This window comes from Hirundo rustica, chromosome 12, assembly GCF_015227805.2.
Source record: "Hirundo rustica isolate bHirRus1 chromosome 12, bHirRus1.pri.v3, whole genome shotgun sequence".
Lineage (NCBI taxonomy): Eukaryota > Metazoa > Chordata > Aves > Passeriformes > Hirundinidae > Hirundo > Hirundo rustica.
The window spans coordinates 11,435,463-11,548,256 of record NC_053461.1 but is presented as its reverse complement, the minus strand read 5'-3'; the positions used below and the strand labels follow the sequence as shown (position 1 = coordinate 11,548,256).

The 112,794-nt window shown below is 45.0% G+C and overlaps 3 protein-coding genes and 1 long non-coding RNA gene across 13 annotated transcripts; 1 reads left to right on the top strand and 3 right to left on the bottom strand.

The window, feature by feature from the left end:
* Window positions 1-672: 672 nt before the first annotated feature.
* On the bottom strand, window positions 673-74,252 carry PLXNB1 (plexin B1). Of its 6 annotated transcripts, none has more exons than XM_040075979.2 (38): window positions 74,194-74,252; window positions 52,653-52,924; window positions 35,343-36,486; window positions 30,653-30,835; window positions 30,102-30,230; window positions 28,263-28,363; window positions 27,456-27,588; window positions 26,586-26,742; window positions 23,649-23,757; window positions 23,442-23,550; window positions 22,011-22,865; window positions 21,765-21,890; window positions 20,576-20,698; window positions 19,500-19,593; window positions 19,088-19,254; window positions 17,912-18,063; window positions 15,957-16,062; window positions 14,451-14,587; window positions 13,668-13,844; window positions 13,312-13,480; window positions 11,960-12,202; window positions 10,563-10,739; window positions 10,094-10,242; window positions 9,601-9,701; window positions 8,625-8,842; window positions 8,270-8,448; window positions 7,706-7,772; window positions 7,005-7,151; window positions 6,360-6,537; window positions 5,405-5,508; window positions 4,668-4,752; window positions 3,775-3,941; window positions 3,266-3,426; window positions 2,876-3,023; window positions 2,115-2,179; window positions 1,956-2,031; window positions 1,527-1,601; window positions 673-999 (listed from the first exon to the last, which is right to left on the bottom strand). In XM_040075979.2, the coding sequence occupies exons 3-38, from the start codon at window positions 36,474-36,476 to the stop codon at window positions 895-897; spliced, it is 6,606 nt and encodes a 2,201-aa protein (XP_039931913.1). In that variant the 5' UTR covers window positions 36,477-36,486; window positions 52,653-52,924; window positions 74,194-74,252; the 3' UTR covers window positions 673-894. The 6 variants fall into 6 exon arrangements, with proteins under 6 accessions (XP_039931913.1, XP_039931917.1, XP_039931915.1 ...); XM_040075983.2 differs by having other exon boundaries at window positions 52,863-52,924; window positions 74,194-74,231; XM_040075981.2 differs by lacking the exon at window positions 74,194-74,252 and adding an exon at window positions 55,161-55,448.
* A 7,499-nt stretch (window positions 74,253-81,751) lies between these two features.
* On the bottom strand, window positions 81,752-85,954 carry CCDC51 (coiled-coil domain containing 51). Of its 4 annotated transcripts, none has more exons than XM_040076050.2 (5): window positions 85,910-85,954; window positions 84,297-84,525; window positions 83,826-84,172; window positions 83,365-83,529; window positions 81,752-82,628 (listed from the first exon to the last, which is right to left on the bottom strand). In XM_040076050.2, the coding sequence occupies exons 3-5, from the start codon at window positions 84,141-84,143 to the stop codon at window positions 81,852-81,854; spliced, it is 1,260 nt and encodes a 419-aa protein (XP_039931984.1). In that variant the 5' UTR covers window positions 84,144-84,172; window positions 84,297-84,525; window positions 85,910-85,954; the 3' UTR covers window positions 81,752-81,851. The 4 variants fall into 4 exon arrangements, with proteins under 4 accessions (XP_039931984.1, XP_039931981.1, XP_039931982.1 ...); XM_040076047.2 differs by lacking the exon at window positions 85,910-85,954 and adding an exon at window positions 85,713-85,845; XM_040076048.2 differs by lacking the exon at window positions 85,910-85,954 and adding an exon at window positions 85,583-85,702.
* On the top strand, window positions 85,932-90,226 carry LOC120758150 (uncharacterized). The gene is made up of 4 exons (XR_005702790.2): window positions 85,932-86,004; window positions 86,078-86,133; window positions 87,854-87,941; window positions 90,052-90,226. It is a non-coding gene; the product is annotated as an uncharacterized LOC120758150 (long non-coding RNA).
* A 3,180-nt stretch (window positions 90,227-93,406) lies between these two features.
* CCDC174 (coiled-coil domain containing 174) lies at window positions 93,407-106,031 on the bottom strand. 2 transcript variants are annotated; one of them, XM_058422197.1, is made up of 12 exons: window positions 105,917-106,031; window positions 104,403-104,507; window positions 103,409-103,509; window positions 102,506-102,564; window positions 101,405-101,585; window positions 99,829-99,924; window positions 98,838-98,974; window positions 98,373-98,467; window positions 97,974-98,121; window positions 97,043-97,177; window positions 95,366-95,984; window positions 94,247-95,323 (listed from the first exon to the last, which is right to left on the bottom strand). In XM_058422197.1, the coding sequence occupies exons 1-12, from the start codon at window positions 105,956-105,958 to the stop codon at window positions 94,948-94,950; spliced, it is 2,094 nt and encodes a 697-aa protein (XP_058278180.1). In that variant the 5' UTR covers window positions 105,959-106,031; the 3' UTR covers window positions 94,247-94,947. The 2 variants fall into 2 exon arrangements, with proteins under 2 accessions (XP_039931978.1, XP_058278180.1); XM_040076044.2 differs by having other exon boundaries at window positions 93,407-95,984.
* Window positions 106,032-112,794: the final 6,763 nt, after the last annotated feature.

Genomic DNA, 112,794 nt, shown 5'->3' with positions numbered 1-112,794 from the left:
CAGTTCAGAGCAGCAGAACAGCTAGACACTGGAGGAAGGGGGAGTGGCACAAGGCATTTGTTGTGCTTTTCCAAAGAGCAGGGCAACCTCTGACCACAAGGAACCAGGAAGACAGATCCGAGCTGAGTCGGTGGAGACCGAGGTGAGCCAGGTAGTGACTCTCACACACTGAGTTTCTCCTGAGGCAAAGGTGAGGGGGTGCTGTTCATTTACAGTGGGCCCTATGGCAAGCACCCATGCTGGTGAGCACATTCCAGCCAAGCAGGTGCCACAAACAAGCTGTCAGAGACCAGAGCACTGGGGAGCAAGAGACCTTCACGATCAGACACTCTCCTCTCTACATCCAACATCTGGGACCAGCAGGGACGTCGCTGCAAGGAGTTTCTCAGGTGTGTTTGCTAGCTGGGGACAGAGGTTAGCACAGCCGTCACCCCGGGCAAAGCTTCCTGATCCCCAAGGAAGTGAGTGGTTGCAGCAGGGAGTGTTCCAGCACTGGAAAGGGCATCTGTGCAAGGCTGAGGACTCCACAGACACAGTGCTCGGTGTTGTCACCCGGCTCTTCAATAACATGGTTTGGAAACTTGGCACATTCACATAACATCTGTAGGAAGGACCTGTGCGGCCCCTCAGCAGTCTGCCAGGGAAAAACCAAAGTTTGTCCTTTTTTTGTTTTGTTTAATTTTGCTTTTAAAAAGAAAAAAAAAAAAACAAACACCTGTAAAAAAATATTCTCTGAGATGCAAGGACGCTTGTACTGCTTTGGCCATCCCCTTGCTCATGTCACCCGCAGGTTCCTTGGAGAGTCTGGTTCCAATGGCAGCAGGACACCCTGTTTATCAACTAGGATGAGCACTGTCCCCATTCGGCCAGGGGAGAGCAGTCTGTCTGTGCCTGTCACAAATCTGTGACTTTATTCTCCACAGCTGCTGCAATCTGTTGCAGTCTATATCCAAGCTGCATCTTCTGTGCCGTTGGGTCTTCTTCCAAGGCAGTAATGATCTGCAACAAGACAGAGCTCACTGGCAGCTTTTCTCCAGCACATGACACTCAACCAGCTGAACTCCATGCATTACGGAGAACCTCAAGCTAGAATTCAGCATGCTCTAGTCTAGTAATGCAATAATTAATCTCAAATTAATCACAAAAGAAGTATTCGAGATTTACTGTAGTAGCTTACAGACTTTACAGGGCAAAAAGAATGCTAAACTTCTCGCCTGAAAATCAGATCTTTAAGTAAATTAATCAGAACTAAATGCATTTCTTTTTTAAGTAGAGTATTTGGATATTGGCGTAAAAATGAAGAAACGCACATGAAATCCCAAAAGCCTCCAAGTTACAGGTAAGTTCTTTTTCCTGCTTGCTCTTTGATAAGAACAAAGCAAACTCATTACATGAGTTATGCATGCCAATGAAATGATACACAGCATTGGAACAGTCTGGCTGCTCTTAATTCTTAATTTTTTTAGGTTTTTTGTTTGAGTTGTAGAAAAAAGGCATATTCATACCTGCTGGAAACACACACTCACCTGGTCATAGTACTTATTGATGTATTTGTACAATTCATGTAGAGCCACCAGGGAATTGAGGTCACCTGAGTAATTCTGTTTGTAAGAGAAGAAATCAGACAAAACCATGAGAAACCTAACAATTGTCCTGTCAAATTCTGTCCTCCCAACTCATTAAGAAAACAACAGGAAAGAGAATTCACCAACAGTTCCTAGCAAAGGAAAAATCACCTGTATTTCTTGCCCTGCGTCCTTGACTACCCTCTCCTCTCCCCAGTGCTACCTGGGCCGACCCTCACACCCTCCCTGTGGTGCAGGGTAGCCACTAGGCACAGCCGGTGTGTCTGAGCAGAACTGCATGCTCAGTTGGAATATCTCATCTTTGTATTAATAATTCTCCTCTGGATACACAGGTGAGGGGCCAGGTGACTGTGAAATACTTTGATTTACCCGTGATAGCTCAGCCAGGGCAGAGTTCATCTCCTGGTCACTGGCAGAGATGGTCTGACGAATGTCCGCGTAGTACCTGGACAGGGGCACACAGGCAATTTAGTCCATGGTCCCTCGTCCTCACTGCTGAAACTACAACTCCTCACATCCATCACTCACCTTTCCACCATCTGCTTGTAGCGAGGAATGTCCCGGGCATAAAGCAGCTTATTGATTGGAGAGTCCTTGAACATCCAAAACCAGAATTGGTTATGAGAATCTCCTTCATTGTACTGTGGACTAACCTCAGCAGGTAACACCAACACTTCTATTTTCTGCCATTTGTTTGGGATCAGGAATTTTTTGTCCTCTGCATGGAGAGGCACTTCAAATAGCAGGCTCTCTTTTAGCAATGCAGTCTGAGGTACCCTGAGATGTGCTGATGAAGGGACCCCCAGGATCCCTATTCCAGCCTTCCCCTTGGAGCTGCGTGATCACCAGTATGAAATCACACTGGCAATGGCTCTGAACAGCTGATGCCTGATGTGCTCCAGAGATCCACTCACCCTGTCTCTGGTGACCTGTGCAGGACTCTTCCGCCCTCAGCACAGGGTGAGTAGTGATGGTGGAAAATCTTTCTAACGGCCAACCTGGATGCCCCAAGTTGTATCCTGTGACTCCCACTGTCTGCCACAGCCAGCTGGAGTTTAGCTCTATCCCTCAAGTAGCTGCAAGCTGTAAATAAAGAGCACTCCTCAACAATTTCTTGTTGCTAAACAAAATCTGATCCTCTCTTCCCAGGAGCCCCCATTACTCTCCAGCTGCACTTGGAAGCCAGGGGGAGCCTGGCCTGCTGTCCCACGGTGCTATTACTGCCTTCTATTGAGCAGCACTGCTCAACTCTCTGTGCCAACCATGCTCCCTTTTCCCTCTGTACTCACCCGCCCTAACTTATGGTCAGCTATTGTACAGGAGTCCATGAAGGTCTGTGCAATGACCAGCAGCACAGCATCCACGTTATCTGACGTCTGCACATCAAAAACAAACTGGGGGTTCTTGATGATGTTGATCCAGAACCGCAGGGGGAGGCTGTCGAGAGGTCAGAAGTGCAAAAGGACATCAGCAAAGGCAGCAGCTACATTGCCAAAAGGTATTCTACATGTTACTGCATCTCTCTGCTTTGCCCTCCCAGCAAAACCAGCTCTGCACCCTATGGTCTGCTGCCCTGCCACTTGCATTTCGCTCCTCCTCAGTAGGCAGAGATTGCTGGCGCTTTGCAAGCTCTAAGCAAGTCAGCAGTGCCTCCTCCAGGGCTCTCAGGAACATCTCACCTGTTTGTCTTCCAGATATGGATGGTCTCAGGGTCTGCGATCCCGTAGTGTATGGCCTGCTCATCTAACAGGTCAAAGAAGTATTTGACTGCCAGAGGAACAGGGCGGTTGGTACTGAGGATCACCTGGAACAAGTCGTCCACAAACTTCTGCAGAGTGCCCTGTGGAAAATCAAGGACAGGGTCAGCACAGGCAGAGGAGAGTAGAGAGCCTAGGCCTCACAGATGAGAGGTCATCCTCTTCCCAGCGACAGCCCCTCACCCATCCCAGGGTACCCCACCCCCACTGAAGGGAGCAGCAACGAAGGAGAATGGAGGCCCCTGTGGCTTGTGGAACAGAGGCAAGGGAGAACCTCGTGAACAAAGCAAAATGTAGAGGAGACTCAAATGTACTCAAAGCACTGCAGGTAAAGGGTATTGCTTCATCTTCACACACACACCCCTGCAATCTGCTGGGGGATATGAAGGAAGGCAAGGTCCCAACACAACACAATCTGTGCTTCTTCTCACCTTCATTGAGAGCAGACGTGTCAGATAGATCTCTGGGATTGCCTTGGCCCGCTCCCGATCTCTTAAACTCCCACGCCGATGCTTGGGAAGCTCTGGCTCTTCTGTTGGTTTTACCAGGTGCCAAAGTTTGATTCCACCTTCATCTGCATCCTCCAGCATTGGTGTTTCTAAACCAAGCAATTGTTTACAGATGAGTGTTGGCTCTCTCACAATAGACCATGGTCAGGTGAGCCCCAAGAAAGCAAGATTTCCCAGTATAACAGAAACACAAATGGGAAGGAATCTCTGGAGGCCTCTATCCAACCTTCTGCAGAGTACAACTGTTGCCAACAGTACAGCAGGGTGCCTTTGTTCACCCAAAACCTTCAAGGTCTTGGAAACCTCCCCAGAACAGAGATCCCCCACCACCCCAGTGGTCTGTTTCAGGGTTGAACCACCCTTTTGCTGAAGAAGTTTTGTCCCATATCCAATCTGAATCTCATAAACTGCAGCCTGTGGCTATTGTCCCCCATGCCACAGTAATATCCACGGAGTTGTTCACTCTGCCAGGCAGTAAGGAAACTGCCTGGCATCCCATAATCCCCCTCAGGCCATGCTCACCACCTGAAGGTTAAGATTTCTGCAAGTTGCAGACTGCAGTCAGCCCTACAGAGCCAGACAAATGTGCTTGCTCTACATTTTCACACCCAGCCCAGCCTTCCTCTGCTCTCACACTTTTGCTTTTCTCTGACCTCACCTGACCAAGCTTTCACATTTCCTGGCAGTGCTATGAGGGTCCAGGGCACGTGTCAGCCTTCTGTATCAGCATAAAGCTGGGGCTACAGCAAGAAACTTGTCCCACTAACTGGCAAGCACTCTAAAGTAATTTTATGAGAATGAGACATCAAACTCACTTTCTCCTGGGATGTAGTCCTGATTTTCCCTGTGGATGTGCTTGGTCAGGCGTGGGACGAGTGCTACTGTTGCTCCATCGGGCACCTGCACACAAGCAAAACAACATCATTCAAAGCAAATGGCATGTTTCTCATCAGCACAATAGGCAAGTGCTTGTAGAGCAAAACAGGCTGTACCATCACTAGAAACAGGGACAGAAACACGGATTTTGAGGCACCATCACTGTCTTTCCTGAGGGTGAGAAAATCTTGTCTGTACCAATTAAAAAACAAATGTTCAAAGTACAATGAAGATACTACTCAGGGACTGAGGTCATTCACACCTAGAACACGTTGCAGCAAAGTACTGACATATTGGTGCAAGATACAACATACTGGTGCAAGGTAATGAAAAAAATCCCTCTTTCCATTGTTAGAAGGTACTTGGCAGCTCAGTGCGTCATCACCTCCTAACTGATCTGGCCTGGAACAGGAACAGATCCAGTACATCACCCTCACTGCAGTATCAACTTGTGCCCATCCTTCCAAGCCCTACACATGTCCACATCACAGGTATGGGATAAGGACAGGGTTGTGTTTGCTGAAGTCAGGCTGCAGCCACAGCACTGACTTAATTCTCTGCAAGAAAGGTCCAACCTTTTGACAGTGGTCCACCAGGAGCCAGAGCCATAAACAGAGCATGACAGCATGTAGAAGGAAGAGAGAAGAAATAAGGCAATGGCAGACTGAGTTCTGACCTTGTAATGCTGAAGAGTGTTCAGACGTTTCCAAGTTCCTTGAACAACTGATGTCACATCCTCATCAGACAGGATCAGGTGACCTGCCAGCCCTGATCTCCACTCTACAGCCATTGAAACACAGAAAAAGAAAGGATTAACTGCTAATTCGAGGCATCATCTGCACCATCCTGGCTGACCTTGTTAAACAGCCTCTGGTCCTCGTCAACTTTTACCTGTACTAATTCATACACAACATAACCTGAGCAAGCGCCTGTAATGAATCTGAGTCCTGCACTCACAGGACAGACCCCTCTGAGCACAGGGACAGACGGCCTCATGGCCTCCCAGGTTCCACCTGTCATGTTCCTACAAATTCTGTCAGATTGTGACTCTTCAGGCAGATGGTTCAAACCACAAATATGCACCCATAGGTCTTACCAGCTACTATTTCCTCAGTACCTTCTCATCCCTAAATGTCACCATTATTCACCAACAAGAATTAAGAAGATGTAAAACTGAGCGTTTTCTCTCTCAGTGTAAGTTCTACCATTCATTAAGTACCGTGGGCAAAATCCTCCCTGACACATACTATTAAGAGGCTGCCATTGACTTTACTGCCAGGAAGTGCCAGTCTATGCCCACAGCATCTCTGCACTGCACTCAAATCCCCCTCCCCTCCTACACATTTTCTATACTTTCTTTTCAATATCCCCTTGCCCAAGGCACTGCTGTGGTCTGAGTCTGGCAAAGAACACCATGAAGTGAAAGAGGCTGAGCCCAACTGCTCCTTTTCCACCCCTGCTCTTTCTGTTACAGCCTCTTCCCTGCTGTGTCCAGCCAGAGTGGTCAGCGATTCTGCACACTCACAGCAGAGAATGACAAATGTCACACGTGCCAGGGTGCCGTGCACAGACAGCAAACCACCATTCCTTCACGTCCTCACTGAGTTTTGCCACCAAAGAGCTCCGCTCACCGAGGTCCAGGGTGTCTGGGTCTGGCCGGTGACAGTATGGCGTCCCTTTATAGATCTGATCTAGGATTTTCTCCTTCACCTGCGTTATGGTGTCACAGTCCAGCACTTTCGCAGAAATCCCTTGAGATTCTTCTGCCCCTCCTGCACCAACTCCTGCTTGTGTCAAAGCATTTAAGGTCTGAGGAAGAAAAGGTCACAGCTACTCAGCTGATAAGATTACATCTGACACATTTACACCTTTGATGGCTGGCATTCAGGTAAGTTAACAGCTACTCCTTTCACTGAGAGATTCAGAAAAGAAAACATCACAGATGTTAAACACCTTAGTCTTGTGTTCTTAGCCTTGTGTCAAGAGCTGGAAGCCAGTTCAATAGCATTGGGGAGGAGCTTCGATGTGCAATCAGTGTCATCTCCTTATTTCTAGAGAAGCACAGCACGTACACCAGATGACTGTGGTGAAGGCTCCTATCAGCCTGGGGCAAAGGCGCCTGATTTAGCAGAGCTCTTCATCATCTATGCACTTGTGCCGCTGGAACAAACCTGGCTCCCAGGAGACAGTGGCAGGATGCTGCACCTGTGCCTTGGCTATGGGAGCAGAGACATTCAGCCCTGTCTACCAGAGAGGACAGAAGATTTGGCACTTACCAGAGTGCGGTACTCCAGGTCCTCTCTCAGAAGTCGGTTGTCATTCAGGGTGTATTTGGCTTTCCCTGTCACCCAGTCAACTGGCCCTTTGTCCACCTGGTGTTTGATTCCTCGAAATAGCATGTAAAGGGGCTCCCCGACCGAATCCTGTCATGGAAAGGAAAGAGAGAAATTCAGCTTGCCCCTCTCAGCAGAGCCCCAGACCTGGAAACATGCATATCAAGCAGGACTGATGCAGCAGCTGAGCCACAGTAGGCAAAGACAGAGCCTGTGCCAACAGCTCCTGCTCCATGCACAGGAAAAGTGCACTTTCCAGCTACCAGAGAGATGCACATGACCAAGGCATTGTTCTGCCTCTGTGTCACTAATCTGAGAGAATCCTTGCCGCCACCCCCAGCCCTCCAGGAAAGGAATTAGACCAGCATCTGTCCTCCCATGTACAGACCAGCCTGTGGCCTGTGTATTTCAAGATCAAGGAGCTACACTGAGGCCTCCATGACCTGGTGACACATCCTGGAAACAAGTGGTATTGGTGCTGATTTAAGAACCCCTGCTCCCTGTGAGCAGCCCAGCTCTTATTCCTCACCCTGAAACACAGGGTGACCCTGGCACTATTTCAGCTACGAGTGAGGTACAAAGCAAAGCTGTGCCTGCCTCCCCTCTTTTGGCCCCTCTACATCACAACAGGACAAAGAGCTCACCCTCACGAACGCATACAAGCAGATGGACATCCAGTTGGTTAACAGCTTCTCTACCACTGTTTCTGTCCTGAAAGAGAGCATCGGGCTGGTGACAAGAATGTTGTGCAGAACCGGGGGAGATTCGGAGGTAAAAATCACTCCCTTTGGAAGAAGAGCACACTGACTCATGACACAGAATGGAGAGGAAAAAAAAAAGTCTTTTGAGACAAGCCCAGTTAATGCTTTTGACACTGCTTATGGGAAGCACTTGTCAGCCTGAAGGAGGCACCAAATTACAGAATTGGAGAGACAAGAAGCAGGGAACAGTGGAAAGCCTCTGGTAGGTCTCAAACCAAGGAAATGTGTTCAGATCAGAAGGATGAACCAGACAGGAGGCTACTGGGGCTCTAAACATGGGAGATATTTCAGTTTAGCTTCCAAACATGGCATGACTGTGAACCCAAGGACCTCTAATTAGCAAACTGGGATCAGAAGACTTGGCAGAGCCTTTCAGAGCTCGCCAGCCAGGCAGAAAGGCTCTGTCCTGTCAGGCAGCAGCCAGTGGGACCAGGCTGGCTCTCTCACCTCCGCAGCATCAGCTTGGGGTTCTTGGCCACATACTGCTCCACAAGGTCATTCAAGAGTGTTTTGAGGATGTCAGTGAAGTACTCCAGCTTCCCATGCAGCGACACCGTTAGCAGCGACGCCACATAGGCCCGGTCTCTTGGAGAGAAAGTGCGCTGGATCTCCAGAGTGTGGATGAACTGGTGGGGAGAGAGATAAGCCAGTGTGTGAATCTGCTGAAAACAGTCACAGCTGCTGGCTCTTGGGAGGAGTGGTGCAGGGAACTATTAAGGAATGAACGTTAATAGACACTGCCCACTTCCTGCTGCCAGTGCCATGGCTCTGAGCAGGCTGCCAGCAGAGAGAGGGACATTACCTTGGTGAGGAAGAGCTTGCTGTTGAGGAGGTTGGAGAGCTGGACCAAGCCCTGCTCCACTGTTTGCCGTCGGCACTCAGGGATGTCGAGGTCCCTTTGCAGTGGTGACTCACGGTGGCCCGGAAAGAAAATGCGTTCTGCGTAGGACTTGTAGTCCAGGAAGGGTATCCCCGTGCCCACAAGGTCACTTGTGAGGTCCATCATCTCAGTCATCAGGTCTGAGGGAAAGGAAAAATGCCCATGAGGATGACACAACTGACATGATCTCAACTGATGGTGAGAACAGGAGGAACCAGGGCCAGCAGCATGGGACTGAGAAAGAGGAAGGATGTTTCCTGTCAGGAAGAGGCATGTTGGGGTCTCATTGCCAAGATTTAAAACTAGACTAGGCAGCAGGAGAAATAGCATGAAGAAAGTTCTAATCAGGAGCTGGTTTCCAGTTTTATAAAGAGGAAGCCACTGTTCAGCACACATCTGTGGTTACAGGCATTACCTACAGCAAATATAGTGTATTAGAGACCTGCTCCTCACTGCTTCACACGTGAATTGGGGACTGCAGTCTCAGTCACCTGCAGAGTTTCAGAGCCCCAGGCCTCCTACAGTTGTAAAGGGCTGAAGTACAAGGTTTGTAAGCTCAGAACATGGGCTGCAATTCAACTTGCCCTACACAAAGACTGGGCTAGTAGCTGTCCTTAAGATCCTTCCAAGTGTGCGTTGTTGACTTTAGCTCTTCATCTAAGTCTGGAGGATGAAATGGGGAATGAGAGAGGTCTGCAAAGATCATTGTGAACTGAATTGTGAAAAGAATTAAAAAAGGAAGAATTTGGTTCTATGTTCCTATGCTCTGGCACAGGATAAATTATTGCCTGCTCTGAGCTACACAGACAAGTACACAGGAATGGGAAGAGAGGTAGGGATGAGGGTGGTTCTCCAAGTTTCCCAGAAGCTACAAGAATGCAGGAGCTCAGTGACTGACCTGTGAATTCCTTTTTGCATCTGTCCCGAACACTTGTTTCCAGATTTTCCAGCTGGATTTGAACTTTCTTGTAATCCCTCAGAGCCTGTTTGCTCTTCCTCCTGCAATAAGAACCAAATTGCTCCTGGTCACTAGCTCCTGGGCACTAGCCCAGGGACTGTCCTTGCCAACTGCTGTGTTGCTGCCAAAGACTCCAGGGCAGTTGGTGCTGAGGTGGTTTCTACAGAGCATCATCTTTGCAGGATACCACACAGTGTTCCATAAAGTAGATGTGTCTCTTGAAGCACCCATTAGATTCTGAATGAACCACAGTGCAGACCGTGACTAGCAGTGCAACATGCCTCTCACATTCAACACTGCCACGGGCTCAGAATTTGGCACAAAATAAAGAGGGCTGTAACCTTGTTTAGGCCCAAGATGTACAAGCTTTCTCACATCCACTGCAAAACACTGTGAGGAACTTAAAGGCCTCATACATGCCAGAACTTCTTACCTGTATATGAAGACGATGACCAGAACGATCAGTGCCACAAAGGATGCACCGACACCCAAACCAATCTGTGCCTCCAGCGGGAAGGTGAGCTGGCTTTCCGTGTCATACTGCACCCGGCCCAGGAGGAAGTTCAGGTTTCCCATCTGAACCTGCAAGAAGAAAGCATTTGCCAAGATGATTCCATTCCTCTGTGCAGGAATGAAATACAAAGCCACAGGGATTCTCCAGAATGAGCACAGGTGGCACACAGCTGCCCACAGCACAGTGAACCCAGCTATACTGTTTACTTTCAGGCAACCTTAGCCATTAAGAGCAGAATTTGAGAACAAGAGCAGTTCCCTGCCATCTCTGCTACCTCCCCTGTCCCTCAGCAGGGCATCTGCCTCTCCTAACTTCACATCCCACAGCCAATTCCTGCAGATGCTTCAGGAAGTGACAGGATTTTCTGTCAGTGCTGCCAATTCCCTACCGTGAACTCTGGGAGCAGGTCCGTGCCCTCCCGCTTGGTGCGGTGCCGCGGAGCTGGCTGCTCTGAGGGGGGCTCACAGTAGAGGTGATTCCTTGTTAGCGTCTTCACCACACAGATTCCTTCCCCAATCATAGCCATAACTTCATCCTTGGAAATAGCCAGATCTAGATTTTCCCCCTGAAATAAGATGTGGATAGTACATGAGATCAGGGAAAAAACAACCATGTATTGCCATGGCTTCAGAGAAGATGGAGGTGTCCAAAACCATGAGATGAAAGCAGCCTTTTTTCTTCTTTGTTTAGGTTAACAGGAGTTAACTCTGTAAACAAAAAAAAAATCAGTTGCATATGGATTTAGATTTAGCTTTAGGATCTGTAGCACACTGCATAAGTACAGTTATAAATAGCCAGTCCTCTTAAGGCTCTTCAGGCAAAACACAGCTAAGCTCAGCTCTTCACTCTGTATATTTAAAAAGGTAGTCTCATGTCAGTTAACCTGCATGCTCAGGTGAGTCAATCCATGCCTTTCAAAAGTGTAACATATCTGTGCTATTTCTCTTATTTGCTTTAATTTTGGGGGATTAAGACTTTCTTTTTTTAATAAAACCACGACTGATGTTAATTACATTGTTATGCTTTAATGTTTTCTAAGCTCAGAGCTCTGTCAGGCTGGCAGATCAACCTCCTTGTCTTTTAACGTTCTCTTCCAGTCTTCTCAAACTGCCCTACATCTCCAAGATGCATTCAACTCCAATGGCAGTGATCTAGGCATTTCTAGGTTCTTACATCCTCACAGTTTTTACCCACATGCAAAAAGAGAGCATATGGAGAATTTGCACCTACAGCAGCAGCCTTTACTTTCTTTAAGAGTACTGGACTGAAAAGTACCTTTCCATACAAAAGAAATACCTCAGAATTTTTTTCTCGCATGGACAGTAAAAATAGTCACTGTGCTCTTCTGCATCATCTTTAATGAGTGATTTTCCTGCCTTCACTTAGTAACAGGTCCTCCCCACTGGCAGGATTCTTTTACTCCTAAGGTACATCTAGAGGAAACTGAAGTAGTTATGAGAGAGCCAGCAGCTGAGAACAGGATGTTGGGATAATGTAGTACTAACATCTCATATACAAGCAGTTTATTAGGATTAAAAAGCCCCCCAAAAAACAATCCACAGAAGTTTCCATAAGCCCTATGAAGCCCCTAACAATGATGTATGGACTCAAGAGGCTTTTTTGATGCACTCTTTTCCCTGATCTTATTTACTGTTTCTCACAGGCCAAACCAAATGTTTGTGGCAGGTTGTAACCTGTCAAATGTTTTAAAAACCTTGGATGCTATATGACACCAACTTAAAACTTCGTACAAGGAACTTTAATTCCAGCTGTTTTTTGTCTTACCTCCACAGAGATGACACTTCCTGGCTTGTGACGATAGGGCTTGGCAGGGTCCTCAGCATTCAATGGTTTTAGGATGGGGTTGACTTCATAAGAGAAGGGCATGGGATGCAGTGAGTTGAAATCAAAGCTCAGATTATCCAGAATAAATTCCAGTTTGATACGGACACTCCTCAACAGCAGGTTAATGGCTGGAGTTTTGCACAGGATCAGGTAGGAAGAGTTAACAAGACATGGTTCTTCAAACTGAGGAAAAAGGCAAAAAAGAGTGTCAGTAATGGAACACCAATACTTCTGCAGCTTGGCAATACTTTCCACCCCAAACAATCTGGGGCCAGTCTGCATTCTTCTAATTTGGCAAAATGCCAGAAGAACCCTGCTTAACTGTAAAGGGGAAAAATCCAAGATCTGTGAATTCCCCATGTTCCTCTAAAGGAAAGCTTTCTTAGCACTGGTTTTGTTGGAAGGTCTCAGCAGTGGGAATCAGCTCTGACATTCCCCTGGCAGCAAATTCTGGAGAGAGACCAGCTTTAGATTTCCCTGCTCTGAGAGAATAGAACAAAATACCGTCAATGCAAGGCTGTTTTCTCTGTCTGAATGCTTCTGTGAAAGTGTTCCCATGCCTGGTTGGATATGTTTTATACATTTGGTGAAAATATTAGAGTCTCCTTTTTTTCTACCCTATAGCCACAAATCTCTCCTAAGAACATTGATAAAACCAGCTGTTACTGATGCATGTGCATCAGGAGCACAGTTATGTACAGAAAGCCCTGCATCATTTGCACTAATAATGCAAATCCTTCTTGTACTTGGGCTGCTAAACCATCCTCTACCTCTGCAAATTCTGCTGCATGCTCTGTGACCTTGGTGACTACACCAATACCTCTGTAATGACCCATCTCAGCAGACTGGCAGCAGGAGAGCAGAACATTATTGTGGTGTTATAATTTCACTGCCTGTTTTTGTATCTCAGAGGGAGAGATGCCAGGAACTATAGGGACAGACTGAAATATGCAACAGGAAGAATCTGAACACAGACACACTGAGCCACACAAGCTCTCTGGCTCAGATGTAGATTTTTTTTATCTGCACACTGCTGCCTTGCTATTTCTGTTCCACATCACAGTCCTGCACATCTCTAGGCAGAGGCAGACCCAGCCCATGGAAATGTTCGTGCAAGTGCTTAACCTCTCAGTCTGGCAGAGAACACTTCCATGGGCCAAGACTGTTGGTACAATCCAAGCAGATAACAGCAAGTGGCGGGAGGAAAAAAGCCCTAGGGACAGAAAGGCCACCTCTTTAGAAGGGGAACACGAACCCTTGTGCACCCACAGCCCCACTGAGTGCTGTGTTACCTGCTGGATGCTGCACAGAGAATCCTCATGACACTCAGAGTCTGGGATGATCCTTCGCCACCGCCCCGCTCCTCGGCGCCGCCGTTCAGATGGAGAAACTGTAACTCGGATCTTGGGTTTCTGTACAACATCCAAGTTGTACCCATGAACTCTGAGCACTCTCCCTCCACTGAAAGACAAAAACAGCTGACCTGACTCACCTGTTATTCATTAGCTCAGTTTTGTCCATGCTCCCATCCCTCTGTTTATGCTCTGTTTACAAGCCTGGCTTTACTCCAAAGTGCCACTCAGAGAGATGCCATTGGTGCTGCAGCCCCAGCACAATGCCCAGGGAAAGGGACACTCATTCTTTCTACCTGAGGAAGCTCTTAGGCGGCTCTGCAAAAGTGATGTTGGGATCCAGAGTATATCTGAAGAGGGATCCTTCCAATCTCCGCTCTTGCTCCCCGTATTTGATGGTGACTGGGAGTTCTGTGGACACATTGCTAGGACTTGTCTGGCATGCCAGCTGATCCTCTGTCATCTCAGAGAGGCTTGGAGAGACAAGAAGAACAAGGGATTAACACAGCCGCTGCAGAAACAGATTTTACAGTACTGTGTCATTCTCTTTGCAGAGAGTCTGCAAACCTCTTCTGCAATTTTCCTAAACCTCATGCTGAAAGCTCTTGTGCCTTATCTGTGCAATAATTGCTGGGCAGCTGTCAGGAGCAGCACATGGACAAAAAGCAGGTACAGTCACTGTCCAGACTGAAGGGACTGGACACATGCTACTAAGGCATATGCAGTTTCTCACCAGCAGTGAGGTGAGGCAGGTGTACACATCCCAGGGTGCAAGAGAACAAGCAGCTCTTGGGATTAGGCTGGAGGAGCCAGCTGCAGCTCCCCACCAGCAAAAGCAGAGTGTCAGGATGGGTTACAGGGATGAGCAGAACAGAGGTGAGCAGCCCTGCTCACATCCAGGGAAGGTGGGTTGGAATCTAAGATGGTTGAGGTTGTTGCCATGACCCTCATGGGGAAGATCCCCTGGAATACAGAGGAAAACAGAGCTCCACCTGCTCCAGGAAGCATCACACCCTGGGAGGCTCTGGGAAGGACTCAGGGCAGTGCACAGCTAGCACATTGGCAAGTTCTGATCTTACATTTGACAAGGGAGGTCTCCAAGCAGGACACTGATCTCATTAGGATGCCCAGTCAGCAGCTTCGAGCCTAGAAGGGTAAGGCAGGTTCCTCCTGCTTTGGGACCCTGACTTGGAACAATGGATTTCAGCTCTGGATTCTAGAAGAGGGAGGAAAAAAAGGGGAAAAAAAAATGGGAAATGAGTGACAAGAGCCTCAAAAGACAACACAAGGAAAGAAAACAGCAGAATGTGTCCAGTGTCCTCCAACGCTGTGAAAATAGAAGCTACAGATCCAAACCACAGGCAGGCCTCAGCTATAGTCCAGCAGCTGCTTTACTGAGCAGAGGAGGGATCAATCACACCAGCAAGAATCATGAATTGAGAACCTTTCCACAGACTGCCAAAGGCATATGGATGCTGCAAACAGCTGAGCTGTGAGCCTCACACACAAACCCAAGGATTAACAGTCCAAAGGGATTGTTCAGATCAGTAATTGGATTAATAACTCAAGTTAGGAAAAACAAGGTAGCAAATAAATTGCCTGTTTGCCTAGCAGATGAGGAGATTAACAGCAGGGAGCCCTAAGAATTTTTGTTGAGACCTGCGCTGTAACAAAATAACCCCAAAAAACTTAGTACCACTGCAGCAAAATTTAGAGAAACCAGGGAGAGTGACATGAGTAAGTCACTGCTGACAAACAAAAAGCAAGATCCATAAAGTAAGAAGGAGGAGGGAGAGTTACAGGATAAAAAGCAAACACGTACATCATTGCTAGTCTCTAAACAGCATCCTGGTGATAACCAAGAGAAAAGCAACAAGCATAATCTAATATATAAAATGGTTCTATCAAGCCAAAAATGGAAGGGCTTAAGACTTGTCAGAATCTCTTTCCCCTTCCCATGGGAGAGGGGGACGTGCAACTACATATACAACTTGTAAATTGCACAGAAAGGAAGAAAAAGAGTATTTAAGGGTATTTAAAAGTTACTTAAGTATTATTTTATAGTTGCTGGGTTTAAGATATCAAGAAGTTATCAGAAACATATTTAAAAACAGTAGGAAACATTTCTCTGCACAATGCACAGGAATTTTGGACTTACTGCCACCAGATGCTGAAGGTCAGGAGATAAAAGCATGTTCAAATAGCAATTTGCATATCACAAAAGAAAAGTCAGAAGTCATAGTAAGATGTTAAGTCATCAATAAAAAAAAATCTTCAAGTTGGAAACATAGAGGAAAAATACAGAGTATCTTTAAGTATTTGACAGTTACCATTGTCAAAAAAAGAAATAAAATCACTAAATTACAGGATCTTTAGTATTCCCCAATACAGCTACTCTTATAATCTAAAGGGAAGTGAGGGAGGAACAAACCAAACAAAAAATCCAAGCACACCACACAACACAAACAGCAGAAAAATCAGATAAAAATACCAACAGCAAGTGCCAGGTAGAGTCCTGTAAATTCATGCAACAGCCATTTAGCAGAGATGCTGGGAAAACAGGGGAGATATTACAGTTATGTTACCTGATAGGTAAAAACATGACCAGAAACTCCACGACCTCCTCCAGGCACTTCCACCACTATATGCCCAAACCTCTCTGTCCAGCTCCCGCCGGTGACGCACACGATGCTGCAGGACAATCCAAGAACAAAGTCACACCAGGGGAGAGCAGGGGAGTTGCATCCCTCGTAGCATGTCCTAAAAACACCTAGCAACCACAGTTCCCTTCTTCCAGCCTTATCTGATGCTCAGAATATGCAATCAAACATTGAGAAACACCTCTAAAAAAGCTGGGTTAGGTGCAGCAGAAAAAAGCAGGGACCAGTTCCAAACAGGCCCATCCTATCGAAGATTATTCTTTCTGGGACAGACAGGATGAATCCCACCGTGTCACAGATGCACAGAGTCCAAGAACTCTTCTGTTTTCAAAATCAGTTGGATCTGGAGGGACCTCAGGCCAGCAGCGGTCAATCCACACATTAGGGCTGAGTCTGATGCAGAAGACTCAAGGCCTGGGTTTAGCTGTCACTGGTGTTCAGCCAGGGGCCTCTGCAACCAGCCAGACCCCCGATCTGCACCAGCCATTCCTCCCAGCCCTTCTTCCACACGTAACTTGCTATGGGAGACGCTGACGAGATGAAAAGTCAAGCTGTACTTAGAACAGAGCAGCAAGGAGTCCCATGTTACAGCACTGATTTGCTAACAGAAAAGATAATCTGCAGGAGACTTCCCAGCCCTCCTGCATAGCAGGAGATTAATTTTGTCTGGGCCTTGCTCAGGAGCGGGTTCCAGGTTCACAGCTATATCCCCTCAACTAAAGAAGCTGAGGAATTTGAACTTAGGCAGTGCAGTCCAAGCCAAGACCCTGTGATGCCAGGTGATTTACAGATACGGAACACAGACAGTGCTAACCCCAGAAGGATTATGCTCTAATTCTAGGATGAAAACAGAAAGCAGATGGATCCAGACAAACAAATTGCACAGACAGGACAACACTGCTCAACACAGCAGGCCATTCCCAGCAGGATCTTACCTGGCTCCTAGAGGGAAGGGTGCTACAACTACTACTACTACTACGGAATGGAAAAACATGTTTGTGATAGCTCTGATAAGAGGTTACTCACAATTGCTCTCCTCTTCTGCTGGTTGTTGGCTCCTCTCCCTCCCTTGTCCAAAACTCCCACCTGCCCGCCTTGCCACAGGCCAACTACACAAATTTCCTTTTCTCCTTGATTCCTAGTTATCCTCCATTCATACCTCTTAACACCTCACTAGTGCTTTATTATTTTGTTCTGCCCTGGCCAGACACACCAGCTGCACAATTCCCTATCACTGACATTAACCAGATTCAGCAGGATAGGTCTTTCTGCTTCTCATCCTTCTTCTTCCCACTACTTTTACAAGCACTGTGTGACCTGTCAGGCACTCCTGGCCACCAGAAAAGCGGCACTGGGTCCACCAGGACTTCCTCATCTGTCCCTGGCAGAGAGGATCTTTTCTCTGAGTTTGCTCCTGGGGTGAAGTCCTGCTAGCAAGTGAAGACTGACAGTCTAGGGGTGTGCCTTCAACGATGTGTTCCCATCCTCACCCTGTGTTAACATGGTCAGGCTATTTCCCTATCAGGGACACTTGCACAAGCCATGTCCTTTGCTTTATTGAAATCTCCAGCAGCTGAGTGAGACACCCATGAAATTGCAGGGTTCAGAGCCCACAACTCCCTGACCTGACAGCGGGCTCTGTCTGGGCAGCGTGGTTGGAATACACCATCACTGTTTGGCTGTTGCCTTGTACACAACCTTATCTCTCCAGGGTCACTGCCTGAGCAACTACTCACACAGTGACCTTACTCAGGGCACTCCCTGGGAATAGGCAGGGCTCAACACCTACTACAGCAAAGGCAAAGACATCTCAGGCTGGGTGAGCAGCCAAGGGAAAAGCCAGCGCCTGCCTCTGGGAGGAGGTTGCACAGATACTCTACCTGCTAGAGATCTCATACTCTTGAGCATCTACGGCGCAGGGAATTCCTGCAACAGTGACAGTTTCTGCAATGTCTTGATGTTTCTGCCCGAGGTTTGAGCCAGTGATGGTGATTCTAGTGCCACCTTCCACTGGTCCAGACAGGGGGTACACCTGCAAAGACATCCGCGCACGTGTAAATGTCACAGTACCTCAGACCTCCGGTCTGGCGTCTGATCTACAGCACAGAGCCCTTCAGCTGCCCCGGCACAAACTCTGCCTGCTCAGGTCACTGCTGTTGACTCCTTTTACTGGCTTGGACTAGTCCCAGGTTGCAGCCTCATCAGAAGAAAGGTCATGAAGAACACCAGAATTGGAGCCTTCTTTCCCACATCTCACTGTTGCCAGCAGCCCCCACCCAGAGGTGATAGTTCACTGAGAAGGCAAAAACTGCCCTGCTTTGCCTTCCCACCGACATGCTGACCACTCCACAGGGCATTTCTGCTGAAGAGTGGGAATGCACAAGCCAATACATGTTACTAGTATTGAAGCAGCAAGCACCATTCCCCCCTCAGCATCAGGACAACAATGAACTGCATGCTGCACAAATGTCGAAGCTCTGTTCCTGAGCAGCATCCAAGGTAAACTAAGACAAGATGCAGCACATGGATGTTGTGTGCCACTGAAGGGAGGACAAGCTGACAGCAAAAGGGACACATGGCTACAGACACTTGTCATGTGGCAGTTAGCAAGAAACATTTAAAATAAACAGACAAAAAAAATTAATTCCAGTAACCTGTCATGCCTTTCCCATCGTTGCTGTGCTGCTGTCATTAGGTTTTACCCTCCTTTGCCCCAGGCTTAGTTGGGCCAACCTGGTTCAGGGTCTGGCTCAGGACAGTTGGAGGATCCTTCCTGTGGACCATTTCCCAGCTCCTGAATGATTCTGGTGTGCCAGTTTCAGCTGAGACACAAATGAATCATTCCCCACTGTTCTCTACCAGCAAACTGAAAGCCCAGCAACAACAGTCTAGAATCCTCATAACACTGAGGGACCCCAACTGAACTTCCTCTTCAGAAGGTCAATAAATTAATGAGCAGCATTGTTTGCACTCTGAGTTCACAACCCTTCGATTTCCACTGCAGAACAGAGCCCTGCTTGCCCTGTGTGCAGTACACCAGTGAGCCAATTACTCACAGAGTGAATGAGAGGTGCTGGACACAGGTCTTCAATTTCTTCCTTGCAAGAGCCCCTGAAGATACAGCTGGGGCTGTCACCTCCACACCACACACAGTTGTACTTTGAGTCAGCTGTTTGGCAGCGGCTACAATCAGTGTGTCCCACAGAGCAGTTGTAAAAAGTCACTGCAAAGGAGAAAAATCCAGAGGTAACTGCAAACATCCTCACAGGGCACAGCATAACCCAGCCTGTCTTTTACAGACCCCACTCCTCCTCCTGTCCCCATGACAGGCAACAGAAGTAAAGCTCTGTTTTCCTTAGTTTTCTTGTGATAGGACTACAACAGGTACAAAAAGCCTAATTTGAGGATTTCTCAATTCCCTTCCACCTCATCTGCTGTGTTCCTACTGGGAAGGTGTTGCACTCCTACCATGAAGATCTGCAGCACTGTCCACTCGAAGGTGTCGTCGCCTCTGCACAAACACCACAGCATTGAATTCCAGTTGAGGTGCTGTGTAACTGTACTGCAAAGACAAAGATCATCAAGAGGACTTAACAGAGGCAAAACCAAACCAGCCGAATAGGCAAGAAGCATCAGCATCCATACTGAATAGTGCATGGCACAGACAGGCTGCATGGAGCTTCCATGCATGCAGACAAGGCAGTGTTAGTTGGGGCAGTGGCAGCACAGGCTTGTCCTCACTGGCTCACAGTCACAGCTCTGCTCTAGAAAGAGTAGCAGGTTTTGGTTCACTAAGATGAACACTGAAAACCAAGTCTGTGCTCACAACATTTGTCTAACTTCCTAACTGCATTCCTAAACGACCAATTCCTATCTACAAGCCACCTGCTCAGAAAGCTGCTCAAGCTGGCATTTATGTAATTTCAGTAGAACTGACAATGTAGGATCACAATTGGTCTGCAGGGCTCACATGCACAAGAGCCTGTGTTTTCCTTCTCCCTTAACTATATGAGTTTGTGAACTAAAAATAACATCTCTGCTCGCAAATCTTGCCTTAAGTAAAATTCACACAGCATCCAGAAGCATACGTGTCTGTTTTAATTTTCCCTGATAATTTTAAATCCACAGGCTTGCTTCTATCACCAAGGACAAAATCAGTATTAACAGCATTTTTCTTCTCACAAAAGAACAATCATCATGGAGGTTTGAGGAGTAATGATGCAGATAATGACAAACAAGAGCGCCTCAAGCTAAAGCAGGAGCAGCACCATGCTGGCCAGGTCAGAGACAGAACCATCCCCTACTACAGCCAGTACAGCAACAGGTCATGTGGCTCAGACTGCACAATCTTCCTGAGGTTGAAGGTACCAGTACTGGCAGGCAGCAGCAACACAGCTGAGGGCTCCAGAGCGCTAAATATTCTACAAATACTTACGCAAAATATGCTTTTTTCCCTCCACACCTTGCCTTCCATCCCACTATTTTGCTGAGCAAAACCAGCTCTTGCATGAACTGTGAAATGGCACAGGAATCCCAGCACTCACCTGGTTCATCTGGCAAGTGATATAACAGAGGGACTTGTTTGTTTCTTCTCCTTCCACATAAGCTTCCATCACCACTGTCCTCCCCTCCAAATTCAAGACACACTCATAGTCCCACTGCTGGTCCTGCAGGAGCAGACACATGGCACCATTTCTCAGTCACACAGAACTTTGGGCTGTACAAGTATCCTCCTGCCTCTCCAGTTGAGCACCTTTCCCCAGGCCACCAAGCCAGCAGCATGCTCCTTTCATTCCCCTCATTATGCCAACTCTATGTTATATTCTCTCTGCTGTGAGTGCCTCCATGTATGAAAGGCAAACCAACACAAAACGCCTAGAAGGGAGTGTGTGTGTCACTGTATGGAGAACTTAGCACAGGGGAAATTAAAAAAAACAAAACAGCGGGACTGTGAAGTTATGCCAGTACATCCCTGTGGAACACTAGCTTGGAGATGAAGAATAGAGTACACAGATTAGGGCAGAGCATGTCAAAATCAGTAAGTGTGTATTTCTCCTCCTCTGTAAACCTTCCACTGAATTGCTTAGATACTTCCTGTAAAAAAGCTAGATACACATCTCTCTGGAACCAGCTCTGCTCCTCTGAGCAGTGCAGTATGTCAGGTTGAATGTATAAAGTAACAATTAGACTGTGGGCTGCATGTTCTGAGTTGTTTTTTTGTCAAAGGTTACTAAATCATCTTCTGTCTCCAGAAGCAAAGAGAATATTTATCAGGGGCACACCCAAGAAACAGCTGTCAAGTGTGGTTTCCCCCACTGCAGAAGTTTCAGGTATGGCAGGAATAGCCACATTAACATGAGCATGCCAGAGAGGAAAGGGAACAGATGACTTGTCTTTAGCTTACGGAGACACAAACAAACAGGACAGATTCAGCAGAAAGTTCTTCCAAGAACTACCCTCTGCAGTGCAGCACAGGTGAAATTTAATCCAAACACATGCAGATCTTCTCCAGCAGGTTGTACACCTGTCTCTTTCTCTGGGTGACCTTCTACGCATCAATACATCCAGCGACAGAATTCTTTATGCACAGAAATAGGTTATTGCTCTAGGAGAATTCTAGGCAGAGTCACACCTGTATCTTACACAAATTTTCAGCAGTCCAGTGGTCAAGTTGCCCAAACAGTGCCCGGCATTAATGCAATTTCTTGGTGGTGATGGCATTGAGCTGAATACCTGATAGAGGTGGAAGTTCTTTCCCAGCAGGGTTATTTTCCTCACCACATTGACTGGAAACAGCGAAGATCCCTGGATTCCCTGCACACAGGGACATGCATTTGGACCCCAGCTAGGCTCTTCACTCTGAAAAAAACCACAGTACACAACCCCTCCTGTGTGCTGAAACACTAGATTTGCAATCTGTAAGAGAACTTCAAAGAGTTACAGCCTTAGACCGTGAATTACAAAATGCCAGTAATTTACCTCCTCCCAAAACTCAGGGGCATCATACTGATAATCGAGGTCAGGGTGAAGGATCCTGGGAAAGTCAGGGACATCCCTCTCTGAAGAATCGCCATCACCCGACAGAAGAGTAGAAGCAGAGAAAAGAGACGTGTCATTCTCAGCCTGCAGCAAATCCATCCAGTCCTCGGTGTCCTGGAGCTCCGCGCCTTCCTCCAGCAGCCACTGCGGCGGAGCTGATGTTGGGAGCTCAGAAACAGAGAGCTCAGTTCCTGGCAATCCAGGAGCATCATCAGAGACAACAGGGCTCCCTGGCACCTGGCTGGGGGTCTGGGGAGATGAGATGGCAGACGTCAGTGCCTCTGTGGTAGGAAAAGGACTTGGAGGCCCCTTGAAACTCGTGACATGAGGGGAAGGTGTTACAGCTGCCCCTGCAGATGTGAGCAGAGCGCTACCCCCGAGGGTGGTGGGTGGGTCTGTGTGCCAGGCCTCCTGAGCTGTGGCCGGCCCTTCAGTGGGCAAGGCCACGGGATCCACATTTTTAGATGGGCTGGAGAGGACTGATGCAGCAGGAGAAGTTGTCTCTGGCACAGTGACAGCAGGTTTGTCTGCCGGCGGCGGCAGTGGGGATTCTGTGGCAGCCTGGAGAGAGGCGGCTTCGGTGGAGAGGCTCAGGTGGGTGTAGCTGGGGGTCTCCGGCGCCGCCTCCGAGGCCGCGGAGGGCGTGACGTGGATGGGCTCCGTGTGGGGCACGGTGCTCGGGCCCACGTGCGCGGCCGTGCTGACAGCTTTGGTGGCCATGGTGGGGACTGTGGTAGAGGACTTGGTGAGGGGAGCAGCTGAAGAGGGATACACACTCGAGGCTGGGATCTGGGCCTAGAAAGAAACAACACGGTGGGATGAGAAGAGAGAAAGAAACAAAACAGACTAAAACCCAAGCAGAAGAATACTCCGTATGACTTCCTGTAGACAAAAGGCTGTTTCACCCTCTGGATTTTAACAAGAGCTACATCTTCTACCACCTTTTGCAATGGGATTGGGGAATGTTCACAGTGCAGAAGATCCAGCAACACTCCCCACAGATGCCTGCACTGGCCTCCTCTCAGAGAGGTCTGCTAGTCTTCAACCTCCACAAAAATGCAAGGCCAACTGTGGCAGCCACAAACTGGGCACCTGTTCCACCTCCCTCAGCTTGATCTTGTCCTTCCACTTTGACAGCACTGGCTGCATAGCCCCAGGACAAGGGTGACCTGCTGCATCTGACAGCACTTCCCCAGAAACCTGTAGTATCAGGCATGCAGATCCTCGTGTCACTCCAAGGGAAGTTCCTCTTTGCTCCAATAGCTCACCTCCTTGCTTGATGTGACTGACAGCTGCCATTTTACCTGAGAAGAGATCTGACTCACTGAGGCTGTGAGAGCACACAGGACTAGGACTGAGCAGGAGACGCACCCTTTCATTGTAGATAATGGCTCCTTCCTCACAGGTTGCTTTGTGGGTGCAGAGGTGCTGCTGGATGCACCAGTTACATCCCCAGAGACTGCTCACACACTTCTGGCACCTGGAAGAACGACAGAAAAGCAGCTGCTAAGACATGACAACCCAGAAAGTGATAGCCACCCTCCCTAAAACTACAGAAGAGAAAAAGCAGGTGCTCACGGTGCCGATTTCCACAGCAGGGCCACTGCAGCACAGTCATAGAAAGAGAAGTCCACAGAAGCAATGAAGATGTCATGGAAACGCACTACAAGCTTTATGGTGACATGATCTGAAAATGAAAATAAAAATTTCTTAAAAATGGAGCCCCTACAAGTTTGCCATACTGTTAGGAGACACAGCAAGCTTTAGGATAGACACTGTCAAACACTGAGACAGATTCCCTTCCAGGCTTCTAGCATCCTAATCACTGGATTATCCTATCGACACTAAAAACAGGTTGGACAAGTTCATCAGGAGCAGTTTGTGACAGCCTTTGCCAACCCATGGGAAAGAAGCCTAGTCTGAAGATCTGTCCATCTTTATCTCTATAATTCCACTCCATCTCTGTGTTACAGGAAGAAGTAACACTGAGGCTCAAAGCTGATTGTCTTCTTTTGTCATCCAAAGGAAAATGAAACCCTTAGAACTGATGTGCCCTTCACAGGCTGCCTTCACCTTCAGAGCTTTGTTCTATGACCAGACTAAGAACTGAGTCAGGGAAGAGGTTTATAAGATTTCTAATCTCACTTGCAACAACTGCAGGCTCATCTGCTTTAAAATCCAGGTCTTACATCAACTACAAGCCTCAGGATAGCCCTGTTCTCTTTGGGAAGAGACTGTCACTGTTTTCTGTAGACCAAATAGCTGCAGAGATGGTCAGAACTTACTGCAGCTGATAGCATCAGCTGGAAGAAGATATTTTGCATATGAGAGTACTAAATCAGCTAATTAATCCTGTCCCAGACAAATGCCTCCAACCTTAGAGTTGGTTATTAGCTCTCCAAATAATGAGAACATACTGCATTCTCTGCTCAAGCCCAGGATCTGCTGTTTCTCTAAGGCAGTTTGCAATAACAATAAGTAACAAGAACCTTGTGCACTGTTCCTCTCAAGAATGAGATTTTAGAGCTTCTCTTGCAAGTAATCTCTAGTCAGAACAAAACAATCAACATGTGGAGAACCAGTCAGGTCTAAGCCGGGCTCCTGACAGGATGGCAAGGGAAGCAGTATGCTAACAAAACCGTGATGAGGGGTGTATTGAAACCCAGGATGTGCAGAAAATAAGGGTACATCTTATGCAGCTGGAGGCTGGAGTCACTGCAATACTGTCAGCTCCTATCACTGTCACAGAGGTGATTGCATCTGGCAGTGCTGGAAGGGCGAACACCTCCCAGGATTTCAGGATTATGACATCATATTTATAAATACTCCTTTCTCCAGAAAGGCCATTATTTCCCATGACTGCCAATAATGCTGTTTGACAGAAGCTGAGGTTGAGCACTTGCAGACTGAGAGCAAGAGTTTGTGCTACTAACTTGGAGCTCAACAGCTACACATGATGGATGAGCTGGTATGCAACCTTTAAAATAAAGCTGGAAAATGGCAAATATTTTAGTGAACTGGGGAAAGTATTATAAGTAGGAACGGGAGAGTGTTGGTATCTAAGGCCCTAATGAGATCTCCTTTAGAAAACAATGTATGAATCTGGTTACCAGCTTCAAATTCATCTCAGCAGAGTACAGAAGCCATACAGAGAAGGAATAACAAAACAGTGAAGGAGAGAGGAAGTCTGAAGAACAAGTGAACATGAAGAAGAAGCTGACACAGTTAAACAGCAAAACTCTGTGCTAGGAACACCTGGCCATCGTTCACTGAGTGGGAGAAGCACTGCGGAAGCAAAAGGACAACACAAATAGATCAAAAGGACAGAAACCATCCACGAGCAAGTTTATGCTACAGAACAGGAGCCACTTGATAAGTCCCAGACACAATATGAAAGTAATGTAGGTAAGGCATCTTGGAATAAATGCAAGATTGACTTACAAAAGAGTTGATAAGAATATCTGAAGCCTGTGATAATGAGAACTAGGCTACGGCTTTATTTACACTGATTTTTCACAACTGTGCTTAAATTCAGGCCCATACAACTAAACAGAGAAGCAAAGGCTGCCCACTCGGCTTGCAGTGGCAGTGCATGAAGCCCTCTCCCCTCTTTGCCTGACCACTCTGAATGGAGACCTGGTGGGTTTGTTCCAGACTAAAGCAGTGTGAAAGGCAGATAATAAAATACTGCAAATAATATTGAAAATGAAGGTGTTTGAGATTGAATGAGCGTGTTAGCTGAATTCTGGTGTCTTGTTATGTCCATGGAGATTGCTTCATACCTATTAGCCAGCTGCATACTTGCACAGAAAAATCTGTTCAGCCATTGAGGTGAATGGTGTGGAATGTGTCCCAATGGACACCTGCCTTTTCCTTCAGATGAACAAGCTCTCTGAAGAGATCAGCTCATCAGAGTTCACACTGACAGGCTGGGTAAAATCCAATGCAAAGAAATCAAATCGAGAACTTTCCAGGTTCTTTAGAGTGGCCAATCAGCAATACTCAGCTAGCCATTTTTCACAGGCTGTGTATTTTCTGAGGTTATGCCACACTGAAGATTTATTTCTATCCTTAAGGACCATGGGTCTCTTCTTGTCTTTCCTTACATGTACTTCCTTCTCCCATTACATGGAATTTAAGAAGGTTGCATTTTGTCTGGTTTTAATAATAAAGCAATGAGAATTTTCTCTCCAGATTTATGAAAAAGCTGCCAAACCAGCCACCTCTCTAGACTGCATTTCAGATCACATTCAGATTTGCATACAACCCTTCAAACAGGATCTCCTTTCCAGCTATCAGAATTTGGCACTGAAATTGGGCAACAGCCCAAAATAGCACAGGATGTGTGTGACACAAGTAGAAAGCAAGCAGATATTATGAGGAATGAAATGAACACCTGCTGACAGTCCACATACATTCATGGTTGTTAATCCTGGCAATACGACGACCTTCAACGTACTTTCTCCCAACAATGTTATCAGAGCTATCATGCTCCATTTAAAGCATTTCACTAACCTGTTCCTGTTGGCAAAGCTGGTGCTTGGCTGGGATCTGGAGAAGGACACATGATTCCTGACTCGGTCAGAACTGCTGGGCTTTCATAATCTTCGAAATAACACGAGTAAAATTCTTCCTCGCGCAGAGAAGGTAAGTCCGAGATGGCCAAGAATATCTGTCAGTTCAGTAATAGCCAGTAAATAATTTGTCTTCACTTAATATAATTTTTTTATTCTCTTTTTTCAAAGGAAGAATGCCATAAAGTAGTTATTTACAAAAACATTCCTTTTCCTATAATGTCTCCTAGGACTGACTATTCCATTCATCATCTTTTGCCGCTCCTGAACTGAACTTGGCATCCCTCCAGCGACTGACAACTTCCCCCACTGCCCAAGCCTCTAGCAAAAGACAGGTTCTTGCCACCTCCTGACACAATGACAGACTTCAAATCACTCCAGCATCTTCTTAGCTTTTCTGCCAGCTACCACAGGATGGACAGGAGCTGTAATTCTGGGCCACTCCTTTCAGGCTTTCCTCACAGCAAGTGACAGAAACACTGAAAGCACAGACACAGGCACCTTATAGATATTAAAACAAGGAGGGCCCCCATCCAAGCAGGCATCACATACTCCAGAATATCCAGTAACTCTTAGCAGGCAAGGACATTTAGTTTAAAGGAATACAAAGAAACAACCAAAGAACTGAATTAACAGCTCGGCTGTTTCAGGAGGAAAGTGCCTCCTGTGAGGCAGACAACGTGCCTTAAGGTTCAGTGTTTCAGCACCCCAGTGAAAGCAACAGAAAGACTTGTGACTCCTCAGTTTGCAGAGGACTTTCTCTGTCCTCTCTGTCCAGTTTGGGCATTATCAGAGGACGACCACCACTCACATTTCTCTTTTCCTCTCTGCTGATATTTGCTGGAGTTAGTGACTGGACAGACAGACACTGCTGAGTAGAGTTAAAGCTCCAGAGCCACTGCTCACTCAGTCTGGAGCGCAAGCACTCGGAGCGACGGCTGCACCTGCAGGGAAACAGCAAGAAACCCTGTGAGAGACCTGAGCAGCAGTTTGTGTTTGGCTTCCAAGCAGACACTGGCTGTCTCAAGCCTTGCTAGAGTCTTGGGGAAGCTGCTACACAAGCCACTGAAGTCCCAGCCTCCCACCACCTTCAATAACAGGATGAACTGTTGTGTAATTATGGATGGCTAGGCACTTCTTGGACTTTAGGGGTCATCAACTAGTTCCTGTGATTTTCTACAGGGAAGCCGAGCCAGCAGGCAGGCACAGACACTGGAATAAACCATGTCTCATTAAGCAACATCAGCAGGGCGGCAAGAAGTGAAAGAGTGGTAAATAAGACACCAGAGGAAGAAACAAGACAGTTTCTCGAAACTTGCAGTGCGGTAGTTTGAGCTGAAATCAGACTAAAACAAGGCTGAAAACGAATGAACAGGAGAATTGTGAGTGGTGCGAAGACCCAAAAAGCAATGGAAAGATGCCCCTGTGCGCAACTGCTGTTGCTGCTCTCAGTGTTTTAGGAAAGCAGAGAGAGGAATAGTAAGTTAGAGCAAATATCCCACAAAGGAACTAAAAATAAACTAAATTCACAAACAGATATAAGGAAGAGAGTAAGTAGAGACAATCCCTAGGTGCTCTCCCTCCAAAATCCTTGCAGGTGAACAGAGATCTATCTTACCTTCCCTGAAGGACACACCAGCCACAGTAGGGATCTTTCAGCGCCAGACAGGACTCACAGTCCAAGTACAGGGAACACTCCATTATGGGAACCTTTACCACCTGTCAGAGAAAGAAATGAAAAGTGGAAAACAGAATCAAACACAGCTCCCAGGTCTTTGGCTTCTTATGCCTAATTAGGAAGTCCCACCATCTGTGTGCTCATCGAAACAACTTCATGACCCTCAATTTATCCTCCCACAAAGACAAAGAAAAAAGGAAAAATTTTCAGGACCATCTGAATGGCTGTTTCACATATTGGTGAAGGACATCTAAACATCAGGCTGCAGAGAGGCTCTGAGGAAAGCAAACCAAATTGCTATTCATTGGCTATTCTGCAAGACATTTTGCAAGGAGGAAATTTTATTTTGTCATAAAACCGCATTTTAACGAAGTGAATTATAGAATAGCTGAATGAATATCATCTCTCCTGACATACAGGTGACTGAAGCTGGAGACAGCAGCTACAGCTGAGGCCTCTGAACCATCTGCACTATTGCCCAGCTCTACCTGGCAAAAGTATAATTTTGACTGAAAGTAGACCCTGAAGCTTTGATCAACGTGGAACAAAAACTTTGTCATCTCGGAGTAAATTTTACTTGCAAAATTCTTCTGCTTTAACTTACCATCCTTGCTGATTTCAGCCTCCTGCCCTCTTTAATCCGCTACTACTCTTCAGCTACTACTGTCAGCTACTTTGAAATACCAGCTTCTAATCCCAGACCTATTACTTTTGCTAAGTAAATGATGTAATTTGCATCTTCTAATTGGCAGAACAATTACTGTTAAGGATATATTTCAGATTTCCCTAATCTTCTTCCACTCAAAGATTTCAACTCCTGCTTTGAAGCGTTACGAATTTTACAAGTATCTCAAAGTGCACTGGGGGAGTGAAGGGAAGCCGTGGCTCTCATTTTTTGTTTGCTCTTTCCTTCAGAGTAACTCAAGGACTGCTTTTCCTTTGCTAGGAGGATCCTTTTCTTTCCAGCTCAAGGAGCTGATACGAGTGGTGGTACAAAACCTCTCAAATAAAGTATCCACAGCTGGATTTCCTACTCAGCAGACACCAATATCCCAAAACCCTGAGGCATTGCAATGCCTCTTCTCCTCCAACTGCTTCTAGGCACAAACAGAATTACAGAAAGCAGGGGTAAAGAGAAAGATGCTTCACATGGGTCCTTCCACCACCTGATTTCATCTCCAAATCTATTATTACATCCCTGGTCAGAGAACACCTCTGCTATCCGAAGACATTTGCCACACATTTCTGATTTTTGTAGGTTACAGAAGAATAGCTTCATCTTTTTACTGATTAAAAACAGAGGCGCTACACCTTAATTACACAAAATCTCTTCTCTTTTTAATCTCCTGCAAAACCAAGACAGGTAACATGTGAACCCAGTGGCTTTCTTCTGCTCAAATGGAGATGCAAACCGTTGTCCAAACAGTTCCTGTTCAACACAGCGGAATCCAGGAATTGGTGGTCCCTTGTATTCATGCCAGCAGAGCAGCTTTTTACAGCCTGCAGCTCACATTCCTCCATCACTGCTCATACAGCCTGACAGACTTCAGAAAATGCACATGCAAACAAGCCATGGATTAAGGTAACAAGGCTTTCTCCATGCTTCCCCCAGCTTTTGGGGAAGGTCAGTCCCCACTCCTGTAAGAAGACTGGCAGGCAGCTGCTGCCCGGCACAGGCTTAGCCAGGGGCAGTTTCCCTCTTTCCCCACTCTCGTTGGCAGTTTGCCTGGACATCTAGTGCTTTCAACTCCTCTGTGGAAGGGATTGTATTGCTCTTACCATTGACTGGGTCATGACAAAGAGGTGCTCCTGCAACTGGTCGAACAGCAGGTCTCCACTCACCATGCTGTTCACCTGGATGGATACTGACGCGTAGGTGTGGGCCTCTCCCTGGGCTCCCAAGTACACCTGCCAGAGAGTCACAGTTGTGAGCAGACAAAGCCCCAGCACAGGAGCTGTAGGCATTCTCCATCCATTCTACAACAGGAACAAGCTGGAAGCACTGCTGTGAGCAAGGATTTTAACTTCCCACCAGAACCTCCGTGCAGCGACTTCAGCCACATGAAGCACATGCCCAGAAATACCTGAGAAAATCACATAGGATGCACCAGCCCCGCTGCTGGCTCAGTGCAGATGTAACCAAAGGCAATGTGACCACGTTTGGGGCATTCACATTTTCCACAGGCAGTAGAGGGTGAGAAGAGACCAACTGATAGTGACGACCCTTAGTAGGAACCCAACTTTCCAAGGAAAAAGAGAAATTGCCTTTTCCCCCTTCTGCCTGAGCATCCCCGGCTAGTATTATCCTTTTTGCTGCATGTAGCTCATACCTTGTGCAGCCTTCCTCTGCTGTCTCCCAGAAAAGCAATGGTGTGGCCATCTTCCACATTCACTGCCACAGCTGTCAGACGGGCCTCAGTTTTCTCCAGGAGCGGGGCTGCTTCCAAGGGTACCCGGCTGGCCATAGGGCTGGGAGTGTGGTCAGAGCCACAGGGGTAGGCATACAGGGTGTCCTTTTTGGAGGAATGAAAAGAACAGGGAAATCAGTACCAAAAAAATGGGTACAAATAATGTTAGCACATTGAACACTTCCCACCGTTCCCTTCTACTCAAATTTCCCAGCACTGAATTCAGCTTTTAGCCCCTCTAAGCTTTTTTTACTGAGGGCAAAACCACCCGTATTTTAATAATTAGTTTAGGTATGTTGGCTGTCTGTACCCTCACAGAACCCTGCAGACATTTCAGCCAGTTCATTCAGCATCAGTAATGAGATGCGTTGAAACTCTCACAAGTTCTCCAAAAAACTGCTGCTACACGCTGCCATTATACTGCTTCAGGGAAGATTTATTGTGTTTTTCTGAACAAAGGAAAAAGAAGAGAATTTCTGTTTCCAGTGCGAAGCCACCTTGCGACAAGTTTCACCTCAAGCAATTTGCATGGTTTTGTGGTAACACCTATAGGTTAAATTCTAAGCCTGAAGTAGAATCCCAATGCATCAGGACATACATAAACACAGGGTGGGACACAACCTGCTCCAAAGAGCTTACTAACTGCACCCAGGAGTCAAAGAGCACATACAAGAGACATTGCTGCACACTGCTTCAACCCTCCTAAGTCTTCTGAGAGTTCTGAACATTAACTCCACTGCCCTATGCAGAAACAGTCATTGCTCTGTTCCAGTTAGTTCCCTCTCAGTGCCACCAAACCTTCACTTACTGCTTTCTAAAGAGGGACAATGAAAGCTGCCAACTTATTATTTGTTATGTGCAGAGAAAAGATATCCCATTATGATTCATCTTTTTCCTAAGTAACAAACTCAGTCTTGTCTAGATAGTTCCTCTCTTGCTTTGTATCTTTCTTGGTGCCTTGTTCCATGTCCACTTCAATTTTACAGTATCCTTTTGGAGACTGAATGCAGGATTGTTCACCCAACAATTAATATCCAAACCACCATTTTTTAACTGATCAGTGGCTTGTCTTCAAACAATGTGGCTTGTGTAAATTCAAGATTTTCATCGTGAAATCCCTTATGGATAATGTTTTCACTCTCCTCTCCAGCCCCTTACTAATTACTCTGACAAAGCTGAGCGTGGAGCAGCGCATTAACCCTGCGGTCCATACTGACTCCAGCTCTCTCTCTTGCCTCAGGCAACGTGGTTCAATTTAGCCTCGTTGTGAGCAGGGTTACGTATTCCCTCTGTCTGATGGCTGTGGCTTTGCATTTGGCAGCTCAGGCTGCGTGGTACCAACCGGCACCAGGCAATGGAGCTGCCCCCGTCAGAGATCCATGATAACAGCACATCAGGGCATTCCTGAGGCGTCTGCTTATCTCCACTCACTGATCCCGTGGAAAACCTGGCCCTTTCTCCCATCTCCTCCCATTTCTCTCTCTTTTTTTTTTTCTTTCCTTCTTTGTGTGTGTTTGTGTTGTTGCTGGCTTTGTTTTTTAAATACTTGACTGCTTCCTGGAGAAACAAGAAGCAATCAGCAGCTTTTGGTAAGGTCTACAGAAATACCACAGTAAAATATATTTAACCTGCTCAGCTCTGTTCCCCTCTTAAATGCATTGTTATCTTAGCAGGGAAGCAAGGCTTGACACAGCATTTCCATTAATAATCCATGCTAGTTAGACTAGCACTGCTTTGAGTCCGCTGCTTTATTGTTTTCCTTTCAAATACTAATTCAATGGTTTTTCTGCACATTTGGTGCAAGGTTCTGACAAAGTCTGAGGAGGTTATAGCTTTTAACGATTTTCACCATCCTCTAAACTATAATTCATTTTTAGTGGCATATGTTTTTCTTACCACCTGACATTTGATTTCTAAGCTTCTTCCAATCATCTTCTTGTAACTTAAAGATTTCTATTTCTCCAGTTATCTAATTCCTTTAAGATTTATTAGGAAACAGGCCATTGCCAAAGTTCCATGCTCCAAAGCATTAAGTGCTTATTTTGAATAGAATTCTAGATATCTTTTGCAGTCTTTGTACAAATTCTGGAGCCTTATGACGTCATTACTGGCTGATTTTTCAAAGACTGCTTAAAAAATGTCCACATACAAGTCAGAAATATTTGTAAGCCAGTTGTGCTGAGCACTGCTGTTGCCTATTTGTGATGCCAAGGGCAAGTCACTTCACACACAACATTTATCTTCCAAAAACCAACGTGACCTGTGCAAGCTCTCCAAGCACTGGCACAGCCCAGCCGTGGCCTCGCAGGGGCTGTCTGTAAAAGGTATTTATATAAATTTACATAGAAGCTTGAACTGCTTGCAATGAATAAGATCTTGGCAATGTTGTAGAAAATGCACTTGAGGGATCATCAAGTATCTTAATGAAATGTAGAAGCTGCTGCTGTGAATTCTGCTGTGTGTATCCTATCTGTACAGGTAGGAAACAACAGGACAAGCTATATCTATGTATGAAGAGGACTGAAAACAAAAGAATAAGATATGTGCCTTGAAAAATTACACCCACAGAAGACATACAGCCTTCCCAAGCCTTGTAGAAACATTTTTCACACTTCCAATTTATCAAGTCACTAAACAGCATCTCGACAAGCCTCCTGCATCTCATAACTAACGAACCTCCAGCAACTGAACAAACGAACTGGGCCTGAAATTCTTATAAAAACAATCTGGCTTTCTTTTTCCCCAGTTGAAGAGGTTGTATTGAACTGTAAAACTCAATTTTAGCCTCCCTTTTTGGGCTCAAACCTAGAGGCAGAGCTAACTAAGGAAAAGGACATACCTTACACGCTAGTTAGTTTGGAGGCAGAAAAATGTGAAATTAATTAGCATTATCCTTACATCCAGCACAAGCTGCCACCATTGAAAACAAGTTAAAACTGTTCCTGCATAAAATGCCCATTGACAGCTGCTTCCACCCAGCCCTGACTGGAGCAGGCTGGAGTTGGCACAGACCCTTCCGTGATGTTAGACACAATTTGAACGACAACCGCTACCATGTGCTGAATGGTGACGGATCAGGTTTGTTAGGACATTTACATATCATTGGACACACTTGTTAATAAGACACATACGGTCAGCCCACTCAAGCCAAACCATCCAGCTGGGACCCTGGGATCATGCACTAGGAATCACAGACAGAGACTGACTTCTTTGCCCACCCTGTGCATCCACTTCTCCATTGGATCAAATGGTGTAAGGGTACTACACATCATTTTGAATGAAGGATTTTTCTCATCTGCTCATACCTTTTTGACATTTAACTCCCTTAAGCTCCCCTAAAAATCACTTGTGACAAGTCCTTCCATGTGGCCTTCCAAAGGACTCATGGGGCATGCCTAAGAAATACAGTGAAAGCAGGACATCAAGCTGGGCAGTCTCCTGCTTCCCAACTCTTACATACTCCTCCTACCCTTACACTCATCCTGTTCCAAGTCTGCTCTTTACCCTTCCCTTGTCCCACAAGTACTGTACAGCCAGCTTTAGCTACTGAAAAGAAAACCATAATTTTAAGACTGGTTTTGAACCACACACCCAACCCCAGAAACTTCTAAAGGTCTGTGCTCTTTGCAGCACCAGGCTGGGAAGAGGCAATTCTCTGGACAGCCTGTTCTGTAGGGGGAAAACAAGATAACATAATGCTCTGCTAAGGACCTAAAATATTCTTGGGTGCAAAGAGGCTGCTCATAGTCACAGAGCCTCAGGCCAGGACACTGCATCCAGGAGAGTGCTGCTGCCCTGTGTTTGTATCACTGTCCCTGATTTTGCAGCTAGTGTGGCCACCACATGGTGAGAATTCAGGGTCACAGCCGCTTTAGGTCACGTTTTTATCCTGCAACATCCCACCATGCCTTTGTCACTGAACTAAAAGGATGATCACCTCTTACACTCTGGAGAAAAAGAGCCAGCTCAGGCAAAAGGTGCCCAAAATCTTGCAGGATTAAAGCAGTCTATAGGAAACTGGGATTTTCACAGAATCACAGAATTATTACAGTTGGAAGGGACTTCTGGAAATTATCTAGTCCAACCCCTCTGCCAAAGCAGGGTCACTTAAAACCTGTTACACAGGAATGCATCCAGGAGGGTTTTGAACGTCTCTTTGGTGACACTTGGTTTCACTGTTCTTTTTTGTTCCTCAGTGCCCTTGCAGGAAGCTGTTGTGAGGTGCACTTCACCATAAGCAACAGGGACCCAGCATACCCCGTAAATTCCCTTCCCAGCACACAGGAGCACATACACATGCTCCTCTCCTTCCCCAAGTGAAGACCAGGAGATGAAACAGACAGAGAACGACTTCAACAGCAGTGTCAGTGCTCTTGTCTGGTACTGCCACAAGACAGGCCTCAGGGGCAGGTCACACCAGATGCTCTTCCCACTGCCACATACAGTTCCTCTCCATCAGCAAGGAATCCTGCCCATGTGGGACACAACAGACTTAAGCCCAAAGGCTTTTAACCCAGATTTCAACATCCATCCGCGTAAGCAAGATAACTTCAGGAACAAAGAGCAACACAAGAACACGCTGCAGACTGCTCAAAAGTGCAAAGCCACTTACCGCTGGCAGCTGAACACAGTTGGAACTGACATCATATTCAATATATGCCACTTCTGTCCCTTCCTCTGACTTCCCATCTCTCATGTAGCAAACGTCCCTAGTCCAGTTGGTCAGGCGATCCACCTCCTCCATTGCGTAGACACAGAGCGCAGACTCCTCGCTCAGCTTCCCAGAAGAAGCCTGCCAGGCAGAGAAAGCTGCGAACAGCACTTCCCCCTCGGTGTCCAGCTGCCCCTGGGCCAGCTCCTTTCCCGGCCAGGTGACATAGGCTGCTTGCAGGAGGCTGTATGTATTGCCTTTGCTCTGGCAGAGCAGAGGTAACTCCACATACGAGTAATAGTGGGAGTCATCCAGGCAGATGCGCGAGATGTAGGTCTTGTACTCGCGCGACTGGGATTTGAGGTCCCGCCGGTAGAAAAGGAAATAGACACTGGAGCGGTAAGTGAAGGATTTAATGAAATGGTGGTTGTACTCTGACAGCCGGCCCACAGCCAGTTTTGCTGTTTCTTCGTAGGAGAAAATGGAGTGAGAGTCTGTTGCTTGAACGTCCCCTCCGTGAGCCCTGAGATTCCGGGTCGTGATGGGAGGAATCCCTCCTCCCACTCCTCGGCTAGTGTACCCTCGTCCCACAAACAGCAAGGGCACCTCATCCTTCGAGTAGGCGATGAGTCCCACGGTGGTGATATTGGGATCGTTGGCAGCGACGTACTGAGTGTCACCAGGGCTCTCTGGCCGGAACAGGACACGGTCGATGGACGCCAGACTCCTCTTCTCACAGATTCCCTGGTGGACGCTGCCACACACAATGAGCTCCTTCTGCACAGCGTTCACCAGCAGCAGCTTGTTGTGATTGTCAGTGTGGTGTGCTTGAGGGCACTCCAGCTTTGAGACTGGGGGGAGGCAATCCTTACTGTCCAGAACTGGTCCAGTCTGAACCATGTTCTCCAACAGCAGGTCAGATGTCAGCTGAAAGAGGAAGTTGGTGGCCCCCAAGTAAATGTTCCCAGATTCCAAGTCCATGGACAGGTGGAGGAATTTTGTAGCATTGTGTGAGAATGTGACATACTGCAGTCCCCGTGGAACTGATGCTCCCAAGAAACAGAGAACAGGAAGGAGGAACGTTCCCAGAGGCATGGTAAACGCTCTGCAAGAGAGGAAAGGCTGTTACGATTACTTGGAGCCAGGAATAAAGATTAACACTCAAAATCCCTCCATAGCACCCACAGCAAGAGGCCTTCAGGAGTATCAGAAATTGAACTCAGTCATCTCCACACCAAGATGACAGGCACAGCATCCTCAGGAGAAGCTGCAACATTGTAAGTAAATGCAACATTGAAGCTGATCACTACTCTCGTAACATCAGAAAAATCACATTTAACTCCACTCCTGCACAGCTGAGCTATGACACTGCCAGGACAGGACCAAATTTCCATAGGAGCCAGCACACTGCATACAGTGTTAATGAGCAACCCCACAGTAAAACAAACTGCTGTCAAAGACAAACACAAACCTGCAGGACCATTGTTTAAATACACTGTAGCTGAGATCCAATTTGGAGCAAACTTACAACCCTTCACTCTGTATTTGATGTAGATATCATAATTAGAACCTCTCTTTGTTATCACTTACGGCTATTAACAGCCCCTTGTGGGTCTAAGGCTGTTCCACTCATGCTTCAAAAGAAACCTTCCCATGCCATCTCTGCCAGTGAGCATCACCCACCCAAGCAGAACCCGGGTGCTGGGATGAGGCCTCTGGAGCATCAGTCACGTCAGCTCCCAGCCTTTCTCCCTGGAGCCACAATCTGCCCCCAGTCCTGCCAAGCCAGACTCTGTGGGGCCCCATCTCCTTGGGAAGTTACCCAGCACATCCAGGTGAGGGGGAGACCACCTTTACCTGCTCACCTGCTACTGCACTCTCTGGGGTAGGAGTCTCTTATTGGCACTCATTTCTCCACAGCACTTCTCCCAGTACTGTGAAAGGTGATTTAAACATGCCTGCTTTGTGGACAGTGCTCCATTCCTTCCCTGTCCCGTGTCTCTAAGTGCAAGCAAGTCCAGCTAGGGTGGATGTTGGACAGACCCAGGGAACCATCAGACCTGCCCAGCTCCTCTCCAGAGGATATTTAGACCAACTCCTTTTGAAACCTACTGTGTGACCCACTCAAGCTGTGCCATGGATGGGAACGACTGCTCTGGACAACATGAGGAACCCCACAGCATGGTGGAAATGTGGTAACAAGTACCTGCATCATTTAGATTAATGCTTTCCCCATGGAGAAAGGGAAACAGCTGCAAGTCCTCAATAACATACTATGAGTATCACCTCATTTAAATGGAGAACTAGGTGGTGATGCAGCTGTAAATCTATTTCAAAGCTGCATAGAGCTACACAGCTGCCAAGCTGGGTCAGAGCCTCCGGGGAGCTGAGTACACTATCTCCTCCAGAACTGGCCTGTAATCTGCTGTGCTCATTTTGGCAACTCAGCTCCTCAGGGGTGATACTAATTTTCTAGTTAAAGTTAAGAAAACTATCATCACTTCCCTCCTAGGGCATCAGCCGTCTTGGGTCTCCCTGGTAAGCTTTAAGTGTTTTTAGCTCAGAAGTGCTTAAAGCACAGAGGTAGAAAAAGATCTGCAGCATTTCAAGAGTAAACTACACCAGCACTTACTAAAGGACTTAATCAATTTAGGTCACCAACTTCTCAACCCACAAACTGTGTCTTACACTCATTCCATACAATGCCCAACACACAATATGCAGAAAACACAGTATCAATGCTTAGAACAACAGCTGTAAAACCCTAGATCCATCTTGTACTCCCCTGCTATTGCAAAAAAAAAAAAACCCCACAAAAAAACAACCAAACCCACAGAGGTCTGCTTTCTGGCTCCTTTGTCAGTAAAACTGGCATCTTTGCTCTACCTAAAGACCATTTGAGAGGATTAGTTTACTCGTGAAATCCAGCGGATGGAAGGTATTATAAAAACAACACTTTATTAAATATAGGCTTTGTGAAGCTCTGGAAAAGCTCCACTTCACACGGCTCTTGTAGGTAAGTAGGCAGCACTGTCAGGATATGCCCGGGTGCAGGAATGCCGGCTCTGGGCTGGCAGCTTTCCCCCAGAGCACACAGCGCTGATTCACACCGCACCAGCGCCGTGTTTAGGCTACGTGCACACTGGCGCTTTTGTTTGCCCTGATAATGGACACTTAGTGCTTTCTGCTTCAGAGCCATGAACGCACTCTGCTTCACCCAGACTGGCAAACACTCCTGAACTACCCGAGGAGTCTCTTCTCTAGGGTGGTAAGGAAGGGCATTGTAGCACCTGAGAGAAACCCTCATTGTGTGGGAGATGTTACGTGGGAAAAGCTAGCAAGTAGATACACACAGACTGAAGGAAGGAGATCTAATTTGACCCTATCAGGTTTACATCAGCAGAAAAGATCTTGCTCCAAGTCCAACATATCAGTTATTTTTAATCCCTTTTCACCATTTCTATTGGAGAGAACTCGATTTAAGGAACAGAAAAGATCTTGCTCCAACTCCAACATATCAGTTATTTTTAATCCCTTTTCACCATTTCTGTTGGAGAGAACTTGATTTAAGGAACCCCCTACCAACACAACTGTCTCTATACCTCTGCACTGCCATCATGCAGAAGTCACAATGGTTTGTTATGTGACTGTCTGGAGTCTCCTCAGTTTCAAAGGTTTGTTACGTGACTGTCTGGAGTCTTCTCAGTTTCAAAGGTGGAAATGCCTGCAAACAGAACTATAGGCTGATGGCCATCCAACAGCAGGAGCTTGACTATGTTGTGAACAGCAATAATGACATGGAAAAGAGAATCTTTGATCTGGAAGCAGCTGAGAATCACAAGACATCATTATACTACACCACTCTGAGGAATCTGTAATCTTCTTTTGAGCTAATGCAACTTTCCTCTGCCAGCACTTACACAGTAAAATCGGCATGTGTCTCCAGGATTTATGGATTCTGAAACAGTGGCTTTCTGGCTAGAGGTTATGCCTACAAGCTGCACGACACTGCTCTGTGTCCCACAGAGCCCCACTGGCAACCACCAGGGCGGAACCAACCAGTACCTCAACTCAAAGCCAGCACATGGATCTTGTTACAAACTCATCAATCTGTATTTGAATCTACCCCGAATGTTTCACTGAAAGCATTTTACCTACTGGAGCCCCTCCACTGGAAAGAGGTTGGAAAATCAACTAGTCCTTCATTCCAGCAGACCATAATCAGAGCTTGCTCTGGTCAGGACCCTAACACATAGCTACTTTTCTTTCAGTCACCAAACGTGATCCAGGTAAGAAACTACTGTCTGGTCCTCATGACTATGAGAAGAGAGAAAACAAAACAAAATGGTAGTACAGCATGTTCTGCAGGCTGGTTCTAATCACCCTGCACAACGGATAAACACGGAATATAGTGCTCTTTGTTGCTCTTTGCTAAGGGCCCATTAGCAAATGAACTTGTATTTATTGCTAGGTGAGCAAACATACATTAGAAATGAGCATGACTGTGTAGCTATCAGTAGCTAGAAGCATTTGCACCCTACATGAGAATAGAGAGGAAGAAAAAGCCAGCAGCTTCTTTTGATTCCATTTTCCAAGTTGTTTCTCAAGCACAGGCATCACTGCCTGTTCTATGCTTGCCTTTCAGTTAAGCCCATCACAGCCTCTCTGGGAGGACAGGAAGGAGGAGGATAACCTACATTTAAATCTGATGGTTTCATGACAGGCTACACTACGGAGCTCTTTATGGATTTACTGAACCATTCTGCTTCCTGTGCTCACTGCTAGTGTATAACACAGCTGTTGCAGACAGATTGCACTAAAAGTGTGTAGCCTTTAATTAATTCTGAATGCAATTGACAAGGTTTAAAGATTCCTTTTAAAAATTCCATTTATTTGATGAATTCTTGTTAAATAGGAAAATGCTCCAGACAATAGTCTGAACATTGCCTCTAACTCACCGTGAAATATTAATATCCAAATAATACTGCTGAGTTTCATTTATTTAATCTAGATCACAGCAGAAGGGCTGGAGGATTAGTCCACGGAATATTTATATCACAGCCACATAACAACCAGTAATATTAAAGCAATAGTACTGTTGTGTTACTTAAAATTTGAAGTAAGATCATGTTTTTGTAGCATTATTTTTACCTCAATGACCTCACGTATCCCTCTGAGAAACTTAACTTATTTATTAAAGAAACAAATCCAGAACTCATCTAGGCACATTTTAACAGCATATCAACAGACACAGATCATTCCAATCCTCACAGATTACTTCCCTAATACCACATTCTCTCCTCCAAACACAGAGAGATCAGCTAATGTTCCAACTTCTAGGCTAGATTTCATACTCACCACCAAATGCAGAATTAGCCTTGGAAAAAAATTAGGTCTCTGAAATCTGCACCTGCAATTTCCACCGTATCATTTGCAGAGCCAACCCACAGTGTGAGCACTAAAAGATTTAAAAATTAAAAGCACCATTCTTCCAGCTGCATGACGACCCTTGTGCTCCAGCACATTCAAACGGGCCAGCAGCAGGAAGACGACCACTGCAATGTTTTCTGCACAAAACCCCTGAATTACAGCCCCCTTCTAAGCTTCGTATGCTCAACAGAGACTTGCTGTTTTCTGCTGTGAAAGATGGCATTCCCATTAAATAAATAAATCTTTTTTGAGTCTTATTTACTACTACCAGGCGAGTTCCCTGCTCCGTTGTTTAAGAAGACTTGCAGCAGGCATCTTCGTCAGAGATGAACACAAACCTCTGTTTTCCAAGTGAAACTGACCTCAAGGAGGATCCCAAGTCCAAGCAACAGTGTCAGAGCAGGACTGGCACAGATAAGGGAGCTCTATTATACCAGATGTGAATTACACCAAAGCTGAGGTCAAAATAACTTATAAAAAAACTCCAAACCCTTAAAGACAAAACCAAATACAAAATGGCAAGGTGGCAGAAATTCTGTACTGCAGAAATAACAGCATTCTTAGATAAATACTTGGGAAAATTATGTATTCTAAACCCTTGATAGTTATTGCTGAACATTACAAGGTACTTTTCTTTATGGGAGTTGAAATTTTACTAAAAGAATGTCGCACAAAATATTGTCAACTATGTGATACTTCAATAATGCTTGTGCATTGTTCTTTGGAAAAACTGCAGAAAGTGCTTCTACATCTCTGGGGCTACCTAAATATTAATTTCAGCTCTACTGGAATTAACTGATGGTAGTAGACAGGTATTTCCTCTAAACAGCTCTAGCACAAACAAACTTTACCCCTGCACTGATGAAAATGTGTTATTAAACACTAAGCTTCCAGTACAACTGGTTAATGAAGTGTTAATGATTAATGCAATGTTAAATAGTGAACTTTTTACAAACGAAGACCAACTACATAAACATTTACAAGGAATATAAAGTAACCACAAGTTGCTTACTGTTGAAGCTTTCTTCATATATACTCTGTCATTGCCAATCAAGGGTTGACTTTTCTACTCTACCATCCTCTCAAACACTAATTCAAAACGAACTCAAGACCATATTGCATGCACATTTTTAAAAGGGGAAATCAGCTGTTAGTTTCACAGCATCTTAACCAAAAGATAATGTTCTGCCACTGTTACACATTTAAAGATTAAAGTCCTTTAGGATCTGCTCCAACTTCCTGTGCAATCAAACCACAGAACACTAAGCATCCCTTCTAGCCCATGAGCTCCTGACTAAAGTCTCCTAGTGATACCAGGATTTTTTCTTAGGGCTCCTAAGTTACAGAAACTACCACTTTAACCCAGCAAGCTGATACCTGAGGGTTCTTTACCCCAAGTAAAATGCCACGTTATATTGTCTAACTTTGCTTGTCACAAAATCTTCCAAGTCAAAGAAGCTTCTAGTCACTTTTTGCATGAATAGCTTGAAAACTAATCCTCCTTCTTAATCCTCCTTGGGCAAGACGATAAAGACAGCTATTCTAACTCTGACAGAGGTCCACCTACACAGAAACCCTAGCTACAGCAGCAGACAATAATAGATGCCTAAGAAGTAGACGAAGGGCAAATGAGCATAATGCAATCCTTCCCTTACACATCCTGCCAGCTTTGAGCTTTCCCAAATCACAGACTGCAGCCACGTAATCCTTTGCATGGATACATTAAGTGGTCTGAGCTTCTTCAGTCAGAAATACTTAATTTTTCTAGTAGCTCTCTGAGCTCATCCCAATTTGTCAACATCCTACTTTTCTAGCTACCTGACATGAATAAGCATTCCCTTTTGACAGGACCTGACCTGGACAGGCCATTCCTTTGGCTAACAGTGCACTCAGAGCAAATGCTATTTTCCGCAGTTTGAACCCAGCAGTTTTCCATTTACACACACAAGAAACCCTGGATCTTCTAGCTGCCACATCACATGTTAACATCTGCATGTGGACAAATACCATCAGTGATCTAAATATTCTTTCAATTAGGGAAAAAAAAACCAACAATAACAACAAACAAAAATCACTGAAAACAACCAACCAACAAAACACCAAAACAAACAAAAACTAGTTAGGAAAAAAAATATCCCATCCTTTTAGAGTATATCCAAAGAGCCCAGACAGGTTTACAGCTGTAATAAAACCCTGCTAGGAAAGCTAACTGAAGTTAGCTTTCCAATTGGCTCTGCTGAGCAAAATCTCTGTTTCTATGCTAATCTACATAAATCTAAGCCCATCACTCCACAGAAAAAGAAATTTGATTGCATGATTTCAAGAAGCCAGTTGTTGCCCAAAATATAGATGGATACATGGAGCAGAGAGAAACCCCTGCAGCACTCAGGAAATTTCTAGCACAGATTTCCCATTTCTGTTAAACTGAGATCCAAGAGACAATTTTTAATCTGGTTAATATTAACTAAACTGATTTTAAAAGAACTGTCAGCTAAGACTCTCAAAAAAAGTGTTAAGCTTTTGCAGAATTAAAGTCACAGTCTCTATCATGATTTAATATGTAGTTTAAAGACAGGTGTTTCCCTGTCAGATGTGGGTTATCAGTGAGATCTGCCAAGAACTTTTTCTGCAATCTGCACTGTTTAGTACATTCACATAAGATCTGAGAAGAGGAATATGTCTGGAAGTGGCAAATTTTATTATTAAAAAATTAGTAATCACAATCAAATTCAGAAAAGACTGTAAAAAGTGAGAGAACTCATGCATTTTAAAGTAACTACACAAGATCTTAGAATGTCAGAAATTACAAAAAAATATTCTAAGTACATACAACAGGATCAAAACTAGCTGTTATCACTCAGAAAACCTGAAAACTTCATAGGTCATTTCAGTATTAAGTATCAAGCAAGAAGGCAAATATAGCCTTTGGAGTAATTAGGAAAGAAAACACTATCTCCATTATGCTGTCAAATGCTGAAGGCAGCTCTGATTCCCACATCTGAAAAAGGAGACAACAACAAAAGGGACAACAAAGATGACCAAAAGCACGGAGCAGCTTCCATATAAGGAGAGATTGAGCAAAGTAGGACTTGGATGGACAAAGAAACAACCAGGGGGAAGATATGGAAATGTCAAGAGATCTGAAACATGACAGTGTCAAGATGAAAAACACAGAGTTATCGATGGAGTTACATGGTTATACTACCGTATTTTACAATGCAGAAACAAGAGAACACTCACCAAAGTTACAGACAACTTTCCTACGCCAGCTCAGGGACATTATCACTGGATGTAGAGTATTTAAAACAACATTTAAAATGCATAATTAAGTTGTAGAGCTCACTGCTGTAGGATGTCATGGAGACCAGAAACAAACAAGTGAGAAGAGGGATTATATAAATTAATGAAGAATAGATATGGTCAAGATCAGATGATGAGATACAACTTCTTGCCAAGCAGGGCTCTAAACTGATGATGGTCATAAGCTGTGAGGCAAATGGAGGTGGGGGGAGAATGAGAAAAAACCAAAAAAACCCAAAACAAACCCACCACATTATACGTGCCCCGCTTCTTACAATTCCCATTAAGCATCTGCTTCTGGATCTTGTCAAAGGCAGGACACTGAGCTAAACAGAGCTTTGCAATTTGCCCCAGGATGATATTCTATTTAAACTTCTATTTTATGGTACATTTATAGACTTTATTTATTTTTAAATATTAAGAATGTGCCAGCCCTGCCTAATCACATATTTAGAAGGTTGGAAGCCTAACCTCCCTGACTGTTTCTAAAGCCAGCATCTCTCATGTTAATATTTAGATACCATCTAACTGAATCCTGACAGCACAACGCAAAAGTTAATGCACACCATGGGAAAGCGAACCCAGGGCCAGAGCCACAAAGCACAGAAGTGGCAGATCTGAGTTTAGTGCACCCACAGTCCCTCTTTCAGGAACAGCTCTTCCCTGTCTGCCAGCATTTGATGGAAACTCCTCACTCAGAGTGAACACAGCAGTTCCATGTGTGCTCTTGGAACAGCCAAGCCTCGGGCAGCGCTCAGCAGAACCACGACTGCTAAAAGTAGGTCAGGACCATCTGTTCTAACCAGGGAGAAAGGAAAGCTGGAGTACACCAGACTGGCCAGGTATTACAGAAAACCTTAATCTGGGATTTCATCACTACTTCAAACAGATGTGATTCATATTTTACTGGCCTCCACCTCAAACAAGGCACACCTTCCCAACCACACTGCCCTCCCTGTCATTAGGGGCACCTCTCCCCGCCTCAGCCAGGAGCCTCCTGTTCTCAGCTTTGGCTCCACTGGCTACAAAAGCCAGAATCCTGCTCTGCCATAACTGCTTTGTGCCAATTTCTATATAGCAGAAATGCCCAGCTGCTTCATCCAGAAACAGCCAGGACAGCACATAATCTCAGTGTAATCGCTTCTGCCTTAGTCTGTTTTCCTTGGCAGGATGCCCTGCAGAAGGAAGAGAGAAGACCTCTGTAACCAGCACAGGCTTCCCAGAGGACAGGACTGTGACCCCTAACCAAGCTCTCAGAGACAAAGGCCACACCCCCAAGGAAAGTTCTTTTGCATCCAGCCTGGCTTTGGAGCAACCCAGCAAGAGAGAAGCTTCAAATATCCTATGAAACTCCTGTGAAAAAGCACCAGTCCTACACTTCCACTCCAAGAGGAAACCCCACGGTCTCCATGCCAGCATCAGCCCTGCAGGTTTGCACACTGGAAGGGAGAACAGAGCCTGACCACAGAAGGAGTTCATGCCAGCAGCGGTACAGACCACAGGCAGACACACAAGGACCACATCCCGAGCTCCACCAGCCAGTTGTCAAGATGCAAATGAGAAATGTTAAACACTGTAGCCTGCTTTGAATAAATCCTTTTTCTCTGCAGACATTGAGCGGTGCAGGGTGCTCTGTTCTGTTAAAGAAATTTTCTTGACACCCCTTAAATCTCAGATTCAGTAACGGAATAGAGCTATCAAGAATTAAGATGCCCTGAGTGGACAGGAGGAATTCTTCTTGGTGTTTTCCCTCATTTCAAATAAAATTCACTTTTCTGCAGTCCCCTAATCTTCTGCAGAACCATACATCCTGACAGCAATTTGACAGTCCTCCCCTCTCACTCCAAGAGTGTCAGCAGTTCTGGATACAGCCATGAATGCAGGCAGTAACCTGCAAATACATTTAATGCAATGCAGCCACATGAGTAGTACCTATCCCCTCCCACCCAGAAGAGACAGCAGAATAAACAGAACTCCACATCACTACCACAATCTGCTTGTGGTTTGCCTTCAAACCAAGATGAGGTGTATTCTACCTTGTATTACTCAAGTTATGTTAAAGCATTATCAGAAATGACGCTTTGATCAATTATCTTCCATGAATTAGTGCCTCAGCCTGGAAGCTTCTCAGTCATCAGCTGTGAACTACTAGGCTCAATAGTCTGGCAATTAGGTTACACAAGTCTGTTAGATAATGATCCAAACTGAGGTGACCAGACATTTTCTTCCACCTCAGAAAGCCAATGCCAAGGCTTTCATAAAGCCAGTAACAGATAACAACACACCATGCTGTTCAAAAAGCCTGGGGACCTTCCCAAGCTTGGGAAGCTTCACAGCTACATAACACGTCTAAGAAACAACAGCTCCCACATTAGTGCAGAAGCCTGAACAGGTTGGACACAGACCTGAGAGCCAGGATCAACTTCAGCCCGGTCTCAGCAGCTCTGAGCAAAGACTGTCCCATGTAGGCTGGATATCCAGTGCTCTCAAATGGAGCCCAAGATGGAGTGGTGGCCCAGGAACCATCCATGAAGGGCATTCAAGGTACACATGGCTGAGGTACACAGGCTGGCAGCAGCCATGCAGCCTTATTCTTCTACTGTAAATCACAGCCCTCCATGCCAGACACTGCCCACTCTTGGAAGGTCTTGTTTCAAGGACAAAATTCAGAGCACCAGACTGCATAGAGAGGGGTGAGAGAACTATTGCTGTGTACAGGCCATCAGGTAACACTCTCCCTTCGTACCACAGTGAGTCCACAGCATGAAGGAGTGAAAAGAAGCAACAGGAAAATTAAGTGGCAAAGGAACCAGAAGCTAGGAGCCTGTAAGATTTGGTGCTTGGAGAAATAAACCATGCAGAACAAGAGTTCTCCAGTTATTTTGTTAACAGGCAGACATCTAGTCAAGTCTTATCCAGAACAAGTAATTTTATAACAAGAAAAAACTCCTAATAAGAAATTTTATACCTTCAAGTGACTTTACAAACAAAAGTTTCTGTTCACGCAGATTAAGGAGACCCTAACTTTTTCTGGCAAAATATTTGAGCTTCTGGTTAAGGGCTGAGAAAACTTCTTTGATGCTGTCCTAGAGGCACAAAGGTTCAGAACCAGCTACCTGTTCATGAGAGCCATGAATTTTAAAAACTTTGGTTGAGACTGTTCTTCATCTGGTTCACTACACTCCCACCTGCAGTCTGACAGCCACTGGCTGAGCAGGACTGACTGGCTCATCCTTTCCCCTTTCAGAGAAGCCCAGACCTTCACCCGAGGGCTGCAGAGATGCACTAAACAGGTCTGCAGTGCCAATCTGAAATGCAAACAGCTATGAGCAGGAATTTCAGCCAGTGTAACTGGTTGACTGTTGGCATTTCAAGAGCATGCTGCCTTGCCAGGGTCACCCTGGGCAAAAAAGTGCCTAGGAGACAGGAAAAAGAGATTTGCAGTAGTTTGTTAGGAACAGCACTGAGTTCTACACCTGAGTGGTTGCTCCTCTGCTGGAAGGAACAGCTAGACAGAACAGAGAGACTGGTAAGGAAACAAGGGAGAAGTATGTACATCTGCGCTGGAAGGATAAACCATAGCCTGTGGTCAGCACAGTTCTGTTTGCAGACTGTCCCAGTTCCCAGCACCCCTCCTCTGTCATTTTAAGCTGCATACTCCACACACATGGCAGGGACTGTGCCTTCCTCTGGGAAAGGAAACAGTTTACTCTGCCATGCATAGATAACTAATCAAAATCCCACAAAAGTGTGGCTCAGACAGCACTTTTCTGACTTATACATGGAGCAAGCTGAGCAATCAGCTACCCAAGGTCAACCCAGGAGTCTATGGTGGGGCTCATACAAATTTAGCCTCATAAAAAAGTTTTAGTTTAAACCTTCTCAGGGCTTAGTGGGAAATACACTAGGTAAAATCATGGATCAGCTAGGAATAGAAAAGATCACACCGGCTAAAGATGGGTTCAAACTAAATCTAATCTGGCCAGGCTATCTGGAGGATGGCAGACAGGTGCAGCAAACACAGAAACAAGCTGAGAGAGAATCACTGCTCCAGCCAAGCTACCGATGAAAACAGTAACTGAGAAACTGAGAACAAACCAGGAAAGATACTCTGTAAATGGGGCAACAACTAAGCCCATTGCTACTCTGCATTAAGACTTACGGTTTGGGATAGAAACTTACTTGTGCATCAGAGTTTACCAAATCAAGTAATGGGGGAGCAATCAACAGGAAAGGAACTTCAGTCCCCTCCACCTGGTGCCAGTCTTCCCCAAGATGACCCTTGTCCTAATCACCTGGATTCTCCCTCAGCCCCAGGCCTGTCTGTCTTCCCCACAGCTGTCATCTGAGCACACAACTCCTCAGCCACTCCATGGAGTGGTGTTCACAACACGATACACACACAAGACTGTATCTGAATCCTTGGAGAGGAGCTGTAGCTTCCCAAAATACACCAACTCAGTTTTCAGTCATAAGAGCCTGCCTCCAAGAATACACAGTGCCACAGTTCCACTACCGGTCAGCTTTGCACAGCTATTCCCCAGAGACCACAGCAGCAAAGTAAGTCAACAAAAAGCTTCAAGTCCCCCCAAAAAATCAAAAGGATACTGCCTAACAGCAGAGACCATGTCTCTAGAGACAAAACAACAGCCTGACATTGTTCTCTTCCTTCTGAAATTAAAACTTCAAAGGAACAACTAGGGCTGTTCTGCACCGTGCCCCCTGCACATTTGGGTAAGCATCTAAAATCAAGTGTAAGAGCTGACTTTCAAGGGTGAAGCATCTAGAAGTGAGCCCTGGTTTTGAGTTATTTTTAAATGTTTAGATGGGATCTAAAATAGGACCAATGTTTTGAGTACTTCTGAAGAGCATGAACCTCATGTAGGCCATGACATTTTTAGTTTGAAAAATCATTGGAACAGAGGTTTTACTGTTCATGTATCAGCTTATCATCTATTTTAGCTCAAATTAAGTTAGAGTCCATAATGAAGCAAGAAACACCCTTTCAGGGAAATTAACACAAATAAGATGTAGGCTATCAGCAGTAAGGCAGTCTCTGTGTCTCAATAATACCTACCATCCCATAATAGCATGAACAGCATTTGCCATGGATAAAAGGGAAAGGTCAGCTCCTCTGCTTATAATATTAATCTTCACACCACTTTCCCTACCTGTGTAGTTTCTAGAAATACACTCTCTGCTTCTCTTCAAGCCAACAGCCTGCAGACTCCAGCGGCCCAAGGCAGTGCCCTCAGCAAGCAAGAGGTGCATGCTGTACATCACAAGCAGCACAGAACCAACCTAGAACTCAAGCTGTGCCAGTCTCTTTCTTCTTAGCAGTTTTGTCAGCATCCCCCCTCCCAGCCCTTGCTGACAAACCAGGCTGCACTTGTCTGGCTCTGGCCTGAAGCCTCAGACTGAAGCAAACACAAACAGCACTCTACCTCCCTGAATACTCTTCCAGGCTTCCACAATGAGCAGCTCAGAGACTTCTCGGGATAAAGGTGGTTTCTATGCATTTAGTAACCTTCAATAGCTCCTTCTTCTATGGACCTGCCCCATGTCCTCATATACACACAGATATTTGGCATTCACAACATCCTGTGGCAAGAAGCTTCCCAGGTTACCTGCACACATCAAGGACTAAGCTGTTAGTTACTTGGTTTTAAGCTTACTACATGCTGTCTCCATGCAATATCTATTCATACTTCCAGTGGAAAAGGAAAAAAAAGGCTGCTCCCCCTCTAAACTTTCCAGGTGATTCAGGAATTGAAGATAACTGTCATTTATTGTTTTTCAGGTGGAGGAATCCCAACTTGCTCTGTCATGGGTTGTATGGAAGGTAACACTGTTCCATTTCTAAAAACTGGAGATATCTCTATTAAGATGCTAATGGTTTTCCTAAAGCTGTAGAAAATTCAACTTCCATAACAGCTGAAGGAAACTAGTGTGATGGTTATCAAACATAGCTGGGATTTCCCACTTCTATAGTGAATTGCCTGTCTGGTAGTCCTCTGTTAAAATATTCAGTCTCACATCTCTAAACTGAGTTTATTCAAAAGCAAGTTTACTTTCAAGCCACAGCATTCAGCTGCACCCTTCTTCCACTAGAACAGGGTATATTTTAAAAAAAGCTTTCTCTCCCTGATAGTTCTTTGCAAATACAAATTATCTTATCCTTGAATTAGCCTACCCTGATGAAAAGTAGAACCCTCACAAGACTGTGTGCCAGGGCTTTATTCTGTCATATGTTCTTCATGAACATCTCAATCCAGAAGTTTTTTCTCAAGTATGGGCACAGTATTTATAGATTTCCTGATGCTACATAGAACAATGATCTCCTGCAGAGTCACATAAGAATATTTGGGTTTGGAGACTGTTTGGATCATGACTACCAAAACTCCTGAGTGATTTCTTCCACAAATGCAGTAATTCTAATTGCTTCCCACATTCTTTATGAGATATAGAACTTTGTTAATAATACATGCTTAGCTGACTAAGCAACCTAAACTTTCCTGTCAGGCTGAAATAACTTTCCCGGCTTTACTGTGTCCTTTGCCAGTTTTACTAATAAGAGTCAAATAAGTGTTTTTTAAAGATGTAGAAGTATAACTGGAATTAAAAAAGAGAAGGAAGGTCATTAAAACCCAACAGAACAATACATTACTTAGAGTTACAAAACTCAGTGCTAACAGCTTCTTAAAAATAGAAACCTACCCTACAATTTAGGATTTTGAATCACATTCCAAATGTTAGAAGGAACACCCCACAAATGGCTCATAACTGGTCAAAAACAAAGAACCCTTCTCTCAAGGTTCTATGAGCACCTGAGGTGTTCTCGGAGGCAAAGGTGAATGTTTCTCCTGAAGAATTCTTGCCTTGCACACAGCACTGCAGTTGTGTGTACATCCTTACTCTTAAAACTGGTGGTGCACAGAAAACAGGGCAGAAAAATCAGTCCCTGAACTGCTTAAAAGGGAGGGGAGGGAACAAGTAACACTCTCCTAGGTAACACCAAGTTGCTACTCCGGCTGCACAGGAATGAAGTCGAGCGCGACTCGGATAATAACCGTAACTCACATTTCAGAAGTTAGTTTGTTCAGACATGATCTTTCACACTTAAAGGTACTAAAAAGCACATCCTCTAGTGCACTTCTGCTGGAGCACTTTTTCAATAGGATCCGGACAGAATCACCTCAGTATCTCAGAGAATACAACATACAGTCCTCTGGCCTCCTTATGATCTTGTATTGTTCTATGCACCCTGAAAGCATGGATCCAGAAGAGACTGGCCTGAATTCAAGTCATCTCGAGTACTTACTCATTCCCTATTTCAAACAACTTTGATTTAGTGGTTTTACTGGAACCACCCAGAGCAACACAAAGCTGGAGGCAACCAGACTCTCCAATCTTTGTACCAATTTGTTATATGTATTCAGGATTAATTCTTGGATGTTCCAGTTTTAAAGAGATTTTCTGAAAACCTGCTCTTGATTATCTAAGAGTTCCACCCAGGTCTACTACCAAACTGAAACATACAGGTTGCACCTCAGAGAGGTCTGGACTGTGTATTGGTGTCTCATTCTGTTCACTGTTTTTATTTCTGCAGATTTTATTTCTCCTGATGTTAGAGTTGCAAATCCAACAAGCGGACATCCTTCTGATGAAGGGCTCCTGTACTCCCAGTGCTCTACTGTGATACTCATCTCTCCAGTGCAAAAGTCAGTGACTCATCCACATCAGCTCCTAGTACCCAGGTGCCAGGGTTTCACTTCCCAGCCAGAAGTTCATGCAGATTTGCAGATCTCCAGCAACTCATTCAGGCTGGGATCTCTGGTGTATCACCCTACATTTGATATTCAAATTCCCATATTCAAATTCCATGTATTCACGTACAGAGTGCTTCGCCAGGAAAACTGACAGCGGAGTTGTAACTATCCGGTTTAATGGGAAGCAGTTTCAGGGAGACATTTCTTCAAGGGTCTGTAACTGTCAACACCACAAAACTCAGCCAGCGCAAAGCAGCTCATCACACTCCATGGTAACTGACAGACAGAGATGAATGTCACTCCTGCTCCAGGAGTCTGTCTTCAGATTTGGGAACACTCACTTGCCCATTTCTACTTATAGATCACCATCAGAAACTCACAGTTTTGTTTAGATTTTTTTGTTTGTTTCTGTCTGTAGGTTAAATTAATTCCCTTCTATAGAAAATTCAAAGTTTAAAAGTTAGTTTTTATATTTCAAGTGCAGCACCAGAGGTGCCAAGAAGACTTGCAAAAGGTGCACAGCGGCCTGACTTCAGTAGCACTGCAACCCACAATTCCCAATCACTCTCTCAAGAAAGTTGGGGTAACAAAAAAAAAAAATGACAAGCAAAGAGGCAACCTCTGGAGTAAATACATCAGCTTACAGCAGAACTCCACAGAACAGAGCTTCTGTTGAAGAGATGCCCTTCATCCTCCACAGGATTTCCCTGCATAAAGAAAATGCTCCTTCTGCAAAGGGAACAAGCGAACGCTCCCACATACAGCCACTCACTCTTTCCAGTAGACCACGTGCCTGGAGAACTCGTCCAACTAATCACAGGTGGTACAGTTGGTCAGGTGGGTTCGTCACGCAGCAGCATCCAGAGGCTGCCCAGCATGACAGTGGCCACACACACGGAGATGATCAGGAACACGGAGGAGCCCAGCGGGCTGCAGCAGTCCATGGGCATCCCAGGGCTGACTCCTGGCACATTTTGCTTACCATCTGGACTCTCGGGAACGTTGAGACACCTTCATTTCTCTTATTGAAGAGTGTGCCTCAAGCTGGAAAAAACAACAGAGCATGAAATGCAAAGATTATTTTTCCAATAAATTAAATCTGTTGCACTTGACTCCCGCTGTGGTTCCCTTCCCCTGAGAAGGCATGGTCTGGCCAGCTGCACAAAGTCCAGGCAGCCCTGGGAAAACAATGGGATCTTTTTCTTGCCAGAACCAGCCTTCCTGTTCACCCTTCTAACCATGGCATGGAGGACACCCCCAGTGTGTCTGCGGAGGAGAGGAGTCTGTTGGCATAGCAACTGCACACGCTAACTCTCTGCTAATGAACAGGGATAAAATGTTTTGTTCTCATTAGGAAAAATACAGACACATTCCTGATTGGTGAGTAATGTCTCTGCCTCTGGGAGATTAGCTCAGAGCTGTGCAGCCTGAAACAGCCTCAATTCAGCCCACTGCAGTGCTTCCCCTCAACACCCTCCAAGGACCCCACATCTCTCAAGGGAAAGCCCACAGCACTTTGCCTTTAGGCCTGAAACAGCTCAAGGCGAGAATAATGAGAAGAGGCTAGACAGGAGCAAACCAGAACAGGCACAATGGAAATACACCCCCTGTCCCTGCAGGGCAGCCAGCGCTCACTGGTGCCTTCGCTGCACCTGGGTCCCAAGCTACCTCGCAACCAGCGAGCTTCTTCTCTTTGTGCATCCACTGCGTTGCACAGGGCTCAGCTCAGCCTGGGAACTCAGCTCCCACTCCAGCCACATTTCCCAGCGCTGGGTGAATAAATGGACAGAGCAAAGAGCTACAGAACACTCGACAGCAGAGCACGGCGACCATTAGGTGCCTGTGTGCAGAAAAGACAACAAGGGCTCCTGCCTACCAGCCTTTATTAGGATTTTAGCATTAACAATCAACAAGATCCACCACGAGTCTGCTATTTGCAGAATATTTGCACCCTGTTGTTTTATCACTAAGGTCTGTAGCTGGGTGCTAACCCGAGCTATACAAAGCCTCTGCCCACACAGGCAATACTGCTTCCCAAAACCTCTCCCCTCCAGATCCTCCTGCCGCAGGAGCCAGCACAGCAAGTGGGAGGATCACAGCACTTCACTCTTTGCAAAGAAGATCTGGGGCAGATGCAAGGCCAGAAACACAATGCACAAGCAAAATTCCAGTCTCTAACCACACCTCTGCCAGGCTTTTGGCATAACCTGGTCTATACAGTGCAAACACAGAATCAAACTGTGTAAGTGCACTCCGAGCCCACAGTTCATCTCTCCTTTATGCTGCTACTGGGTCCCATTAGCTCACATCAGTTCACCTTGCCTTGAATTCAAAAGCTGTTGAGAATAGGGACTGCACACCTTAGACCTCAGAGAGGACTTCAGAGTCTTCCTAGGGGCTGAACAGGTAAGCAGACTCCCTTCTCCCTCTGGTGGGAGATAGGTGCTGGCCAGGATTAGTACCTCATACAAATACACTCGGCTCCACAGCAAACTGGGATGTGGTGGAGCTCTCTTGCTCTCCCTGAACTGTTGATGGAGAAAGAGTGGGATTTAGGCTCACAGCCAGCTGCAGGCTGCGCTCTGAGCACCTGCTAACTCCTTTACCCAGCCTCTCAGACTTTCACCTGCCCTTTTCCTGCTCCTCAGGGCTTCAAACACCTTCAACTCAGCAGCTCAAAGTGATGCAGGAGGAGAAGGTAGAGTCAGCATCGGGAAGGAAGGACTCTGCTCCCCCATGAATTTGCTGTAGGGAGCCCAGTGCTGCTGCCCTCCCTCAGCTACAAAATCTGTGCGTTAACCTGTGCCGTGATCTGCCCATAAGACTGCTGAGAATTCTCTTATTTCAGGCTCTCTACTGCCTGCAAAGCCATCTCTCTTTGCCTAAAGGAGAGAAATAACCCAGGCTCTTGCCCAGCACCGGCCTTGGCTGACAGCCCCTGCCCAGCCTGCCGTGAAGCTCGGATCCCTCCCAGACCAACACAGGGCCAGAGGGGCCGGGGGTGCTGTTTTCCAGCCTCCAGGCATTTTACTTGTTCCAGGCGATCCCTCCCCCAGCCCTCAGAAAGGAAAAGCCGTGGGAATGGAGCTCAACACCCCGAAGCAGGCTCACCCCCGGGCGATGAGGAGCTTAACTCCCTGCGCGCCGGCGGGCAGCGCTCCGCACAGCCTGGCCGGAGCGCGGCACACGGGGACATCCCGGAACGGCCCGGTCGGGTCCCTGCACGGACGGGCACCCGCACCACAGCCCCCAGCGCTGTGCCAGCAGCGAAGGGACACACCTGCCACTCGTCCTCCACAGTACCTCTCGCCTTCCCGGAACGCTCGTCACTCCTGCAGCTCTACTTTCCGGCGTCTCCATCCTCCACCAGCACACACACAGCAAGCCACAAGAGGAAAGCCCTCTTTTCCTCTTTCCACTCTCCCAGCAGGTCCCAGAGGCTGCCCACTTAACAAAAAGTTATCTCTACCATGTCATCAAGGCGCTTTTCCTCCCTTTTGCCCCACACGCTGCGTGCGGTCAGCCATCAGCCAGCATGTCAGGAGTTAAGTTCGCATTTCCATTCTCCTGACCTGCACCAACGCTGGCTGAATATCGAGCTATTCTTTGCAGCTTGATAAAGCATGAGAAAGCTAAAGGCCTCACACACTCCTCTTTTCACAGCTTGGCCTGCTGCCCACAAGCTGTCACTCCCTGGCACCCAGGGCAGAGAGAGAGAGGAGGCCAAGCTGCAGCCAGCTGCAATGAATCACTCGCTCCCCGTCCCTCCTCCCCAGGGAGCCCGGGTCCCTCCTTCCGGCAAGGGGATAATGTCTGCCTGCCTGCGCTGCCTTCTTTCACAGAAAAAGCCATCCCGGGCCGGGGGTGGCTCCTATTGCAAAAGCTGCTGCCACAAAAAAGCGCAGAGCGGCTCCCAGCAAGACTGAAGAGCAAGGATTTCTGCTCAGCAGCTGGATGGGAAAGCGCGCCTGCAAGTGTTCAGCACAAACACCACTTAAAAATCTGAAGTTGGTCATTTGTCTAAATTGCAGGAAATTCTGGAGGAAGGCTCAGGCAGAGAATCTGATTTGAAGGAGACTCTTCATCTCTTTATGCCCCACTCATGTGATATTTATTTTGGGGACTGATTTCCATTCAGTCCCTTCCTGGCTGCCCTTTGCTTTCTCACTGTATCCAGCCCAATTACTAAGCTCTTTCAACCACCACCATCCCCTGACGTTTATTTTGATGGGTTCCATCACACAAAGTGCTTCCACACATTACAGTTCTGCATTTTTAACACAAAACAGCAGGGGGAAATGCCCAGATCTCAGGGTCACTGACATCCAAGACAAAAAACCTAGCCAAGGCGGCACAGGAAGACCAAGGACATCACATGCATTTCTTGCACTATAGACCCATATTTGGAGAGCAGTGCTTTCAAAAGGTAAAGATGTACAAGCCTTCGCAAGGTCAAGATGTTAGCTGTTTGCTTGCTGAGAAAGAGGATATTCTTCAGTAAAACACATGCAAACTCAACCCCTCTCCATCAGCCAAAGCATGAACTGAACAGTAGCACGTGGATCCACATGGCACACGGTTACCTCTATCCACTTGCTTCTGTCTCCTGCAAATAACAACTTTGGTGCACAGTAGCCAGTCCCTACTCATCAGCTGCATCTCTCCCAGTACAGAGAAAGGAGCTGCAAACTGCAGTTTTACTGGGAAGAGGGTTAAACCCCAAACCCTGCAAAGGCAATTTCTCATTACCTCAAGGGCAAGATGAGAGGCTGCTTTCCCAACATCATGTGCTACCATGTCCAGCACCCCTCTTCTCCCTCTAGCACTATCCCAGTACCCCATATGCCCAACGGCCATATCTCTGCCCCCTTTCCTACCCAAGGCAGCCATTTAAGCTCCAAATGCAGCATACCTGCCTGCTACGGGTGTGCTTCAAACTCAGCCAGTGTGAGGGTGGGATTAAATAAATTCCTCTTATCTCTTCCTGCACTTGCAGGGTGACGAGGGAAGGAAGAGCTGCACAGTTCCCACCTGGCAGACAATGTGTATTCAAACCGTGAGAGACACACCAACTTTGTTTGGATCACAGAGGTGATCCACAAAGGTGATCTTTTATTACTGTTGTTGTTTGGGCTTTCAGGGTGTTTGTTTTTACAAAATCTGGAACAACACAAAACAAAATCGTGAAAGGAAACATTTTTTTTTTGAAGAGAAACATAAGGACCTTCACTACTCCTAAAGCCCCTTCATCACAAACTACACCAAGTCTTAAAAACACTCTTTCAGGGGCACAGGCTGTCAAGACTCACAAGTAATCACAGTCAATGCCACTTCATCACATTCTCTGCCTGATGACACACTACGTATGGATTTCCCCTCATGACACATTTATAGCACTTTGTAAGGTCTCTCCCGCACTCCTGTACATCTACATCAGTAAGTGTCTCCTCCAGAACACCTGCAGCTACAAAACTAGCACATTGAAAAGATGATTATACTGAGCATCCATATGTTAGCAAGCTCCGGAACTCGGGTTATCCCTCGTGCAAATGAAATACAAACCACTCCCTAAGCATACTGACACACACAGTTCTGCGGTGGGAATGCCAGCTCAGCCGGCATTGCCCCCCTCCTCTGACAGAAGGATCTCTAAATGCAAAGCTTAACAGAAACAGTTAATATCCTGAGCGTGGCTCTGAGCCATCTGAGCTCCGTGTGTAATATAATCGGGTTCATAATGCCCAGAATAGCACTCTGGAGTCCCAGTACAGACTAAGAGCTCACTGTATTAAGTGTTGTGTAGATAGCTGCAGCGGTGCCGTTCTCTCTTCTGTAAAATCACTGAGCGCCATATACACGAACCAACCATAACCCGTATTTTACAGAAGTTGGGACACAGGAGAGCAATGTACACTTTTCAAATGTCTTTTTTTGGCAGCTAAATCAAGTTAGTATTTCCACAGACACACTGAGGGAGGGAGGGGAGGGAACACTGAGGTTACTCTCTCTCCAGAGCAGACGGGCAAAAGCCTAGTTCAGCCAAAGCTCACTGAGGCTCTTTATGTTCCCACTCAGTGACAGAGGTCACTTGTCGAAGCCTGAACCAGACCTGGTACAGGGCTGCCTGCTAAGCATGCTGGCAAAAGGATCTGAGCTATACCCTTCTCTGCAGTTGTTTGTGTTTCTTCAGGAACACCAAAGACCTGGAGTCTGTCCCAACACTGCTCGCACCGCCTTTGCTAAAAGCATGCCTTTTAGCTCCAAAGTAAAATTTGTCTTGAATTCTTTGTGCTCTGAAGAAAGGAAGAAAGCACATACACAGGATCCATGAAGAAAGTAACTGCATGTGTTTGCCAAAACACTTCACTTATGCAAATTCTAATTTTCAGCACAGATTCCAGGATCCTTTTCCTACCATAAATACGGATTAGATCCACGTTTGAGCTGATTACCCTTTGATACTCTAGGTTCACATTGCACAGCAGGTGCTGCTCATACTTCCAAAGCATCTAGAAGTTACAGGTCTTCAGTTCATTGATTTTTATGAAGCACCAGGTCGTGCTTTCTGGCCTTCAGCTGAGCAGAGTTCATGAGCTTTCTGCACATTTTGGGCTTAGTAGGTGTTTGAGGTGAATAGAGGCGAGATGCCTTTTGGCAAGATGCCTGAGGCAAAGGCTTTGAGAGAAATCCACCATTTCCCAGGCTAATACAAATGGACAGGCATCCCCCTGCTTCAACTTTTATTCCCTATTTGTGAACTGGCTATGAAGAAGGACATTCTCCTCTCACCTAAAAAAAAAATCTGTAGTTTTTAGCACTGCTTTGCCTTTTTTTTCCTGCTGTGTGTTTTTTCCCACAGAAAAGGAGTCCCATCAGCCCGTGCAGTGTCTGATCAGAGTCCATCCTGCCCTGGCAGCATGTTCTCCTGAGCTAAACAGAACAGGTGGGGATGCAGGAAGACAAACCTCCACAAAGCTGTTTCTTTGACCAGATTTACAGGGATACAGTGAAACAGGGTAGAGTCATGGGTGAGGGAAGATTGAGCACATTTATATCTAACCAGCAAGACTGCCACGAGAGACTGTGCCCTACAATATTTTCAGGGAAAAACACCCAATCCAACAATCACGTGCAGCCCAACTGGGAGCTGCCACTGCCTCCACGCTTGCTGTACCACTGCCATGCAATCACCACAGTGCCATTTTTCCACTGAAGTACCTGTTCCTCTAAGAGGAGGTCATAAAACTACCTCATCTTTTGCATGACAAGAATGATGAGGATCTGGAAGTCTGGGTTTTGGCAGCTAAAGTAACTGCTGTGAAAATGTTACAGGAGATTCTTGTCATAACAGGTGAGAAGAGCTTTCCAACTTCTTGAAAAAGATGATGTGTACAGAGAGAGCCCAGTGCAGAACTGCAGGGGCAGCAAAAACGGAAGTCCCACTTCATGTGGTGAACATTCCTGAGGCTGTCAGTGTGGGAAAGAGGAGAAAGTTGGTTGCTGCTTTACCTGAAGTTACTCAGGAGGTAAGCCATCAAGATCTATAGAAATTCTGATTATCTTCTGGAATAATAGATGTGGTTTCTGGGAGAAATATTTTTCATAGGGATATTTTTCACTGTTGGTTGAATTACTTCTTTGTTCCAGACTACAGCAAAGAGAAAAAAAAAAAAAAAAAAAGACCCTTCTTGCTTGCTATTGCTTTGCCATTCCAGACATTGTCATTGTCACCTTTCAGATGTGTAAGCATAAGAGACAGCAGCAGCTGAGCTGTAGTAATTAGGAGGGAGAGATGTGCAGACCTTGTCTCACATCTTCCTGTTAAGATGCAGTTTACACTTTGGCAGATTTAACAGTCCCCAGTGAAAATAAGCCATCTGCATCTACTCCAGCACACCATCCTCATTTCTGAACCCTTCAAGCAGTTCTGGAAAAATCAGCATCACCTCCCTGCTTTTTTCAGGCCCAAACACAGTCACAAACCTATTAATTCTCTTACAATAATGCAGGAACACTGGCTCTAGACCTGTTCACAAGCCATCTACTTAAAAAAAATAAAAAAAAAATCCCATTTTATTCAGGCATCTACTGAGTTCCAAGTTCCACTGCTTTCTGTATTTGCAGCAGGGAAGCCAAGAGAGACGCAAGCAACCTTATTCAATTCTATTCACAAGCACCCTTCCTTGGGAAAGCCAATAACTTCCAGAGGGTCTCTGCAGACTTTGCTCCACTGCTTTGCACACTGCAGAATGGCTGGTTGGTAATCCTCTTTTCACTCAGTGAGCACAGACCCAAAGGTTTTCATTCCTGTGAGCTCAGAAATTTCCATTTCCATTTGAGAGAGACATTTTCCTGGCAGTTCTCAAAAGATGCATTTGTAAAATAGGGAAACAACCTCAAGGAATGCTAAAGCAAAGGAATAAAGCTGTACGTAGACAGCCTTTCTACCTCAGCCAGGAAAGGAAATTCCTTCTCAGCACCAATGCCCCATAAACACAACCTACTCTGCAACTTCCAAATACTTGACCAACACAAAGTGATCAGCTGACCACCCTACCCTGTACGAACACCAAACATTTTCCTCAGTGTTGGTTTCAGATCACCTGGGGCAACAGCTTCCAAAATCTCGAATGAAAGAAAAAGTCCAGAAACGTGTATTTAAGTGCACATGCAATACAAGCAAAGAAAAGGGAATTTTCAGGAAGAAACATCAGATAGCTACGACACATTAGAGAGGTGAAGGTGTTCTACTGAACTCACTAAAGGAAGACACTCACTTAAAATTGCAGCTATCATTCACCTCCTTACTTCTGTGCCAGGGAAACCTGAGTCTCACTGACACTCTCCAGAGCAGCCAGCCAAGTGAGCTATTTCCCCTGCCTTGCTCTGGGGAATTCCTGCTCGGTGTTTCGGTAAAGACAAACAAGAACTTCACAGTGCAACAGGCAGGATCCCCTCCATCACTCCCAGCTCCTTCGCAAAGGCATTCCTGAGGTGCACTGTGCCCTAATAAATCAACAAAAGTGCTCCAGGTTTCCCGGCAGCTGGAAGCTGGAATTGTGCAGTGAAGGCAAACACCTCTCCAGCTAAAGCAAACACGGCCAGGGAGCCCCTGCTGAGCACCACAGCTACTGTCAAAAGAGGGGCGGAGGGAGAAGGTGGGATGGTAAGGCTGACAAAGGACAATCCAACACGAAGACAGAAGATGGTCATGAGCCCAGCCCTGACACAGGCATTCCTCTGTGCGGGCATGTGCTTGCCAAAATGGTTTATCAGAATAAACCCGCAAAACTTCATTTTTAGAGCAATCACCATATTGCCCTGATACAGATGGTACTTTTGCCTTTAAGAGCATTTATTTTAGCGTTTAGAAGACCCATGTAAAAGATCCTACAAAAATACGGTACAAAAATAGCCTAGTCTTAAACAGCTTATAACTTAATTCTAAAATAAACGAAGACAAAGGGAACAGCGGTGATCAGTATGAGCAGCACTCAGCTCAGCAGAACAAGACGACTGCTGTTTCCAGGGGCAAAGGAAGGCATTTGGATTTTTTTTTTTCTTTTTAAACTATATAAAAGAAAAAACCTGATGAAAGAGTTGAGAGAAGAATTATTAGGTGGATTGGAATACATTTATGGGCCAACCACCTCTCAAACAGAAACCAAACCAGCATTTTTCAAAAGCAGCACAAGGAAACAACAGAGGGTAATGTTACCAGACAAACAGCAGCAAGAGCCCAGTTTCCAGTAGTAATATTTGCTAGATTGCATACAAAAAATTAGATGGGTTGCTTCAGTACCTCATTTTCAGTTGCACTTGGCGAGCAAGGGAAAGGAGAAACCAAGCAGGGCTGAAACAGTGACAGTAAAAGCGGAAGAGCTGACTGCCTCGAATGCTCTTACAACAGCCACAAGCCCATCAATACCATAAAATAGCTCTCATTCAATAAAACAAAGGCATCTTCCTCAGATGCACCCTGAGAGCTGGAATAAATACCCAGATTTTACCATCTCCCCCTCCTGATGTTTATGCTCTCCTGCAGGGAGTTTCCTGGTAACACTTTCAGTGCGTGGATGGGAGATAGCAGAGAGTAAGCGTGAACAAATTTACTCATGTCAGACCCCATCCAGACTGCAAATCCAAGTCTTCAGATTCCATCATTTGGCATCATTTGGAGCCCTCACTCTGAGACCACTCCAAGACACATTTCCCTTGCCACTCCCTTGAAGAACCACCAGACACCAGTCCACAAGCAAATACTGCCTTTAGGGTAAATCCTGGTCTACCTACAGTGGTTAATTGAGACACACAGGTGCCAGGCAGCTGACAGTGCACAGCAATGGTGCAAAGCCAGCAGCCCCATCAGCAGGTGAGTGCCAGGAGCTCCCACACCACAGATCATCCCCTCCCACCCAGCCGGAGGGAGATCCAGCTGGCAGAGCTGTGCTCCGTTTGGGAAGACCGTGAGTGGCGCTCAAAAGCCCCGAGTCTCAGAAAAGAAATACCAGATGAATGTGCTGGGTGAAGGACTCCTACATATGTATATGTGGAGAGAGAGACACACAAAGGAAGGCGGGGGGGTGGCTGGGAAGAGTGACAGCAAGACTTGTCTCTGGGCCTTGTGCTTATTTTGACCTTTCAGTTAAAGATTCTCCAAAAAGGCACTGCTCAGCCCCAAGCCTGATTAGATGTCTTGGGAAAAACAGAGCACAAAGCATCACACACGAATGAGCACAGAGCCATAACACGATCTTCATATCCCCACCCATCCATATGGCCAAAAAAAGCAACGTTCTTCAATGCAAACATTGGCAGCGTCAATATGAAACTAATGTGTTAATTAGCAGATTTTGCAATCCAGCACACAGCAGAGACTGCTGATGGTGGCTATTATATAGTCAATCAGAAGTGAAACAGAACAAGAACCACGTTACTTAAACCATTCGCAACAAGGTTAATAATTTGCTAATCGCGTATTTCTGGCCTGAGCAGACCAAGGTCTGGTTTTCAAGCTTCTTTTCTCAAAAGTATGTTGAAATGTATTTAGCAGGGCAAGCTCTCCATCACTTGCAACTCTTCTCTTTGTTAACATTCAGTCTCAACTTGAATGTTTAGCTTAAATTCAAGAAAGGCCGCTGCCTTGCTTTGCACAGCGTCAGACTAAATGAGCTGAATGATTTCCCAGCCTTGTAAAACTCTTGAGTTTTCAGCCTGTAAACAAGCACAAGTTATTCTGAAACAAGCAGAGGCTCAATTACAATGTTCATCAGGTTTACTTCTTGTATAAGATTTTCACATTGAATGCAAGAGAAGATTATGAAACTGAATTACTTAAATGCCATTGGAATTTAACATAATTCCTTAGAGTACATGGGTTTACACACTAAATGCTTAATAAAACTCTACTCTCCTAGAAAGTTTAATCAATAAAATAAATACCACAAGACAGGTGAGATACGCTTTATTTCACCATTACACTGATATTTCTAAGAAATATTAAAAAAATAAAGAAGATTTCATTTTCAGGAGATATTTGAAGTACAAACCTCAAGTTCACACTCCTGTCATGAAAAATATTCCTTACATCCAGGATGTACCACTTATGGCACGTAAAACAACTAGACATAAACAAAGTTTAGAGGGAAAAGAACAAACAAGGATGAAGAACACAACTGAATTGGTCTTGGGGTTATTTCTAAAGCACAGAAGAACAGAAATCAATTGCACCAGGACTAGTCAGAGTCACGTAATTTAAGGTACAGCCGCTCTGATTTCCTGCCGAACACACAGGCACTGTTCCATTTTATCCACTCACACCTCCATAAAGCCCATTAAGTGGTTCTGTGAAATGTAGTGGTTTATGGCATCCAGACTGAAGACCTTTGGAGGTCAAAATGTAAGTTCACCACTCTGCTAGTAGTTTGCTACAATGGCTCCATCATTCTTTCTGGCAGCGAGGCCAGACTAATTTCTTATTTGTTTGCCTTCTGCCTTGAGCCATTAATTCCTTCTCTGCTGGATTAAAGAGAAGCTCCTCAGAGTCAATTATGCACATGTTTTAACCAAGTCACCTCTCAATAGCTTTTTTGGCAATCAACAGATTTGTCCTGTCAGTGTCTCAGTACAAGGCACCTTTTCTTGAGTTCTTGACCAACTTATAACTGGTCTGTTGTTGCTGTGGTTTTTTTTGGGGGGGGTGTTTTTGATATCAATTTGATTGTCCTCCCCCCAGCTCTTCCTCCTTCTTTGAGGTTACTGCATTAGTGAGGCAAAATCAGTGAAAAATCAGCATCTCTGGCAAACAGAAGTCCAAACTTGCCTGTATCAGAGGGATGTAATTTCACTGGACCCGTTTTACAGCATAATAGAGGAGCTACAGAAATCAGGCTGCAAAGATCATATCAGTTCACTAGCAGTCAATTATCTGACTGTACTAAATTTAAGGACCATATTTTTCTTAATCACCATTTAATAATTTCTCCAAAACCTCCTACAGAAAACCTCACTACCTCCCCCATTCCACCAAAGACTTGCATACTATTCAGAATATTCAAGCAAGAAAATCCCAACATTCCTGTCCATATCCAGCCACAGTTTTGAATTTGTCCTCAGCCATGGCCTGCTTGTCTGCTGAATCAAAATTAGCAGTGGCTTTAGACTTATTTACAGGATACTGATGAACTACTGAACAGCAGAGTACACTACTGGTGCTTGCTGAAGTCATCTGCTTGGAATACCACTTTCTGAAATGCATCCAGTAAACCATTATGTCAGAAGCATCAGCCTTTTCTTTTAATTAAATAATTATGAGATATGCTGTTGGTGTTGGCACAGATCAATTATTCATACCATTCTACAACTCCAAGTCAAACATCCAAGAAACACATTACACAAACAGTCACCTGCTGCCGTGTTTCTTTCCAGCAGCACTTTCCTACTATTAACACAACCCATCCCTTCAGAGGTATATATCCTCTGAAATATACACCAAAATTATAACTACCCATCTCAAATCTCCCCAAAGACCTGACTTATTCAAGATGACTGCATGAAAACCATTAATCCCTTGTAGATATTAACCAGGCACTCCAGATCACCTGGTACCTTCCTCTACTTCTGTTCTAGCAGGAGGCCCATTGAACTTCCACCTCTAACCAGATTTCCATTGTGTGGCACTTTCATTTTGTGTTACTTCTCATTTTGTGTTATACAATAAACACACATCTAAGTTTGCAAAGCACACAAGGCAGAGAGCTTATGCTCTGTGTACAGGCAGGAGCACAGGCCAGGTTCGGGTGCAGGTCAGTGTCACAGCTGGAAGGTCTCTGCCTGCTGTTATCACTTGGAAGAAAATAATTCCAAGGCAACAGTAGAATGAAACATGTGGCTTTTACCAGTCGTTACCTTGGCATTTTCAAAGCAAGAAATTTACTTCCCATTGTGAACCCCCCTGGCCCAGCTACCCAGGAACACCAATACCTGGCTGGCAGGGACAAGATCACCAAGACAGCTCCAAGTAGCAGGAACAAGCAGCCTATGGAAAACTGGTTCCAGGGAAGGCTGCCCACCAGTTTAAACAGCAGAAAGTCTGCTCATATTTATGCATGACCGCCCAAGTGAACTGCATGACTGCTTTTGTTGATCTGCTTGCAGTGATCCATTCTTTCAGTAGGAACACCAGGAGGAAGCCACGCTGCGACTGGGCAAGGGAAAAAAAAAAAAAAACACCCTGTGGACATGCTGAATGGGACAGAAAATTCCCCTACAATTTCTGTAAGTTTACGTCCAGCAATGCCCTGAATTGACTTTTGTAGCAGCTTTTTGGGACACCTTCACACATCAAAGCCCAAGCCACAGCACAGTAGTCATTTTGACTAAATCTACTTTAGAAATTGATTAAACCATTGATTTTTTCATAACTTAGACAGACACAAAGTGACCTTTCCATCCCACAAAAAACCAAAGGGAATTAACACATGTAAACAGAGTCTTCATTTAAAAGAGAGTGTCTTGCTCCTTTACAAAGGAAAGTCCCGCAATACTTTATTTTTTCTCGAAGCTCTCAAAAGATCAATTCTCCTTCCTGCATTTGAGCTTTTCACCTTTCTGTCCAAAACAGGCCAAAGGCACAAGACTTCTCAGAGCATACACAGAAAAGCAGCCTGAAGACAAACACAAGTCTTCCTATAGGTCACCAAGTGGTAAAGACATCAGTACAATTTTGTCAGCTAACAGTTTTATTTCAGTCTGTGAAGCAGCAACGCAGAGGACGGTTCATAGCAGAGATAAGAGTTTTACAAGCGTAGAAAGTTTTATTATTTCTCTATACAGAAAAGAGGTTTTTGAGATGTATTTTTCATTACTGAGTAGAATAACAAGGATGGTCCATGTCTTTATACTGGTTGAGACCATTTCCCTTGTGAATCACTGCATACGTATAATTTCTACACATTGTGCTTTGGGCCAAGTTCCTTCATTAGGACCTTGTGCCTTCTGGTACTTCCTACATGGTTGGGGATGCAGATTACAATCCTAGAGCTGAACAGCCAGGTATCATTTGTGTTTTGATGATCAAACAGGCTCTGGCAGCCTGCAGAAAACAGAGTGTCTGTAATTGTCACTGTAACACCCGTTAGGATCACACAGTGCTGGCAGCAGTGGGAGGAAGGGAAACAGATGTAGAGCCCGATGGCTTTCAAACATTCCGGAAAAGGACAAACCCACGCAACTGTGAGCGCAGGTCACTCTCCTGTAACAGCTTTGCTCAGTGCAGCAGCATCCTGGGACTCGCATGTGGATGCTAAACACCTGCACCAGGCACACACACAAACCTTGGATCAGCCAGAGAGCACTGAAGTGCAAACGTATTTAAACAGAAATGTTCTTGGGATTGTGTGAGCAGCACCAGCATACAAGTTCCTCCCAGCAGGGCACCCACCCCTGTCATCCACTGAAGGGTAAACACTATTCAGATGTTATTTGTCTGCAGCTAACGAGTTTGGCATTCATACACGAAAGGCAGGAGCTCTGCTACAGCAGGTCTGTGATGGTGGGATGCTGTAGATGTATTTGGACGGCTGGAGCCAAACTAACACTGGTCTGTGAAGTGTCCATCAGCTTGCCTCCTCTTTCTACTTTTCACAACCCTTATTCACAGAGTTCAACAGAGACAGCTCTCCACAGTGGTGACGCCTAGTTAAGCATTGTGAACAGCGGCCATTATCAGTATAGGTCATTAAGGAAACCCTCATGATGCCACAGCCCTGCACAGACAGGCATCAGACCCACAATGAAACAGAACAATTACTTGCAAGACCATCGACGGCAGGGGGTTGCCTGTGTTCTGAGCCCAGAAAATACATGTACAAAGTTCAAGTATTCAGAACAGTACTGCCACTACAACACACAGGAATAAATATAAAATATAATTAGCAAGCAAGCATGATTGTCAGAAGCCTTTATATTTGTGGCACTCTGCTGAGCTTGTTACTGAGGCTACTGACACAGGCTTTCACCTCCCCTGCAGACCAGTTCAGTGTGCAGAAGGAAGGGGCATGGTGACTTGGGCACTGTGAGGACAGAGACTTGACTGTCCCAAGCCCAGAGAAAGCAAAACAGGCTAAATGGCTCTTTCATCTGGTCCTGTGCAGCTGCTCATATGGCCACACTGCCAGCAACACAGTCCCTACTGCCCGTCTGTGTTGCTGTGGGAGGTAATCTTGCAGGTACCTGCCCTCTGGGCAACACAGAGAGCAGGAGCAGCATTTGTATGGCAGCTGTTCTACCCCAGCACTCCTTTTTCTTTGGCTCTGCATCATCTTAGCAGTGCTAGGCACAAAGCACAACCAGACACTCCAGCTCTGGGACTCCAGCTGCCTGTTACTGAGGCCAAGGAGCTCAGCACATCGAGTCACTCAGGGATGGCAGTGCTGCAGGGGCTGCTCTAGCTTCCTGCCAATTCAAATTTTGCCTATGCTGCCAAGAGGACAAGCTGGTAGCAATCACTCAGGGCCATTCTGAAATTGCACATGCACCTCTGCTGGCTGTCACACATCTGGAGAACAGTTTCGGGTTACAAATCCCCAAAAGAGAGGAAAAAATTAGATCAAAGGAGGAAATAAACAGTACAAGTCAGTGTTACCCATTACAGCCACAGCAGTGCCTCAAAAGGCACTCAAAAGGAACCACACCTCTCCATCACAGGCATGAGAAAGCTGCACTGCCACACAGGACCAACAGCAAAAAGCCCTTGCAATCTTTGCCTTAAGTCTCTCTCAAGTTTCAGGCCGACACGAAATGCTATTCAAATGTGTTTCAGCTAAGGATCAGAACATAAATCCACAAAGGCTATAGTCTCCCTAGGTACTTCATCATTTCTGCAGCCTCATTTCATCAATTTCTATCATAATGCTGAAAAGATCTGGCAAATTAACCAAGCCCCTGGTTAGTAGTTCTCCATTTCCCACAGTGGCACACCTAGATCTCATGCAATTAATTCAGTTGCACACCAGCATTACCACCCTCTTGGGTAGAATCATTCAGTAGTGGACTGCAATGCAAGAAGTCAAGCAGGAAGCAAATAAAGATCAAAATATTGATGTCAGTGCGATTCAAAAGTCCAGGAACTGCTTCTGCACTAGAGATCTCCAGCACATAAAACTTTTGACTACCCTAGAAGTAAGAAACAGTAGAAAACAGGTGAGAAGAGCCTATGACTCTGGTGTGTGGAAGACACCAAGCATATGATCAAAATGCTCATTGCACAAGTTACCAAAATGCTGTCACATATGAGAATTTCATAACTCATTACTAACATAATCGCTCCCTCCAGCATTTTAAGAAGGTTCAAAGCAAAAGAATCTTGGGATCAAGGCTGAAAGTCCTAGAGAGAAAGCTGCTTCAAGACCATTAACTAACTCCAAGATGTCCAAAACCCTACAGCAGCTTCAGTGAGGACATTATCTCTGACAAAGCTTGATCTGGCAGGACCATCTCTGAAGCAGCTTTAATGCAGTTCCTCTGCTTTAAATTTTTGTTGTCTGAAGGACTTGCAGCTGAACAGAACACCCAGCAGGCAATGCCAGGAGCATTTTCTCAAGCATTTGCTTGGCCAGCTGTTCACAGAGGTTGGCATTTCTTTATGGAAACTAGAGAACCCAAAAATCCTTCAGTGTCTCACACAGGAGGATGAGGGCATGGGCACTTGTAGGCACAGAGGGATTTCAAGAGCACACAATCTTCAGGAGTCAGGATCAGAGGGGGGAGATGGATGGCACTCCAATTCTTAGTATAACTCCACACAAAGAGCAGGGAAGCCACTTAACCAAATTGTGAAATGGTGCAGTACAGGAAAGCTAAAAGAGCAGAGATTGAAACAAAAATTATTTTGAAATGACATACATGGGCAGAAACCCTCAGATGAAAACACTACTTCTATGTAGTAATTTTGAGAATTATTATAACAGGGTAAGATGTCAAATATACCCATTCTATTTATGGAATGACATGCAATTTAGTGAGAAAACAAGTTTCATCAGCATGAATGCTTGAACACAATCAGCTTCCTCCACCTGCTCCATTCCAGGCACAACTACGCTGCTGCCACGGCAGGGCTGCGGGGAAGGGCAGGACACAAGAAGGACTGCATTCTCCTTGGAATAACTTCAGCAGCAGGATGAACCTCATCATTGCCACTCAATACCACATAATGCCAAGATAAGCTGACACACATGTTTTTTTTCACTGAAACTCAGAAGCACTGCCTTTAATTTCAGAATTAAGGAAAAGTGCAAAGAGAGGGAGGATGGTGATGAGTTGAAATTGTCTGCACCTGCAGATACAAAGCAACAGCAAACCATTTAGCCAATACCTTACAGCTGTGTATCCCAATTGCTCACCACAGATTATTCTCTGTGGGTATCTGGAGCAAGTGATGACACAATTGCTAAACTCCAGTTCCCAGTACAGAGCCAGCCTGGCTAAACCACCCCCAGAAGCAAAGATCCATCCCCTTACAGCCTGTGACACAGGGACAAGAGACTTCTCACGTGAGATGGACCAGGGATACAAATAGCAAGACAAAATTACAGCGTTCAGATACTTCAAGAAGGGAAATGAATTATCATTTTCTAAAAGGGAGTAGCTATGAAGTTGCAAAAATTTTGAGACTTTTGCAGAGCAGAGGCTGGGGAAACTCAACAGTTCCAGGCTGTTCCACAGTTAAACTTCAGAGTCAAAAGCAAAGCAAAATCTCATATGTGTACCAGGCACAGAAGAAGCGATCCTAACAGTGCACACAGTTTTTATACTGCAAGCAAATCACTAAAGTTCACATTCAATTAAAGTCTGGCATCTGGAAATTTCCTTAGGATGTTTCATTTGAACACTAATTTCACATTTTGATCAACATCTAAAAATCAGATCCTGCTACCACAAAGTTCTTTTCTACTTCCTTTTCCCTTCTTTTTCTTCCTTAAGGTTGGCAGGCAGGACTTGAAAGTGAAGGTCTAAAATTAAATTCAGGATGCTAGAAACTATTTAAAATTTGATTCAATTACAAAGCTAAACAACAACAAACAAAACAAAACAAAAACCCCATCCAAACCAAAAAAACCCAAAGCAAAATATCCAAAACAAAACAAACCAACAACAAAAAAACCTGACCTAAACTGAAACCATTTGTTTCTTCTCTTTTTCTTTCCCTCATGAGCATTGGGAGGCAGCACTTACTTCTAGTTAGCAAAAAAGGAGACCTAAATTGTTTCACGGAACTTCAGAATAGCTCAGATGTCTTAGTTACCACTTGGCTGAAAAAAAATTATTAGCAGTGAAAACAAGTCCTCCACATTTATTACTTAAGCAGCTGGGGAGAAGAGGCAGAGCCTTAAAGAGCTCTCACCAAAGCACGGTGCTTCTCCCATTAGTCAGGGCTGCGTGTTGGTACAGGTTGGAACATCCTCCTTCATGTTTTTGCACTTTTGCAGCTTAGCAAGTCTGAGCTCCAGCAACTACAACCCCAGCCAGTTTATTAAGCAGGGGAGCATCTCAGTTATCACTGCGGCAAACCACAGCACGCAGGCTGATTCTTCATGGTTCCAGACAAAAATGCAGGCAGCAAAACCCCCTCCATGCTGTTTTTAGAGAGTCTCCTAGACTCAGTGTGCCACCAGGAAAGGTCTTTGGGCTTTCACCACTGTGCAACGCACAAGTTTACTGTTTCCCAATTAAATTAAGCATCTACTCTGCCTTCCAGGACGGCGGTATCACGTCACAAGACTGTGCACATGCTCCTACTGCCTCAATCTCTCAATCAAACTGCTTGTTTCTGAAAAACAAATGCAAGAATTTATAGGAATTGTCTTCTGGCACTGAGACGAAACCAGACAAAGCTCAAATAATGATCAATATGAATCTTCTCTAAAGACATCATCACAACCATCACCACAACCAAGACGCCTCCAATAGCAGGACAGGAAAAATGACACCGGCATAAGGAAAGACCAGCTGGCACATTCCCATAAAGGCAAAAAGCAGCTCTCCTGTGGTTTTCAGGAACAGCAGAGGATGAATCCTTTCAGATACAGTAATCCTGCAATCAGATACTCACAAGAACCACAAATAAATGCAAATCAAATCCAGGGCTTAACCAGATTACAGGGAATGTAAAGGAGAGTCAGTAGAATGCACCAGATCCCAGCACACAGAGCACAAAGACATTTCACTGAAGATCCAGGTGAGCAAAAAGGGCTCCAGTCCAACCCCTGCTTCCTGAAACTAGCTTGTGTCTAGAGGGCTAATTCTTACAAGGAAGCAGGCAGGCTCATGCCTCCTCTGACTGCTACCACCCTGCACAGCCTGGGATGAATCAAAGTCCTATCATCTTCCTCCAAAATGCCCTTATGCAAGATTGGGAGGGTTCAGCTCAGAACTTGGCTACAACAAACAATTTGAAGTTTCAGGAGAATAAAAAAAACCCCCAACAGTTACAAACAAAAACAGAACAGATGGAGAGACTGTCAGTGAGGAGAAGAAATTGAAGTCCTTTTGAGTTTGCTTTGACAGGCAACAGGAAGGACCGAGACGGAGAAGAAGATGACAGAAGAGAAATAATGTCAATCTACCCAATTCTGCAGTAAAGCTTTTACCAGAAAAAAATCTCAAGCATTTCTGGGGAGTGGCTGCTTCATCTTCTGAACTTGTCCTCGTCTGCTGTTCTCCCTCTCCAGCTGACACTGAAATTTACGCTGAAAGAGATACCATGCTTCCCTGTACCCATCACTGCTGGCTAAAGGAACACTCCAGAAAGCAAACAGCAACAGTGGAAGACAGATAGCGCAATTACTTTTGTCTTCTGTATGACAGCGCTGGATAGCACACACCCCACACAGGCAACCTGGGTGGGTGCTTTTTCCTTCAGAGCACACCCAACATACAACTGGCACTGCTTAATTTGGCAGGCAGCCTCTCTCCAGGCTAACGGGGCCACCTTCGGCGGCAGCAGATACTTTTCAGACTCGTTTAGTCCTCGCAGGCTCTGCTGGCATCGCCAGGAAAGCCCAAGCGTGCCAGCAGCAGCAACACTCCGGCAACAACCCCGCTTCACACAAAGACTGGCACTGGAGGGAACGGCTCTGCACACTCATTACAGCCCTCTGTCAGCTATTCCCTCTGCCCTTATATGGGAACATCCCGTGGCCCCGCTGGGAATACGATGCTGTTGGTGGACATGAAAGGTAAGGCAATACCTGAGCTGTCAGCAGGCGAAGGCAGAATTTTTCTGTTCTGAAAAGCAAGCAGAGTCTTGGAGCCTGAACTCTTTACAGCACTCACATGGGAGAAAGTAGAGATTAAAAGTGTCAACTGCTGACAGTCTGCACCCACCTTTCTCAAGAGTTATGCTGCTGATTTTAATCTTATTAAATATTGTTAATCGTATTACTAACTTAACTCTTTTCACATGGTGGAAGAAATTGAAAGAGAAAATTCCATATATGACCACGCTATAGTAAATGCTTTCTGGCCAAATCTCAGTTCAGGGCAAGTCCCTGGCTTACAGGTTCCAGTCCAGCTGCACACAAGTATGGATGTGCACAGAAATAGTCCGCTCAGCACCAAACTACCTACGAGTCACCTTCCCTGCCAGATTCTTCTCCATCCATAACTTGTTTACTTTCCTCTCCTGTGATTCTGCTAGGCATTGCTGGCCTCTCAAAGTGACCCTGTTAAAACCTGTGAAATTCCATGCCCCATTTGTAACACGGGGAAACACCAATTTCTCCATTACAATGCAAAACCACGTAGCCAAACAGCTCAGTGCATCAGCTTCCCCCTGAATCAGGGTGAATGCTTCCATCACTGGCTTAGCCCCCTGATGTCACACAAACACATCATTAATATAAGTCATCGATTTTTGCATTTAACACACAAGGCAGAACACTTCTGTGATCCCTGTTCAAAAAGTGAGGTCACAAATGAGCATATCACATTCAGCCTTACACAGAATAGAGCACTTGTTTAAGTAAAATACTGACCCCACTGTTTTACAACACTCAGGGTTGCAGCCCCTTCCTCTTTGTAACTACAGCAGCACTCCACAGATACTCTCCCAGGATTACTCCTGTTCCAGACTGTTGCCCTGAGATAAAGCAGCAGTCACAGAAAGTTTAGATTTAGGAAAAAGAAAGATCTCAAATTGCAACTCCTGGAACACAAAACACACCTGCTCAGAGGGGCCCAGACACTTGCTGCAAACTCTTTCAAAAGGAATGCGTTCAAGGTGGGAAACGAGACCTGCAGACCACCAGGGATTACGCCGGCAGCGCTCCGGGGAGCGGGGCGAGGGCCGGGCAGCTCTTCCAGCGCGGCCGCACGGGCTGCCCGACCCTCAGCCCGGCGCCACCTCCCACCGAGCCCTGCCCGCGTCGCGGGGGGCTCGGTCGGTCCTGCGGCTCCCCGCATCCCGGCAGCGCTACCGCCGGCAGAGGGGCTCGCCGGCCCCGCCGCCGCTCCCGCCGCTCCTCCGGGGCGCGGAGCCGCGGGGACCCCCGCCCTCCGCCCCGTAGAGCCAGCCGCGGTAGCGGCTCGGTGCGGGGGCTTTCCCAGCCCACCGGAGCCCCCTCGCCCCGCCCGGGAGGCGCCGCCGCTCCGGAGGGGCCGCGCCCATCCCCCCACGCGGAGACAAAGCGCGGCCCCCGGGCGGCACCTGCCGCCGGCCGCTGCCCCCCGGCAGCGCTCCCTCGCCCCCGGGCCGGGCGCGGCGGGCAGCGGCCCGCGTCCCCCTCCCCGCGGCCCCGGCGCCCGCCGCCCCTCACCTGCCGCGGCGGCCGCCCCGCTCCGCTCCGCTCCCTCCCGCCGCCGCCGAGCGCTGCCCGCACCGAGCCGCGGAGCGCCCGCCCCGCCCCGCTCGCCGCCGGCCGCCCCGCCCCCCGGCCGCGCTCCTCCAATAGCAGCCGCCCGCTCCCCCGAGACCCCGCCCCCGCAGCGAGCCCGCCCCGCGGGATCCGGCTGCCCCCCTCGGCACGCGGCCGGCGGCGAGACCCCATTGGCTGTGGCGGGAGGGGGGCGTGTCCAGCGGCCCCTCCGCGCCCCGGGCCGTGCCCGCGATCCCCGGCCCCAATGCCGGACCGGCGGCTGCTGTGGCCCGGCGGGTGCTGTGGCCCGGCACAACGAGCCTCTGCCGTTACCGAGCCAGGCCCGGGCAAGCCGAGGGTTCTGGACGTTGCCGCCAAAACGAGCGGTGGCTGCCGGCCGGTCCGAGCGCACAGCGCCGCGCCAGAGGGGTCCGCGGCGCCGCTGACGTGAGCTGGGCTTAAAGCTGTGTATTTTGGAAGAAATCGCAGCGTTTCTCTCGTCTCTGCGTTCGTAGCAATGTAACTTTGCGGCTGGGCTCGACGAGCCTTTGTGCTCGGCACTCCTCACCGAGAGGTGCGAGTGAGTGGGAAGCTGCCGCGGGGACGGGGCGCAGGGAGCAAAACCTGTCGGCAAACCTGACAGCAAACCCGGGTTGTTCCTCTGTACAAACACAGCATCCAGAGGCTTGGGCGCAGCCCGGCTCCAGTTTGCAGCGCATGTGGGAACCAGCACATTGGCGAGATTGAAGAATGTGACAAAAGCATAGTTATCTCTCTTTGCAGAACAGCGAGGGACATACCATTCTAGCTGAAAGTCGGTGGAGACAAAAGCGCCATAAAGCAGAAGCGCCTGAAGTGATATGTGTAATATAAACTGAAATTTTTATTCCTGTGAAGCTGGAAGCTCCAGTTACGGGCAGAGCAGAGGCTGGTGCTCTGTGAAGGAGACAAAGGCATTTCTTGCCACTGAGCACTGACTGCATAAAATCCTCTCCCTGAATTAGGGGTAAGTTCTGTCAGTAACAGCTCTACAGAGGGACAGAATTAATGCTCCCATTTTTCTCGCTCACACTGTAACTTCTGTGTTTCCCAGATGTGCTGTGCCCTGCTGCGTTGTTGATCAGCGAATATACAGTTAGTCTAACAACTGACTTGCTATACATGCAGTGACTGACTGTAAGTGCTGGTCATTTGCCTGCTGAGCTGACTGCCAGTTGTTTGGCGATCCCAGACAAAAGATGGAGTTATGCCTTGAGCACTCAGCCACAAATTCTCTGTGGAAGAAAGAAAACATCTCTGAGGATGTGAAGAAGTGATTCAGGAGCTGTAGGTAAAAGAAAATTGAGGAAGAATGCACTGGCTGGGTTGTGCAAAGTAGAGATTTTGCCTTATACTGGGATGCCCATCACTACTTCTTTTTGGCTACAGAAGAAGCTACAGATCTCCATTGAAGACATAATGCTGCTCTGAAAGTCTGAACCGGGCTTTCCTCCCACGTGCATTTCTGACATTTCAGAGGGACATATTTGGTATAAATCCCATGTCCAGAAGTGGTATTAAACATCTACTGTCTTTGTTACAATACATCAGTCTCGCATATGCCCAGCCCCCAAGTTTTCTGAAGGAAAAACTATGTTAAAAGTTTAGAGATGCTGAACAGTCCCCAGGATCTGGCAGCATGGCCATGGTCTCCCAAAGGAAGGATCATTTCAGAGGCAACTGCTGGCTGCCTCTGTGGACCTTTGCTCCTTGGCTCCTTGTGCTGAAGAATCCTTGCAGCCTGCTGTATGCAGAGCCCGTGAGGACTCCCATGAGGAGGTGATCCCTTACTTGTTCTTCTCCCAACACAGAAAAAGCCATCCTATTACCACACTCCATCCACAGAATTGCTCTTTACCTTGGAGCTCACTGAATTATCATCTCACTAATCAGAGACATTTTAACTGCACTCAAATTGCAGCTGCCAAAATCCAGTTTTGGTGACTAAGAGCATTAAAAAAAAAAAAAAAAATCTAACTTTTCTTTGCTTCAGCCTATTCCTGACTCAAAACACTAATCCCCTTTGTGCCTTTCCTCCAGAGCCAGTCCCAACCTGCAGCCCCTTCAGTCTGGTAAAAAACATCGGCATGCTTCACTTAAAAAGCAGCAAAAAACTCTATGAGAGCACATTTGAAAGGGGAAGCTTTCAAATGCAGGGAACTGGATACAGGATCTCCCTTGGAAGCAGGCAAGAAGAGCTTCTGTGCACTTTAGAGATATTGAAGTGCTCCTCTACCACCCCTCTTACAGCCCTTGTGAGTGACAATGGTATTAAAAAACCACTGTGGGATTAACCATTCCCCCTTCTGGGAAGAGTTTTTATCAGTCTGCACAAAAATTTTGCAGTTCTTAAAAAAACACAAACAAACCAATCAAACCCTACAGAAAAATCTAATTCTCAAACATTATACAGCTGAAAATGATATCACACAAAACCCAAACATCTTGGGGAACAAATTAAAACAATTTTTGATTTCCATTTGTTCAGAAAGTTTGTTTTGTTGTGTTGTTTTTTGTATATTTAAATCCCTAAAGGATCCTTTTCTGTAAAAACCCTTGTTAATGTCTGGTTCTAAGCAGGTTAGCTAAGTTTCTTATGTAACTATTATGATAATCACAAGGCTGGCAGCTGCTTATGCTCCTTTTGATTTCCTTCTTACTCTTCCTCCCCTCCAAGCAGGGGATGAGACGGTTTAAGAAAGTCACAAGGGATATGTGAATACTGTCTATAGCTTCTGGGAATAAAGTGTATTTAGAGCAGTAATTCAGGGACCAACAGAAGGTTAACTACATCAACCCTACTTCCGATCTGACTCCATTCCTTTCAAGCTTTCAGTTGTCAGAACATTTAGAAACAGCATTAAGGTCTTTGTTATGGCCACTAGGGCGCCTACAGATCTGCTGGCAGCAGTCTGTTGATGTTCAAGGAACTGATTTTGAGTCCAAAAAATAGCCAACACCCCATAACCTGCAGGGGTAGAGCAAGAGACTCTGAGCACACATATATTTGCATAGGTTTACTTTTCTCCCTGCAGAACACAGCAAAACAAGCTTGGGATGCTCGTGGCAATCCCTTTATCTTGGAGCTCTGGTTTGTGTTTAAGCACAGAACTTCTCAGATTATCCAAATGCCAAGCACCAGAAATCTCACTTCTCTATGCTTTATGAGTGAGGTCATGAATGTAACTTGCTAGCAAAAATCTGGCAATAAAATACAGTTCTAAATATATTATGGACAAATCCAGCATTGTCTGCCTTTTCCTAGCTTACAAACCTCATTCCTACTGCAAATCTCAAACCTGTTTCTGAGGTAAACAGGACATCTCTACCGCTCTTACTCTCCACAAAGAGGGAAGTATTTGTTTTTAGAGGGTATGTTGTGAAAGGAGCTGTCTTTTCCAAACAAGCAGATACAAAGAAATCAACAGGAGCACCTGCAACTTCCAACCAGGATCCTAGAATGCTGGAACATTCAAACCCCAAGTATTGATAAATAAATATATATCCTGATTGAGACACTACATCTAGCTGCTTTTGTCCTGTTTTCTTAAACAACATTTTCTAGTTCTCTCATGAGTGGAAGGAAGGGTAACTTTTCAGAATGCACCTACTGTTAGAAGTCTGCGGTGACCTCATTCAAAGTTATTTCCATAGCCACAAGCTGTTTGCTTTTCAGTTACTAGTGGTTTCTCAAGGAGCAGTAAGAACTCAAAATAGCTTAGCATGGGCCAAGCTCAGGCCACTGCCACCCATTTTTCTATAGTTAACATCTATCAAAGGGCTTCCTGTTGCTCTTACCAGGTTCTCTCTAGCTCAGCTGCTGTGTCCTGCCGGACAAAGGAACTAATCTGAATGAGCACTGGCTTCCTCTGACCCCTACACGGTGCCCAGGTCAGTCCCTTGCCTCACCAGTCCTGTACATGATTTTGCAGCCACCATCCCCCTTGGATGAACATCTGGGGCACAGGTCTGGCTGAGCCTTCCTGCCTAGAGAGATCTTTGCTCACAGAGTAAGAATTCAAGTCTCAAAAGGCCTTAGCAAGCAGAAATTGTTGAAGAAAGGATCTGTTGAGAGACCTCATTCCAAAAGTGAAACTCAACTATCTATTATAAACCCTTTTAATAACCCAGCCCAAAGGTATGCAACAGAACAACAGAATGCAGGTTGGGTGTTTTTTTTTTAGTTTGGTTTTTTTTTCCCCCCTGTCTTTACTAGAATAGACCTGAAGAGCACAGGCAATAAAATATTCACTTAGTGCTGGCTGAATCATCAGGAAACATGTACTGAGATGTCATGTGCTTGGGTAAATCACTGCTGCAAATGTACCTGAACTGAGGTGAGCACGCCCTGTATGGCTGTGCTGGATTTCTTCAAACTCGTGTATTTGCTGCTCGCATTACCATCACAAAGGTTTAGCACAAAGTACTAAACAGATTATACATATAGTTCTTGTTATAGCATCTCCCTGGATATTGCCTTCAGTCAGCTCAGGTACAGCTGCCACCGCTGCAGCCACACCTTCTGGCTTTGGGGTGCACATACAGTGCAGTGCCAAGCTACACATTTAGATCATTGCCACAATGGAGTGATGATTAATCCAGGATTGAGGGAATACACAAATCTTCTTTCCTAATTATTATATAGTCACAGTTAATTTACAAGGGTTTTTTCCTAATTGAAATTATTCTGCTGTCACTTCACATAGGAGGATTTAGCAAGGAAGAGCAGAACTAAGCGAGCCATGGTAATTACTTGTAACACAGAGCTCTGCCAGCTGCACACAGGATCTGTTCCTGAGTCTTCGAAACTCCCTACAAAGGACAAGATCCAGTTATTTTCATCTTGATGCACATACTTTCCAGCTCTTCTCAAATTTCAGGTGTTTTTTCAAACAATCATTGATCACAGATTTGTTTGCTACTTCTCATTGACTGTTCATACAGTCCTGGACTGACTTCCTGTAACTCTACATAGAGTTAAAGCTAGAGACTCTCATGATACCCATGGGTAAAAGTCAAATCTCTTTAGAGAAATAAATAGCCTTAGTTTTGTTTTCTTATTTATTGTATACAAGTTTAGCCTCAGACTTCTGCTCATTTTTGATGCCACCGAGTACAATTCAGCGAGTGCTGCCCTGACTTTCAAGTTTAGCTGCCTAGCTTTCAGCATTTAAAAACCGTGCTGATATATATAATCCAATGTTCCGTGATGTCAAATAACAAATTCAGCCAGTTATAGTAAAGGGGGGCCAACTTTATGTAGTTCAACTGAAAAAAATTCCAAACCAGAACAAAATTCTCAGTGACTAGTGGGCATATTACAAATAGAACCATTGTACTAGTCCTTCTCCTTTAACTATGCATTTGGCTGATTTTCATCAAGCTCCTGCAAGAAATATAAAATTTCTGTAAAAATATTTGTGAAATCATAAAATGAAATCTTATCGATTTGAAAATTTCAACTGTCTGAACACTCTTGATAAAGCAAATTGTAGGGGAATTTTTATCCCAGTTCTGAAGCCGGCAGATCAAACTGCTTCCCTGACAAATGTTTGTTACTCACTTCACACTCCAAATAATCAATGTATAAATCAGCAGTGGCACTTCCTAAAACCACCTTTTGCACTTTCATCTCCCTTACGGGTAGTGAATCACCAAGGATCATTCCTAACACTGTTTCTTTACTGTCATTAGCACCCAGTGATACCAAATGAAGTTGGTGCCCCACACATCCCTGTCCCAACAATCTTGCAGTCTGAGGAGCTTATAACCTCAAACTCTCTTAAAACTGGAGGAAGTCCCACCACAGCAGCGTGCACCAGACAGGTGAGTTGCTTATGCAAAGGCATTACAACATGAAGTGAGCACGCCGCTCCTTTGTCTGCAGAGGTCCTACAGAAGTGTTTGTGAAGCGCGAGTTCCACACTGGATTTGCCTATCTGCTGCCATCACAGGGAGAAAACGGCTTCTTATCTGAGCCACACCAGAAACCTGGTGTGAGCCCACACACAGATACTGATGTTTAGCTGTTCAGCCAAGTGTTTTGCTTCAATCACCCAATTTTCATCCTTCCAGGGGAAACAGGCAGCTGGACCTTTCACTTCTTTCCAAATATTTTGGAGTAGTTTGTGTCTATTACTGCTGATGTACTGGCTTAAAAGCACCTGCTGTAGAGTAGAATTTCAATTTCTGGGCAGGACAGAATTAGGAAAAATTCCCAATACAACAAACTTGGAGCAAGTTCCAATGAGATACTAGCAAGGATAAGAAAGTGATTGCTCCATAGACGATTACTAAAACCACAAAATACCTTAGGAGTGATGGGTTAAGGAGTCTAGAGAAAGCATAATTGGCTTATATTGTCAGAATAAATACCATCATACTTAATACAGCTCTGTATCTGAACCCTTTGCCTCTTTTCCTGCCTGCAAGCCTTGAAGGACATGCAGATATCATGAAGCTGAAGCTTCAGAAATGTTTTGGATACATGACGAACCATCCTAGGAAAAGGTTACCACATGTAGCTTCAAGGTAGTTTAAATTCCTTATCCAGCTGTTTGTTAAGCTAACTCCTAATAATTTGTGAATGAACAAACGGCAAAACTATGAAGAAATGAAGAGCAAAATATAGAGAATTATACATGAGGCATTTAGATCAATGACAGAGCAAAGGAATAATTGGAACAGGAAATCACAAATCCAGCTCCAGACTGAAAATCACTGTACATTTCATCACTTACATCATGTCCATCTCGAGGTTTGGTCACTTGGTCCAGTAGTGGTGAGGATGTAATAGAACTTCATGGTGTTCTGGGGGAGGAGGTGACAGGGGAACACTGATGGCTCTGAGGGGATGCTGGATTTGGGGGGATCACCTCGACTCAGTTCTGGCACTCCTCCTTGTGCCCACACCTGGGGGAGAGGAGAACAGTGGGGATGGAGGGACATGGAGATGTGGGATGGGGATGGGGATGGGGATCAGTTCATGGGTCAGACCCCAAAATCTGTCTGTCCCAGCAATAAATGTCTCAGAATCTCAAGGGCTCTGGGAGGTGGCTTGGGGCTGGGTAGAGGGATCTGTGGGTCAGGGTACCCAGGATATGTATTACACTACAGGGCCTGTCCTGGGCTTACCAGGGCCACTGGGGATGCAAACTGGGGCCCATTGGAGTGAGTTAGACCCTGATGGGAACAGCTGGGAGCACTGTGGGGTGATGTGGGGCACTGGGAGCAACCAGGGTCTGAAGGGGGCCATTTTGGGCCTTGCAGCTGCAATTTGGGGCCAAGCAGGGCATTTTGGGTGCTATCTTGATACACAAGACTAGACAGTAAGAGTGAAACAGTGAATGAAATGAGCACACCAAACCGTGGCGTTTCCTTTTCTTGCTGAAAAGCACGGTGTGACAGACTTGGCACGGAGTCTGCAGCAGTAATGGACTAAGGCTTTTAAAGTTTTTCAAATATACAGGAGAAAGCATAATGAGAAACAATACAGCAGCTTTATTTGGACTTGTACTCCAGGTACTTAGAGTGCAAGTTTACCTTTATTAGTCTACTGAGTTGTGGCAATTAATTAGGGATCAGTTCCCTTTTAGTATGATATAGAGTACAGGCAGAGTAATGGCAAACATAGCACACGTCAGTGCAGTGCTGTAAATAGAACTTCTCTTGATTTGTGTTTCCAGTCTCCGCTCGGTATCACACAATTCCAAAATCACATCTCTCACAGCAGCAGCCTGGCCCTTGCCCTCCCCTGAAGGCCTTGGCATCACTCTTTCTGTAGGTCGGGAGTGGACGGCGAGTTTGACATTCTGCAGCTCAGACAGCACCTGTGTGATACTTTCCTGCAGACTGTTAAACTGCTGTTGTAAACTCCCTAGACATGAACTGACTTGTTTAATGTAGTTTAGCTGTTCATTTAAAGGCATTAAAAGAGAATCTATTTTTATGGAGTCATTTCTGGTTTCTCTAGTTAACAAAGCCCCTTCTTTCACTCCCCGTGATGCTGTTGTTTGCAGCACATTTTTTAGGTCTTCTATGACGTCACTGAGATCTTTCTGCTGCAAGTAATGGCTGGAGGCCTGTTCTTTGATGGCTTCTTGTAAATTTACTGGGCCCTTCTGTGCTTCAAGCACCAAGACTTTCAATTCTTGCAGCCTTACTCGATTGACATAGGTGGAACCAAGAACACCTATAATGGCTCCCAGTACAGAGCCAATAATAGACCAGTTCTTCGTTTTTTCAGCTCTTGTGCGCTCTTTCTCATGGCTTTCCCTGACAGCTGCAGAGAAGAGAGAGAATTTTTCTCTCTCAGATTCTTCTGCATTTAAATATGCAGCTCGGTACCTCTTCTCTTCCTGGAAGAAATACAGTGATGAAAAGAGACGGTATAATATGAAGCCATAAAGTCTACACTAAAGGAAAAAAACCCAAACCAACCCCCAAACCCCAGTGCAAGTGAAGGAATGGAAATTGGGAACATCTATTAGTAGTTTCAGAAAATTTCAGTTGAATGTGGGATTTTCTTTACTAATCCTACTTAAGTCAATGAGACATCATTTTAAGTCTGAGAGATGGAAAAGATCATCAGGAATCACAGCTGAAGATCCTGTACGTGAGAATCTGCCACATGATGATAGAAAATTGGTATGAGTGAGCAAGGGTTTTCACTCCTCATAATGTTCACTGTTTCAGCCCTGCTGACTTCTCCAGACACCAGCAGAAGGGAGCTGAGAGAATTTTCATGGATTAACTGGAAAGGAGTTCCTCTCATCCCATGGAGAGTTAATTCATTGAATGGCAGCTTTTTCTTAACTGCTCATGTACAGGTCACCACTACAACCATTAATTTTCTGGGTTCATTATCTTCAGTTTGATCCTCCAAATTTACTACTCTACTTTAGCATTAACATATAAAATTTGCACAGCGGATCAAACCATTAATAATAATTAAGTAAAACAAGTACCCTAAGAAACAAACTCTGATCCCTTATTTCAGAACTGAACTGCATCTACAAAGACAATCACTAGTGAAGGAAACAAAGCACACAAATTTTCAACATATTCAGCAATGCTTAAGTACCATCAAATTACCTGCAGCAACCTGTGTTCCAGAGTTGCCAGTTCTAAATACTGGGTGTCATCCCGAGAGACCCTGTCTAAGCGATCCCGAATTTCCTTCAGTTTCATCTGTTGGGCTTCTACATTTTCACGAGCCTCTCGCACTATCCCTCGAGCTATCATAAAGACATTTTCTGCCTGAGAAGAAAGAGATTTATTTTAGAGACTTATTACCATACAGACCACAATTGCTGAATTGTACTTTTTTTTTGTGTGGGGGGAGGAAGAAAACCAATAACAAAATAAACCACACTCGAATTCAGGGGATAAGCTCTATTTACTACATGCATAGCCTGGAACATATTCATGGTACCTGCACAGACAGCCAAAGCAGAAATAGACATAATTCTCCTTGGATAACCTCAGAGATAATGTTTATGGTTCATACAGCTCTCTCCATAATTTTAAAAATTCTACATTATCTCCATGTTTACCTCTGTCACTTTTCCCTGAGCCTCTCGAACTTCATTGATCCCAACAAATTCTTCGTATCTGTCCCACCAATTCCTGCATGTTGCAGACACTTTCTGGAGGGAGTTTTTTCCCATAGCAGTCCCTGATTCTGTGATTCGATGAAGGAGACCCATGGCCATTTCCACTGCAGACTTGGCTTCGGGCCTCTTGGGTGCTGATGGGCAGTAAGTCCTCACCATGTGTAAGTTCACTTTTGGATTCCACTTCATCAGTGAATGGTGATATTGCAGTCCACAGGACACTGAGGACACACTTGATGTGTATTTCATAGGCCCCATGTCTTGAATTTAATCACCAAATAAAAGTGCTACGAGGAAGAAGAAGAGAAGTTATTGAAGTACGGCTGAGTCATAGCTCTTCAACTACATGTGTGCCAAAATGAATCAACTCAAGAATGGCTAAACCATTGCTACTTTTACACCGCTGCTTACCTAGAGAACTTTCCACAATTTTCAGCAAAGTGCAATTGTGCCGCAGATTCCTATTTTCTGTTAGGAAGTACTCCCACCATGCTTCATGCTTCTTGATTACTAATTCACCCGCAGCGTGAAGAGCGATCATGTGAAGGTCCAATAACAGCAGGAGTAACTTCAGAGAAATTTAGTGCTTCAGCAGAGCAGTGATTGCATGACGTGGTTTGTACCTCAGGTACTCACAATTCTGCAAAAGAACAGAAAAAGAAAAAAGGCAGAGAAGGGACAAAATCTTGATGAAAAACGAATTGTGGCTCGATCATTATCTTACATTGCAGATACAGGAAGTGTTGAAGGATGCAAAGACAAAACCACAAAGGACATAGGGAAAAGCTGGAGGAACTGAACACAAGTATTCCCATGAGACTGCCTACAAAATAATAAACCAGGACAAGCCACCAGAACAGAAAAATCTCAGCCAGTGAACACACAGCATTCTAACACACAGAGCTGCATTTTAAAATGAGCTTAAAATTTTTGCTTACCCTGCAAAAGCAGGCTGCTAGTTATGACTTATTGTCTACTGATTTTAAATATGATTCTTAAGAGTTCTACTGAGGCCCATTCCTCTAAAAACTGGAAACAGGAAAACTTTTTAGTCAGGTTTTAGATGAAATTTGAGTATGACTATATTAGGTTTTGACTAATATAATATGAAAACATGAATTACTGAGAACACTTGATAACTGCTGCATAGTATTTTTAATTATTTAAAAACAGCTTTCCTTGTTAATATTAGATGGTTAATACAGGCATCTCCACAAAAAAGTATCGTACCTGCTGGAAAAATTCTGACCACCACAGGTTCACTCCCCTGACTAGTTATAACAACAAATAACAACACCACAACACCAAGTGGCATTATAAAAATCTCATCAGTTGTTTTACACACATAACAACGTGGAAGATCAAACCCACGAGAACATGGAAATGAAGGAAATTCTCTCTCCTGCCAAGATCTCTCACACATCTACTATTAACAGCAGTGTTGAACACCACCTCTGCATTGCAGGCCACAATGAACATCAGCTCAATTTTGTCTGATCCAGACTGCAAAATTCCCCTCTCTTAATTGCATTACTACGTGAAGAGTTTAACTAAATCTCCAGGCTACTGGACTGCAGAGAAAGAAGAGAGAGAAAGTTGAGATTTGAAGGAGAATTTCCATGCAGACAGTCACAGACTGCGATGAACGTGATCTCAGCCTGAGCTCAGAGGACACAAGAAAGTTGTGAAAGCTTAACCTGAGATGACGTGCCTTGCTTCCCCTGCAAGAAGCATTTCCTCAGCCTGCAGTCACTGACAAACACACTCTCAAAAGCTGCCGCACACACAGAGCCGGCGGCGAGCGGGACTCGATTCCGCGGCTCCCACCTTCCGCAGCGCTCCCGCGCCGCGGCCAAACGCAACCCGGCACAGGCGAGGCGCCGCCGCGCACCCGCATCCCGCAGCCGGCTTCTTCCGCACGACCGACCCCTTCCGTGCCCGGGGGGCCCTTCCACCGACCCGACCCGGCCAGGCCAGGCCGCCGCTCGCCTCCCCTCCCCTCCCGGCCCCGGCGCGCCCCGTACCTGCCCCGGCCCGGCGGCGGAAGCGGCGGCGGCGGAAGCGGCGGCGGAAGCGGCGGGAGCGGGCGGAGCGAGCGGAGCCATGTCGGGCCGGGAGGGTAAGGCCGGGCCCGGGGCCGCCGGTGCCGCCCGTCCGGCCCCGCCCGGCCCTCACTGTCTCTGTCTTTGCAGGCGGCAAGAAGAAGCCGCTGAAGCAGCCGAAGAAGCAGACGAAGGACCTGGATGAGGTAGGGCGGCGGGAAAGCCCCGGGAGCGGCGGGGGCTCAGCCCCGGCCGTTAGGGAGCCGCAGGGCCTGGCTGCCCGGGGGGTTCCTGCTGACACATACAGGAGCAGGTAGTGACAGGACGAGGGCGAATGGGCTCGAAGTGAAAGAGAGGCGGTTTGGATTAGATATTAGGAAGATATTCTTGCCTGTGAGGGTGGGGAGTCCCTGGCACAGGCTGCCCAGAGAAGCTGGGGCTGCCCCATCCGTGGAAGTGTTCCAGGCCAAGTTGGACGAAACTTGGAGTAATCTGGGCTTGTGGAAGGTGTCTCTGCCCATGGCAGGACTTTGGAACGAGATGATGTTTTAGGTCCCTTCCAGCCCAAACCATTCTGTTTCTCTGATTCCATGACGACTTCCTGCCTGTGTTCCGCTATGCCGGCTGCCGGAGGAGCTTTTGAATGCCCTTGCCAAAGCATCGGATTTCCATCTGAAGTCGATCAATCACTGCGGTCCCAGGAGCCTGGGCTTATTGTGTATCTCAGATGAATTAAGTACTAGTGAATTGTGTCCTTGCGTTTAAGTATGGATGTGAGCTGCTGTTTCTGAGAATAGTGCATGATGGATGAGGTGCCACTGTTTGGAAAAAGGCAAATACAGTATCACTTTGAAAAAGGAAAAAAAAAATCATGGCTTTCTAAATAAGCTTTATTGTTAAAGAAAGGGTAGATCTAATGAAGTGCTTACAAGGATCCAAGTTGTAAACATTTGTGTGTCAAATGATGTAATACTTTTTGTCTCAGCCCTGCAATACTCTGAGCACTTGGGAGCAACACATTGGAAGAAAAAAAACCCACAGAAGTGGATAAATGTGAGGGATTTACTTACTAGGAAAGACACATTAGCCTACAGAGACAGGCAAACCTGGAGAGAAAAACAGAATATTCTGTTCTGTAAGGGGTAGGTAGGGGAAGTAATATGGTTACATTGCAGCAAGGGAGGCTTTTACTGGAAAAAGAGGAAAGCTTTGCAGTTGTAAAGCTGAGCCATTGACTGGATTGGTGAAGAACCTGTAGAATCTCAGTCAATCTTGTCAAGGTCCTCAGTTCAGTTACCTCAAAGTCCTGAATGGCGAATTAAAAATCAGGGTCCTTTTCATCCTTGGTGTCTGTGAAGAGTGTGTATCTAAGGGACAGAGTATGTCTGACTTCTGGATTTGGGGCTAATCCAGCAAGGAGGCTCAATACAATTTGCCAGCAGTCTCATTAGATTTCTTGGAATTAATACAAATTTATTAAACCCAGCAAAAATGACATATATGTGGGAGGATTTTTTTTTTTTTAAAACTGTGCTTTTTTACAAGTGAAAGCAGCCTTACTTTATTTATATTCTTTATAGTCTAAATGGTTTTGTTAGTGCCTATTTGCTGGGCTCCATGTGTTGCTGAGGCTTTGTTAAGGAATGATGTTAGTGCAAACATCTATCAGTCAGAGGAATCATAATCTCAGAATGAGATTGTGCCATGGGAAATAATTCCAGAAAGACCAAACATACAGAGTTAAAGTTGGTGGTACTGCAAAAACCTTGGTGATCTGCATATTTAGCATTATTCAGCCGTCCTGCCTCAGTCCAGTCAGGTGTTTGTTGCTGCTGGAATATTACATTTGTTTTTCATTGCTTCTCAGTTGTTTTTGGATTTTTCTATGGAAGAGATGTTAAAAAATGCTGCTGTTCTTTCCTTTAGACGGATCTGGCTTTCAAACAAAAACAGAAGGAGGAGCAAAAGAAACTTGAGGAGATGAAAGCAAAAGCTGCTGGAAAGGGGCCCCTGGGTAAGTGAGGTGCCATCCTGGAAGGAGAAATGGGGGTCTTGCTGGCTTCAAAATTTTAATGTTTTTGCTTGCCAAACATAAAAAGGCAGGTGCCTCTAGGTTATTTGATATACGTAAGTAAGTTGATGGCAGGTACAGATGATATGGAACAAGTAGAGCTTTTTCCTTTTCCTTCCCAAATGATGCATGTTCTTGTTCAGCAGGCAAAACACTATGTCTGGCATGCTGACCTATTCCACTGGTATGTGCAGGAACATTTCTACTTTTTTTTTTAGCACACCAGTCTTTTCTTTTCAGATGTATTACATGTAGGCTTTGCCACAGTCCTCCAAGTTTAACAAATCCAGTGCTTATCCTCTGAGAGGATGAATTTCTTCAAGAGCAGGAGATTCTTGGCAGGGGAAAAAAAATAGTGACTGGAAACCAGTCAGACTTCAGTCCCTTTGCCTGAGTGACTTGTGAAAAACATGAGACATGAAGTGAGTTCACAGATGTGCCGTGGTGGTGCATGGAGCCCAGTCGCTGTCTCAGTGACAGTTGGAGAGTGTTGACTCACCTTCTGCTCCTCCAGCATTTGCCATGGTCCCACCAGAGATGTTCAAGGGTCTGCCCTCCCTGCTCCTGGCCTGTGGCCCATTAATGTTACTAACCACTTTTCCATTCTGAGAAGATCATTAACTTCACACTTTACTTCCTATTTTTCAGCAAACTTTCAGTCTTGAAACACCCTTCCAACAATCCCATAGCAAAATAGTTTCACTAACAACCTTTGCTATGGAATTTTGTCAGGTACTGCGTGAAAGTACAAAGTCCCCTGAGTTCACTTTATTCAGATGCTTACTGATAACCTCAGGGTCCCAGCAGGTCAGTGAGGAAGGATTTACTCTTTATGGGAATCCTCTTAACTTTCACAAGACTGTTCATTCATTTGCTTTGTTCCAGACTCTGTTATCTTCTCAGAGATTGAGCTCAGACTCACTGCTCTGTAGTTGCCCAGTTCCTCACAGAACTCATTCCATATCTGGGAGCTTTGCTGGCAGTCCGTGAGTCCTCTGACATAATGTCTATATTGGTGTTTTACTTCTTAGCCAGCAGATCTGCATTTTTGCATTACAGCTTGTTGGGTGCTCTTGAAGGAAGTGCCGTCCAGTCCCTCTGATTTGGAATATTGTGTATTTATCTCAGACTGATCTAACTCCTCTGGTTTATCTGTGTACAAAAAGTGTGCTGGGTGTGGGACTTGGCACGTCTTTGGTGTTTCAGACAGATGCAATAGAATTCATTGAACCTCTCTTCTGTCCTTACCATCCTAAACTCATTCTGTGTAGGGTGCATCAGCTCACAGATCTCTTCAGAGTTCTTTCTCTGCCCTTTTCTAGATTCTATGTCAGTCATGTGGCCCTTGTCTGATGCTTACCAAAGTAGGTAATGATCGTTGTGTTGCTGTGGCAGGGTCAGCCTGTTTCCAAGAGCCTTAGCAGGGCAATGCTGTTGGAATCAATTTGCAATGCCGAATCTGTTGCTGACCCTCGGCCCTCGCAGTCTGTCTTGGTGCAGCCTTGCTGTTCTCTTTCCTTCCCACTGGTCAAACCTGACACAACTGGAGAAAATCTGCATTTACAACAAATGCCACACTTGTTGCTGGGTCAGTTCCTGGTGTTCTTTTACTTTAGTGTCTTCAGTAATCTGCAGGTGATTTCAGTACCTGCTTCTGTAGAGCTTTGATCCCAGCTGGGGGCTTTGGTGTAGGGATACCAATGCTTTTCCCTTAGCCTTGATTTTGATTTGACCAGACTGTGCTCCTGCTGTATAAGAAATAATCAATGGAGAAACAAAGTAACTGTTGGAATATTTAGTTCCATTGTAGAATCATGGGGCATATTTGGTTCCAGGAGAAACTCAATTTCTAATGTTAAATAAATCACGGTTCACAGTAAGGTGTGTGAGATCAAAACCACACAGGAGTAGTCGCACATGAAGAAACAATTCACCAGCAGGAAACTGGGCTGTGCAGGCTGTCTAATGAGGGGATTCAGCTTTATGAGGAACTGCATTTTGTAGCTAAGTTCTGTCACAGTCACCTAACCAGCTGTGTTGTTTCTTTTGGCAGCCAGTGGTGGAATAAAGAAGTCTGGCAAAAAGTAGCTTGATCGAACTGCAGGGTAAGAAGTGACCAAATTACTCAATGGATCTGCAGTCTTCAGAGAGTCCTGAAAACACTCTGTCATTTGGGAAACATTGTACATTTTGTTTAGTCAGAATAAATCCTTTTTGTTAAGATGTGATATTTTCTCTTTACCTGTGGGTTTTGTTTAAAAATGTCTTTACTGTTTTGTTCAAGAAATGAAACTTTTACTGAAGACCTTATGTACCCTTGTGCAGCCTGAGTGCATCTGGTGGTTTGGTAGCCATTTGTGAGAATAAATTTCAACTTCTGTTCTCTTTTGACAGTGGAGTCAGGGCCTGAGTGTTAAAATCTGCAGTTTTAATCCAGAGGCTTAAGTTTAGCTGCAGTTGTCTGAGATGTGGTTATAGCAGTGTGTGCTCTCCTAAGAGCTCTAAGTTTTCTTTAAGCAAAAGTTGGGTTGTACTTCCATCACCAGCACCTTGGGGCGAGCCACTCCAAAACAACACTCATTTCTGTGTTCCTACTTAAGAACACTGCTGTGCCCTATAGTCCCACTGACTGCTGAACATACACATGCCTTAGTCCTACAAATTATCGCTACACTCTTCTCCTGAGCTACATACTGACATCTCAGCTCCTTTACACTCACAGAATGCCTTTGGGATGGAGAGGGGAGGGGGGAGCAGTGCTTTTGAGACTAGCTTAATTCTTGAAATGAATGGCAGCGATTGAATACTGGTTATGGAGACTTGAAGGAAGGAATATGCTGTTCCCAAGGTGGGAATTAACAGGGGAAAGAATCAATTCAAAGGCCTTATTAGAGAAGAGAAATGGTGATACAGAGACTGTTCCTGCTGTCAGGCAAGGCAGCTGATAGCTGCAGGGAGGGAATGGCTTCTGAGAACAGCGAGACTCTTAGGCTGCAGTGGTGGGGGAGTTACATGGGAAATCTGGGCTTCTAAGGAAGAGACTGCAGGTGTTGGCTGTTCGGTGCACAGCGTACTCCTAGCAGGGTTTCCTTGTTAAAAAGAAACATTTTTAGGGAGCTAAGGGCGTCACGTCCTTCCCTCGGAAAGGCGAGGCTCCGTTTCAGCGGGGCGGGAAGGGCAGGTGCCCTGCACGCCCGGGAGCTGGAGGCGCGGGTCCTCCCCCTGCCCTCAGCTCGTGCCCAGAGCGGGGGGCAGCGCTTCTGCCGCGGCGCGGGACCGGGACCGGGACCGGGACCGGGCGGGGCCGCGCGCGGGGCTCCCGCCCTTCCCCGGGCTCTGCCGCCCCCGCGCGGCCACCGCGGGAACCGCAGACCCGTTACCGCCGCGTTGCGCATGCGCAGCGCTCTCCAGCGGCCGCTTCCCGCCAGCGGAGCTCCCGCGCCGGCCCCGGCGGGGCCCCTCAGCGCGGCCCCGGCACCGCACGGTAGGCTCTTACCCGGACGGCCCCGGCACCGCACGGCAGGCTCTTACCCGGACGGCCCCGGCGGGGCCCCTCAGCGCGGCCCCGGCACCGCACGGCAGGCTCTTACCCGGACGGCCCCGGCGAGGCCCCTCAGCGCGGCCCCGGCACCGCACGGCAGGCTCTTACCCGGGCGGCCCCGGCACCGCACGGCAGGCTCTTACCCGGACGGCCTCGGCTCGTATTCCCGGGCTTCCTGTGCCCGAACCCCGAGGAGCCAGCGAGCGATGCCGCGTCAGGCCCCTGAGCTGGCACAGCAACAGCCACGTAGTTTTTACCGCTGTATCAGCCTCATCTCACGCACTAATGGTTCATAGGAAGGTCGGATCCCTGCTGCCCTCCGAAAGGGGATAAATCAGCCCTTGGTAATACTGAGAAAATGGTCTTCTCTACAAGTACTTTTCTGGACATCAGATTGAGTCTTGCCAGCCAGATAGAGTGTGTGAAGGCTGAAATTCAAAATTGCATCATTGCATTTTGGATAAAGTTACCTTTACTAACAGAAAACTATTCACACAAGAATGTAGGACAAAACTGCCTTAGATACAGAGCAGGGACTGGCCCTGCATCTGTGCAGAACACTGAAGGCAACACAAGCCACCACTGGTACACAACCAGAGAGAGTGTGCTTACAGTTCTGCATGGTCAGTGAGAGCACAAGCTGGCTTTACTTCACTTTCATCAGCCACACACTGATGGTGGCAGACCCCTACCCCACATTGCCCACCTGCACCCCCATTTCCAATGGTGTCAAAGTAGGGAACCTGGGGGGTATTTTAAATGAGAAGGAAGAGGGACAGGGACACAACACACTTCAAAATATGAGAGAAATAAAACTTTGTGGCAGTGTATCAATAAGGAATTGTTTGCCCCAGGAATTTACTGAATGAAATGAATGAGGTTGCTGTTCCCAGCCAAGCTAACTTGAAGTGGTCTCAGGGGAGGACAGTGAACAGAGATGTGTGCTCCACAGCATGAGACAATATGCAAAAAACATTTCAGCAAAAAAGCTAGACAAGAGAGAAAGAGACCAAATGGCAAAGTGACAGATCACTGCAGTGGGAGAGCTGTTCTCAACAGGCTCAGCTTCAATGTAGGCATTGAAGCACCCTCCTGGCCAAGAGTCCTGTTTAATATTAGGCTCTGGAAATGAAGCTAAACAAAGGAACGCTTTGATTGTATCTTTTTACATAACACTATGTAATAAATTGTTGTGTTGTGTTTTTATCTTCAATGGTTTGTTCGTTTTCCCCCCTGTATAGTTGGTTCAGTCCTAAGTTGTATCTTCCCACCCAGTTGTCTATCTTGTCCCAGCCCTGCCCCTTGAGCCAGATTGTTCCCTGTCCCAAGCCCCTGCTCTGGAAAGCCCCTTGGAAATCCCCTATTACTCGAGGCCCCATTGGTTTGTTTAGACAGTTCCCTCCCCCTGTTTCTTCATTGGTTCAAATTGTGTAAACCCTGCCTTGCAATCCTCCCCAATCTTCCCCCTACTGGCTGAAAATTTGTGCCCTCACCTTAACCTTCCCATTTATAATTCTTGCATACTCCAATTCCTTGTCCTAAGTCGCGGGACCCTCCTTGGTAATAAACCACCTTGGAACCTATCTGGAAGATCTCTCCCTTGTTCTTGTCTCTGCCCTCGGTGCTCCAGCACACCACCAGGCCATAGAGAGCCAGCCCTGCTCTGCTGCTCCTCAGATCGTGTTGCACCTGTGAGCAGCCACTCTCGGCGCGTTGTCAGGAGCCAGCGGGCTGTTCCGGCACCGCGTCGATAAATGGCATCTCGTTCCTTACTGCAGCTCCAGCTCAATGTTAAACGAATGCAAAAACAATAAAAGTCCTAAATCATAGATATACATACAATTATCACAGTCTGAAGGGCACAGGGAAAAAAAAAAACAACAAACCAGTCCAAAAGGCAGTTGGAAATGGATCTCAATTAAAATAGCAGCAAAATAGACATGAATATCCTTTGCAGGGAAATCCATTGAATGATATGAATGCCATAATCAATTCAAGTCAAGCTCTACTGCTTGAAAAGACCCTGCCCACTCTTTACAGTTAGTTCAGCTCCAAGGAAATTATACCTTGCTCTGAATGGCTTCCAGATACTGATTCTGTACGGTCTTAGAAGAGGAAACTTCTCTAGTGTAATCAGCCAGCCTGGAGAACTGGGTGTGATGTCTAAGATGTTTTCCATTCTCATTTTCTTCAAAATTGGGACAGTGGTATCATCTTAGTTCAGAGTAGTATTCTGAGGTTAAATTAACATGTAATGTACTGTTCTGCTCTGCAACTTCCAGTGCAAAAGCCAGTGATGTAGGAGCTGAGGCTAAATTAGAATTTGAGGACAGAATTTATTCTTCTGCACATCCTTCAGTCACACTGAACATCTTGCTGCCCACCAGGCTTGCAGAGCAGCCTCAGATGTGACTGAAGCACACAAGAGAAGCTCATCAGCTTTGTCTCTTTCGCCAGTTCACTGTCGCATTTAAATGTCTGCTATTTTGACTTTATCTCTGATATTTAACAATCTATGCAATTGCCCATTCCAACCTGCCTTTCTAGGTCCTATGCTCGTATGAGGCTTTTAAAATAAAATGATCTAAATTACCTTCAGAAATAAAAATCTTCTAAATGGCAAGTAAGTATTCTCATTTACTAAGATTCTGAAGAGTTTGGTAGAGATTGGTCTGCTTTTATATTCAATTACTCCAGTATCACAGTTTTTGAAAAAAAAAAAGTATTAAATAAAGCCATATATATAACTCCTTATGCAAGAAAAACAGTTCGAGAATTATGATTTTCTAAATAAGTAAGACAGTAATTTCAGGTGTCAAGGCTTCTGCTTCAATGATGTGTTTATTTTTAACCTACCCATCATTATTTATCAATTTCTGCAATGTCTCCCTCCCTCTAAAACGCTGCACAGAATTATGAGCTATATATGGACCTCAGGAATGCAGAGGCCATGAGAACCACCACTGTTTACTAGATAAGATTTGGCACTTTCAAAAGACAGGAGATTAAGTAAGGAACAAGATCATTCTGTATTTGGCAGCAGAGGAGCTACCATTTCCATACTGTTTCTATGGATATCACTAAAGTTGTAGTACCTCCAAACCAGAAGACAGCTGGGAGCAACCAACTAAAGGGTCTCTTGAAAGCAAGTAATTAATATACCCTTAATTTCACATATAAATGTCAAATAGCTAAATTTTAGTAAAGAGGTAAGAATTAAAAAAACCAACTGGGCAAAATATAGCTGTGATGTAAAACAGCTTAGGTATCCAGGAGATTTATTCTGACGTACTTACAGAAACTTATTTTTCCCATATGTGGATTTGGGAAAATAATATTCTGCTGAGCACATACTTAATAATATTTCAGTTCTTTAGATCATGGTTCTTGCTTATCTTTTTGCTCAGCTCAAGTCACTTGTCTATAATAAGAGAGCATATCATCTAAACTTTGGTAAAGTGGTTCCTGATTTGGAGTGTCACTGCTGTCGGTCTGCTCTGGAGGTTCCATATCCTGAGTGCTGCAGCCACTGGCCTGTGTTCCTGGTGGCACATCCTGGGTGCTGCTGCCACAGGTGTCTGTTCCTGGTGGCACCTCTTGGGTGCTGCTGCCATAGGTGTCTGTTCCTGGTGGAACGTCCAGGCTGCTGCATCCACAGGTGTGTGTTCCTGGTGGAACATCTTGGCTGCTGCATCCACAAGTGTGTATTCCTGGTAGCACATCTTGGCTGCTGAGGTCACAGACCTGTGTTCCTGGTAGCAGTTCCTGGGCACTGCAGCCACAGGTCTGCATTCCTGGTGGCACACCCTGGGTGCTGCACCCACAGGTCTGCATTCCTGGTGGCACATCCTGGGTGCCGTAGCCATAAGCCTGCATTGCAAACGGCATCTCAGGAGTGCCATAGCCATACGCATGCATAGGTGGCACCATTCCTGGTGCTCCATAGCTGTAAGCCTGCACTGGGAAGGGCACCTCGGGAGTGCCGTAGCCATAGGCTGGCATGGGCGGTGGCACGCCCCGGGCGTTGTAGCCGTAACCCCGCAGTGGTGGTGGCACACCTCGGGCACCGTAGCCATAAGCCTGTGCTGGTGGTAGCATGTCCTCGTCATCGCTGCTTTCATCCTCTGTTGATGACACGCCCTGAGCGTCATGGCCACTGGGCTCTGCTGACCCTGGCTTATCTGGAACGTTGCTGTTGGAAGCCTGTGCTGATGGTGGCACATCTCCAGCGCTGCTGCCACTGCCCTGCACTGATGGCCTCTGTTGGTTTTGTGCTCTCTCCGTTTCCAGTTTTTCAGAGGAGGTTTCAGAACTGTTCAAATTCCGACTTCTGTAATAATCATCTTTCTTTTGTCCCAAAAAGTAATCAGAAGGTGGTGCAAATTCGGGGTCTCGCTCATCTCTAAGTTCTTCCTGTTTCTTTTCCCATTGTCCAAACATCAGTTCTGTTAGAAACAGGAAAATGGTAGATTTAGCATAGATTTCAAGGTCTGAAGGTCAGTCAGATAGGAGGGAAAACAAACTGGCAAGAGAAGATGCAGCTGTGTAAAGCCACCTGAAGTTCCTTTTCCACTGCATACTACATGGAAATACAAGAATCTAGTGCAGATTCCTTTAGTGAACCACGATTAGTTCACTTTCATTTTAGAGTAAGTTGTCCTCTGCTTTCTGCATGTGGTATTTGCTGCAGTGCTGCCTAGATGTTAGTGAGATACCAGGCTTCCTCAGAGGAAGGAAAAAAGTAGTGCCAGGCAGGATAAAGATTTATGAGGTAGGATCTGAAAGTTTAGGGTTTTAATGGAACCATGAAGTTTCCCCTCACAGTGATGTTCATTAATAGAACATAAAGATTGAAAAGGAAGAAGAATCTGGAAATACCAGTATTGCACAGAAGAGGAATAGTGCCATTATAGTACTAAAGAAGGTGAGCATTTTTGTGCTGTGCCTATTCCTTGTTTGCTTTTACCTTAGGAGCCAGGCATCAGATTAGAAGAATGTACATGAACTTAGATTAGTAGTGCAAAATTAATTAACACGTTTGGGAAGGATCTACAAGACAGCCTTCACTTTGTGACAAGGAAGATGCTTCAAAATGGGACACAGGCACTGAAGTGGTCTCTGCTGGCATCATGTTTTAGTATCGTGCTGTACCTGTTTGTGTGATACATCCTGCTATCAGGTAGCACAAGCCAGAGGAATATATCAAGAAAAGATCACACTGTTCATCTTAAGAACTACAGAATTTGTCATTCTGTCAATCTGTCAAGATCTTCCAGAAATGCAGTAATTCACACAGAAGAAAAATCCTGGGGACATAATAGCAGCTACTGGTACTAAGGCATCCTTGTCAGTCACTGCCCTGGACTCTGGAGAGTCATCAATACCAAGGCAGAAAGGATTTCAGTGCTTCTCAGTCTTGCCATACTTTGGTCACAAAACAGAAATGGAAGTGGCAGCGTACATGCTCTTTCCCAACAATGTTCCTGAATCTGCATTTCCTTACCTTTGCCTTTATCCCATTCTCGGACATAAGGCACTCCAGGCTTTGTATCTCTCCTCTCCTGGATGATAACCTCTACCTTCCTACTTGGTGCAGTAACTCTTGGAGGCTCTGGTTCCTCAGCAGCACCTTTCACCTCTGTGTTACAGGAAGCAACAGTAGAGATTGTCAGTTACAGAATAAAATCTGTATGACCCTCACAGGTAAAAATAAGAACATTTATTTCCATATATCTCTAATAATAACAGTATCTCTATTTTATTTACTGGAGAAAACAATTTGCATTCTTATTCTTCTGATCAACCATAACAGCGAGCAGTGGCATGATGCTGTTCATCATTTCCAGAACATTTCACGGTTAATCACTTGCATGGAATTCTGACACAGTTAAATATAAGTTACATTTTCCAGTGGGAGACAGACAGTACAAGTTGACTATCAGTGTTGTAAGGGTGACAGCACAGAGACAGGATTAGAATTCAAATTCATTATCCTAAATCCTAGAGTCAGCTGTATCTCCAATTCACACACTGCACTGAAACTGTCACAGTGTACATTGTATGATATCAAAATTGACTTGTTACTACTTATTCTACCTCATCTTCATAGAAGAAAAAGCCAGTAGAATGTCAGCAGCTCTGACCTCAACCTGCATAATTAACCCATGTAATTCCTGCTGTCAGGTGTGAATCAAAAAAAGGCTACAATCTACATACCATATTTTTACCTGCACTATTAAGCTATTTCTGGCATGATTTTATATCTACACACAATTACATCAACTCTCATTATCCTAACAGTTACGGTAATTGTATATATAGGACACACAATACAAGATATTGAATGTCTAAACAAATATAAATTAGAATCTGTCTGAAGATCAAGAACAAGGTGAAATAGCAAGTATTTAACTCAAAAAGGCAATAGATCATACCTCCATTCTCCAGTTTTTCTGCCTCTTCCTCCAATCCAGCTTCCCTTAACTTTTTAATCTTCCGTGCTCGAAGTTTGGACAGCCTTGCATCTAGAGCTGCCTTCCTCTTCTCCTTCAGCTGTTCACGTTTATTTCTCTGATCAAGTGTCTTAACAGCAAAGAAAAACATGAATTAATCTTCCTTCGTTATTATAAACAAGTACATATCTTCCTTCACCAAACAACTAGAAGCAATCCTAATCAAGTATCATGTTTTAACATGAAAAAAGCCAAATTTCTTTGGCTTTTTTGGAATCAGCTGCAGGCATCACCTAATATAGCACTTACACAACAAATCGAAGACAGTAACCACTGAAACCACTCCACCCTCGCAGCCCACTCTGCTCTTCACTCTCGTACCTGCTCCCTCAGCATATCCAGGGTCGCCCGTTGTTTGTGCCTGAGTTCTTGGTCCCGAGAAAAGGCAAAGTAACCAACACCGAGCTGCCTGGCCTCTGAAAAGGAGAAAAACAATAGGTTTAAGTTAGATTCAGTTTATAATTGACAATAATTACAGCCTCCATACACCCTGCTTTCAGGCATGGAAATGCTCCCAACACTACATTAGTTTTAGATGGCTAAAAAATGCTTGCTTTAGATGATACATAAAGGGAAGCTTCTGAACACAGGAGGAGGTAAAGAAACATTTGAGAAAAACACAATTTGAAGAAAAAATAAATCTAGACTTGTGCACTGGTAACTTTCAACAGTCATTACACACCTACACTTTGCCATACAAGTACAGGAAGTAACCTTCCCTTGCTCCCTCTACAACTGATCTCTTTGGTGATACAAAGGTAAGTGTTATAAAGTATGGCAGTGTACCATTTTCTCGAATGTCCTCATAATGTATGGGTCCCATGGGTTTTCTGAGGGCTTCCTCTTCTTCCTTTTCCCACTGCTGCCTCTGAAGTTCTCTTCTCATGTCTTCAGATAACAGAGTATTCCCATCAGGTTCTTGTCTAATTAAAAAAAAAAAAAAATCAGGATTACAGCGCAGAATTTATCACTCTGTCAGTACCAAACAGTGCAAAGTATGATTTGGTCTGATCCACTACTGCAGCTTCCACAAAACACCGATGATTGTAGACACTACTTAGTGATACAATGTTGATGACTATGGTATGTGATCAAGATAGAAAAACAAAGCTGCCTCTAAAACAAGGTACTGGTAGAACATGTTATTAAAAGACAAAGTCATATATTTTCTCAGAAGCTTTATGAAATAATTATCAAATCACAGAGTGGGAGATGAAATAATCAGTTATTGGCATCTGTGGGGATTCTAGCAATCACATACAGGAACCTTTCAGATTTAATGTAAGAAAATGAAAGGTATTTGAAGTAACAAAAAAATCTAAACATTTACCCAAGAGATCCATGCAAAATATTAATATTCAAATATTAATACGCAAATATTAAACAGAAGAGCTGTTAAACAGTGGTTTAACAGAAGAACAAAGCCCAAAAAAATGGAGGTCTAACAAATTCACTTTGAACATTATGAAGAATTTGGAATTGCTTAAAAGACAATCATCAGTTTCCATGTTAAACAGAACCAGGAATCACTTTCCTGGCGTTTTATGGAAAGTATAATGGAATACAAGGACCCCAGTTTTTAAAGATGCAACAAATATCTGAGATTGCTACATCAATTTATTAAAACCTTTCTCTGCAAATTCTGCAAATCTAGAGAAAGCAGTAACATCAACTCTGGCTTGAGAATGGGGTTACAAAGCACAGCCTCTCTTTCTTCTCATTAAAAAAACGTGTTAAGTACTGAGAGGAGCATGCAGCTCCATTAGACAAACCACACCTCTTCCCTTGAAGTTCCTGATCCATTTTAAGTAGACTTGGTAGATCTTTCTTCATACAGCGCCTAGATCGGCCCAAGAAATCAACATAATCAACCCTGTAAAGAAGGAAAAAAGAAACGTGATACAAAACTTCTATGCACAGATTGACGGAAGTCTTACCCAGAAGACAGAAGCAGCGACCCTTTCCAAAGAGTATTTGTCACCTCTCAGTCTGTGTGTGACAGTTGCTCCTGCTTTTCACTTAACACACTCCCAGTTAAAGAGGACAGTTCTGAATGGGGCATATGACAGTTCTACCAGACATTTATTCAATCTCCCTTTGAGATCCCTGTTAGCCTGGGCAATAAAAAGGTGTAAAAATGTTCAAAGGCAACAATGTCACATAGTTTTCACAACAAAGTATAACTCAGCCTAATGCTTGCTTCCCATGGTGAGGATAATGATGCAGCATTGACTTCTTGCGGATATGAAATCGCTACAATACATTCCAATTATCGGTCTAAAGGCCATTCTCAGAAGAGACTGGTAGTGTGCATTCAACTGGCATAACAAAAGCTGACTAAAACACAAGCAAAATGTTCCTCTCAAGCTATTGTGCTTTTTATTCAACTCTTTATAGTACCGAGCACCTGATTTACAGTTGTTGAAAAAGCTGTTAAGAGCTACACTTATTGTCCTGTAATGTAGAAAGTTCTTTAGCATCAAGCTGCCTCAATTATCCCATTCTAAAGAATATTACATCTGAAAAAGTATGACTGGCAATCTAGCTCCCAACCCCCAAACTTTTAAAGATCTGTTCTTTTAGCAAGTCTTTTAGATAGTTTCTAAGGATATCTACAGTTTAGTATTTGAAGAATGGGGGTGCTGTTTTGTATTGATTACTGCTGGTTTAAACGGATTACCAGAAATAAAATCTCTTGTTCCATAAGCATTTTAAACAAAGGGGCAAGGAAAATGTTTAGTTCGGACTGGTTTCATAAATATTCCTCATGTCTCAGATGAAAAACTAGTGATTGCATGGAATGACAGAAAAAACTGTCAGAGACTATTTGCTGTGCTGCAGGAAAGTGGAAGAAATGCTGAAAATCGTGCTCTTATTCCAACTAAAGTTCCTCTCCTTTAAGAGAATGCTGTACAGCGAAATGACTGCTCATTTTTAAGTCACAATTAAACAAGGGAAGATGAATACCCAAAAATCCTCAAGTTTTGCTAAAATATATTCCAATTCAGCACATCAAAGCATGAAACAGTACCTACACTGTGGTGAGTACTCGCATGAACTATGCAAGAAAATAATAGAGGAGATTATGCTGTCCTCCCTATGGTACATTGCCCTCATTGCAATTTCTCAAGATCCTGGATGTAGATTCTATTGCAGTGTTAGCTATGTGGAAATTAAAGTGACATGGAGGACTGTGTTATAGGAGAAATGAAACACTGTTAACACCTCCTTGTCAATGTGTAGTAAATAAACAAAAAAGAAAAACAAAGGTGCCACTTCACACGTTTTGGAAAAGAAAAGTATAGTGTCATGCAATTCTCAAGAATAAGATGAGCCCGATCCGTAGCACCAACCATTCCTCATCTGGGTCCTCTGGCGGTGGAATGTCTGCTTCAGGCTGAGTTTCCTCCTCATCTGTGTCTCTTTCTGAAGTTTTCCCGGCAGCTTCGCTCTGATGCAGCTCCTGTACTTCGTGCTGTTTGTCGATGATCTTCTGGGTGAAATCCACCAGGTACAAATCCTCAGTTTCTTCATCTAAGGCAGAAAATCGATTCTTAGAGAACAGCCATGAAAAGAGCAGAACTGAGCACAAAATCAATACCAAATAGCTACAATCTGCTTCTCAGCTGCCAGCGATGCCCTTGACCACACTATTGGGGAGTACTTAAATCTCATTCAGTGCCAAAGCCCGGAGCTATCCACTGGCTCCACAGTGATAACTTCTGTTTCTGAACTGAAGTTTCAGGGCATTGTGAGCAGTACAGAAAAGGCTGCATTCTTTACAGCAAAACATTCGCTGCTCATTAACAATTTCATAAGCAAAGGATTTCTCATGTAACAGCTCAAATACTTTTTTGATGCTTAACATTTGGTATGTTGGCAGGAGCCAAGCATTCATGAGGGTACTTTTTAGAAAAGTAAAGTGGTGAGGTCACCTGGATGAAGATGGACACTGAAAAAGAAGTTTAACTGCAGGGAGATTTGTATTCTGTTTTAATAATCACTTTTTGAGAGTGACTGAACGTGGGAGAGAAGAAAGAAACAGATCAACATTCTCTAACCCTATTAGCTGCATGACTGGCATTCATGTATGGACCAGCCACACTCCTCCTGATCCTCTTTTCCTCATAAAGGCCCAACAATTGGAATGCAGGACAGAGCATCAGCAATGCAATCCAAAGATAGCACAACGGAGAACAATTTTTTTTTTGTTTATTTTCCTAAGATACTGTACTGAAAAACTAGAATATAGTCCACCCACTTAATGAATGAGTGAAACAAGCCCCTAGCACTTTACTTGGTCAGGCTGTTCTTAAAATGTAATTTTATTTTCTCCAGTAAATGTATTTTTTCTCCTTTTCAAAGTGGAATAAACCATGTCAATCACTTTGTATAATAATAATTCCAAGAATGCATACATATATAAATACTCATTTTGGTATAGTATTGTTCACCTGGGAAGTCTCCTTTTGTCATTTTCTCATACAGCTTTGCTTTCTCTTCAAGCTTCTTCCTGAAAAAGAAAAAAAAAATTAACCTTTCAATCCAGCCAGTTCCAAGTACAGTTTAAAGTGACCTATTTAGCCTTAGATAAATGGACAGGAAAATTCTCGGGAGTGCTTGAGGTGTTTAATAGAAGATGACTTATGCCTGGCTTCTGTTTTGAACCTTTAGTAGCATTTCTGAAGATACAATCTTTTCCAGTTCCAGAATTTATAGTGAAAATAATTTTAATGAAGTTACAAATGTAATCTTAAATGTAATTCGTCAAGTAGGCAGAAACATGTTACCACCTTTATCTAAGTACTGTGGTCCTTCAGATAAATACTGGAAGCTAAACCACTGTTTGCAGATACTGAAAGACAGTTTTACAAGGAAAAAAAAAAGAGATAACACGAAGTTACACTTAATCTTAGAAACTGAAGAGAAAACCTTAGCTAATTTCTGTAATTTCAAAGAGCAAAGAACTGCTTACAGAAGCACAGCAAATAGTTTATAAATGGCATTTTTAACATATATATTTTTGCACAACCAATCCATTTAGAAAATGATGTAATTCTTGAAAAAAGTGAGCCATTTTCTGTCAAGCCCAAGAAACACTTTGCTGTAGAATTCTAACATGTTGCTGCACTGGCTGGTAATTGTAAAGATGACTTTTAAAAACAGCTGTGATAATGTGAGGGCATGAGAGCGCAAGACTGCTGGGATGCAGTTTGTACGCTACGGGTAAAAAGTATGGATGATGCCGGAATTACTGGTTGAGAACTACTAGTCCAAAAAACTTCTTTCTGTGCTTTTATAAATACCAAAAACCAAATTCTGAAAAGCATTCCTTTCTTATAGAGCCTAAGAGCTACCTTGATTTATCCAATATATCCTGCTCTTCTGCCTTCTGCTCAACATCTTTTGCAGCTCGATTTACAACTCCCGTGTTCTGTTTGGTCCAGATACTTGGTTTCTAAAAAGGACAATTTTGTAACAATAAACAAATACAAGAAAATTTAAAAAATACTTCAGCTCTCTAATGCAAATGATGCACGTCAATCATGGAGGACTTTGTAAATAATATCTTACATATTATTGTGCTGTAGGATGCAGCAGGTACGTCCTGAATTAACACAGGCTGCAAGATGGTATCATAGTTAAGGGCAGGCTGAGAAGCTAAAAAGCCCAAAGGCACTCAGAAATCAGACAAAATCTATTCTGACAAAGATGTTAGGGTTAAAAGAACCCAAACATGCAATCTTGCTAATGAAATACGTACTAACAAAGCTAGAAATTGTTTCTATTCCCTATTGCCCCGTTTTACATGAAACTTACAATCAGCTGGCCTGTTTGCAGCATAACACTGTAAATGCTGCATGTGCTTCAAATATAGCAGGAACAGCACATTCTGCTTCTAGAAAGCTACAGAATGAACAAACCCCAAAGTGCAGTATAGAGCAAAACAAGGGAGATAACAGTGTATTCATTATTGTACACCACGAACAGATAGCAGAGCATTCATCAAAGAAGTTCAGTGACTCTAGAAGAATCTCTCATCCTCCATCCTGCAGCATCATAGAAAATCCTCTAATAAAAAAAGAAACATCTTTTCCTATAATTAAAGGGTGTGGACCCTTGGGGAATGAAGATTAAGTGGGGATTTAGATGGGCATAAGTACAACATTAAGCCTTCTGCTGTGCACAGGAATCTCACCTGGAAATGAACTTTAAAGAACATTGCTATCGTGTACATTTTATGTTTGACTAGAAACACAACTCTGAGTATTTACGATCATTTAGATTTAAATATTAGCTTCCTTACTCTCAGGAGAAAGAATGACAAAAACAGCAGATGATTATTTTTACCTTATTAGACGTTCTGGGCTTTGCAAAGACACCAGCATCTTTCAATAGCTTTTCTTTCTTGAATTCCTCTTGCTTTCGGAAGAGTTCAGCTTTGAGATCTACCAGCTACATCACCAGCAAAACAACACATAAATAACAGATCACATCAGACATCAGTTACCGCAATAAATGACTGTTATCATCTCTTATTTACAGTTATAGGAGCAGTTGATTGCATTTTTATGTGGAACTTTGAAGCACTGATCTGTTTGCCAAGATCACCTTTTACAGCAAACAAAATAAAAAAGCACAGAATGCAAATTATGATTAGGGATTGAAATAATCCCCAAAGATATCCTTGATCCTTTGCTACATAATGAGGATAAGAGAGGCATAGCTCTGTCTACATTTTACCAGCCTCCTAACAGCAAACAAATAGAGAAGTAATAATGGAAAACACTACTGAATATGAAAAGGGAACTTTTAACCATTAGATAATGAATGAAATCCTGTCTCAGAAACGAATTCATAAAAGTGTGCTATCATAAAATATATCTTTTTCCTACTGCTTTATGCGTTGTTTAATAGTTTTAGATTTTCTTCTTCTTTTAAGATAAATATATGAGTAGCATTGCCACCAGTGACCAAGGTCCATCTCAGCTTTTAATAAACATCATCAGCAGGGGTGTTATATCTTGGAATTACAAAACTAGTTTGGAAGAGGATATTGTGCTACTTTTCCTGCAAGTCCTACAGACGACAAAATTCAGAGATTTACATTAAACCAGAAAAGTGGAAGACTTTGGTATTAATATTTGTCCCCCACACTAAAGCTTTTCAAGTCCCAGGGACAATGAAGTACAGTGTCATAAAAACCACCTGTTCTCCCTTCTGCTTAGAGGTGATGTCCAAAAATTCAATGTAAAATATTTCACAGTTACCTATTAACATACATTAAGTATTTATATAACTTTTCATCTGAGATGTTTGGCAGCATCTCTCGTGAGCCTCCTGGAGAGCAGCGAGGGGCAGCACCACACCATCCCTAAGGGTGGGAAGTTAATCTGCCACAGCATAGACCTCCTACTCCTGAGGAAGAACTCTTTTCCCTGTTATGACCTAATTTTATCATTACATCAGGAGTGCGAGCAAATCCAGGCCCGGCACACTCGGCTTTGGTGCGCAGAGCGTGTGCCTGGTCAGGAAGGTGAGGGGACAAAATCCCAGCCCCGACACTGTCACAGACCCCATATGCGACACAAGGCGTTACCACAGCCCTTTAATCCAGCATTCGCTGCAATGACTGCACATGGCAGCAGGGTTACGGCGAGGAGACAGGACACCGGCCCTTCCCAGGTGCGCTGTTTTCCCTGCAAGCGGTGGCACCAGCGCAACCCCGGGTCGAGACTCACGGCCCGCGCCGGCCAGGCCCGCTCCGCCCGCGAGAGCCCCGCGGCTGAGCACACCTCACGGCCCTACAAGCCTCCTGGGCAGGCCGAGGGGTTCATTTTGTCTCTCCCCGCTCAGTCACTCACCGAGGACGCGGCCACGTCCAACGGTTTCTTCCTGCGGTCCATGGCGGGACCGGCCCCGCCACCGCCTCCTTCCCCGCCGGGCGGCCTTGCCGTAAAGCGCGGCGGAAGCGCGGCACTATCGCGACAGCGCTGCTGAGGGCGGGCGGGCGCTGCCGCCATGTTGGGGAGGTCAGGGGGCTCGGCCTGGTGTGCTTTGCGGGGGGTGGAGCGCTCCCGGCCGGGGGTTCCCTGCTTTTGGGTAATACCTGTGCTCAAACTGGGGGTGAAATGAGCATTTCTGGCAGGTGCGGGACAAATCCTTCAGGCGTCCCACTGGAAATGTCCTTGTGTAGCCGCGGGGCCGGAGCTGCTGCTGTTGTGCCAGAGCTGGGGGTGCTCTGGGCTGAGGTGGCCGCTGTGGCCAGAAATTGGCAGGATTGCGGGCTGGCCCAGAGCCGGGCTGGGGCTAGGTGAAGAAGTACATGGTTCAAACTTGGCACCAATGTTGACCCGAATGTGGGCTCGTTACCTGGTGCCACTGCTAAGTCACATGCTGAGGCCAGGTATTCCTATTTTTTATTGTTTGTGCGAAGTGGGGAGCTGGGTGGTGACCCATGGAAGGTGAATTCACTGATCATCCAAACTTCACATTATTTATACAACTTAATAAACAAAGGCATCAACATTTGTTGGTTAGGAATTACTTGACTCCCCTATTTGCTTGTTCTGTCTCTTGCTTCTCCTGCTAATTAGGCTGCAGACACAGTTCTTCCCTCCATTTTGAGTACTGCTCAGTTCTGACTTCACTCCTGGTGCCTCTCACCCAGACAGCCCATTAATTTGGGGATTGTCTTCTCTTTTTCTTAAAACATCAGAGTAGCCAAACACATGATGCTCACAATGTAATTGCTTAATCATAACCATGCAGCTATAGCTACTGATTCACACCTAAAAACAAGAGCAAAGTTTGACTCAACCCCCTATCAAAACCTTGAGAGCCTCAAAACTTGACAGGTTTGGTATCATCAAGAGAAAAAAGCTCCCAAAAACTCCAAAAGAAAAACTACACCAAAAACACCCAAACACAATCAGGAACAAACCAAACGCAAACCAACCAACCCAAACTAAAACTCCCTTTCCTGCCTTAGTTGATAAGTGGGTGCCACAGAGATGAGACCTGAACATAACATTAAAGTACAAACCCACCTATATGTGATGGATCCATCTCTGTAATGTCAGAGAGGAGCACAGGTGCTCTTGAGAAGTGAGATTCAGAGTTTGAATTATACTGGGTAAGTCTTTATATAATTTTTTATCCCCATAAAGAAAAAGGACTGTCTGATAGGTTTTAATTGAAATACTGAAGGATCATAGTTATCTGTGGTTGCAAGAAGAAGCTGCTTTTCACTTGTCTTTATTAAAGTGGAAAAAGTATGAGGTGCTCTGATGTTGTTGCCCGGCAGTGTGACAGCTGATAGAAGCACCAGATACAGTTCTTCTGAGTTTTGAAATGTATTGCTTTTGTGTTTGGCAAGCTGGGTCCGGCCCGTGTTTAATAGTTTATGGACACAGAATTACAAAGCTGACAGAGATAATCAGTTGCTAAGAAAGCTGCACCTGTATTCCAGGGAGTGTGAAGTGTGCAACTGAGAAAGAGAAATTTCTGGCCCTAGTGAATCTGCTTTTGGCTGTTTAAAAGGGGAATTGGTGAAAGACGTCGGATACAGAGAAGTGCAGGTCATATTAGAGCCATAAAATATTTTAATCTGGAATGGAAGAGGAGAAACATGAATTACTGAAAAATAGGACAAATTAATTAAAATATCTGTGCTGTTCTAATTAAATCACACTTCAAAAAATCATTTATTGTTGCCTCTTCAAACCTCACCTGGTGACAACACTGAGAAGGAAAAACAGCCCAAACCCAGGCCAGCGATGGTTCTTAAAATGGTCCTTTCTGGTTGAGGGTGACATTCATCACCAAGTTTGTAAGGAAAATCTGTTAACTGAGTTACACAACAGGATGTGGAAAAAGGAATTAATCCTAGAAATTCCAAGCTGGCTTGTGCTGCTGTAAGGACTGCAGAGCTGTGTTCTTACAAGAAGCAGTGGATTGTTCTGTGGGTAGCAGAGGTCTGGCTAGGCGTGCCTGGATTGGGAATGAGTCAGTCACCGATGCTGTAAAAAGCCGAGGGATGTGTGTGACGAGATAACCTTCAGCTCACATTCTCTCTCATGTAGCCGCAGCAGGCAGGGAAAACATGGACCAGGACAGAGGGGAGCACTGCTCCTGCTGCAGCTGTGGGATTGCTCTGCTGCCAGGCTCCCCTGGGCTTGGGGTTCAGCCCCGAGAGCACACCCAGGCAGATGGCTTTGGGAGCACTGTGTGTCAGTTCAGTGGTCTTGGATTTACAGCCTAAGAACTGACAAGCTTTCACACATATGGTTCCCTCAGAGAGGCTCCATGCTGACTCGAACCTGTGAAGGGCTATTCTGTGCATTTTTTTAATCCAGTCCACAGGGATTAATAAAATGCCAGTGAGGGAGGAATACAAACACTTCAAACTGTGAAGTAAAATCAGGTTAATGTAAAGAAATGAGGTGGGGAAGGAGATGAGTCTGTTTCAGTGTACAGTAGAAGCTCAGTGTGGCTGCACTGTGTTTATTTTTTATCAGGAGTTTGTGAAAGCTGTATAAACTACCACATCAGATCCCAGACTGCTGACAGCCCTGAATTCTTGGGGAAGAATTGATCCAGCACTTCCAATTAATATGCTGCTCATTTTAGCATGAAGTCTAATTGTGTTTGTTTCCATGAAGCTGCATCAAAACAGAAAGCTTATTTATTATTTTTGAGGAAGATTGGGGGATCACAGTGGATTGTTCTAAGGGTTTTTTTATAAAACAATGGCATTTCACTGTCTCATATAATTGGTGAGAGATGCTGCACAAAGTTGAATCAGTTGCAAAACTTTGGTGTGGGTTTCTCCTGCAGCCCACTATCAAAACTTGCAGGAGCCCCAGACCAAATGATGTTGATGTTTGGAGGTTTTGTTCTTCAGAGACTGATTCTCTTATCTCAGACACTAAGGTTTCATCCTACCCTATGAAAGTCTTGATATTCTATCTTACTTTCTACATTTTGGCTTTAAGATGAAATAAAAGTGCGAGTAAATAACAGCTGGACATTTTGTGAGATAAGCCCTAGTCCTAGGGCATTGTGTCCTCATACATTTTCAGAACCATTCAACATAAGACAACTCATCTGTGTTTTTCTGAGGGATGCAGAAATTCCTTCTGGTTTTCTTTTAATTTTTTTTTCAGTCTCTTCATCTCAGAATTTATCATATGAAAGAATTTGTGTTATGTCAACAAAAAGAGTTTTCAAAACAGAGCAAGATTTTTTTTTTTTTTTATTTTTTCCCCATAGTTTGCATCATCTTGGTTAGCTGGAATATTTATGGAATTTGTGTGCCTTATTGTGTGTGAGGCCAAAAATTACTGTGGAACAAGCAAAACTTTGCAAACGAATTCTTGCAGCATCAGAGGTCCAGAAGTGTTTCTCTCCTTTCTAGAAAAGATTGCATCTCTTCCTAAAATCAAGTCCCACCATATCTTTTTTTACTTACTTCTCTATATTTTCCTAAGGGTATCTGAAGTGTAGTCTAGACTTTTGTATTTTTGTATTATATTCTCAGAAATGTACAATTGCTGCAGCAAAACAATCTAGCAAAAGAAGAAACCAAAACCCCTTTGGCAGAAAGTCTAGATGGACACTGTAGATTTTTTTTTTTCAGGAAGACTAAAAATTAGAATCATTTGGGTAGGTAATTGGCAGGAGTGCAGACTAGGAGAAAAAAATCCCAAAGGTAACTCTTTGATAACTGTTTGAGCTCTTTTGCGTGATTCCAGGCAGAAACTCAAAACCAGAAGAGGTACATAGTAAGTGTTTAACTGGCATGTGTGTGGCTCTGGATTTTTGCTTATTGGGTCACAAGCTGCAATGCCAGATTGCTTTTGTGCTATCTTAGTTTTGCTTGCAAACTAAAAGTTATTAATAAAAAAACAAAAAACAAAAAACCAAAGCAAAAAGAAAAAAAAAACAAACCCAAACCCAAAAAACCCCCAAAAACCCTGTGACAATTACTTAATGCTAAATTAAATGGAGATCTAACGGAGCCTTGTCCTGTTCTATGGACCCTGTATTTTATGTTCAGTTTTATAATGTACTTTAAATCATGTCTTGTATCTATAGTATTGTCCTCTCTTTTCTCTTCATATATGTTATGAGAGAGGGAATGCTGTTATATGCTAGTTGTACAGAAATTGTAATTCCTCTCAAATACAGCTTGAAAGCAGGGATTTCCTAAGAGCATCCAACAGCTTCAATCAGAAACAAGCTTAATGTCATCTTGCAACAGAATCTGTTGGAGTGACATAGTTACTGCAACCAGAATTAACTTTGAAAACTACTATTGATAGCCATGATTTTTTGGTATCCTTTTTAGCAAGCTTTGCTGCAGATGGGTGTAGTGACCTTTCCTCCTTTAGGGAATGTGTGCATGTTCTTAAGTCTGATGGGCATAAGAAAAAAAAATTGAGCATGAGTTCAAAAGAAGAATAAATTTTTCATTGTTTTCCTGTACTAAGTGATACCAATAGATATATTTTCTGCGTTGGAGATGTAAAAAGGAAATTGGCTTATCAATTTCATTGGTAGGTGGCTGTGGATATTTTCATCCCCTGAACAGGAATTCTAATTCACTGGACTGCATGTGTTGTCTGTGGTTTCTGTGTGGTTGGCATAAAAGACAAACATGCCCTTTAAGGAATTGCTCAGCTCCTTGTGATTTACCCATTCATCTGTCCACCCTTCTTTCACCATCTGCTTCTTCCGCTGTGGACACGTGAAGTTGCTCCATGCCTGCAGCAAAATGCAGCCTGGATGGTTCACAGTCAGGCTTTTGCATGCAGCAGTTTTCCTGTCTATGCAAGCACGGATGGACTTGTCTCTTTGTCAAGGTGTAGCCCTATAAAGAAGCTGGGTTTTGTATTCCAGCTGCACATCTGCAAACTCCTTCAAGACGCTACAGACTTGTATTTCTTTGTCTCTAGGTCCGGGATGCCAGGCTGGAGGAAGCGCCTTGTTTTTTGTCTGCGGAGAATGCAGGACAGAGGTAAGGCAAGAGGGGAATATGACAGCAAAGAGGAGGTTATAATCAAGGGGATGCCCGTGGGAAGGGGTTGAGTTCAATGCTCCTTTTTCTGCTCATTGATATTGTTAGAGCTGCAGGATCCATCCAAAATCTTGTGACTTTTTATTTAAAAGAAACAAATCCACACTGTAGCTTTTGCTACACAGCAAAGTGTGTTTTCAGCTTGAAATCTGTTCCCCTTCCAAAGTGCTGGTCTAGATGCTGTTAGTGAATGCACACCTGCTTTGCTTACAGCTCTGTCTTTAATCTGAACCTGGACTAACAGAGCTTTTATGGTGGTAGAGTTGTCTATTAAAAGCATCTACCAGAGCATAACATTTGGGAACTCTAAAGCTCATGTACCTACTTCATGGTTTGTTTTTCTTTTAAAGAAAACACTGGGCTATTGATTGTGTCAGGTAGAGAGACACATGCTCCTTGTAGCTGTAACTTCCCAAAGAGGCTGCTTTCTAGCTGTGAGTTTAAATCCTGTTTTTTATGGTTATTTAGTGTCACAATGGTGATGTAAGTCATATTTATATCACTTCTTGTAAAATGCCTCTGTTTATCTTCCGCTGTTTGAGCTGAATTATTTTAAACCAGCAGGCTCATGGCAGCAGATTCAGGTTTTCTGACATGGTGGCAGAAATCTGGGTCCTATAGCACATTACTAGGGCACTTTGGAGGAGAGGGAATAATTTATATTTACTAGTCTATGCATAATAATGTTGAATTGCAGTTGATGCTTTTTTAATTGAATGGTGCCATTAAAATCTGAACTGGGTGGGATTTCAGTTCAGTTCAAAGCAGCATGGTTTTTTCCCTTAGACCAACAGAAATCTCTAGCCTGAGGTCTTTGTCTTCTCAGGCTAGAAATGCAAGAAATGCAAAGGATGTGACTGTTTTAAGAATAAAAAAAGAATAAATAAATGTATACATAACTCTTTGTTCTGTGGTTATGAATGATCTTTGAATTGCTCTTCGAGATGTAGACATAAAGACATCTCTTCTGCACACTTACTGTTTATGGAGGTTCTTGACACTGAGCAGAAAATGGGCTGGCATAATAGAACAAATTATTGCTTTGTGTGTGATTTCCTGATGCATTGGAAGGATCAAATCTGCTACTTGGGCAGCACACATCTCTGGCATGGGATCATTTTTACCTTGATGCACCAAAGAGATTTAAATCAGCATAATCAGGGATGGGGTTTCTCTACCATATGGGCATTGATTACCTAGCAGTCATCTACCATCTGCCTGCATAGACGACTAAGAGGCAGCTATGATTAATTTATTAAGAGAACAAAACTATCTTGTATAGAAAATCCTCTGATACTCTGGTAGTGAAAAGCTGCTTTTAGATGTTTTAGAACTAAGGGAATTTTTTTTCCTCCACTGTAGCTCATAGGTTTGATCCACTCTGGTTTGGATTCCTCTTTATTTTCTACAGTGAGATTTATCTGCAATGAAATGTTCTTTCACTATCCATCATCCTGTCATTTATTCCAAAAACATGAAGTGAAAGACATACGTTGTCTTTCCGGACAAAGTGGCTGAGCACTGTCTATGTTTGAGGAGGGGCTCGAAAGGCTGTTTAAGGTAATTTTCCCAGGAAAAGAGAGAGCAGCGTCTAAGGAAGAAAGGAGTAGTTGTGGATGGTTCTCTCCCGGCTCCCCTCTGCAGCAATGTCCCCGAGTTGTC

Coding starts and splice junctions, on each gene's coding strand:
- CCDC51 (XM_040076050.2), bottom strand. CDS start 84,143: ATGGGGCCTATGAAATACACATCAAGTGTGTCCTCAGTGTCCTGTGGA. Junction 83,530..83,825: donor CTCAGGGAAAAGTGACAGAG/GTAAACATGGAG, acceptor CTTTCTTCTCAG/GCAGAAAATGTCTTTATGAT. Junction 82,629..83,364: donor TGGAACACAGGTTGCTGCAG/GTAATTTGATGG, acceptor TATTTCTTCCAG/GAAGAGAAGAGGTACCGAGC.
- PLXNB1 (XM_040075979.2), bottom strand. CDS start 36,476: ATGCCTCTGGGAACGTTCCTCCTTCCTGTTCTCTGTTTCTTGGGAGCA. Junction 30,836..35,342: donor ACTGTGTTCAGCTGCCAGCG/GTAAGTGGCTTT, acceptor TCCTCCAAAAAG/GACACCCTGTATGCCTACCC. Junction 5,509..6,359: donor CCCAGACACCCTGGACCTCG/GTGAGCGGAGCT, acceptor CAATGGCTGTAG/AGTGGAGATCAGGGCTGGCA.
- CCDC174 (XM_040076044.2), bottom strand. CDS start 105,958: ATGGACCGCAGGAAGAAACCGTTGGACGTGGCCGCGTCCTCG. Junction 102,565..103,408: donor GATATATTGGATAAATCAAG/GTAGCTCTTAGG, acceptor TTTCTTTTTCAG/GAAGAAGCTTGAAGAGAAAG. Junction 98,122..98,372: donor TGGATATGCTGAGGGAGCAG/GTACGAGAGTGA, acceptor TTTGCTGTTAAG/ACACTTGATCAGAGAAATAA.